The sequence below is a fragment of the Rhinopithecus bieti genome, unplaced genomic scaffold, assembly GCF_001698545.2.
Source record: "Rhinopithecus bieti isolate Rb0 unplaced genomic scaffold, ASM169854v2 scaffold_27010, whole genome shotgun sequence".
NCBI lineage: Eukaryota > Metazoa > Chordata > Mammalia > Primates > Cercopithecidae > Rhinopithecus > Rhinopithecus bieti.
The window spans coordinates 1,626,247-1,762,907 of NW_016812757.1; the positions used below are offsets into that span (position 1 = coordinate 1,626,247).

The 136,661-nt window shown below is 41.7% G+C and overlaps 1 protein-coding gene across 1 annotated transcript; it reads left to right on the top strand.

Annotated features, from left to right (window-relative positions):
* Positions 1-4,608: 4,608 nt before the first annotated feature.
* LOC108545142 (uncharacterized) lies at positions 4,609-81,005 on the top strand. Its single transcript, XM_017896622.1, has 11 exons — positions 4,609-4,676; positions 4,924-4,979; positions 6,414-6,557; positions 8,351-8,407; positions 13,473-13,594; positions 60,160-60,294; positions 63,151-63,231; positions 65,749-66,833; positions 76,130-76,267; positions 79,558-79,707; positions 80,915-81,005. The coding sequence occupies exons 1-11, from the start codon at positions 4,609-4,611 to the stop codon at positions 81,003-81,005; spliced, it is 2,127 nt and encodes a 708-aa protein (XP_017752111.1).
* The last annotated feature ends 55,656 nt before the right edge of the window (positions 81,006-136,661 follow it).

Below are 136,661 nucleotides of genomic sequence, written 5' to 3' on the forward strand. Positions count from 1 at the left end.
GTCTAGCTAGAGCATCATTAAGACGGGGCGGCTAATTCAAGACAGAACAAGTGAAAGCACAAACACTCTTAAGGAGTAGGCCTAGGCCAGGTGCAGCGGATCACACCTGTAATCCCAGCACTTTGGGAGGCCAAGGCAGGCAGATCACAAGGTCAGGAGATCAAGACTATCCTGGCCAACATGGTGAAACCCCATCTCTACCAAAAAAAAGACAAAAATTAGCTGGGCATGGTGGCACGTGCCTGTAATCCCAACTACTCGGGAGACTGAGGCAGGAGAATCGCTTGAACCAGGGAGTCAGAGGTGGCAGTGAGCCGAGATCGCACCACTGCACCGCACCACTTGACAGAACAAGGCTCCATATCAAAAAAAAAAAAAAAAAAAAGCGTTGGTCTGGAACTGGGCCACTGTCATTTTCAACATTCTGTTAGTCAAATCAGGTCACAAAGCCAGCTTGGATTCAAGAAAAGGGAAACTAAACTCCATCTCTTATTAATATGATTCATAAAGAATTTGTGGCCATCTTTAATTCACTACAATGGGGTTACCAAGAGAGACATGGCCCTAATAGGGTATTAATGCACACATACAGATAGAGAGTTGAAGCCAAAAACTTTAGTCATAGTGGAGAGCTAGTACTGTACTCTCTGCATAAAGCTTTCAGTAATATGCTACCATGATAAGTGAAATGGGATATGAAAATCTAGTTCCCTAGTTCAAATCTCTTCTCAGACCCTTAGCCTTTCAAGAAAAGAATGGAAAGGAGCAGTCACATGAAATATAAAGTCACATGAAATATATTAAAACATGAAACATATTCCTTACAGGTACATAGACCTTGAATTTTTGCCACTAACTAAGGTAAAAACCAGCTAGGAAACCAATATGCAAACAGGTCTGGAATCAGTAAATCCCATATAGGTCTGGCAGAATCAAAGACTAAATTGCTGCACGTGGATGTCTCTATAACATTGAGGATATGCAGACTCCAGTGGAAGATAATTCCCCTGGAAGCTGGACTCACAGACACAAAGCACAAAGAATCTCTTCAGAGTAATCAAAGATAGCATTTTTACCAGATAAACTACAAATAATCGTAATCAAAATTTTTTAATGATCTAAACTATTTTAAAAGTATATTTAAAAAAGAGAATAAAAGACACAAGATAATTCGTAAATAGGAGAATACTATAAATGTGCATATTTGAGAAATAAATAGAAATTTCAGCAATTTAAACAGTTATTGAAATAAACTTAAAATTGAAATATTCATAGAAAGGGATAAATTATAAATTAAACACAACTGAAGAAAGACTTAATGACTTGGAAGAAAAATCTAAGGAAATAACCAAAAGCAGGGTTATTATAACCAAAACCAGGAAGGTAAAGAAATGGAAAATAGAAAGGCACATTTAGATACACGCTGGATGGAATGAGGTCTTGCATATACCTAATCGAAGGAAAGAACAGGGATTGTTAAAAGAATAATGTTAGTAAAGATAAAGGCTAAGAACTTTCTCAATTGAAGGAGCATCCCTCGGACAAAAAAAAAAACTGTACCATTAATGCCAAGTGTAATAAATCAATCAATCTACCATGGTAAAATATTTACAAAATCATAATTAAGGGAAAGATTAATTAATTAAGGTTAATTAAGAAAAGAGAGATAAAATGGATTACCCTTAAAGATAATAGTAGAATTTTCATCAGCAACAAAAGATGAGAGAAAAACAATTACATAGTACTCTCAAGGTACTGATAAAAAAAATAAAAGCCAAGCTGGAATCCTGTAGTTAGCCAAACTCTCAGCTGAGAGTGGGCTGAATGCACTTTTGTTTAAAGCATGCGAAGTCTAACATGGCTTTCACAAAAGTTGGAGAAGTGACTATTAAAAGATATTCTTCAGCAAGAAGAAATATGAGTGCAGAAGGAAGGAGGGGGAATGTATTAGTCTGTTTTCACACTCTGATAAGGACGTACCCAAGACTGGGTAACTTATAAAGAAAAACAGGTTTAATGGATGCACAATTCCATATGGCTGGGGAGGTCTCACAAACATGATGGAAGGTGAAAGGTACGTCTTACATTGGCTGCAGGCAAGAGAGAGAATGAAAGCCAAGGGAAAGGGGTTTCCCTTTATAAAACCATCAGCTCTTGTGAGCCTTATTCACTACCATGAGAACAGTATGGGAGAAACCACCCCATGATTTAACTGTCTCCCACCAGGTCCCATCTACAACATGAGGGAATAATGGGAGCTACAATTCAAGATGAGATTTGGGTGGGGAAGCAGGCAAACCATATTGGGGAACACAAAGCAGTGGCAAAAAATGGAAGCAATAAATTACATTGGAAATATGTAAATGCGTTTCAGCTTTAAAACTCATTTTGTGAATACTAATAATGAGAAAAAATAAAATGTTGGACTCTATAACAACATGGAAGCTAGGAGATGGCAATAAAGCTTTCTACTTTTTTTTTTTTTTTAGTAGAATGAAGATTTTGATTAATTGGATACCTTTTGAGAAAAATAAAGATTAAGCACATATGTTATAAATCCGGGGGTAATTACTAGTAGAATAGATACATGATACAAGTGCATAGACAAATCTCACTTAATATTTAGTGGTTACCTGAAATATAGGCATATTATATACATAATCTTATAAAACAGTTGTTACTTGGCTTCTGCAATTGTTCTTTTCTTCATTTACACATGACTATTTCTGTGAGTTTCATCAGTGCTCAAAGTTGTACATTCTACAGTATAACACATTCATTATTTATTGTCTCCATTCTTTACAAGGCATAGACTTTTTAATACATTATCACAACTCTAAATAATTTACAATTATTATAATACAAAAACTAAGGCTTAGTGTAGCTGAAAATTGTGAATAATCATGAAGTTTTCAAAAGCAAGACTAGCATTCCAACCCAAGTCTGACTGTCTGCACCAAAACCCATCCTGTTTCCCACATGTGAGGTTGGCTTTAAGAGTTAAGGCAACACCTTTTTGATGACAGCGATGCTCCCCTCCTCATAGTACAGATGGTAAAGGAGACTGACCTGCGGTGAGTAGGTGGTTTTATGGAGAAACTGATCCTCTCAGACAACTCTGAAAATAGAAGCAACATGCTGAGCTTATTTTTCCTCATCTAAGATCTTCTAATTGGAGCTTCCCAGCCAGACAATCCTCATGAGTTCACCCCTTTGTTCATGTCTGCTTCTGATCCTCTGAACATTTCCATGATCATTTTCAGGGAGAGGTAAGAGGAAGCAGAGTGTTACCGGGTAGGGGTCGGCAGTTTTGAAGACTTGTAGCTGTGAATCTTTCAGGGAATAATCCAGAACGGTCTCCTCACTGGACAGGAAAGGAAACCTGTCCTGGAGCGGCGAATCCTCTGTCCCCCGACGTGTGCACAGCTAATGGTCAGGAGAGGGGGTTCTATGGGATGTATTCAACCTGCTGCTGCAGGGCTCCGGTTGCCAAGCATTTCCCCAATACTTAACCCCCTACTATTAAAGGTACATTCCTTTGTATTTAAAGCCCAGTGAATCTGGGAGTCCCCTTTTAAATGTCAGTACCTCTGTGAGTAACCCTATAAACCATTCTCAACCGTTATCATTCTAATGTCAATTGGTCTGTAAGGAATTAACACACTGGCCACCTAGTAAATCTGTGGTAATTACAGGGTCATGAGTTTCCAGCCAACAGCATGTATATAGGCTTTGGAATCAGACAAGGATAGTGCTCATTCGGGCACTAACTTGCTGCATTCTTGGCCAAATTGCTTAATCCCTCTAAGCTTCCCCATTTTTCCCCCATAAGATGAAAAAGAAAAACCATGTACTTCATGTGGCAACCGTAAATATTCCAATTAGATAAGATGTTTACACTCAGCATTGTCTTATAGTACACACTCAGGAGTGGTGTGTGTGTGTGTGTGTTTTCATTTTTTACAGTATTAAATGCCTATACATGGGAAAAGGTGTTTGACCAGGTAGTGAGTTCCTTGTTCATGGAGGTGTTCAAGCAGAGGATAAGTAATTCTTTGCTGGGACATATTTAGCACAGTGCTGGTCACACGGTGGGCACTCAGGAAATATTTGTGTGATCTAAACGTGAACTTTTGCCTCCCACCTGTTCGTTCAGTACATCCCGCCCCTCTACCTATCCCAAGATCTGTCGCCCCTAGCAAAGAATGTGAAGGCATGTGTCACATGCCTAGGGATCAATTCTGCATCAGGGACTTGTACAAAACCCAACAGTGCAGCCTCTGAGTCAGCAGACCCTGACTGTTGACTAACCAGGGTGACAAATACTGGCGTTTCCCAGGCCCACCTCAGCAAGACAAGTGGAAGTGCAGTGGAGGAGATCAGAGGTGGAGGACAGCCCGAGCGCGGGTGCCTCCTGCAGGAGCAGCAATGATGGCCATGGGGGGATGCGCGTCAGTATCGTCATATCTTTTTGTGTTTCAGGAGGATCCTGGTTTCAACTGTTGTTCACTAATTCAAATATAAAACAGCAAGAGCAACAACAGCAACTGCGTGAACCCAGTGGAACATATTTGCAGGTGACTTTGTGACCCCATCCTCAGGCCCCGGATGGCTCCCTGGCAGCAGTGCCTGGGGAGGTGGCCAGGCACCTCCATGGAGGAGATGAACGCCCTTTCGTAATGTGTTAAAATGTCATCTTGTCCACAGAGAGTAGCAACTTGCCAAATGCTATTTCATGGTCCTTAAGTGGAATGCTCAGTCTCATGGAATATATTGTGTATTATTCTGTCAAGAAGGGATTTGGAGGTTTTCAAGTCTTGTGTAACTTTTTAAAAAATTAACATTAATGGAGCTAGTAATTTTTGTAGTATACCTATGAAGTGAACTGGCGTAAGTAAAATGTTTTCTCTTTCCGTCGACTAGGGGTCATAATGACTATGAGTTTCCAGTTCATACTGGCTCTCTTTTTCAGAGTAAAAGTAAATTGCAAAGAAAGTAGACTCTGTGCAAAGAAAGACATATCAGCCAAGCATCTCACAACCACAGGGTATCTACCTAATCTTCAGACTGTAGATGCCCAAATGTGGTGAAATCTGATTTTCCCATTGAAATGTTCTCCTTTATCTCAAGGTCTGTTTCATTGACTTGAAATATTCAGTTTTCACTGACTTCAGGTACTTACTTTTACAGTGTCCAAAATCACCTCTGTGATTTGCCTTTTGGGTCCAGACTTATAAATAATTGTAGTACTGTCTAGTAAAACAGCTGAGAGCGAGCATTTTTAATATCCTATTTTCATCATTGTTTACTTAGAGTTTTAAAATTAATAATATAAAAGGACAAAAATCCAAAGACAAAATGAGGAACAATGCTTTTTAATATTCTTTAGGACTAGTGATATCCCAAAGACTGATATGCAAGCAGTTGTAAGGTGCATGGTCTTAGTGGAAAAAAAAATCATTAAAAAACATGAGATTTGGAATCATGCAATACTGTGTTTAAATTCTGATTATGCCACTAAATATGTGTGTGGCATTGCAACTTGTACTTAATGACTTTGAGTCTTAGTCTCCTCCTTTGGAAAATGGATTTGGGATACTGACCAGAGGACAGGCGAAGGTGCAACGTGGTAGAACTTGTGTGTGTTTGATCTTGGTGACTGTGGTGTCACAGGAGCTGAGTGACTCCAATTTCTCTGACCACCCCTCCCTGATGCAAACTCAGGTTGGCTATTTGCTCCTCTGTGTCCTTGCACAACTGGTTCCTCCACTGTGCACAGATCCCTTGGTTTTGTGGGTTGTGCAGCTTCAGGTAGCCGAGCCATGGACAGAGTGGCTCTGGGGCAGCCTCGTCCACAGGCAGTCCTGGAACATGGATAATGGATGCAGACTCTTCCAAGCTTTGGACAAGCCTAGTACTTTTATTTCAGTCATGTAGAAATAAAAACTTACCGCCTGGGGTGAGAGCCCTGGGAACTCGTGTCTGGGGGAGCAGGAGACACGCACTGCATTCCTATGACTCTTTTCCTAGAGTCAGTATCTGTGACGTTTTGTGTTTTTCAGAGCTTTGGAGGTTCCCCTTCCCTTTCCATGCAGCACTTGACTGCTAATGCCTTCATTATGACAGTAACAGCTGTCCCTTGGTCCTCTTCATAGTCTGCACTCTCTCTGTCCAGGCACAAAAGGGCGAGCGCTTAGCGACTCTTTCCATATGCCTAAGAAATGACCATCTTTATGTCCACGTATGTCCACTTCTCAGCTCCTACTTAACAGTGAGAACAAGCACACGTACATCCTGAACTTAAAATAAAATTTAAAAACAGAAGTGACCAGAGTTTTCTCAGGGCTTTCTCTGACCATCCCTCCCTGATGCAAACTCTGGTTGGCTGTTTGCTCCTCTGTGTCCTTGCACAGCTCCTTCCTCCACTATGCACAGGTCCCTTGGTTTTGTGGTTATTTGTGGTCCTGTGTCCTCTGCTGGACTGGCACTCCCAAGAAGCCAGCACTGCATCCTACTGGAGTCTGTGTCCCCTCCTTCCAGCAGTTACCTGCTTCAAGGTTGGCATCTGTAAGTATTTGTTGATTTAGGGGAGCTGACAAATCTAAGGTTTAGGTTAAATAGATGATCTCTCAGAATCAGATTTAGGCTCCTGTTCCCATCCCCTTAAAAGCCCTTTTCTCATTCAGCATCTTTCTCTTCTGATTTTTCCATAATGTATCTTCAATAATATGTCTATTTCAGACCCCACTAGAGCCAAGCCAATGCTCTGAATGGATCAACAGTTCATGCTGGGGAGGCAGTGGATTTCCCTGTGCTGGAATTCTGGGGGTCAGGGTCTTGCTGTTCAGCACAGCTGATCACTTACCACGGTCACTACATTGCCGTCAGCTCAATCTAGACATGAAGATGTGGCCAGCGGGGTCGCATTCCAGGGACAGGGCCCAGAGGAACTGCCAGAGCCACCTTCTCTCTGAAGGAAAACTGTCCACCACCCCAGCAGCTTAGATTTTGCGGTGAGATATCCAGGTGGAATCTGATCAGATCCACTAGAGCCTCCCAAGGCATCTTTTCACTCCTTTGCTGTTCTGTGGAAATTGGGATTTAGCAGAGACCCGGTTGACATAATCTTCTTATTGAGTGCTGGAGTTCGGTGGGTGGAAGGCAAGGGGGCTTCGGGATTATTAGGCAGCTGCTCCCTTGTGATGTGGAAAAGCAAAGTGTGCCTTTGAAACAGTCACGAGAATTAAATAAATGATTAGGCCAGCCTGTGTATCTGTGTATGGGGAGGTAAGAAAGCCAACCTTTTTTTAAAACAAACAAACAAACAAACAAACAAACAAAAAACACACCAGTCTCACTCTATCTCCCAGGCTAGAGTACAGTGGCATGATATTGATTTACTGCAACCTCGTCTCCCATGTTCAAGTGATTCTCGTGCCTCAGCCTCCTGAATAGCTGGGGCTACAGGCATGTGCCACCGCATCTGGATAATTTTTGCATTTTTAGTAGAGATGGGGTTTCACCATATTGGTCAGGCTGATCTCGAACTCCTGACCTTGAGTGATTCACCCAGTAAGGCAACCTTCTTAGAGATGCCATGTTATTGGTTTTACCACATTTTGAAATTCAACATCAGCCCAGAAGGACTTTAGCATTTTACACTCACATACAGCATCAGTCGACATGGACTAACCATGCATACAATGATATCTAGCATTCAGAGAACAAATGGTACTTTTAATTAATCGAAAATTAAGCTTTGAGGATTGCTAAGTTAGCCTCATTATTCACCACATTGTGATTGTCATCTAACAAAGTAACACACTGCAATTGAAATATTTAATTCATAATCCTAATAATTAGAGTCAAAATTTTTGGGCTTGAAAAGGTGCTTTTCCACAAGGAAGAATAAACACACACAGTTGCCCTTAATCATCTCTTCACTTAACACATATTCATTGAGCATCAACTGCATGCCAGGCACTGAGTAAGCCTTCAGGTTACACAAAATAGATAATTAAATAGGCACAATCCTTGCCTTGTACAGCTTTCTGGTTAGCATAAAAGGAAGACATTCAGTAAATAAACACAAATAAATATATAGATATACTTTGATAAGTGCCATGTGGTAAAATAAATGCACTTAGAATGATAGATACTAAAAATGAATGTAAAAGTCTCTAGTTAAACAGAGTTCAACTATAAAAGTAATAACTGGATAAAATGAGCACTCTTTCTTTTTTTACTCTATTTCTTCTTGCTGTCAATTTTTATATACACACAAGACTCTTTTTGTTAGAATATAACCCAGCATGCTGTGTTGAAATCACCTCTTTGTCCTTCATTCTAGAGCATGAGCTCCTGGAGGATAAAGACAAAGAAAGAGTTGAATTCATCTTTCGATTCAGTAAGTCTTATAGGTGCCTGGCTCAGAGAACTGCTCGATTGTTTAAAACATTTTAATTTAATTTTAAGTTCCAGGATACATGTGCAGAAGGTGACGGTTTGTTACATAGGTAAATGTGTGTCATGGTGGTTTGCTGCACCTGTCAACCCATCACCTAGGTATTAAGCCCTGCATGCATTAGCCATCTTCCTCTCCCCAGCCTCTTGACAGGTCCCAATGTGTGTTGCTCCCCTCCCTGTGTTCATGTGTTCTCATTGTTCGGTTACCACTTATAAGTGAGAACATGCAGTGTTTATTTTGCTGCTCCTGCGTTAGTTCGCGGAGAATAATGGCTTCCAGCTCTATTCATGTCCCTGCAAAGGATATGATCTCGTTCCTTTTTATGGCTGCATAGTATGCCATGGGGTATAGGTACCACATTTTTTAAATCTATTTACATAAAATAGATAATTAAATAGGCACAATTCTTGGCTTGTATAGTTTTCTAGTTAGCATAAAAGAAAGACATTCAGTAAATAAACACAAATAAATATATAGATGTACCTTGGTAAGTGATATGGTAAAATAAATGCACTTAGAATGATAGATACTAAAAGTGCTATCATTGATGGGCATTTTTGCTGATTCCATGTCTTTGCTATCGTGAATAGTGCAGCAGTGAACATACGCGTGTGTGTATCTTTATAATAGAATGATTTATAATCTTTTGGGTATATATCCAGTAATGGGATTGCTGGGTCAAATGGTATTTCTGGTTCTAGTTCTTTGCAGAATCACCACACTGTATTCAACAATGCTTTGAGCTAATTTACATTCCCACCAACAGTGTAAAAGCATTTTTATTGGAAAGCTGCCCAATTTAATGAATCTAAACATCAAGCTTTAAAAGAATATTAAAATGAGCAGGCCCAGCCATCCGTACTACCAACATGCATCTAATCACAACAGCAATTTACCAGGATGGGTCACATATATGCCTATTCAGCCATGCTAAATTCTTCTGGGAAAAATGGGGAAGCTAGAAAACCAATACTTTTGTCATGATCTTAACTTAGGGAAGGATTGCCAGAGGTGGCCCCAGTGCCCTGCCAAGGTACTTACAGTCAGTCTTGGGAGATCATTGAAGATACCAGTGAGCAGAGCTGATAGGGATCAAGGGAGCTGGTGGTGTGGGCATTCATCAGACAGACTTCGATTTCTGTGCTAATTGTGTGGTCAAGCTACATCCGTTCTGTTTTCAGATCTGTTGAATGAGGAAAGTGAGTGAGTCAGTTTCAAAGGCAGTATGATGTCATTTTAAAACTCCTGGGCTTGGCCTGAGAAAACACGAATTTGAAGCTTCAGATCCGTTGTATGTGAGCTCTATGAACTTCACAAAGCTACTTAATTTTCATGAGATTTAGCTCTCTTGTGTATCAAAGGAGCATAGCAGACATATATTAAACAGTCTTTTTGATGAAAATCAGATGAAATAGTAGATGAAAAATCATTTTGTTAATTGAATATACGATATAAATTTCAAGATCTTGCTGCCCTAGTCTCACAGAAAATCGTCACAAATAATGCCCTTTTCTTCGCATCCAAATCGTTTCTTCTTTTGAAATTCCCAATATGCAGTAAAGTGCCTTAAGAGTAGCAGGTGCTGAATAACTGCTTGTTTCATGAGAGAATTAATAAAGAACTCAAGAGACATTTGCAAGGCAGCTGCTGGGGATTAGTGGGAATTTCTGAGGCCCCATGAAGCCGAAGAGCTCAATCCATAGGTGAAAACCTCAACCTTGGGTCCTTGGTTTAACTGTTCCAAAGCCAACACTGAATGGACCAGTGCAAGTGGGGGTGCTGCCCTGGCTGTTCACTCCAAGCAAGCCTATGTTCTGCGAAATGGGGGTACCCACCTGTGCTGAGGAGGGTGGCAAGCGGGCTCTCCTGCCAGTTCCACCATTTACTTAGCTGTAAGACAGTGGACAAATGGAAACAAACGATCCAGCATCCACAACTTGATAAAGATTTCCAGACTGAATACTGATTCGTTCCACTATGTCATATGTACTTTAAAATTCTTGATCTTTGAAATTTGTTTTAGTTTTATGATTAAAAATAACATTTTATTGAACATTACTAAAAGTTCTATGATTAAATATTAGCACTTCCTTGTTTCACTCCCTCTCATTTCATCTTGTCTCCCTTATCAGAGGCAACCATTTTCACCTTTTTTGGCTTTTTCTTGGTCTTGAAATAAATATTTATATGCCTACTATCTTTTGATTCATTAATTTTAAATATTATCTAACTAATTCCTACCGTGAGAGATGAGAATTTAATTCTCTTATACTAGCTTTCCCTCAGCTTCTTTTACCATTCTTCCTAAATAGCAATTCTAAAAATGTTAGCTTAATGAAGGTCAGCATTATTATTATGCTCTGCAAATATTATACATAGCTGTGCATTGTAGGGTATTGTGATTACATTTTTTAAAAGGTTTCTCCTGAAGTTAGCAATTGTCTTGTTTTATCATTTCTTTAGAATTTTGTGCCCCTTGTTCAAACTTTCCAGATCTTCCTTGTTCTGGTTTTCTATAAGGTTCATTGCATCAGTAAAGGATCAGTTCATACTTTCCTTCCTGGGGCACTCGGGGGATCACCAGCGCCTGTCTTCCAGGATTGGTTTCTCTCTGGGTCATCCATGCAGCCTTCTCATGGGACTTCCCACCAGTCATCCGAGGAAGTCCCCTTCTCCTGAGTCACATCCCTGCTTTCAGAGTCTTACGTCTTCTTTCTTTTGCTGGCTGGTTTGTATTGCTGGGGCATTTTTTCAGTTGCATCGTCAGGTTAATGGGATGGCACCAGGTAGAAGGCAGGGGCACAGCCTGCTCAGCCTGTCGGTGTCCTGTTTGCCACAGCTCCTGCCTGGGCAGTTTGCTCCCAGGCCTGAGAACAGTTAGTAACTTGGGATCTCCCTCTACTATTATCCTAGAGATTCATTTATCTTCTCTCATACTGGATTCCTCTTTTCTCTATTTCTTGTGATCCTTTTTGTTTTATTTTATTTTTGCTTTCCTCAGCAACTTCCCAAGAAAGTGAGTATGAGAGGTAAACGTTTTGGGACCTAGCGTGTCAGAAACGTCCTTTGTATAAAATTTAGGTTGGAAATATTTTTTTCTTCAGAAATTTGAAGGCATTTGACCGGGCATGGTGACTCATGCCTGTAATTTCCCAGCACTCTGGGAGGCTGAGGCAGGTGGATCACTTGATGTCAGGAGTTTGAGGCCAGCCTGGCCAACATGGTGAAACCCTGTCTCCACTAAAAATACAAAACTTAGCCAGGCGTGGTGCCGCAGGCCTGTAATCCCAGTTACTCTAGAGGGTGAGGCAGGAGGATTGCTTGAACCTGGGAGGCAGAGGTTGCAGTGAGCCAAGATGGCACCGCTGCGCTCCAGCCTGGGTGACAGAGTGAGACTCCATATCAAAATAAATAAACAAATAAATAAATAAATAAATATAAATAAAAAGAAAAGAAATTTGAAGGCATTCATTGTCCTTTGGTTAGTATCTGGGTTCCTTTAAATAAATCTGAAGTTATTCTGACTTTTTAATTGTTTGTGTATGAACTGCTTTTTTTCTATGAACATTTTTATGATCTTCTCTTTGTCCCTAGTTTGCTGAAATTTATATTGGTGCTTCTTGGTGGATTTATAGACCATAATTGTTGCAATAATGCTGCATAACAAACGACCCTGGACGTCAGTGGCTTTTCTCACTCCTGGCTCTGCGGGTCAGCTCCTTTGGCTCTCTGTGTATTTATGGGTCAAGTTCAGGCATTGCATTTCTCAGCGTGGAGCCCAGGCTGAAGGAACATTTGCTACCTGCAGGGTAAACTTCTCAGGGCACAAGGCAAGAGTGTTTAAGGTTCATCCAAACACCATGGGCACACTTATAGCCTCCCGCCAGATGTGGGGTATATCAAACCCAGTTATGTCCCATCGCCCAGTGCGAGTCATATGGCCAAGTCCAAGTCAAAAGATCAATGAGGTTTCCCTGCCCACAGTGAACTAACACAAGAGTGAGGAGGGGGAAAGAACCATAAACCACACTTTGGGAGGCCGAGGTGGGTGGATCACGGGGTCAGAAGATCGAGACCATCCTGGCTAACACGGTGAAACCCCATCTCCACTAAAAAATACAAAAAAAAAAAAAAAAAAATTAGCCAGGTGTGGTGGTGGGTGCCTATAGTCCCAGCTACTCGGGAGGCTGAGGCAGGAAAGTGATGTGAACCCAGGAGGTGGAGCTTGCAGTGAGCCGAGATCGTGCCATTGCACTCCAGTCTGGACAACAGAGCAAAACTCCGTCTCAAAAAAAAAACAAAAAAAAACCCGTAAACCAGTCACACAATTTCCTGTTGTGCAGATCTGATTTCATCCCTTGAATTGGGTATTGATGGGCCATTTCAGGCTGCAAACTCATGTCTTGCAGTTCTGAGGAATTACTGCGAATTATTGCATTCAGTTTTCTTCCACTCCATATTCTTTATTCTTGATTTCTGGAACTCTTGTTTTCCCAGCATTGTACCTCTTGGATTTGGTCCTGATTTTCTCTTCCTTCCTATTGCTCACCTCCTAAGTCTTTATTTTTCCTACTTTTCTGTTCAACTTTATCTTCCAACCCTTCTGTCAAATTTTTCATTTCTGTAGTCATCATTTTATTGTGTAAGGACTCTGTCTTTCTTCTCTGAATGTTCCTTTCTTAATACTGTGTTTTTAGTGCACAAATACAATAACTCCCCTTATTTTTTGGAAAACATAATATAGTTTATTTTTATTTTTTCTCTCAGCACAATCTCTATTTCCTCTAAGTTGTATTAGCGAGGTATTTTCATATCTTCCAGGTTAGAGAATTTCTTCACAAATTCTTGGTCATCTGCGTGTTTTTGAAGTCACGATATTAAAACCCTGAGTGTATATGTTGGGTTCTTGGGCAGGGTGTGTCAGCTGAGCTCTTCACTGTGTAGTATTACTAAGGCATTGTTTGAAGACCCCCTGAAATCGATATTTCTATGTTTTGTTTTTTAGGCTCCTCAGGTTTTTTGAAAAGACATAGAATTCTGTGTGGAGAAGTGCAGCTGAAGGAGCACAGAAGGGATGGAGCCTCCTGTGTTCAGGAGGTGCACATCCACATTGCGCTCTTGTTTTATGTGAGGGTGCATCCGTCAACCGAAGATTTTTCCTTTTGTCACCTTCAAAGAGTAAAACCCTCCAGACTTCCACGGCATGGGGGAGAGGGCAGAGCGGGGCATTTTCCTGGAGGCATGGAGAGGGCAAGCACTTGGCCCTGTAATTTACTGAGCCTTCTGAGGACTCTCAGTGTACAATTAAGTTAGTTTCTGGCTTTTTCCATTGCAGGTTTAGGATTTGGCTTTTTTGAATCTGCTAAGTCAGTTATTTCTCATCCATTTGCTTTCCAGCTACTAAAATGTAGAATTATCTCCTCTTCCATTTGCTTCATTTTTGTAGGCTTATGGCTTTAAAAATCCATTTTAAGTGTAATTTTAGTGGAGGGATGGGAGGGAACAAAAATAGATATGTGTGTGTTCAATCCACTGTTTACTTACAAGTAATTCTCAGTTTTTTGTGTTTGTTTTTATCCAGATTCTTATTACAAAAGCAATTAATAACATCTGCCTGAAACATCTTTAGCTGTGAAGGTTTTGGGGGAGAAAAATAATATACTCCACCATAGCAATTTTCAAAAAGCCTAATCCTTGAAAAGCATTGTAAAACAGCTATGAGTTAGTGAATTACCCCTATAGGTCAAATGCTGTCTTGGCTGATTTACATATATTGTATCCAGTCCTCTGCAGGCTCAGTTATTGTTTATTTTTCCACAACAGATGGAGGAACAAAGGAGAAAAAATTTAATAAAATTTATTGAGGACACTCAGTTGGTAAGAAGTGAGTTTTCTTGAAATCCAGAACCAGATTTAAAGGCTGTTTCTCATATTCCGTCTGATTTTTTAATTTGTCAGGGAATGTACCCTACAGATAACTAAATAAAAGACAGTATTGGTAGAAGTAATGAAAGAGAGACAAAATCAAATGAGATGTGAAACAAAACCATGATCAGAACAAGGAAAACGGTGATGGTGTTTTCCATCTGCGTTTTCTTTGTCTATTTCTTTTGCATTAAGCTTGCTTTAAAGCCAATACTGGATTAAAGTTTTTCAGTGGCAGGTGAACTTTAAAGGAAAAGTCCATAAAACTTGCTGTTTTTAAACATCCATAAAATAGTTGATTTTAACTGAAACTCTTAAGCATGAAATCAGTACTTGCTGATGACTTCATTGAGAACAAATGGACTTTATATTTAATAGACTGTAACCAATATGACCATCTCTGGCCCGATTAAGTTATGAACAAGGCTCAGACTTTCTTTGCTGGGTGTTAACAAAGGTACCTCAGTCCATGGAAGACTTGTCCCTGGATTTTTCTTTGCTTTGCTGACTCCTTTTCATTAGAACAGAGACAGATGCGTGTAGAAGTTAGCACGGAGTCTGCCATTAGATGTACCTTATTTTGAATTACAGTTTGGCTATTCTGTAAATATTAACTTTGGGCAAGTTATTTACCTTTTTTAGTTTATTTCCTCATCAGAAAAAAAAAATGATGAAGTTACGTTATTTTACATGTGGGGTTGCTTTGAGGACCAAGGCATTTGGGAAGTACTTGATGTAGGACCTGGTTATGAATTGTTATTTATATAATTTATTATTTATTATTCCATGTATGAATACATTGTACTAGAAGCTGAATATTCAAAGATGAATAAGATTTGATTTCTGATTTCAGTCATTTCAGAGGTTAGTAGAGGATGTAGGGTAGAGGTAGATCATTCTAACAGTCTCCACACTGTGAAACTGACCCACTACTGACACTTAAAATCCTATATAGAAACCACTGACTCTTGCATGTGTATATTCAGCCAAGATCTTTTCTCTAGTCTCCAGATCTATAAACTCATCTTCCTACTCAAATTTGAGTATCTCAAGTATATCTCAAATTCAACACATCCAGCATGGCACTTTAAATTCTTTTAAACCTGGTTCTAGTACACGTTTCCTGTCTTTATGGCAGAAGCACTATCTCCCAATTGTATAAACCAGGAACTTTGGAATAATCCTCATGACATGCCTACTTATGCTTCTCCCACATGTAATCCAAAACCAAGTGCTCTAAATTTTAATCCAAATTTTGCTCAATTCTGCTTGTTAATATTTCTTCTCTATTGCCATATCCCAAATAAGCTCTAGTCACTTCTCGCCTATATTTCTACTATGACTAGGTTGCCAGCTGATATGGTTTGGCTGTGTCTCCACCCAAATCTCATCTTGAATTGTAGTTCCCATAATCCCCATGTGTCATGAGACGAACCTGGTAGTAGGTAATTTAGTCATGAGGGCAGTTACCCTTATACTGTTCTTGTAACAGTGAGTGAGTTCTCACAATATTTGATGATTTCATAGGGGGATTTTCCCCCTTTTGCTTGGCACTTCTCCTTGTTGCCACCATGTGAAGAAGGATGTGTTTGCTTCCCCTTCCGCTACGATTGTAAGTTTCCTGAGGTCTCCCCAGCCATGCAGAACTGTGAGTCAATTAAACCTCTTTCCTTTATAAATTACCCAGTTTTGGGTATGTCTTTATTAGCAGTATGAGAACAGATGAATACAGCAGCTTCTTCTCATGATTCTTGGAGTTCATTTTCTTTATTACAACAAGACAGCTCTTTAATATCTTTTCAGTGATCTTAAAATGAAAATAAATTTCCTTACCAGCCAGTGTGTGCCTGCTGAGTCTGCTTTTCCCAGCCTCCCACGCTGCTTTCTCTTGTTTCTCTGCCTTGGCCAGGCCACTCCAAACCCCTTTCAGTTATGCAGATATGTACTGGTTCCTTCTCACCACAGGGTCCTTGAACATGGTATTCCTCCCTTGCCCAAGTACTTTTTCGAATTAACTCTAGTCTCCTCTGACAGCAGCTCAACCATCGTCTTCTCCGATAAAATTTCCCCGACTTCTTAATTTGCTTGGAATGTGATCTCATAGAAGTTTTACTTTTCATCAAAGCATTTTTGAGATATCATCACATATCCCTCATTATGCTTATTTGATTAACCTCTTTTACCTGTCAATGAAGACAGAATGGTTGTATTCACTGCTGCATTCTAGAGGCTAGGACAGTGCCTAACATAAAGTGAGTGCTCAGCAAATATTTACAGAATGAACAAATGAGCTGTGAAATTTATGGGAGGTAGAGCTGAGCTTCCTTTATTATATCTACAGTCTGGCATGGGTAAGTACTCCATAAATATGTGATTAAATAGATAAATGAGTGAAAGATTAATGAATAAATGCTTTGCTAAAGGTGAGGTGGGGACATCTAGGGATGCGTTAAACCCCACTGAGAGGTAAGGGGAGGGACAACAGGATGCCTTCTCAGAGGTGACAATAACTCAGCTAAAAAGGATCACCAGTTACAAGCCTGGTGAATGGAGCAGCATGAATGATGAGAAGAGGAGGCCTGGCCCGTGGGGGAATCCCAAGTATTTCAGGCTGCTTGGGGAGTAGGATATGAGAAAGGGACTGGCATCTACTAGTCCATTCCAAAGAGGACCCAAAATAAACGCAAAAATAATCCCCCATGAGAAGATCTGACAACAGCAGGGATGAGTCAGAAAGAAAGCAGGCAACAGCAATTTCCTCTTTGCAGAAGTCATGGATTACACACTCCTGTATGACTCCACGAGCTCCCGGGTGTTTGATCAAAAGACAGCTTAACGGGGGCTGAGGAAGGAGCCAAAACCGGCCCTGAGCTGACCAGGGGAATTGTAACTGAGCTAACGTGATTAGTCTGAATGGATAAAATGTGAATGGGCAGCATGAAGGACAAGCCTCAAGCACATAAAATCAAGACAGGGAAACCTGGTGCCAAATGAGCATAAAGCTTGAATACCCCTTTCAGCCTGGAGAGCAAAAACAAGAGCTGGAAAACAGATTTCTCTTACACCCTCTGAGAATTGTTGAAACTCCAGTTCACAGTCAGAATTGTCCTCAACAAATCCTGAGAGTCTCCATGTGGATCCCCCGCATGCACTGACCCAGACAGCTGGGTCTTTACAGGCCACCCCTCCCATTCCTCCTCTGCGGGATGCAGAGCCACTGTCCCAGCTGAATGAAGGTATCCCTATGTTATTGCGGAAGCTGCTGAGGCTGCCTCCATGCTTATGCCCTCTGACCTCTACGCTCTTCTTCCTCTCCCTCCCAAGTTTTGGCTGGCCCACCACTCAAGCAGCTGCAAGCTCCGCTTGTGACCCAATCCTGGGCACCACCTTTCCTTGCCCCACTACATAGTCCACCAAGCAGGCCTGCCTTGTGCCCTCAGTGTCTTAATCCCATATCACAGAGATTTTACTCAAGCAGTTCTTTTTGTTTTTAACATACAGTTGCTTTTCCAAGGACTCAGGTATGAATTTATGAAATACGGCCCTGAGGACAATAAGAGAGTTTTACTCAGAATCACTCCTGTCTTCCTCGTTGGGGTGTTTTCCTCATACCCAGCTTAGGCAACTCAACCCACTCTTTCCTTGGAAGAGCTCTTTCCTGGGCCTTAGTCCTTCACATAAGCACAGCCTTCCCTCTAGAGCCAGGAGTGGGATTGCACTGAGTTTCCACCGCAAATGGAAGGTGTCCATAACACCTTTGGTGATAGTATAATTTAATAAATTGGGAAGAAACCAAGTAGTTTATAGGAAATTCAAGCATAATACTTTATAGCCACATGATGTGTTATAGCATGTAAAGTCTATTTATATATATTAGATCATTTTATCCTCAGAGCAATCTTAAAGGGAGGGCAGGATATGCAGATGTTTTATTTATTGAGTCGGTCAGATTCAGTTAGTATAATTCTTTCCAATTTTATGCTCTTCTGTCTTTATTGTTCATTATTCACGGAGACCAGTACTTCTCTAATTCCTGCAAGAACCCATCTTTGCCCACCAGCAGCTAACATTCTTCCCATTTTCTGTCACTGCTCAGCTGCTATTCCAGTTACAGTCCTTTCCAATCAACGCCTTCTCATGTAAACTCGTTCTGCCACCCTGAAGCTTGTCCCCTCACCGATCTCATCTCTTGCTTCTGCATCCCAGCTCCATCCGCATCTCTGCTGTAGCTCCTCTCAAAGGACCCTGCTCTGTCTTCCTCAATCCGCTTGCCCTCTACCGAATAATTATTTGATGGTAGGCTTTCCCTGCCAGCATCTGTAGTCAAGTGAAATGTTACTACAAGCGGTCAAGAAAAGCCAAATGTCTAGTATCTGGAATGGTTGATGTCTTATGTGGAATCTTCTGAACATAGAGGTGCTACAAATGTCTTATATACCCAGGCCAGTGACAGGGACAATGCGAAGATGTTGTTAGTTCAAGTTGAGTTCCAGAAGATTCCTCTCCAAAGGACTCATCTGCTGGAGTCACCTAACCATTCTGACTTTCTCAACTAAAACAAGACTAATCATTGCCTGCATTTCTTGTCAAATTTTGGGGTATGTATGTGTGTGCATATGCACGAGTGAGGTTCATTCTTCTGAGGATGAGTTTGAAGACCTTTTCTGCCAGTGGAATCATTAAAGTCATAGGATCTCTGCAAAGGGCCCCGGGTTCAGAACCAATGCCTTTCTCTACCACTTCTCATCTCCCCAGCCTTGAGCAAGGCAAATAACCTCATTTCCTGCTGACCATCAACCGGCTTCTCTACAAAGGAGGAGTAGTAGCATCTGCTCCATTATCACAGGAGGCTGATACAGGAGTGACAGGGGACCGTGTGCATAAAAATTCTGTGAAATTCTGTTGCAAAGTCAGTGTCCTCTACCCTTGTGCTTGGATGCTGACTGCTGAGGTCTGGGACTAAAGAAATTGTGGGTGTCCAGTTATGAATAATAGTACCAAACACAGAGAAATATTTTGATCATAGCCTATATTATTAGTACAATTCTGAACTTGAAATATTCTCTTATACTGTCTAATATAATAATATACTTTTTGCATTTTGCTCAGATTTTACAATTTAAAAAAACTCATAAGTGCTCTTGTGATCTTAGAATAGTACTGAATAATTTTGAATGGAAAACAAAAGCACCTCCCTCAATGCTATATTACATTGAAACAAATACAATCAATGTTTCTAAACCTATATTTAAATTTTATTTGGAAGAAACCTGAAAAAAATGCAATCAAATGCCAACATTTCAAACAAGAAGAACCAGGGCCACAGCATAAATCCGTACTTCAAGTTATGTAGAAAACGAGTAGCAGTCAGCACTGAAAGCCTGTGCTCGTCCATGCCAGGCTAATGCCCTCTCCTCCATTATCCTGGTTTCCTCAATTTTTTCTCATATATACACACATAAGAAGATTTGATTATAACTCACAAACATGAGTCATTTAAGTCTCCTCATCTTAAAAGTTTATAATACAGTTATACCTGATATAAATGACGAATTGATGCGTGCTGACGAGTTGATGGGTGCAGCACACCAACATGGCACAACTATACATATGTAACAAACCTGCACTTTATGCACATGTACCCTAGAACTTAAAGTATAATAAAAAATAAAAAATAAAAAGTTTATAATACTGGCCGGGCGCAGTGGCTTATGCCTGTAATCCCAGCGCTTTGGGAGGCCAAGGCAGGTGGATCACCTGAGGTCAGGAATTCCAGACCAGCCAGACCAATATGGTGAAACCCCGTTTCGACTAAAAGTACAAAAATTAGCCGGGCTTGGTGGCAGGTGCCTGTAGCCCCAGCTACTCGGGAGGCTGAGATAGAACCCGAGAAGTGGAGGTTGCAGTAGGCTGAGATCACACCACCGCAATCCAGCCTGGGTGACAGAGTGAGACTCCATCTCAAGAAAAAAAGAGAAAAGTTTATAATACGAGAATAATCTAATGCTTAAGTAGCAGCAGAATATGGTCCTTATTCATACCTTTTCTGGACTATGTGACATTTTAACATGGAGCTTTTACCATACGTTTACATCGTTGCTCAAGCTACCTTCAGGTACCCCTTGTACTGCTGCAGAAGCCTTTCACAGGGTCTCCTTGCACTCATCCCTGCCTCTCACCAATCTACTCTTCGCACTTGGGTTCTGGGATTCTCCTAAGCACATAAGCCATGTCATGAGCCTTTTCTATTCAAAAGCTCCTTGGTTTTCCGCCTCTCTTGGAAAAAAGTCCAAGCTGTTTTTTTAATTGTTGTTGTAGGTTTTTTGTTTTTTTGTGCGTTTTCTTGAGACAGTATTTTCCGTCACCCAGGCTGGACTGCGGTGGCATGATCTCAGCTCACTGCAACCTCTACCTCCCAGGTTCAAGCAATCCTCCTGCCTCAGCCTCCCGAGTAGCTGGGACTACAGGTGTGCACAGCCACGCCTGACTAATTTTTGAATTTTTAGTAGAGATGGAGTTTTGCCATGTTGGCCAAGCTGATCTCAAACTCTTGACCTCAGGTGAGCTGCCCACCTTGGCCTCCCAAAATGCTGGGATTACAGGCATGAGCCACTGCACCCGGCCAAGTCCAAGCTGTTTTGAGTGGCCTGCAAGGCTCCCTGTGATCCGGCCTCTGCAACCTCCCAGGCTCTGGGAATGTTGAGCTCCCTTTGCTGTTTTCTCTCTAACTGACACTTGACTGTTTTCATTCCCTTGACTGGTGTCCACTGGCTGCTTCCTTCTGTGTCCCATGACATGTGACTTCTTCCTGCCCGTTCTTAGAAAGTACTTCTCCAGATCATGTATCTCTTCTCTCTCCTTATGGAATCCTCCACATTTATTTTATCACACCATGTGGTTGTAAATGTGGGCTATATTGTTTGCCATTGTTTGCTTTGCATTTAATTAAACTGTTAAATTCTAAGTCCCAGGAGGTGGGGACCAAGATAGTTTTTATCTTCCCAGGGCTTAGGAAGGTAATCGACACATAGCTGGGATGCAGACATCATTTCCCCACCAACTTTTAGCCTTACCTTGGTCAGTCTCTGCTGACTTTGGCAATTTCCAGTGGAGTCAGATTCTTAAACTGGACTCTGGAGGAATTTGATGTCTCCTGCTGCCCTGCTGTGTGGACTCAGTATCTGCCCCTCCATCCAACTCTGTCTGCCCCTGAGTTTAATGCACCAGGTCCTAACCACCTGAGAAAAGCTTCCATGCTGCTTGGCCATGGCCCAGCCTTTCTCCATCTTCCCTGGCTTACTGCACAAAGTAACCTTGCCCGTAAGCAGGTCAGTGAAAGCATGGTGCACCACCTCCTCCTCCTGAGTGAAGGGCATTTCCCACCCTGACCTTTATTTTGGATCTGTGCCCTGAGAATTAGGTGAGAAATGGATAGCAACTTAATCCTTCCTCTGCCAAGGAGGGTCCTTTCTTAAAAGTTCCCAGTTTGCAGCTGAGCTGACGAAGCTATAACTGGTGAAAGTTCCTTCATCAGTGGGTATATGTTCAACGTTGAAACATATATCCTGGGTATCTACTGGATATCTAACTGCAGTCCATCAGGCAGGCTGGTCCTGAGTTAGGAGAATGGGGTAAAAGGTGAGAGATGTGACAGAATATTACAGCAACCAGAAGCAGTGACGGCTACCTTTCAAGCACCTACTGTACTCTATGCGCTTTACATGTGATCTTGCATTTGCTTTTCACAATAACCTCATAACGTGGGGGATCATTCTCATTCACATCTTCCCACCAATAAAAGTGAGTGTGAGAAGACACAGGGGACCCTAGCCCACGGCCACTAACATGACAGGGTCTCATTCCTGTTCCATCCACATAGCAGGGAGCTCACCCTCACCTATCAATGATGATGTGCAAATTAAAACCACACTGAAACCACCAGAGTGCAAAAATAAATTCAGATACCAAATGTCTGGGAGGTTATGTAACAATGGGAGTTCTCTTACCTGCTATGGGTATAGCATGATCACACTGCAAGGCTGTAGTGAACTGCCTGGTAAAGTTGAGCTTCATAATTCCTCCCCTCACACCCTATCCTGGGAACTTTTACACACGTGCCAAGGAAACATGAACAAGGATGTTCATGGAAGCATTAATGGAAATATTTGATGGACTATTGCACGAATGCATTGTGACGCCATGGCCAAACAGGAAAACTACATGTCAGGAAAACTAAAGAAACCCCAGCCGGGCATATCAGTGTGGATGAAGCTCAAACACACCATGTTGTTTAAAAGAGGTAAGTTGCAGAGTAATACAAGTAGTACAGTCAATTGAGGAAAATGCAAAATTTAACAATAGATCAATTGGAGAGATAGAAGGATGGCAGATAGTAAAATTTTGAAGGAAAGCAAGAAATTTAAATTTGCAATTGATGATGTGTCAATCTTTCTCTGAGGGGAAGCTGGAGTTTGCAACTGGGGAGTAGCACTAGGATGCTTCCAAATTATTGGTCTTATTTCATTTCTCAAGCCCCGTGCTGGGTATTTCTCAAACTTTGGAGCTTTAGTGTTCTTCTTCTTCTTCCCTTTCTTTTTTTGAGACAGAGTTTTACTCGTATTGCTCAGGCTGGAGTGCAATGATGCGATCTTGACTCACTGCAACCTCCGCCTCCCGGGTTCAAGCGATTCTTCTTCTTCCGCCTCCCAAGTAACTGGGATTATAGACGTGCGCCACCACACCTGGCTAATTTTGTATTTTTAGTAGAGATGGGGTTTCACCATGTTGGTCAGGCTCATCTCCAACTCCTGACCTCAAGTGATCCATGTACCTTGGCCTCCCAAAGTGCTGAGATTACAGGCATGAGCCACCATGCCAGGCAGTGGTTTTCTTAAATAATGCATGTTATATGAACCATTTATCTCATGTGATGTTTTCTTATAAAAGTAAAAATTACAAAACTCCCAAAATGTAACTTCAGAAGTGTATACTGTAGATGCTAGCATTTTTTATACAACAGAAAATAAATTATCTTGCCCTGTTTTCCATAATTTATAATATTCTGGCCAACTCCATCAAATAACAAGGCAGAATCTTCAGTTCCATTGAAAATGATGAGAAATTCAATTCCACCACATAATAACACAGAAGAAAAACCTTCCTGTTTTTGTCCATTTGTGCTTATATAACAAAATACCTGAAACTGGCAATTTATAAATAACAGAAATTTATTTCTCACAGTTCTGGAGGCTGGCAATTCCAAGTTCAGGGTGCTTGCAGGTCCCGTACCTAGAAAGTGCCTGTTCTCTGCCTACAGGATGGCACCTGGTTTCTGCCTCCTCGGCCGGGAGGAGTGCCATGTCCTTGTGTGGCCCTGGTGGAAGAGCAGAACAAGATAGGTGAACTGTCTCTGAAGCCTCTTTTATGGCATTATCTTATTTATGAGGGTGGAGTTCTCGTGATTTAGTCCTTCCCAGACGGTCTTACCTCTTATTATTACAGTGGGGATGAAGTTTCAACATGAATTTTGGAGGGAATATGCTTTCAAACCATAGCATTGCCCCCTGATGAAAATCACAGAACCATAGACTTTCTGATTCAGAACAAATCTCAGTGTTCTTCTAGTCCAAGCTGATATGAAATATCGAACCAATAAACTCTATTTCTCTTCCTTTTGCATTTTTAATGTACCTCTAATAATTTGATCTTAGTTGACTTCTATATTAAATATGTTCACAGACTGATGAATATAAATTACTTTCATTCATTTAGTCAGCAATCATTTTCTCAATACTTATTATGTGCTAGGCATGGTTGTTAGCCAATAGGACACCAAGATAAATAAGATTTGGGGCCAGTCTTCAATTAAGTGACTGTGTAATGGAGAAAGCAGGTGGCAAAATGGAAATATGACAACATAATTTCTTAAAAGATGGGAGAGAAATGTTAGGTTCTCTGTGAGCACCAAGAAAGAGCACCTGGACAATTGGAAGGATCAAGAAAGGCTTCCTGGAGAAGGAGGCTTCCGATCTGGGTCTTGAAAGAGAAAAGGAGGAGGAGCAACTCACATGGAGAAGATGAATATGAAAACATTTCCTAAAAAGGGACTGAATCAGGAAAGAAAAAATGAGACAACAACATAGCATAATGTTTCCAGGAAATATCAAGTATTATCATTTTGCTGGGGAACATATTATTTTGTCAAGTTGTAGGAACAAAAAGGAGAAATCCAGAAGAATGTCTGGCCTTTATTTTGTGTCTGGGTATGTAAGAATGACACCCGAGGGCTCTGAGCCTGAAATCAGGGCACGGATTCACATCCTGATCTTTCAGTTACACGCTGTGTGTCCCTGGGCAAGTCCCTTGACATTCACTGAATTCTATTTTCTCCGGCTGTAAATGAGGCAAAAAACACGCAACTCCAGTGATCCCCTGGATAGCTAACGCAGAATCTGGCCCACAGCAAGATGAATTGTGAAGTTTAAATGGGGTAACAGACACAGAAGTATTTTGGTCAGTACACAGTGCAGGGATGAGTATTTGAATCGTGTGTTAGGATGACAGGGACTGTCCTCGCTGAGATGTGCATATGCCAACTTCTAGTGACAATGGCCGCAGCAGGGGAAATGCAGCTCCCTGAATGTGACCTAAATACACCATGCTGCTTAAACCCTGGCAACAAGAAAGACAATTCCCTCAGCATACAATATTCACAGTGAGATCGGGTAGGTTTTACTCACCTCACAGCCTTTGGTCTCCTCTTAACATCACAGCTGTTCAAAAACTATGTGGAAGAAAAATTAACTCGGCCAGCGTGGTAAGCTGTCCTGGGCTGATTTGCCTGGTGGACTTGAATTGTTCAAATCAATTCACTCCAGCTGAGAAGTTCTCGTTACAATGTCACCTTAAAGTTAAATAATATGGAGAGTCTTTGTCCTGAACGGTTGGTGTTTCTTGTTCCTTTTTAACCTTGATTCTGAGTTCTTGTAAGATTCTAACAACTATTTTGGTAAGATAATATGCCCTAATAACTCAGTCAGGCAATCAGGACTTGAATTATTACACCTACTGATTGACAGACACTGGACCAGGAGCTTTATAGACACTATTTTAAAAAGAATCTTCCTATAAAGCTCTTAGGAAGTAGTTATTACTGCCCACACTACAAGATAAAACCAATGTGGCCAGAGAGTTTGAGTAGTTTGCCCAGACACACCAGATCTCTAAAGGGGGGAGTAAGGTTCAAAACCAGGTTAAGTAACTCATGTCCAGAGTTTTCTCCACTGTACACAGAGTCTCCAAACTTCCAGGAGTGCCAATAGATTTAATGAATTAATTGATGCAATCCCCTTGGATGTTGTAATAGATAACTTTTTACTTTTAAAGCTGTTCCTAGCTGGGTTATCTAAACTTCCCACTGATAAATAAGTGTCCCAAATGCATTGTCCCCAGTGCAAAAGGCTCTTCCCCTGGGGTGTGACACACTCTCCTCTCAGCACTGCCAGGCTCCTGGGGTGGAGCTCAGGCTGTGTGCCCAGTCCGCTTCACTCCTGGAAGGGCCCCTGGAGAAGCTGATAGGGAGGAGAGGGACGGGGAGGAGGCATCCTTCCCAGGTTACCCCAGCTTGATCTTTTTGTTTTGGTTTTGCTGCTAGTTCTGAATCTTCAGCAACAGGCAATGTTGAAGAGTGCATCTCTCTCCAGGGCTCTGACGGCCTTGCTGTCATTGTTTAGGTTTGGAGTTAGCCTCCGTGTGTTCTAGAACATTGGATTATAAACTCATTTTGCCAGATCCAGACTAGGACATATTTTACATTTACATTTTAACCTACTGTCCACAAATGCAAACCAATATTTCTCTCTCTCTCTCTCTCTCACACACACACACACACAATCTTGCACTGCACTCTAGTATTTTCTTTCACTCTCCTTTCTTCTATTGTACTTTATTTTATTTCATTGCTAAGGAAGTCTGGTCACAATTCAGAAAATTGATTTCATCACCCCCTGGATTAGGATCTGAAGTCTGGAAAACACTGCTCCAGAATAACTCAGAAACTCGTGAGTCTCTATGCATAGTTTACATGAATCTCTGCCGTCCTTGAGGACACAGAGCCTGTGGAGGTTACTAGGGGCCTGCTTCTTGGTTCCCTTACACCCTGGCCAACTCTTAGTGTGATTTGCACACTAGGACCTGCTCGACTGTACATGTCATTACACCCATTTGACTAAGAATCTTTGAGAACCTAGCCTGGACATCATTGTGTTTATTGTATTCCAGATGTATAATATATAAATAATACATATTGTATATTCTATATATATAACTCACATATACCTCATATGTATGTCATCTTCATGTATATTATATATAATCTCATCATATATAGTATATGTATCATATAGTACATATATCATATGTAGTATAGTATCATATATAGTATATATTATCATATATATAACAATATATACATGTATATATTTGTAAATATATAAAATGTGAATATAAAATATATACAAGTATATATTGTCATATATACATATACTGTATATGTATATATACTATATATGTACTATATATACATGTATATATGTACATATGCAATATATAGTATATATTATATATGACAATATACAGTATATTATGTATATATTTTTCATTATAACATGAAAGTATGCATACATATTTATATACTATATATAATATACCCTACATATCACATATATTACACTTAATCATATAGCATATATAGTCATCATATGTATATATTTGTATAATATGTACAGTGTATCATCTACATGAGTACAACAGGAATACAGTACCCCTTCTCACTACTTTGTTTGTTGGTTTATACTTCTCCTTATCACAAACTCACGCACTCCTTGACTTTCTTTCTTGCTTTATTTTTGTTTGTGAAATAATCAGCATCTAATATTATGTATATTTGATTTACATTTTGCTTATTGGTTATCTTTTTCCGTAGAATGCAAGCTGTGAGAAACTTGAGGAAGTCAGAGGTTTTGGATCTTCTATTCAGTACTCTACAGTGCCTGGCATATACTAGTCACTTAGTTACTGGCTGGGTGAACGAATGAAGCAGAAAGTCAGCGTTTTTCCAGAATGGTGACTATTGACTCTTAGCATTCACCACACACTGGAAACTTGAGATTCAACCCAGGAATCTCCAGATGATTCCACGGGGCTTGAGATTTCAGAGCAGTCCTGCTAGAAGGATCACACCTGAGAACACGGTGAAGGTGCCCCTGTGGGTCTCAGCCAGCTCTGCCTTCTGGGGACAATGAAATTCATTAGGCACTAGTAGTGGCCATCTATGGCACATTCTTGACCCATGCTCTTTAGAGAAATCAAGGCTAGAATGACATCATTGCTAATAATATGAATACCCTTCAACCAATATTCTGGTAATATTTGCCCAATTGTTTTTAGATAAGCACTGTTTGAAAGAAGGACACAAAAGTATTCATGAAAGTATTAGAAGAAAATAGTGTAAGCGTTCTTACCTGCTTTTAAATGTAACTGATCTAGAACAGAGGCCATCACTTTCTTATGATAAATTCTTCCTTCCTCTTTCCATTGCTCCCTCTTTTTATTTATCCTCTCTTTTTTATGCATTATTGATCCATCACATATGTTGCGCATCTGAAGGAGAGCATAGTATAATGAGAAGGAAAAGCGAGCGCCTAGTGCAGTGTGCTGAGTGTTACAATGGAGGTAAATGAAAGGTTAAAAACTGAGCCTGCTGCTTAGAAAATGAAAGGCTCTGTGTAAATAGCAAATCATTTTAATTTAATGTCCAGTTTGGCTGTGCTTTGGAACCCTAGAGACAGCCTGGAAAACAGAGGGAGGGATGATTTCATAAGGTTTATCACATAAGGTAATGCACATATCCAATGCAGCATTTAAGGTTGTAATCATTTCGAGAATAAAAACAAACATCTGCCTTCTTCTTTAAGCAAAAGTGCCCAGGTGTGGGATATGGCAGGTGATACTGTAACTTTATTCTATTGACCAAATGCTTTGATCAATAGGTGGAAGATTGAAAAAAAAATCAATAGACACAAAGAGAATTTAAAACTCTGTTTATATAATCAATGGATTAGGGAAATTGATTTGAAAGATACAAGCAAAAGAAAAGGACTTAGACGTAAAGCAGGAAAAACTATTTCATATCTTTAAGGAAGAAAGATAAATGTGAATTGGGATATTTGGTTTACAATAAATATAAATAAAACCATAAATATAAATAAATAAATATGGAAAAGGCAAAATTACAAGTAGAACTCAGGTTTTTAAAAAGACATGCTCTCAATAGACATGTAGGATATATGGTAAAAGCATGAAGACTTTAACTGCCATTTCTTATTTGCTGGTGGCTGACAGTCAACATCTGGCAGTGAAAAAGTCTCTGAGTTTCACTTTAGAAGATTATTTCAGTCATGGTTCTTCAAAGCAACAGGAAACAACTCCCACTGATCCAAGCAGAAAGGGAATCGATTGACAGGGCTTTGGATTGATAGCTTGCATCCATTACTCAGCCAAGACAGCAACCTCATTTTTGCCTGGTTCCTCCAGCGTTTGGCCTCACCACAAGTTCGTTAGTCATATTATTGCTGTTTCTTGTGGAAACATTGCACTCCCGGGAACCAAAATCTTGACACCAACAGAACCTAGAGCAACAGGGTGTGGCATCCATTTTTTTTTGAATGTATCATTGAGTGTAATAATAAAGGTCCCCTTTCCATTTCCTAGAACCATGTGTGGGAGAAAGAGAATATTGTTTGTTTAGGAGAGACCCTCTCCAACCTCACAAGGTTTTCAACTTCAGTCATTTATTCAAATCCATGGAGTATGTCGTACTATAGTGAATAATACCATGAGCATTAACCCAGTGCTTTATATCTTTCACCATAGAGTAAATTATTTGGTTGAAGAAATGCTGTGTGATCTACTGGAACGGTGTTAAATCCTCCAGAAACCAGGAGAAGCAGCCATTACTACTTGCCATTTGAGCCAATGGAACTTTTAAAACATATATGTGTATATTGAAATCAGAGGGGAGAATTTATAGAAGAAGAGTAGGATGGTTAAAAAAATAGTAGAAAATGTTATAAGAAACTAAACATAGCCTACCTTTTTGTTTCAAGTGAATGTCAGCACACAAACACTGTAATAAAGAAAGGATAATTGTCACATGTCCTTTAGTCAAAGTGGGATGGTTCAGGTTCTTGCCACAAAATCAAGATTGAGGACATCTTTGCTGCTAATGAGCAACTCAGTGATGATAGTTTATTTCCATTTGAAAGCCTGTAGCATTAGATTTCATTTATAAAATCAATGTCCTGATTATACAGCATTAGAGTCTAAAGCTGTGCTGCTAGCTATATGTAGCTATTTACATTGAGATGACTTAAAACTCAATACAATTCAAAATTCAGTTGCTCAGTCACACTGGCCACATTTGATGTCCTCAACAGCCCTATGCGGATACTTTATGGACAGTGCAGACAGAGAACATTCATCTCAGGGCAGAAGCACGGTGAAATTTCCCTCTTTTTAAGGCTAAATAATGTTCCATTGCACATATATACCACATTTTTCAAATCTGTCTTTCAATGGACATTTAGGCTGTTTTCTTATCTTGGCCATTGTGAATAAATATATGATACCTAAATTATCCCTGGGGACATTATGTGAGGGACATGGTTTGTCTCTGGGTACTCACCCAAATCTTAAGTTGAATTGTAATCCTCATTGTCGGAGGAAGGACCTGGTGGGAGGTGATTGATCATGGGGGTGGACTTCCCTGTTGCTGTTCTCCTGATAATGAGTGAGTTCTCAGGAAGATCTAGTTGTTTGAAACTATGTAGCACTTCCCCCTTCACACTCTCTCTCTCCTGCCAGCCATGTTAAGTGTCCCTGCTTCCCCTTCACCTTCCACTATGATTGTGAGTTTCCTGAGGCCTCTCCAGAAGCAAAAGCCTGTACCGCCTGCAGAACCATGAGCCAGTTAAACCTCTTTTCTTTATAAATAACCCAGTCTCAAGTATGTTTTGTTGCTTTTGTTGTTTTGTGTTGTTGTTTTTTGAAGCAAGGTCTCACTTTGTTGAAGTGGCACGATCTTGGCTCACTGCTGCCTCAACCTCCTGGGGTCAGGTGATTCTCCTGCCTCAGCCTCCCAAGTAGCTGGGATTACAGGCACATACCACCATGCTAGGCTAATTTTTTTTCTTTGTATTTTTAATAAAGAAGGGATTTTTCTATGTTTCCCAGGCTGGACTTGAACTCTTGAGCTTGAGCAATCCATCTGCCTCGGCCTCCCAGAGTGCCGGGATTATAGGTGTGAGCCACTGCACCCACCCTAAGGTTATGTCTTTATAGCCCCTGGCAACCACATTTCACTATTTAATTCTATGAGTTTGACTCTTTTAGAGGCCTCATATAGGTGAGACCATGCAGTATTTGTCTTTATGTGCCAGCTCGTCTTTACTGTCCAGTATAAGAAAGGTAATGTTTCTCTCTGGGACCAAGGATGGGTGTGCTTGTAACCCATTATAAAATACACGGTTTCCCGAAGCTTGAGGCTCGGAAGCTAAGGCACAGATGCACTGCTAGGACAGTGCGCCCCTGGAATCCCCTGCAGCAAGGGGAACCAACACAGGCAGGAAGCCTACACTGCTTTCTATGTTCTGAGGAACGGTTTTTAAATCTCAGACATAGGAGTGTTATGTCTTCCACCAACAACCGTGAAACTGTGCTGAGCCAGCTCAGTAGCTTGCAAGTGTGGTAAAATCTTAGACTCTGTAATTTTGGACAACCACTTGTGGCAAAAAGGAACAATGCTGAATTACTGGCTGAGTTCAATGGAAGTTATTAGGAGACTACAAAAATGGAATCTCCAGTGTTATTTTCTTTCTTCTTGAAAGGTGGTGTAGTTGTTTGGGAAATGGAGTAACAACAACACCTGAAAGATGACAATTTTTTTCATTGTATAATTCTTCTAGGTGATCACGTTATTCTTCTGATTTCTTATCACTTGAGTTTTTTATTTGTGGGGGACATAGTTGGAAATAATTGATGAGTGATGAAATAACCATAGGATGGTAAAACACCAAAATGTTTCATAATGTAAAAAAAAAAAAAAACCCTAAGATGTAATACTGTATTTTAGGTTTATAAAAGGATCCAATGGACCCATATGGTAATTGCAAAGTAGAATGTGTGTGTGTGTGTGTGTGTGTGTGTGTGTGTGTGTGTTTCCTATCTGAAAATGAGTAAAGTTTCTCTTTGTTCTTTTAGGATCTTAGGCAAAAGTAAGACGTGAAGTAACAATTCTTACAAATGGCTATAACTGACTGAGAAAATTTCAGTGAACTTTGACAATGTACCGAATATTCAAGTATTTATGGATAGTGATTTTAAAAAGGCGAGTACGTGCTTATCCAGATGAAGCATCTATTTAAGTTAAGACAAATATCTGCCCTTTCAGTAAGAAGGAGTTCAATGTTTGCTCATGGCTCACCTTTGCTCATGGCAAATTAGGCACCCCAAAGAGCAGTATCAAGTCAGCTTTAGGGAAGGGGTGTTCATGTTGCTCCACTCGTGACTAGCTTCCATCAATGTATAGTCACCTTTTCCTTCAGCTTATTGGGCCATCACTGGGCAGCCAGAGAACTAGTTGCTTGATATTTACAAGGGAGATCATATTGTTCCCAAGTATACCGAAAGCCTCATCTACAATGGGAGATTTTGGTGATCATCTAAATAATACACACTCTGTTCCCCCAGGCAAGGGTAGGGCAGACCTACAAAGAACACCACTAGGGTAATTTTCAAGGATGTTGGTGCTACCATAACCAATGACATTCTCAAAGCCTTGGCAGAGGAAATAGTGGGGGGCAGTCAGGTGATAGGTGGGTAGGTTGCCTTTGATACATCTTTGCCAACAATCCTGCAACCCTATGTTTTTGGCTTGTCCTTCGTCATTTTCCGAAGAAATTTCTGGCTTCTCAGCTCTATTTTAATAGGGTGCAGTTATGTTGAAGTTTTGCAAAGCAACTAATCAAACAATTCAGACTACCAGTATTTGTCCTAGATAGTGCATTGAAACTGGAATTCTGATTATCGAAGCCATGTGATAAACACAGTCTGGTATAAGATTATTTTCTTCTCCTTGGTCTAAGCTAGGGGAGAGCAAACTTTCTGTAAAGAGCTGGACACTAAACATTTTAGCTTTTCCAGGCCATGTGATCTCTGCTACAGTCACTCAGCTCTGCCATTGTAGTGTGAGAGTAGCCATAGACAATATATAAACAAATGGGCATGACTGTGTTCCAGTAAAACTTTGCTTACATAAATAGGCAGCCGGTCAGTTTTGGTCCGTGGACAATATTTAATGGCCTATAGCCTAAGCTGCTAAGATAATATTCTGGCAAGTTTTCTTAGATTATTGCCAAAAGAAATTAGCAAGGAATTGCAATTATGTTAACTCTGAAGATTCTCTGCTACAGTTTGTACTTGTAGCCATCCTGTCCTGCAACATGTTCCAGTCTCACTGTTGCTAGAGATTTGTAGACCGTAAGTACTGGTGATGTTGGGATGTGAGACAAAGAGGTTTCCCCTTGTAAATGACCTTCCTTGGGTGAGGTTTCCCCAGAATCTTTAATCTATGCAGGGATAGTCCCATTACATGAGTAGAAGAATATACTTGGCTGGCCAAGAAAGTATTAGGAAAGGGGAAAGCTTGAAGCCATGCTGAATTTTTTATATTCTTTTGTATGGCCGCATTCCAATCCTTGGCATCCATATTTTCCTAGTAGATGCCCCAACTTTCATGTAAGAGACCTGGCATTAATATAAATTTAATGTATGGTAAACTAACCCTGTGCAGCATTAGAGCTATTTAGTTCTTGGTACATGTATTCCTGCAGCTACATGGGACCAGTGATTCCTTCAGCATGGTTACTGAAAGTCCCTGGTGCTCAGTCTATGTCTTGACCTAAGGATTTACAAGTTTGAACATTTCATTTTCTTTTCATAAGTGAGACTAACCAGCACCATTAAAAGAAGCCAGGCAGCCTTAGAGGACTTGAACTCCTCCTGTTCCCTAATATGTCTGTAGCAGTGACTGCTATTTCTCCTGAATCCTTGGCTGTAATGTCCCTTTCATTCTAGATGACTGCAATCAATAATTCCATTAGGTCCTTTTTAATGTGCTGCCAAAGTTCTCTCTTAATAACATTTGAACATTTATTACCTAACCAAAACAGCCCAAAATATCAATTCCTGATTTCTATTATTTCTCTGCATCTGTTATCAGTAAACATGCCTGGTATTAATTTCTGTATCTGGCAAAGTACTTGGTGACATCCAAGAGAAAATTGACAATGCGTGGTTTAACCAGACAGGAAATGTATTCAATGTGTCCTCGGTGGTGCATAGAAAGGCCAAGGAAGTCAGGAGAACAAGGTTCAGGAAACGGACAGGAACGGAGGGCTCAAGGAAGGAGCTGAGACCATGGCCAAAAACTGCTGCTCCCATTCAGTGAGGACGCTATGGCACTGCAGTCAACCACAGACACAGGCCTGCTCTGTTGCCACCAACTTCTTCCAAACTGATTTTTTTTTTTTAAATAACAGGTCTATTGAGATATAATTTACCTAGCATAAACTTCACCCCTTTCAATTGTACAGTTCAGTCTGTAGCATATCCACAGAGCTGTGCAGCCACTATGGCAATTAATTTTAGAGTGTCTGCAACTCCCTAAGAATAAATCCAGTACCCAATAGCAGTCACTCCTCCTTCCTCCTGAATTCCCTCAGCCCGGGGCTAATACTAACCTACTTCCTGTCTCTATGGATTTGCCTATTTTGGACATTTTATATAAATGGAATCACACCATAGGTGGGGCTTTTTGTGACTGACTTCATTCACTTAGCGCAATGATTTCAAGATTCCTCCACATTGTACTATGTATTGGTATTTTATCCTTTTTATATTGGGAAATAATATTCTATTGTACAAATATATTTAATTTTACCATTTATCAGTTGATGGACATTTAGGTTATTTTCACTCCTGGACTATTATGAGTAATGTTGCCATAAGCATTTGTGTATATGTTTTTGTGTAGCTATATTTTTTTAAATTTCTAGGATGGATTTTGAAATGACTATAATTCACTGCTGCATTATCACAATTAAAATTGTGTTTCTGTGTACTTGAATAGTTTATGCCAATGACTTTCCCACTGTAGTTGCACAGAAGGCTGAGAAAGCAACAATTTGGTATATCAATATCAGCATATCCAATAGTGGAAAGGCCTGGCCTCCTACCAAAATTCAGAGTGGGGAGTTGTACAAATACATAAAACAGATTCAGATGCTGAGCAGAAAGAAATGACCAGGCCTATTATAACCATCTAGGTTTGAATTTTATCTCTGCACTTAGCCATGTAACCTTTTAGAAATGCAGTTTCCTTACCTCTACAACAGGGAGAATGACCGTTGCCCTTCTCACAGAGTTCTTAGAAATCTCAAGTGGTTTTTAAAGCTTCAATTTTTATTTGTAAACTGAGGCCACGACGCAACTCGTGTATGCTCAGTGGATTCATTGCTGGCATTTTGAGCCGGCCATTCTTTGTGCATGTTGGGGTTTAGCATAGCTGGCCCTACCTCCTCCCCCAGTTGACCCACTACTGTCATTATCACGGAAAAAAAAAAAGCCCTTAGGGATGATAGTACCCCTGCCCTCATTGCAAGCCTTGAAACATCCCCTTACTGTTTCCTAGATTTAATGTTTTTGTTCATTTGTTTGCTCTTCGTTTGTGATTGCTTGATTGACTTATCAAGTGATCTAGAACAGTTCCTCAACAGTAGTGCTGCTGCGATTTTGTACTGGGTAGTTCTTAGTTATAGGGGGCCATCCTGTGTATTGAAGATGTTTAGAAGCATCCCTGACCTTACCCCAGTAGATTGCTAGTAGGACTTCTTCCCAGTCCTGACAATCAAAAATGTTTCCAGATATTGCTGAATGTCCCCAGGAGGGGCAAAAATTATACCCCAGTTGAGAGCCTGTAATCTAGTAGACAAAATATGAATTTTAATTAATCATTATATATCTTCAAATAATATTAGAGCCATAAAATAGTGTATTTCCATTTTCCCTTTTTGTGCTACTATTGTCATAGATTTTACTTCTACATATATTGTGAATGCTTAATACAATTGCTTTTGATTGTTTTCAATTTTAACAGTGAATTATCTTCCAAATGAATGAAAAATCAAAGGAGAAGCATCTTTTATATTTATCTGCCTAGTTACCATTTCCAGTAGTCTTCATTCCTCAGTTTAAACTCAAATTTTCACCTGCTATTTTATTTTCAGCCTCACGAAAGGTTTTTGTTTTTTTTGTGTGTGTGTTTTTTTTATAGTGCAGATATTCTGGTGATAAAGTATCTCAGATTTGTTTTGCCTGGAAAGGTTTTCAAAGGCTATGTTCACTAGATATAAAGTTCTAGGTTTACAGGATTATTTTTTTCTTCCAGTATCTTAAAGATGTTAACCCATCATCTTCTGGCTTGTATTATTTCTAGTAAGAAGTCTGTGCTGATTCTTACCTTTGCACTCCTGTATTTAATAGGTCTCCTTTTTCCCCCTCTTACTGCTTTTAAGACTTCTTCTTCTTCTTATTTTTTATCAGCTTGGTTACGATGTGCATTCATGTGGTTTTTCTTCATTTATAATACTTGGGTTCCTTGAGCATCTTGGCTCTATGAGTTTATAGTTTTCATCAAATGTGAAAAATTTACAGCTCTTACATTAAAAAAAAAATTCTGTCCTCTTTCCCACCCTTCCCATTCTGGGATTCAAAATACACATATGTTACTGCTTGAGGTTACTATACAGAACATTAGTGTTTTGTTAGTTTGCTTTTTAGCTTTGTTTCTCCTCCTATATATTTAAATTCACTGATCTTTTATTTTGCGTTCCCAATGTGCTGTTAATTCTATTAGATAAGGTGTTTATTTCGAATATGTTTTAGCTCCAGAAATGGCACTGTTTTTAAATTTGTTCCTCATGTTCATACTTCTCTCTAAATTCTCATGTATATTTTTAACCCTTTCCCCATTTAGGAAAAAAAAAGTGTAGCTCACTGCCAGCACTCATTTATTTTTACATAAACACACTCTTTGAGGCTAAAGCAAATCTGACTGATTTTCAATGTGAAAATAAAATATAAAAACTGTTCTTGGAGTTATTTCTAAACAGTACTAACATCAGAATTGTCTGAATCATCAGAATTGTCTATTTCAGAAAAATCAGATTCATCAAATGAATTTTTGGCCCACAAATGGCCCATGTTCGAGAATGATGTTAGCATCAAGCATAGGAATGCTGCATTTTCTGGGATTTGACATTTTCAGCGATCAAGTATTACTATAGTTTGCAAATGGAAATACTACTACTAAAAACAGAATTCCATAAATAGAATGATGTCTTTTGTTTTCAAAGTTGATATACTAAAGTGATACAGGAATAAGAATCAAAGTGAGATATTTTGTGGCAAATTTATCTTGGGGCAAACTTGCCACATGCGCCACCGGCAGGTATTCTTGGGGCAAATGGGAAAAGGTTTAATAGCTACTTTAAAGTCCTGTCTGATAATTGCATCATCTCTGCCATTTTTAAATGTTCCTATTTACTGAATATTTTCCTGGGAAATGATCATAATTACCATCTTCTCTTCATGCTCAATATTTTTGTATGGATTCTGGACATTGTCAATATTATGTTATGAATGTCTGGATTTTGTTCTCTTCCTTTGAAGATCATTGAATTCTGCTTTGATTGGCAGTTAAGTCTATGAAAATCAACTTGATCATTTCAAGTTTTGTATTTGTGCTTTGTAAGATCGCATCTAGACTAGCCTGGACTCTAGGTCAAACTTAGTCCTAATGTTAAGCAATGATTCTGGCCGGATGTGGTGGCTCAGAGGTCACCTGGGCAGCCAAACCTCAAAAAGTCTCAGATGATTCTGATGTGGACCCCCAAATGATAACCTTTATAATAGGCAAAGATTTTAAAAGGAAAAATAAAAAGTTAAATAATTAGAAGTTTATACTTTGGGCTGGGTGCAGTGGTTCACACCTGTAATCCCAACATTTTGGGAGATCAACGCAGGTGGATCACTTGAGGCCAAGAGTTCAAGACAGCTTGGCCAACATAGTGAAACCCCATCTCTACGAAAAATACAAAAATATTAGCTGGGCTTGGTGGTGTACTGCTGCAGTACCAGCTCCTCTGGAGGCTGAGGCAGGAGAACCACTTGAGCCCGGGAGGTGGAGGTTGCAGTGAGCCAAGATTGTGCCACTGCCCTGCAGCCTGGGCGACAGTGAGATTCTGTCTGAAAACAAACAAACAAACAAACAAACAAACAAACAAACAAACAGTGATTTTGATGGGCTCATGGGTGGATGCCTTTCCATTCCATAAGTTGCACTTCTGGGGTTGTATGGAGCTTGGCTGTATCTCAGCCTTGTGTAAACTCTGGAAATTGTTTACCTTATAAATCCCTAGTAGTTCTTTCCATGGCCTCATGGTTGACTCTGTTGCACATATAGCTAAGGCAGCTACAGACCCAAGGGGATCCATCTGAAGATTTTCTGAGCTCTGCTTTTGCATAGGCTCCCTATCTCTCTACTCTTCTCCAAAATTTCTAGCTGTTGCAGCCACTCCAAATGCTGAGCTCTGATTTGTCAGTTCAGTTAGTATTATTATGGCACTCAAATGACAAACACAGCCTTGTATAAAATTATATTCTTTGGTTCTCAATCTAATCCAAGGGTTGACAAACTTGTCCTGTGAAAAGCAAGATGATAAATACCTAGCTCTTCCTTGGTTCTTCTTTCCTGAGCCATTGACCAGGAAGTGGCTCTAAACAAAAAGCTGGTATGAGGCTGCCTTACTTGATTCCCCTCTGTCAGGCACCATAGTACTGAGCTGGTTGTTGTCCAATATTTAAAAACAATTTTATATATTTTGTCTGGTTGTCTAGTTGTTCATACTGAGGTAATTAGACTGGATTCAGTTACTCCATCATGGAATCACAGGACTTTTATAAATAAAAAATAGGATTACAGATGTGAATGTAGTCTGCAAACTAAGATGGAAAGAACACATGAAGAAGATAATGACCTACTTCCTCAGCATCCTGCCCAAGCTCCCATATTTGCATTTAAGCACATATTAAAACAAACAAACAAACAACAACAACAACAACAAAAAAAACAGAGGCTTCCATTTCCGTCATTGTATCTGATAAATGACAAAGGACTACCTTAACCACATGTGTTCCTCCCTCTTCCTGACTTACTGCTATGACAAAGACATTCATCTGAGTAACGCCTGAATGTTAAGATCATTTGTTTTCAGAATGCCTAAGGTAAAGACCGATTATGCCATATGGAAAGAACTTACTTGGTTAAGCCCATGGTGTCCATTACTTGGATAATCATTACCAACATCACCTATTTGTTGCTTAGATAACAAATAGCAAAAATCTGTAAGGTAATGAGTGGGCATAGGAAGCTGGGAAAAGGGAAGACCTCAGCATTTAGCGTTTCCAATGGCAGCAGTCCTTTATGATGGGTGACCAAGCAGACTTTCATGACAAGTGACCCTCCAAGCTCATCTACATAATCATGGCAGATTGAACTTTTGAGGCTAAAGCTGTCACCTTGTTACCACACTTGATCTTCTCCTCATCCAATCCTTAAAATGATACTTTGGCCTATCTCTGTGTTTATCTTGTAACCCTTTTCTCTATTTCAACCACTGTCCCTCCAGTCTCCATCAAAGAACCAGTAAGACTCACGGGCTAAATGTTATCCATCTTCAGTGGTCCATATTAAGGGCTCCCTAGACCCTCTAGGACAGTGGTCCCCAACCTTTTGGGCACCAGGGAATGATTTCCTAGAAGAGAGCTTTTTCACGAATGCAGGGGTTGGGAGTTGGTTCCAAGATGAAACTGTTCCATCTCAGATCATCAGGCATTAGATTCTCATAAGGAGCACACAACCTAGATCCCTTTTGCATGTGCAGTTCACAGTAGTGTTTCCAGTCCTACGAGAACCTAATGCCAATGCTGATCTGTCAGGAGGTGGAGCTCAGGTGGTTATGCTCGACCAACCATCACTCACCTCCTGCTGTGCAGCCCAGACCCTAACAGGTCACAGGCCAGTATGGGTCCACAGCCTGGGGTTGAGACACCTGCTTTAAGGAACCCTTTTTGATTCTCCTATGTTAATTCATTTTCATTCTTTTGTGAATTTAACTTGACTGGGCACCTCCCCTGTACTAGGCACAGTGGTGTTCACTGGGGATTGGAAAATGAATGAAGGACTATCACCACCCCCTGAAGCCCTCCAGCACTTTTCTTGTCCTGCCTATAATTTTCTACACGGCGCTTTCTGGCGAAAGTTTTAGATATTTTAAAGCCCTGACTGGGTGAGACCAGCCTTCATGCTAAAGGGTCCTATCTTCCTTCCTTTTAGATTCCACAATATTTCTGGCCCTTCAGAAAAAGAAGCTCCTTGAACATCATTGTACAGAGTAGATCTACCCTATCAAGGGAGTCCATCTATGAACCCATGGGCGCTTACTCTTTGTCTCTTCAGCCCTGGATTAGCACCTCCTGCTAACATTTTCTGCCCTGTCTAAACACAGGGGCCCTTTCACTTTCTCTGCTCATCCCCTGGTTCTTCTTTCAGTTTCCTCAGCATGGGGCCTCCTCCTTTTCCGGGTGCTTTTGTGTACGATCCAGCTTGGAAGAGTCCAAGTTGGTTATTTTTTTTTTTTTCACCACTTTATCCCAGATCTTAAAAAGTTGGTTGGCAGATCACAAGTACTCGAAAATTATTTGTGGAATGTATGAACAAATTGCAAACAAGATGCAGGAGTATATGTTCAGATATGCCATTAAGTCTGTGAGTTAGTCTCCTTGGCAATCCGGGACAGCAGGTTGAAGAAGTAAGTGGTGGCCTTGGTTAGAGAGGATCCCTAACTCCGGGTTCCATGGAGAAAATCTGGTAAACTTTACTGTTGAAGTTTTTTTTTTTTTAAAAAAAAATCTGAATGGTCTGTATCACTGTTATTAAAAACATTTAAATCCTATTTTAAAATATGTTGCATCATTTCATTACAAGGAGAATATAGCCTAACTCCCCAAAAATATTCTCTAAAATGTCAAGCTGTATTCATATATTATTCATTCAATATAGAACCATCTTGATCTGCTTCTTCTCACACAGAGGCTCTATGTAAGGGGTAATCCCATGGCCCCAGGGATGGGTGGGGCCCTGAGGTTTCCAGGGCACAGTCACCAGTAATCTTGGATGGTAAGTCTTTGGTCAGAATGCCTTTAAGTAATCCTACTGTGATGCCACTGGTTCCTCTGCCTTACATCTGACCTTTTTGCTAATTTTCCTTGCATTATAAATACTGAATTTCTTTCTTTCTTTCTTTCTTTTTTTTTTTTTAGCCCTTTCACCTATTTACTTAACAGTTTCTGCTAAAGAGAAGATCAAAACTCTTTATAGTAGCCAGACCAGGACCCAGAAGGTCTGAGTTCTCTTTCCTGGCCATTATCCCAGCTAGTGTTGTGTTCTTAGTAAAAATTCAGCCAGCTGGGACTTTTTTCCTTACTCCTGGGAAAAGGGAGCCCCCTTCAGAATTAAGATTCTATAAATAGTCTTTTATGAGGGCTCTTACCAAGCCTGGTAGGTTATCGCCATCATTTAATTACCTAGCATTTGCTTCTTTAAACAAAATACCGACGAGTGTTCTTTTGAGTTATTCCTTTTTCTAGCCTCTGAGACCCTCCTGTTCAACTTTATATTGAAGAGTCAGCTTCTTGTACTTCTGTGGGGGTTGTGAGAAACTCTCTCTGAGGGTAGATTATGGAGCAGTAAAACCAGATCGCAATTACAGCATCTAATAATGCAAAGCTCATTTCAGGAAAAACATCAAACAGGAAACTTGAAGCAAAGGGATGTGTAAATTAATATTTCTATCTGGCTATCTGCCTAGGCTTTCTGAGCTAATCTGCTTTATTACATATTTACGATCAGAATTAAAACAGAGACATTTTTCTGTATTCTCTTCTATTCTCTTTCTTAGTCTAAGCTTCTCATTTTATTTATCTGTTTTTTAGGCTAGTGGTTAATTTCATTTTCTCCAAATTGCGACATATACTTAAAATCGATCAAATATCTTTGTCTGGTTCACCCAACTTCTGATTTCAGTTTTCCAAAGACTTTCATGTTATACGATTTTTATCTTAGTATTTACATTTGATAGTTCTAAAATAACATGTTTATATAGATTTTCTCCCATATTTAAATATTACCCAGTGATCTGTCACTATGGAACTTGAAAAAGCATTAGCAACTTCCTCCTCCACATTTCCACTCATGGAGTTCCCATCTCCTAACCCCCAGTGTAATTAAAATGTCTATGTTTACCTAAGTCAATATTCAGCGATTGCATTAACATGTCTACGTTGTTTATAGCTGAGTTACAACACAGGGACCACATTTTTATGATGTTTCCCAAATAAATAATTTTTCTTTCTTTTGCTTAGTTGTCTATGTAACAGTTGCTAATTCAGCTCCAAACTTATTTCTAGAACGTAAATCTCTCAACCCCTTCAACCACATTAGGTATTCCATTATCTTTATCTTTTTGGTATCTCCTCCTCCTGACCCTCCTGGATCTGACAGCCCCCGGGTTGGCTGCTTGCTGATCTCCAAAAAGCCTCACACTTCACCTGTGACCTTTGCCTCCCTCCTCTTCTGGATCACCTATTTTCATCCCGTGCTGCCCGCTTCGTTGGTTCACTTTCTTATTCTGCTAAAGTATGTCCTCTAATAGCTCCTTAAGAAAGGATCCATGAGGGTGCATTTTTCAAGACCCTGCATTTGATGTGACAGTTTGGTTAGAGGTTAGTGTAGGATTCTATGTTGGAAATTCTTTCCCTCAAATTTTTAAGGTTTCCATCCATAGTCTTCTGACTTTCTGTGCTGTTTTAAAGAAAGTCTTGGGTTCTTCCAATTTATGGTGCTTTGCCTGCTTTAGAGAGGATGCCAAGTAGGTGGGCCTGGAGCTGACATTGATATTTCAACCAGGAAATCTGGGAGTCACTGGGTACTATTCAGGGTCTCAGAGCTACTCTTTCACCTTGGCAATGACCATCCAGGACTGAGTCTCAGGTGTAGATTGTAGATATCAGATCCCAGAATATAATGAGCCTGGGTAGCTTCCAGAATTTGATTTTTGTTGCTGTGGTTTTTGCCCAAATCTTTGAGACTGTTGTGTGTGTGATTTTTCCATTTATCTTCCTTTTTCTTCAAACAGCTCACCCAACTGGGTCTCCATATCATCTCCTTGGACAGATAAGGAAAGTGTCCGGAGTTGGGTATTCCAGGACTCTGACACTGGAGAGAGGATTTGGACCATTAGGGACAGCGGACATCTCTTCTCCTTCACAGCTAGGGCACTTCCATGTGCCTTTCTTAGACGTGATGTGTTATAATACCTTAAGAATTATCTGTAGATGGGGTGTAGTTTGAAAGAAAGGAGATGGACTCAGAGAGATGGGACTGTGTCGCAGGCAAAATCTCTGACTTCTTCTAAGCCTAAACTTGAGATCTACAAGAGCCTGTCCCATGACCTGGGAAATCCACAGGCTGGTATCTTTGAGCTGTACTTAATTAATAAGAGATACTGTCCCAAAGGAGTTAAGTGACTGTGAGATGAGAAAGACAAGAAATGGCATCTCAACTTCTTGCCTGTTGATGCTTCATGACATTAAGAAGCAGTAAATCCTGAACTGTTAAAGTACGACAACTCCACACATAATGCAAAGCAATTTGTGGAATTTCAAGCCACAGGGATTTAACAACTCAAATAACAGAGGCAGAGTTTTTAAAGGTCTTTAAGTGATAAGAATTTCAAATAGATTTTGGTTATGCTTTTAAAGATTAATAACAAAAGTTCATGCTGCAAAGAAGAGTCTCTGCTGAAATGGCCAGGCAAAAATAGCTCCACACCATGCTTTTTTCTTCCACCTGAACTTCAAAAGGATGTATGTTCAGATTAAGATGATTTAAGGTAACATGGGACTTGGTGATTGCCTATAGAGAATAAGGTAGTTTATAGAATTTTTGATCAAGAGTTCAGTGTGTTTCTTCTTTGTGTGATCTGATAATTGTAGAAAATAGGCTTATGGAATTGTTTGTTTAGAAAAGAGCCATGGTAAAATTAGACATTGTTATGGACTGAATGTTTGTGTGCCTCCGCAATTCACAGGTTGAAGCTCTGATCTTTCATATGATGGTATTTGGAGGTGGGGCCTTTGGAAGGTAGGTTTGGATGAGGTCATGAGGGTGAGGCTTCATGTTAGGATTTGCATCCTTACAGGAGGAAGAAGAGAGGGGAGCTTGCCTGTCTCTCCAATGTATGAAGACACAGAGAAAAGATCTGGATCCACAAGCCAGGAAGAGAGAGCCCGAGAGGAACTGAGTGAGCCAGCATCTTGATCTTCAACTTTCGAACCTCAAGAACTGTGAGAAATGAATGTCTGCTGTTCAAACCACATAGTCCATGGTATATTGCAATGGCAGCATGAGTAGACTGGGTTACACATACAATATCTGAGCTGTGAGTGGAGATAACCCCAATTTCTACTCTACGTTGTAATTTTTGAAAGAAATCTTTGACCCCCAACTCTTGTGTAGAATGATATAGACAAATGATGACAGAAACAAGGCCAGCCGCCTTACTGGGCAAGTACACGGGACATGCGTCGAAAAATGATCCAGCTGCTAAAAAAATACCTATTATGATTTCAAGTTCATTATTTTTCTCTTTTCTTTACAAAATAAATCCTCTCTTGCCTTTTGACTCCATTTCCCAGTAAATTTTGGTTAGGGTCAGGCCTTGTTTGAGAATGTTATAGATTCCCTTAATTAAGTATGGCATTGCAGCCGGTTGCGTAGAGGCAATTGTTTACATACCTCCTATCCTTTGAAATCTTTGAAAGTTTCTAGGAACTCTAACTCATCTTTTCAGTGTTTAATATTTTACACCTTAGGAAATTGGCTCAGAGCCAAAGAGCAACTTAAAAATAGTTAGGATGCATATAACAAGTAGTATTTATTCCAAGTACTTCAAACAGTGTGAACGCTTTTGTTCAATCATATGACGAAGTGATGGGCTGGGCCATAAGTAATCTTAAGTCATTGCCACATTTGCAGAGGAAACCAGGATTTGCATGAAGGTTTGAAGTGCATTGTCAATAAAATATTAATCCACAGAGATGGACTCCTCTTCTGGAACAATAGAAAAAAGGTAGCACTAGCTTTGCAGTGAGGTGCAAATTTAATCCAGGGCCTACCACTCTGATCTGTGAATCTAATACAATGTAAATAATAAAAGTAGTAAAATTCCCTGAGTCCTAAGCACCATGTCTAAAAGTGGCAGTAGTGATATTGACCCCATCGAGTTCCTGTGAGTCACATCTGTGTGGCTGGAGTCATGCCAGGCTAAGCTGATCTCCTTGTTGGATCAGGTCAGGCCTGAAGTGATTTGCATGGGTCTGGGGGGCACAGCAAGAGCCCCATCTGTGATTGACTGCAATAGGTACGAGCATGTCTGGAGAGTTAAGGAGCTAACACAAGCGAGCTAAAAGAGGGAGTAGGTGGCTCATGCTATCTGGGCTAGGTGATGCTGTGGAATCCGCAAACACTGCATCTTAATGCCAACAAGGTTCGTGTTTGCTCACAGAACAGTCTGATGTAGGGCTGGTGGAGATTCTGTGTGGCTCTCCTCAAAGCAGTTGACTCGGGGACCCAGGGTCCTTCTTTCTTGTGACAGAATTTCCTTCAATATGTGCCTTCCATGGTCACCAGAATGAATGACAAAGAAAGCATGGACAGTTCTGCCAGGCCTAGAAATGGTATAGGTTATTTTTGTCCACATTCTACTGGCTAGAACCCATCATACAGCTCCAACCTCAATGTAAAGGAGACTTAGAAATGTCATCACCATTTGTGCCTAGGGAGGCCTTGAGAAGGGAAGCACCAATTCAGTCCCTATCCCAATCTTTCCGTCTGGCCACAATTTCACTCTTGCTGCCACTCACAGAACACACACATCCCCTCCGCAAGGCAGCAACCCAACTTTCCATCCAGTCACCAGCATGCTCTGTCCTTTCCATCAGGCCCAGATGGACTCTTCTTGTTTTGGCAAAAGATAAACTGAAAACACAAATTGTTTGCTCCCTGTCCTGACATACCCCATACACAATGGTGGAAGAAAGACAGGATAACCACAGTACACAGGACCATCGAAAGGGGAGGGGTGGGAGACACAGGGTTGCCATAGCTTTGGAGGACTCTGAGAGCCCACTGAGAAGATGTGAAGACCACCCACCTTGAGGAGGAAAATTACCTTTGATTAGGGCATCTTTTTATTTCCTGGGGGGAATTCCATTCTCTATTATTCTCAAGGTCCTGGGTTCTGCCTTCTGAACAACTCTTTCTCCTCCTGGCTCCTCTGGGCCACACCTGAAATGATGTTGGGAGAATGCCTTCTTGGGGTTTCTAGAATTTCCAAATTCTACCTGTGACTGGTGAAAGACTGGGGGCCCAAGAATTTTTTTTAAAGTCTTAATAATCAACATCTTTCTAAAATAGATGTATGGTTTCCTTGGTGATTAATGGTCTCAAAATTTAGCTGACTTCTTCCTCACTTATTTGTTAATCAGTTCATTTGTCAGTAACTATGCCTATTATTCTTCCAAGATACGGATTCCAATTCTGCTTATTTTATTTTATTTTACTTTTTGCTGCTACCCTCACGCCTTTCTCTTTAACCTAATAAATCTACTCTGAGAATAATTGCTATGATAGATTAAGATAGATTTATAATCTGGTCTTTCCCCTGAGTCACAGTATTCAATTTAGAAGTTTTTCTGTGATTTTATTGCTTTTAACATTCCGTCTCTCATGTTTTAGGACATGGAAGCTGTGAGCTTTTCCAACCTGCCGCCCTGGAATTTCTGGATTCTCTTGAGTCCCTTTCATGTATGTCTTGCAAATTGGTTAATTTCTTCTCTCTTTTTACTAATATTTTGGTTATGGATTTTTTTTTCAACATGCAACAAAGTTGAAAGACTTCTGTGGTAGAAACCCATATATTGAGCACCTAGACTCTACCATTAATAGTTACTATGTTTGATATACATGCACATGTCCATCTCACTCCTATACATGTCCCATTCATCACTTGATTCATTCTTTCCTGAGCTCGCCTTCATCTTGTAATACCTTATGCACACAGCCAGTAATAGCCAGCATGCACAAATGCTCTGATATTTCAACTGTGTAGCTTGGAGCTATTAGCCGAATCTGTGCATGACTTTGCCTTCCAAGTTACCACAGATGGTTACTTACGAACCAATTTGCCATTGCTTGGTTCAAGTCTCCATCTTTCTAGTCTCTGATATCAACTTTCTATTCCTCTGCTGCAAGAATGGTTATCCAAAGTTGTCCTCACGTTTGTGCTCCCTCCAGAGGCATTAGAAGACAATTTGTTTCATGCATTTTTCTTAGCCTCTCAGGATGGGGTAACCTTGGCATGACTTGCGGATGCATCACTTCCATCTCTGTCTCCATTATCACATGGTCATCATCACATGTGTCTGCCTCTCTGTGTCTCTTTTCTTTTTCTTGTGAGGACACCAATAGTATTGAATTAGGGTCCATGCTAATGGCCTCCTCTTAACTGGATTACATCTTTCAAGGCCCTATCTCCAAATGAAGTCATATTCACAGGTAAGGTGGTCAAGATTTCAATATATCTTTTGGGTGCGGGGAGCACAATTCAACCCACGAGAGTGAGCATCTGCCTACCTTTATCACAGACTTCAATAAAGAAGCTCTCTGGTCAGGTGCAGCAGATCAGGCCTGTAATCCCAACACTTTGGGAGGCCAAGGCAGGTGGATCATCTGAGGTCAGGAGTTCGAGACCAGCCTGGTCAACATGTTGAAACTCTGTCTCTACTAAAAATATAAAAAAATTAGTCTGATGTGGTGGTGAGCGCCTGTAATCCCAGCTACTCGGGAGGCTGAGGCAGGAGAATCACTTGAACCCAGGAGGCAGAGGTTGAAGTGAGCTGAGATTGTGCCAATGAACTCCATCCTGGGCAACAAGAGCAAAACTCCATCTCAAAATAAATAAATTAATTAATTAAATTAAAAATAAAAATAAAAAAGAATCCCTCTTGCGCCTAAAATGATCTGGCCCTTGAAGCCAGCTTGGGAGCAGGTCATGGGCGTTCAATGGGAACGGCGTTTCCATGTCCCACCCTGGTGTGGCAAGCTTATGTCTCAGGAGGGAAAATGAAATAGCTAAAATGTATGGAAGACTGAGTAGACTGTCCTCTCTACTAAATTGTCACCCAGATCTGTGATCTCAGAACAGAATGAGAATCTCCGTTCAAAAAATATTGCTTATTTTATCTATAACTCAGAAGAATGATCACTACAGGGATGCTTGAGTATTCCTAACAGAATGGTGGAAAAGCTATAGGGGGTGAGAAAGGCAGATCCTGCTCAGATTTCTAAAAGCAGGATCTCCATTTCAGGAAGTGCAAATCTGGGCAAGGAAGTGCATCATTACCCTTTTATACTTTATCTGAAATACACAGTGACACTTTCATAGCTTCCCTTTTAAGCTTCCTATAATCCTGCATCCAGAGTGGAGCTGTCCATCTCTGCTGACAGGACCCCTCTTTGTGGAAGCCATCACTGTCGTACTGTGAATATCTATATTTGGTAATTACCTCATTTCACAAACATCTATGGCGGGACTGTACTGGAGCTTGCGAGGGCCTTAATGTCTGTTTCAGACTCCCCCAGTGGACGGAAGGAAGGGCACAGGGCGCACGTCTCCTAGCACCCAGCATGGTGTCTGCACATCATTATGCCATGACTGTTTGCCAATCAAGTGAACAGAGGAATCCATGAACAAATAGATGGATGATTTTCAGGAAGTGGAATATTTGTAATAGGATTCACCAGAAATAATTAGGTTGGGTGCCCTGTTGTGCCTTCAGCAAAACCAATAAAACCTATCTACATATTTTCCTAATTAAAGCATTTCTACCTTAATTGTGTTTATTTTCTTTTGAACTGCCATAACGGAGACTCAATCCATGGAATGCTTATAGTGGCAATATTTTCTAAAATAATAATAGGGATACATATTTGGCACAAACGTAAAATTCCAAATTATGCATTTTTAAATGTAGAAATTCTACAGATATATTCAAATATCATCAGGCAATCTTTGTGAAAAGCATTCTGGCAGCGTGTACTAAGATCTATTGAAAATTTTAAATACTTTGATCTAGCAATTTTACTGCTGGGAATCTATCCTAAAAATCCAAAGTACTGAGCCTGCTTTATGAATAAGTGTATTGCAGAATTATGTGTCACAGTGAAACTTTTGAAATAGTCTAAATGTCCTACAATAGGGTAATAGCTAAGTAAATTATAGGACATAATTATGCAGTCATTAAAATAATGTTTATAATGAGTTTGTAATAATAATATGGAAGAATTTATATTATAATAAGGAATAAAAGAACAGGAGGCAAAATTATAGTCTGATGACATCCACATTAAGTAACAATAAATCTATGCATAAAACTCTGAAAGGTAGTACACAAAAATGTCAATAGTTATTGTTTCTAATGTGTGGAACTTGCAGTGATTTAAACATTTCTTCTTCCTGCTTTCCTTTATTTTCCAAATTTATCACACTGAGTATTTTGTAATGGGAAATGTAATAAGCATTTGGAAATAAAGGCACAAATGAGGTGAAAAATTAAATTGCATTAAATGTTACATTTATTAAAAAGAGGATCATAAAATTAGCAATGCCTTGGAAAACTCGAAGTCTAAGTTCACTATGCATAGAGGGGATAAATGGGAAGAATAAAAATGTTGAATGCCATGATTTCAGAATTTTCGCAGGCACTGATTCATTTATGGAGACCTGTGGATGATGCAGCATTTGAGGGGTGGGCATTCAATCAGTCTCGCTGCTGGAATTCACAGGCGACTGATGGGGCCAGATTCGACGTGGGTAGGTGCACAGTTCCTCCCAAAAGCGCTGTTCCTCGGTTCTTCATTCCCTTTCCCTCACTGCATCAAACCTGCCAGCTTCTATGAGCTCTGACAAGATAGATGTTGGCAGGGACAGACGAAACAGACTGATAGCCATTGCATTCGAACCAGTCACTTATAAAGGAAGCGAGTGTAACAACATTAAGGTTGTAGCAGCCGTTCTAAATGTCAGTCTCCCTCCTCGTGTGGCTGGGAGAGCATAGTCTTGTTTTTATTCATGGCTGATTCTTTATGTGGCTAAAGGAGGCAGTACACCCTCATTGAGACCAAGTGCCTAACACCGCTTGTGTTTAAAAAGAAGTGCATGTAATCCCAGCATTTTGGGAGGCTGAGATGGGTGGATCACTTGAGGTCAGGAGTTCGAGACCAGCCTGGCCAACATGCTGAAACCCTGTCTTTACTAAAAATACAAAAATTAGCCGGGCATGGTGGTGGGCACCTGTAATCCCAGCTACTCAGGAGGCTGAGGCAGGAGAATCACTTGAATCTGGGAGGTGGAGGTTGCAGTGAGCTGAGAAAGCGCCACTATACTCCAGCCTGGGCAACAGAGTGAGACCCTGTCTCGGGTGAAAGCAACAACAACCACCAAAAAAAAAAAAAAAAAAAAAAAAAAAAAAAAAAAAAAAAAAAGTGCATTTTCTACCAGGTGTTTTGATAAAAGGTAAAACTTTTGTCTCTTTCTTTTATTAAAATATATTATTTTACACTGTAAATCATATGTATTGAATGTCAAGTATCAAAAAAAAGTAACCGAAAACAACTGTAAGAAAAGAGGGGTGAAAACCCCCACAGCCGGATCTTTTGTCATGCTTGCCTCCAAAAGAAGCTGATAAAATTTATCTTAATTTTTTCGTACAAGGTAATGTGCTTTTTCTAAAACCACAGAGTGAGAGAACATTGAGTAGTACATGATTCTGAGACTTAAGACAGCAATAGCACACACAGTTTCACACAGTACTTGGGGCCTGGTATACTTAAACACACATCAGCACGTTTTAAGGAGAAAAAGAGAAGTATTGGGAGAAAAAGAAACCAACATTTGTGTTAGTTTAAGAAAGAAAGTGACCGGGCACGGTGGCTCACGCCTGTAATCCCAGCACTTTGGGAGGCCAAGGCAGGTGGATCACGAGGTCAAGAGATCGAGACCATCCTGACCAGCATGGTGAAACCCAGTCTCTACTAAAAATACAAAAATTAACTGAGTGTGGTGGTGCACACCTGTAGTCCCAGCTACTCAGGAGGCTGAGGCAGGAGAATCGCTTGAACCCGGGAGGCAGAGATTGCAGTGAGCTGAGATCCTGCCACTGTACTCCAACCTGGTGACAGAGTGAGACACTCCGTCTCAAAAAAAAAAAAAAAAAAAAAAAGCATGTGAAGATGTTAGCCTGAAAGAGTGACAGTACAGTTTAGGGAAAGAGAACATTCTGAAAATATTTGGGTGTCATCTGAAGCAGAGGACCCAGTTTTCTACATTTTTTTTTTTTTAACTGTGGTTTCTAAAATAATTATTTAACTTTTCACAGGGTACAGGTTTAAGTCTTACTAGAACTGGAAACTGACAGATTATGATGTTTAGTATCTTGCAATGCTGGACCACAATCAGGGAACTCTAGCTAATCCCTTCCATCCTTCTGCTAAGCTTGGGTTTTCTCCGTCAAGTAAATTGTTCAGAAATGATGAGCAACTCACTTAGTTCATTGAAATTTCCTCAGTAGTTACAGCAAACTCAAGAGACAGAAGGGAACAGAAAATACATAAATTCAACCCATGCTTTCCTTGTATCTGTAATTCCTCCTTCTAAGAACTTTGAACATTCTTTGACTGTCAAACCTTTATCTTTCTTTATAATTAGGATGGTTTTCTGCTTTTACAGATTGTATCTATGTTTGCATTTGGACAGGTTGTAACTGCTGGGGAAAACAATTTCTGCACTGAGAGTTGTTCAATAAGAAAGACAGACAATATTTGGGTGACAATTTTGCACAACGGAACCAGTTGAGGAAGACTTTACTGTGAGTCAGTTGAGCTTCCTACAAACATGGGATCAAGGTCCAAACATGGAATCTTTTCTGTGTCTCCTGGTTTCTTTGAGATGCTTCTGCAAAAGGCTTTTGGGAAGCGGGGGCCTGGAACCAAGAGTCAGAGCCTCACACATTTGAAAACTAAAGACTTTTCTCCCAAAGCTGGCTTCCTGCTGATTGATATCAAGGTCATTCATTATGCAAGATCATTAGTCACATCACATTATCTCCGCAATCAGGATTTCGATGATCAGTTTTAAACTTAAAAAAAAAAAAAGCACATTTCTCGACAGGCACAAAAGAGATGGTAAATCTGCCTGGTCCGTTATACTTCTGTAGTGTTTCTCATTTTTGTGCACTCTTTTCCATTCCTAGGGACACTGCTCTGTTTTACGCCCTTGACATTTCTTTTCCTGACAATTGTCACTGTCTTTTAATAGCTCATTCTGCCTCTAGGCCCTCTGCCTTCTAGAGGAATCTCAAGTCCTGGTTGCCAGAGTCATCCACCTGGATCCTCCAAGTACTCCATGGAACCTACTGCTTAAACTCCTAACTTTTTTTTTTCATCTGGCTTTAGATTCTTTGTCTCTTTCTCAGTATTTCTTCTATAAATTTCAGTCTCAAAGGGGCATGGAACCAAAGTCTCGATGTCTGCATTCTCAAACCAGCTCGGCCACCAACACAGTGTGACCTGAGGTAAGACCCTTTCCTGCTCTCTGCTTTGACGCACAGAGAAAGGATGGAAACAACGACGTAAAGATTCCTTGCAAAAACAAAACCAAAAAATCTGTCATTCCATGATTTATTTTTATTTATTTACTCCTTTTTGAGACTGAGTCTCACTCTGTCACCCAGGCTGGAGTGCAGTGGCGTGATCTCGGCTCACTGCAAGCTCCGCCTCCCGGGTTCATGCCATTCTCCTGCCTCAGCCTCCCCAGTAGCTGGGACCACAGGCACCCGCCACCACGCTCAGCTAATTTTTTGTATTTTTAGTAGAGACCGGGTTTTACCGTGTTGGCCAGGATGGTCTCGATCTCCTGACCTCGTGATCTGCCCGCCTTGGCCTCCCAAAGTGCTGGGATTGCAGGCGTGAGCCACCCCGCCCGGCCCATTCCATGAGTTTTAAGTGATGAAAGGAAATGTCCCTGCCTTTCTGAAAAGCCTAAGCATTTCTCCTGTCAGAGCTTTTGGAAATGTACAGCTCTGCATGAGATTATTACTACTTTTTTCCCTCCTCAGTCAGACGTGTCTTGAGTGCAGGTGGAATGCATTGCCGGGGGAGGTCCATGGAGGCATTTCACAGACCATGCCCGCTCACAGCTTTGACCTGTGCGGGCAACGCTGGGAGAAAGAGTTTCTGACCATCCTTGCTCTCCTCCTCTCGGCTGTAGAGGCAATCTCCATAATGGGAAACAGAAGAGATGGTGCTTGTCCAGCCTGTGGGTTGCCTTGGAAACGGCTGGTGGGGAGCCGGCTTTCCCTTCATTAATGGGGCCGTCCATTTGCTGCTGATTTTCTCCTAGATCCCTCCTGCTATTTATGCCACTTAAAGAGACCCTAAAAAACCTTACCCTATTTGTAAAGAATAAAAGTGACATTTTTGTCAGGGCTTCAGTGTTTAAAATCCTAACAGATAATGTGTGGTTTTGGTAGTAATGCCGATTCGGGGAAACCTCTCAGGGGCACATTTTTCTGGTCTCCATGGATTCACAGGTTTTGTAATTATCTATTTTCTCCCTCTTTCATTCTTGTATCTTTTCCTTTTCTTCTTCATGTTCCACTGTCAAAGATGTCCTGCCACTTAGTCTGTCTGATCTCAGTACGATGATCAGGTTACTAGGATCCCTTTTGTGAGTTTAGGAAGTCACAAATGTCCGGATTTGCAAATTTAAAGAGCCATTTTGCCCAACATAATAAATAAAAGAGAAAATGAAATATATAAGAAGATGTTTTATAGATGGTGAAGCGTGATTGAGGTCTGGAAAATTGTTATAATAAAAACCACTCAGAGTTTCTGCAATCTGACACCCTTTATTTTTCCACAATAGAATACTGAACATTTAAAAAGTGGTTTCTTGCTGGGCACAGTGGCTCACAGCTATAATCCTAGCACTTTGGGAGGCCGAGGTGGGTGGATCACCTGAGGTCAGGGGTTCAAGACCAGCCTGGCCAACATAGCAAAACCCCGTCTCTACTAAAAATACAAAAATTAGCTGGATATGGTGGCACATGCCTGTAGTCCCAGCTACTCAGGATGCTGAGGCAGGAGAATCACCTGAACCCAGGAGGTGGAGATTGCAGTGAGCCAAGATTGCGCCATTGCATTCCAGCCTGGGCAACAGAGTGGGTGGGGGGCGGTGGGAAGGTGGTTTCCACTTTAAAGAGCATATTCCTGAGCATTGTTTCACTTGATTCTATTTGATCATTTACATTGGGTGTGGGGAGTGCCGATGACTTTTTCCCTTTTTTTTTTAATATGGGAGTGACTGGCCTACAAAGCCTATCTGTGCCTGCTGGAGAGAGCTGAGCATTGCCCAGAGCAGCTTCCCTTAGAGCTGGTGCAGGGACAGGATGCAACTCTTAGGTGCCTCCCCTGGGGGACGGTGAGCACTTTATACGTTTCAAGAAGGAAGCCTACAGATATCCCATGGCCTGAGAGGTGACTGTGGCAAAGACAGCGTACTGAGCCTGAATCCTTGCTAAGCTGGACTTATCCTTGAGAGGTGGTTTCTGAGCAGGGTCTATATTTCCCAGCAGCCCTTGCAGTTGTGTGTTACCAGGGTGATTGTTCAGGCTTCACAATAGATTCTAGGTGGAGCTGATGTGTATCTCTTTCTGAACCAGGTTGTAAGAAGCAGGAATCCACCACATACTCTCTTTCTTCTTCTGTTGTCTTTGCGCAGGAAACAGCAAGGCTCTAGACATGATGTGGCCACAGGATGGAAGGGTGCTGCAATCCCCTCCACCCCAGCTCTCACACACAGCTGAGGAGGGCTGTTTCTGAAATAAGGGTAACAGGGGCCTGGGGGAAGGGCTCTGGCTGCTCCTGAAAAAGTGCTCTTTTTCTATGGGGTCGGCTGCCTCGTTGTCACTGTCTCTGGTCACGGCTGCAAGCCGGAGTTTCTCCAGCAAGTGAGTCAGAGGTGGATTGAAGGACGAGACTGCTGCCACACCATTCCTCTTGCAGATCTGTTTGTTTATTTACTTGTTTGTTTTTAATCAGCATTCCCCCAATTCATCTTTATGGTTTTTGTTTTGTTTTGTTTTTTATTTTTTTTCCTCCTAAACCAGCCAGCTCCTAGTGTTGAGGACAGTCTTTCTGAAATGGCAAATCCTTCACGTGCTGCTCTGTTTCTACAGACCTTCCTTTGACAGGGAGGGGACACAGATGGCCCAATTTGCCAGTGAGGCTCTGAAGAAAGCCCAAGCTTGAGATGGGCTTTGGATGGTGGGTGCTGGTAAGAGGGGCAGTGTTCTGAACCAAGGATACGCCTTGTGGAACAGAGAGAGAAAGTCACAGAAGAGCAACAAAGGGCAGAGGCAGACGGGTACAAACAGGGAAGGAGGGGAGGAAGGAAGGAGGAGGGAGGGGAGGATGGAGAGAGGAGGGAAGGGAGAAATAAAGGAGGAGAGAGGGAAGGATGGAGGGACAATGGGGGGGAGAACAGAGAGAGGAGGGAAGGGGAAAAGGAAAGAGGAGGGAGAGGAGGGGAGGAAGGAAGGAGGATGGAGAGGAGGGAGCTGAGGCAGGGGAATAGTGCTTAGCTGGGAGGAAAGGAGCCTGGGAGGAAGAGACTGGGGGAAGAAGAAGTGGTGAGGGAGGGATTTCTATCTCCCACCTCCATCTGCACACACACAGAGAGGGAGTAATAAGAGAGTGTCGCAGAGACAGCGTTTCGCTGTGCCGAGCACATCCTGAGTCTGCCGTGGCTTCATTCAGTGAGTGCAGAGGCTCGGTGGCTGGGGGACTCCAGGTCACTGGCCGTGGTGGGCCTGCTAGGGCTGGATTTTTCCATTCTTCTACAACTGTCATTTGTGTGACCTTCCAGGAGAAACAGTTAAGTAGGGCTGAATTAGGGCCAAGAAACGATGATATTATGTGAAGCAGATGAGAGACTCATCGGGTCTGGTGCCTCCTGAGGGAGGGGGTTGCTGCCCCGGCCCCAGGCTGAGCTGAGGACAGGCCCCGTCAGTGGACAGTGAGACACCATGGGGCACACCTCTCCGGCGAGCATGAGGAGGAAGCTAAGGATGGCCAGGCAGATGTTACCTCGGGGTTTTTGAGCTAGAATAGTCCCTAGAGATCATCGAACCTGACACCAACTGCTGCTTTCTCCAGGAGATGCACCTGCCAAGGCTCTGGGAGCTGGAGTCATGTCAGAGTGTGTGCAAAGTCCGTAGTCATGGCAGGATCTGGGCTCTACCAGGCTCCTTGGTCAATGCTATTTCTACCACCCGTAAGTTCTTCAGAGCACACAGCCTGCTACACGTGATTGAATTGCACAGAGGTAGTTGCAGGTCGAGGGTGGTCTCTTGTAAAGGGAAACGGTGGCAAATGATAGGAACAAGGATCGGCTCCCTGCAGGTGAGGAGGGCTGCTTGAGGCATCAGAGGAAGAACAGAAGAAAGATCCCATGTGACAGGAGGAGAATGAGGACGAAGAGCTCTCTTGTAGAAGTACTGGGCTGCGCTGACATCGTGAGAGAGAGGAGAACTAGGCCAACGGTCCTCATGAATTCCTTAATATCCCTCAGTCCTGGAGGATTTCCTGAGGAAAAAATTAGAAAAGTATGTGTAAATAATCCTAACTAATTGCTTTACAGTTTAGAAGTTGAATAACAATAAAACATAGTTTCCATTTTATTTTAGAATTGTAATTTGCTTTGTAGTCAGACCTCTGTTCATATCCAGCAGGGAGTATGAAGGATCACAGGCTTCATCACCAGACGGATCCAGCCTTGAATCCAAGCCCCACCACGTCTTAGCTTTGGAGAGAGCATTTTTCTTCTATGTGCTTTACTTTCATCATTAATAAATGGGGAACTATTAATGCATATCACAAACATGCTTAATGATTTGAACAAAAAAACACATGGGCAATTGTACCTTGTTAATTCTGACACATATGATAAATTCCCTAACGTAACATCAGTTTTAGTTCAGGGAGTAATGGGTGCTTGCCTAACTTATGTCCAGCACTTTGCTAAGCGATGGGAATATGAAGTCACACCAAAGAGATCCTTCACCTCAAGAAAATGATGGTTGAGTGAAGCAGTACAATCTGTCTCTTTGACTTTCAATGCTCTGTTTGAGAACAGGAATCCTACCTTTTAATCTATTTATTTGCAGAGCCTAGCAGTGTGAGGTACAAAGTAAGTGCCTGGACATGTAGTTTATGATGTGCCTTGAGATGGTCACAAAGGGGCCGCGAGGAAATGTTTTCCAACACAGTTAATGTAGATAAAAGTGCAGAGGAGAAGCCACCTGAAGCTCCTTTTTAGACATCGAGGAGTTCTGCAGGAAGAAAGTAGGCATCGCTGTGATGGGAGCGGGTTGCGGGGAGAGAATGCGTTCTGACACCCTCGTCCAGCCAGCTCTGCTTAGCATGGGTTTTCTCCAATATATTTCCCATGGAATTTAGAGGTCAGTGAAGGTGAAATATGCTTTAGAAAAGTAACATAGATCTGTGGAATAAACAGATAATTCCAAAGCAAGATGAATCAATAATACTGCTGGGTCCCAGACCTCATTAATAAGGGAATGACTTTTCTCCCAAAATACTAAGGGCTTGCAAAGAAGTTTTAAAATGTGGTGATACGGGCACCATTTTCTCTAGAAAAAAATCATCAGTGAGGAGGAAAAACAGCAATTCTTTGTTTCAGATGAAACAGAAACAATTTCTGATGTTTTGTCAAACATTGTTATCAGCAATTGCTAAAAGATATGATTTAGGTACTATTTCAAAGGAATTATTTCTACAAAAATAATTTTAAAAACAAATATACTAATTCAACTAACAATTACTGATCACCTACAATATTTTCATGTCTGTGATAGGTGTAGCATAAAAGAAAAGATTTTAAAAGAAAACCTATTTTAGCCGGGCGCGGTGGCTCAAGCCTGTAATCCCAGCACTTTGGGAGGCCGAGACGGGCGGATCATGAGGTCAGGAGATCGAGACCATCCTGGCTAACACGGTGAAACCCCGTCTCTACTAAAAAATACAAAAAACTAGCCGGGCGAGGTGGCGGCGCCTGTAGTCCCAGCTACTCGGGAGGCTGAGGCAGGAGAATGGCGTGAACCCGGGAGGCGGAGCTTGCAGTGAGCTGAGATCCGGCCACTGCACTCCAGCCTGGGCGACAGAGCGAGACTCCGTCTCAAAAAAAAAAAAAAAAGAAAACCTGTTTTAGTCTCACAGTTTAGAGAAAGAAACAGACTTACAGTAACAATAAGCCACTTCTTAAAAAGTGGTTTAAAAAAGATGCAGACTTCACGTGGCCCAGATGCCTTTCTGGGGGATCAGGAAGCTGACAGCAGAGCTTACACTCAACTCCAGACTTCTATCCAAATCCCATGATCTGTCCACTTAACTGTAGTTTCCAAACATCAGCTGTTCATATGCCAGTTTCACCATTCTGCCAGGTGTTGCACCTCCAGTGTGGTGGTTCATTTAGTATCTATTATGCTGGATTTGTTCCCACATAAATATGTTTCAAGAATTTACCGTCACAGCTATGATAGAGCATGTTTGTGTGCTCCCTGAACTATCTCAGCTAACACTGGGGGTTGCGTGCCATCCGTTTCAGAGATACGCAGTCTACCATGCTATTATCATGTTTGTAGAGAGAGCCACAAATCTCTGGCTAGAGATGCCAAGACATCACCAAGAGGAGTTCCGTCCTTACTGCTTAGGAGTTGAGAGCACGTTGATTAGTTCAGCCACAGGGAGAAAAAAATGATCTGATAGAGAAGCAGATATTGAGTTCTGTCTCGAAGAAGAAGTAATTTATTGGATAGTAAGAATGAGGCAGTGGAGTGTGCTGAGGCACAGTGGGGAGCAGGGGAAACATTGGTAGTTGTTACTTTCAGGTGGCCCAAGTGAGAGGTCAAACAAGGAAGGCTGAAGTTGCAGAAAAGAACCGATTGGAGGCAAGTCTAAAAGGGGCTTTGGATGCTGAGCTAAGAAGTTTCAGTTTCCAGCAAATATTCAGGTCCGGGCCTTTTCAAAAAAAATTCATAGAACCATCCCTTTTAAAACAAGAAGTTAGATCATTTGTAAAGAAAGTGAGGGTCAGAGAAAGGAATTGATTTGCCCTTGGTAACCCAGGCTATTGGTAATAGATGATCTGGAAAGTAGGGCTCTGCTTCTTAACTTGGTATTCTTCATGCTCACTTTAGCTGTTCCTGACATTTATTCTTTAGCAAACCATTGCTGATTGAAAGATTGGGTTGAATTGGAGATGGGTTCATTAGAAAACATCAGGTGCAGGTCCTGTGGACACATGGGAGGAACAACCACCTTTCTATTGGGAGCTGAGATACATCCCAGAGAAGATGACACAGATACTGGGTTTAGCTGCAGAAGGTGCTGAACAGGAAGACATAAGTGAGTAGAGACGTGAGGCAGAGCCTCAGGTGGTGCTGGTGTACTGACAGCCGGTGATTGCTGGAGGCCAGGGAGCATGTTTGAAGGTTGGATCTAGACCCTGGCTGTCCATAGCCATAGCTCATTAGGGCAAACAAATCTGCTTTTCAGATGTTGCTGTTAAAGCCAATGATGACAAAAATGTAGGCTAGTATGTAAAGTGAGAAGAATTTATGAGGCTTCCTTAACCTCATTGTGGTCAGGTCAGCAGTGACTTCCATAGGGCAGTGGCCATTTTTTACCGCACTCCTCTTTTCCTCCGCATGGATACTAATGCAAGTCTGTGGTTTCCCACACACACTTGCCAGCAGAGCTTCCTAACCTTTGGAGATGTTGCTTCCCTGCCTGAAATATTTCAACAGCTTTCTGTTTCTTCCAGAACAAAATGTACAGACTGAGTAACGTGGTTTAAAAGCCCCCTTGTTACCCCTTCTCTGTCTCCTTTCCCAGCTCATCCTGCCAGGGGACTTTCTCCCTCCCTCCAACAGGGATTCCCATTCTTTATGTCTACATTCCTCACTTTTCACTTGAGCATCCACCTGCCTTGACTCCACAGGTAGGAGATTCCATTAGACATGGATTGAAGACTAGACCTTGCCCCATGGCTGGTTATCAGAGCCAATATCCATGCTCATTCTGCTCCAGCCTTTACTGGAGAAGAGAATCAGCTCTCAACAGCATTATGGATCTTGTGTGGATACTTCCCATCTCTAGCAATGAGAAGGAAGCTCGCATCTTCATAATACACCACATTTCACCATTGGAAGACTGGAACAATCAAAACGTTCTGCTATGAATTCAGCTTCCTGAAATTTCTACCCATTGCTTCTAGTATCTTATGTCCAGGTATTCTTTGTTCGTCCAAGAGACACTTTCTGTCTATGCTGTCTGCATAGACATTTTGTTAGGTTTCGAGGGAGCAGAGCGAGCTCCAGTGTCCTCTCCTAAGGAGCTGAAGAACTCAAGGGTGAGATAGATATATAAACCCAAACCCAAAGTCTCTGCATGTGATGACTAAGCACAAGACACAGCTGACTCATGCACCATCACAGAAATGAGGCCTGGTGTTCAGCAACCTGTGGGAGTTTTCTGGAAATAATATGAAAACAGAAGCCGTTTTAGAGGGAATCATGCACATGAAATCTTGAAACAATTAACTCCCTGAATGTTCAGAGACCACTGAGAAGTTCTAAGTAACTGAAGCAGAGGAGCCTAAAGGCTGAAAGCTGGTAGAGGGGCAATCATGAGGACGGATGGACGGCAAAAGGTGGTACTGGACATGCCGCTTGGGCACAGAAGGCTGAGCGTAGTCGCCGTGCCATAGAGCAGTACTTTTAAAACTGTAGATGCCTGGACCCCATGCCAGAGCTTCCTTACGCTGGAGGGCTCAGAGGTCACCTGGGCAGCCAAAACCTTAAAAAGTCTCAGATGATTCTAGTGTGTACCCCCGAATGATAACCTTTATAATAGGGGAAGATTTTAAGAGGAAAACTAAAAAGTGACATAATCAGAATTTTATACTTTGGCCTGGGCGCAGTGGCTCACACCTGTAATCCCAGTACTTTGGGAGGCCGAGGCAGGCAGATCCCTTGAGGTCAGGAGTTCAAGACCAGCCTGGCCAATATGGTGGAACCCCATCTCTACTAAAAATACAAAAATTAGTCCAGTGTGGTGGAAGGACCCTGTGATGCCAGCTATTCCAGAGGCTGAGGCTCGAGAATCACTTAAACCGGAGCCAGAGGTTGCAGTGAGCCGAGATCGCACCACTGCACTCCAGCCTGGGCAGCAGAGTGAGACTCAGTTTCAAAATAATAATAATAATAATAATTTTATGCTTCTCAGCCCCTCAACACCTAGTACCAGCTCCCCAACCCCACCCCTGCAACACGCACACACGAGATCCTTTAATGATAGCTGAATTTTTTTTGTGTGAGATTTTATTGTACTTTTTAGTTAAGGGATACTGTGTCAAGTATTTTAGTAGTTAAAAACATCAAAGCTTGTGAATGAGTCCAGGTAAGGAAGCCCACCTTGCTATCTTATCCTGGTGCAGTGAACCTGCTTCATGCCACAGATTCTTGAACCGCCTTGTGTTGTTTAACAAATTTTAGCTTTATTTTATAGTAGATAATACAGGTTGCAGAAAAATTCTGAGGATAGGTGTGTGAACAGTGCTACAAGGACTGATTACTATAGTCAGATGCTCCATAAACCTGTCATTTGAAGACAATAAGAACATCCTGTAAATAGATTGAGAATCTGATGGAACAGGCATTTGCAAAGGAGGTGGATGTGGATAGGTGTGGGTTACAAGATGGCGTCTTTCATAATGACCTACCTTGCAGCATAAGATTCACAAAACACTGGTGAACACTTGGAGGGCCCTCTGAGAGGCTGCTCAGTTTAAACTGCTACATGATCATTTAATAACAACACTATAGAACTGCTTTGGGTTCTCAGAATGCCAATAAATTCTTTTGTCACTTCTTAAGATGCTTGGTGTATAGCTCTTCCCTAGAAAGGGACTTGTGTGTTGGTAAAGGCTGCCCATGGAAAGTTCTCAGAAAAGCAGTTTTCTCTGAATTCATTGGGACATTCATATCTCTTCTTAGAAATTTCTAGGGATTTGGATTATATTTCTTGAAATCTTTTGGTGAATATCTTTTTCAGTCTGACTTTTGCAATACTCAGAATATACTAAATTTTTTTCCCTCTTTATTCAGTGGGCCAGAAATAAGTGGGTCAGATGTGAAACAGAAAAGAAAAAGTGTATGTCTTTCTGGGTGTGCATGAGCGTGCACACGCATGGTGGGGGTGGTACTTAGCATGGAACCGGCAATACTCTGGTCTTGCCATATGGCTTATTTGCAAATATAGATTGCAGAAACTTAACCACACTAAATTAGGCATCTGTGCTTGACAATATTGCCTGAAGTTAGGCTTTCAAAATGCAGATAATCATATTAATGCTTTTACAATGAGGCTTTTCCTTTGGGTCTGGGGCTTAGTAAGTGGTATGCTGAGCTCTGTTCTTTGGTTCCGGTCTGTGACCATGCCTCCCACTTGTTCAGAATTCTGGAGAACCTGGGGTCATGTTTTGTCATCTCTTCCACAAAGGTCAAATGGGAGCCCTTACTTTTCTGGACACCACTAGAGTGCCGACGGGACTTTATTTTATATGTAATTGTAACTGAAAACTTCTCTACTGGGAAAGGGAAAGGATGACGCCTATTCCAAACACATGCACCGTCCCAGGGATGTTGTTCAAATGACATGTTACTGGGAATCCGTCTTCACTCTAATTCAGGAGTGAGAATTACAGCACTGTCACAGTTTTACTCGAGACTGCAGATTCTTAATAAAGTGTGCTTTGGGGCAGAGGCTTTTATTTTCCTTTTATGTGTAACTAGTGCTGATGCAATGCCTCCAGGATGAAATTTAAACTGGTATTATAATCACAAATCACAACATAGGACGTCTGTTTGTTTGGTCAAAGTCAACACAGTGTCCTGTTCAGATCATCTGAAAGCATTAGTGCTGCTTTTCTGAGCTGAGGGTAGAACCATTTGCTGCCCTTTAATCAAGTCCCCTGCCATGTGTGTATACTTGTGTTTGGATGATTGGGCTTATCTGTGTTTTCAGTAGTGTTTTCTTGGAGATAAGTAGGGCACACACCTTAATAACAGGGTACTGCATATTCCAGGCATCTGAAGCCACATGCCACACATACCAGGAAATAAATCACATGTCACTCTTCATTCTCAAAAAATCCACAGTTCCATCATCACCAAGGGCATAGCAGATACCTGACGGGACTTATTAGACATCCACAGGCAGAAAGCCTCCAGCAGGTGGGTCCAGAGTGGCAGCTGGCCCTCTGCATATGCTAATCGAAGACGGAAATGTAAGTGTCCAGCAACTGGCTTTGCTTTAAAAAGCCTTGGATTTTATGTGGGTGGTTGGTTAACTAGTGTAGCACATTTAAGACTTCATAATAATATGAGAGTGGCCAACACTCCCGAGTGTATATGGGGTTTAGTATGTACCGTGGTGATTGACAGGTATAACGTGTTTACTCCAAATATTCTCTAGTGCTTCCTGAGCTTCCTGAGCTCATAACAAACCTTTAAAGGTATTTTCTACACTTGTTCTTGGTGAAAAGCGAGGAAGGGATCAAGATATTTTTCTAAATCCTCATTTTACAGAAGAAACTGAGGCTCAGATAGGAAAAGTAACTGGCTCATGTCAGAAAGCCAGAAAGTAGTAGAGAGAACGTTTAAATCCAGGTGTTTGTGACATTTAGCCCAGAACTATTTGTGCTGTGCCATGCTACACAAGCCTTTTCTCCAAGCAGAAGGCTCAACTCAGCACCCGTTCCCAAAATTCATGGGCAAGAACACAGCCCACATTTCCTCAGGACAATCAGCCTCATGGGGGCGCCCAGAAAGCACCTCTCCACTCTGCCTAACACAGTGTGTAGTTCTGGTCCATGAACCTCACTGGTTTGGCCTGGCCATGGAAGTCCTGAGAAGCCAAGATCAAGGACCAGATGGCTCTCACTTTATGCTCGAAACTTGCACAACTGCACAATGAGGACACTGGCGTGGCCAGCTTTTAATGAACAACCTGCTCTTCAAAGGACGTAACAGTGGTAAACGCTTTTTAGCTCTCAGCGACCATGTGCCTGGGGCTGTAGAAAATCTATACTGAATGAAATTAATTGAAAGAAAACAAAGTAACCTTTTATTAATTGCCTCTGGCACAGATAGTAGAGTGATGGGGGAAGATACATTTGTCTTTGTCCATAAACTTCTCCCGTTTGTAATATCCTCCATCCATCTCACTCACCTCTCTTCACCCTTCAAGCTCAGCAACATTAACTCCTTTCTCCATGAACTCAGTCCACACTGATATCTCCTGCCTGTAAGAATCTGTTCTTATGTTAACATTTAATTTAGAATTTATTTCGTCTTTAGTAATTTATGTCCTATGTTCTTTTTTAGCTTTAGAAGTTTCACAAGGTTAAAATTTATGTATTTGTTTGTATGTATGTATGTATTTCACTTCTTTTGGTTTTGGCTTCTTACCACAGTATAAGCAATAGGATTGAGCTCCTAATGAAAATGCAGTATATATATGCTAATAGGTTAATGCCTCTATAGCTTTAATACCGAGTCATCCTCTGTCCCCACCACCACCATTTGTTGCAGGATTTTCTGATGATGATATCAGAGTAACAGATTTCTATGGAAAACAAATATTTATTTCACACTTAATTAATACTTGAATTTAGACAGCAATTCCATTCCTGATGATAAAAACTAAAATGTATGCTTCTAGTATCCAACCAATCACAACTAAAAAGTTGTAATTATTTGCATAGGAAACTTCAGCTAAGTAGACCTGCTTTGAAATGACACCTGGCTGACTTGTCCCAAGGTAGCTTTTCCCAAGTTTATCCACCTAACCTTCCATCCCTGCATCCATCCTTCCATCCATCTATCCATCCATTTAATCCACCACCCCAAATCCATCCTACATTTAGTCATTCAGCAAATGTCTATGGAACAATTATTTTATGCCTGACTGTGTCCTAGATGCTGGGGATGGAGTGATGAAAATACTAGATAAAAAGTGTGTTCTAATAAACAAAAAATATAGTGGGGCTAAGAGAAAAAGTGAAAAAAAACAAATCATATAAATAAACCAGAAAAATGTCCAGTAGCAATAACTGCTCTGCAGATAATACAAATAGAGTATGCATTCCTATTAACGGGTAGCTCCTTTAGATTGGCAGGTCAGGAAGGCCTCTCTGAGGAGGTAACATTTAAGCTGAGATAAGAAGGTTAAGAATCAAGTGTGCACTGATTAGGGACTGATCCTCCCAGGTAAAAGCAAAAAGCCAATGCAAATGTCTTGTAGAAGGAAGGAGCTTGGTGTTTTCCGGTAACAAAAAGAAAGCCAGTGAGCCTGGAATGGGAGGTGCTGGGAGGGAGGCTGCCGCTGACGAGCTCAGAGAGCTTGTGCAGGCCCCGGCAGGAAGGCTTTCGTGCACCAGGCTAAGGAATTTGGATTTTATTCTTTGTAGGATGAGAAGAACTGCAAGGTTTGATGCTTTAAGCAAAGCTGTGTGTATGATGGCTATTTGTATACGTCATGCCTAGGCTTAGGGATGCCCACACAGATAGCCAGTAAAATATTATTTGTGAGTGTGTCCGTGAGACTGTTTTTAGAAGATGGTAGCATTTGAATTGGTAGCCTGAGTGAAAAAGACCACACCGCAAAATACAGGTGAGTGTCCTCCAACCCATCAACTGCCACCCCGCGCAACACAGGTGGGTGTCTTCCAACCATCAGTGGCCTCTCCACACAACACAGGTGGGTGTCCTCCAACCATCAGCGGCCTCGCCACACTACACAGGTGGGTGTCCTCCAACCATCAATGGCCTCTCCACACTACACAGGTGGGTGTCCTCCAACCATCAACGGCCTCCCCACACTACACAGGTGGGTGTCCTCCAACCATCAACGGCCTCTCCACACTACACAGGTGGGTGTCCTCCAACCATCAACGGCCTCTCCACACTACACAGGTGGGTGTCCTCCAACCATCAACGGCCTCTCCACACTACACAGGTGGGTGTCCTCCAACCATCAACGGCCTCTCCACACTACACAGGTGGGTGTCCTCCAACCATCAACGGCCTCTCCACACTACACAGGTGGGTGTCCTCCAACCATCAACGGCCTCTCCACACTACACAGGTGGGTGTCCTCCAACCATCAACGGCCTCTCCACACTACACAGGTGGGTGTCCTCCAACCATCAACGGCCTCTCCACACTACACAGGTGGGTGTCCTCCAACCATCAACGGCCTCTCCACACTACACAGGTGGGTGTCCTCCAACCATCAACGGCCTCTCCACACTACACAGGTGGGTGTCCTCCAACCATCAACGGCCTCTCCACACTACACAGGTGGGTGTCCTCCAACCATCAACGGCCTCTCCACACTACACAGGTGGGTGTCCTCCAACCATCAACGGCCTCTCCACACTACACAGGTGGGTGTCCTCCAACCATCAACGGCCTCTCCACACTACACAGGTGGGTGTCCTCCAACCATCAACAGCCTCTCCACACTACACAGGTGGGTGTCCTCCAACCATCAACGGCCTCTCCACACTACACAGGTGGGTGTCCTCCAACCATCAGCGGCCTCGCCACACTACACAGGTGGGTGTCCTCCAACCATCAACGGCCTCTCCCCACACAGCACAGGTGGGTGTCCTCCAACCATCAACGGCCTCTCCCCACACAGCACAGGTGGGTGTCCTCCAGCCATCAATGGCCTCTCCCCACACAGCACAGGTGGGTGTCCTCCAACCTATCAGCGGCCTCTCCACACTACACAGGTGGGTGTCCTCCAACCATCAACGGCCTCTCCCCACACAGCACAGGTGGGTGTCCTCCAACCATCAACGGCCTCTCCCGCACAGCACAGGTGGGTGTCCTCCAACCATCAACGGCCTCTCCCCACACAGCACAGGTGGGTGTCATCCAACCATCAATGGCCTCTCCCCACACAGCACAGGTGGGTGTCCTCCAACCTATCAGCGGCCTCGCCACACTACACAGGTGAGTGTCCTCCAACCATCAACTGCCTGAACAGAACGAAATAGCAGAGGAAATGAGAATTCCCTCTCCCATACATCTTCTCCAGCCCTCAAACCAGGTGCTCCTGGTTCTTGGACCTTTGGGCCTGATCTTGGGCTTACACCATTGGCTTTCCTGGTCCCCAGGCCTCTGGACTTGGCCTCACACCACCAGCTCTCTTGTGTCTTCAGCTTGCAGATGGCAGATCACAGGACTTCTCAGCCTCTATAATCACATGAGCCCATTTCCATAACACATCTCCTCTTGTATCTTTATATATCCTGTTGGTTCTGTTTTTCTGGAGAACCTTGACAAATACAATACGGCTTATATATTCTGTGTTTTTTAAAAATCACTCTGACAGTTGCCTGCAAACAGGTAGATGGATGAAAAAGAGGAAGCGAGGAAAGAAGTTAGGAAGGTGTGATGCTAGCTCAGGCTAGAAACGGTAGTGGCACAGTGACTGGAATAACAGGAGTTAATACATTAAAAAACTGGATACGTTTGTTGATTAAATAAACAGGAGTTGTTGGTGGATTACATGTGAGGGAGTAGTGAAGAGGGGAAAAAAAAAATCCCTATTAAAATGCAGACCGTGATGAACACTCCGAAGTACATTGACAACCAAGACTGATATCTGCCAAATTGTGGTGGAATTTTCAAATACTAACAGGCTGGTAGAAGTGAATGAAGAAATGTGTCTGTTGGTCTATGCCTACTCAGGAAATGTGCCACACTTAACTGTAGGAAAGGTCTTCAACCTGTTCATCTCCTAATCCTGTCAGCAAAACCAGCTCTGTGCTGCCTGAATACCCACCGGGGGGAACCACTTTGGAAGCAGGATCTCTCTCTTCCCACATCATGTCTTAGCTCCCTTACATCGCCATATGGTAACTGAGGCTCTGAGGACACACACGGATAGAATGCAGCAGGTGACTACCTGCAGGGAGATGTACGCCCTGGATGGCGGCTTCAGCAAGAAGAGCTAGGGGCAGGGCATGTTGTGACTAGAACTTCTTCACGGTCTCCGTTGGGTCCCAGCATGGTCAGTAGAGGCCCCTGTGTCCTTCATCCCGGCAGGTTGTGGAGCTGGCCCTCACCCTTTCCTGCTCTGTCTGACCTTTGCACACTGTCTCACATTTCTTCTCAACGAGTGTTCCAGGCATTGATGACCAAACCTGCAGAATCATCCAAAGATGAGATTTTATTGCCATTCAGGTTGTGGGTTAAATCAGTGAGAGAGAAGATATAGCCTTATAGAATAGAAGTTTACTAGGAAAAGCTTTGTTCTCTTTTTTTTTTTTTTTTTTTTTTTTGAGAAAATGGGGTCTTGCTCAGTCACCCAGGCTGGAGGGCAATGATGCAATCATGGTTCACTGCAGCCTCAACCTCCCTGGGCTCATGTGATCTCCCAACCTCAGCCTCCAAAGTAGCTGGGACTGCAGGCGCACACCTCCACACCCGGTTAATTCTTGTATTCTTTGCAGAGATGGGAATTTCGCCATGTTGTCCAAGCTAATCTTGAACAGGGATTTCACCATGTTCCCCGGGATGACGCAGGTGGATCACCTGGGTTTAAGTGATCCACCTGCCTTGGCCTCCCAGAGTTCTGAAATTACAAGCATGAGCCACTGTACCGGGATACTAGGGAAAATTTTACTAAACCCTCAGAACTGGGCCAGAGGTTGTTTCTTAACTCACTCTGCAGCTAGTATAGCTCCAAGAGAAGGACTGGAATATCATTCATAGAGACTTTAGCTAGAGTCTAAATAATAGCTAATCGTTCAAAGTCAATAAAGAGAAGGAACCACTTTTGGGTTTTGATGAAAAAATAAAAATCCAGGAAAAGGCGACATTGCCTTAAATATCTAAAGAAAGAAAAATTGGGAAAAATTTGAGAAACCTGTTTAGCATTCCCAGTAGGACACAATAAAATATATTTCCTATAAAGAACAAAAAGACACATGGATAAAATAGACTGAGACAAAGAGACAATATGGTCTATTTCACTCTCACCCATTTAGCCTGGCGGCAGCATTTAACACAGGGGTTCATGCTTTTGACTGCCACACATCACAGGCTCTTGGCACTCCTGTCTCGTTGCCCACTCCTGCTGTCTTCTTTAGTGATATCACCTCATTCCCCTGATCTTGAAAAGTTGGAACACACAAGGACTCAATCTCTGGACCTCTTCTCTCTTCCATTATTCTCTTGGTGATTTCATTCATTCAATAAATTGTAAATATCACCTAACTACTAATCACTCTCAAATTAATTTCTCCAGTACTGATCCCATCATTGACCTTCATGTCTGTCTGCCTGTATCTCCCTCTCCATACTAACAATATCCTCTTGAATGTTAATAGACACTGAAACTCTCACTATGCCCCAAATCAAGATCCTGAAAACTCCCTTCTTACCACTGGCTGCTGTCTTCCCCATCGAGGCTGACAAGCAGCTCCACTCTTTCAGTGACTCAAGCCAAAAATCTTGGAATCACTTTCAACTCCTTTTCCCTCTTTCATTTATATCTGGTCCTTCACCAAATGCTGCTGAAAATACCTTCAAGATTATGTCAAAAATTTCTTCTCACCTCGACTATCCCTCCGTGGTCTAAGGTGCCATCATCTTTTACAAGGATTGTTGTAATAGATTTCTAATCCCTCTGAGATCTGCTCTTCTCACTTTACACTCTGTTCTTAACACAGAAGCCGACGTAATGTTTTAAAATAAAATAAAATTATATTCTTGCTTTAAATACCTTTTTCCAAAGATTTCCTGACTTACAGAGTGGAAAGCGGTGTAATTACAATTACCTACCAAGCTCACACAAACTGCTGTGTCCCTCACCACCTCCGATGTTTTCTCCCTGACTCTCCTTCTCTAGCCACGTTGCTTCCTGCTGTTCCTCAGACACGATCAGGGTCCAATCTCAAGGCCCTTTTATGTGAACCCTTTGCCTCGAATTCTTGGTGTGCTCATCACTTCTTTCTCAGTGACTACTTTCTCCCAGGCAATTGTCTCTTTCTGATGAGAACTGTTACATCTGATAATCTCACACACTACACACACACACCTAGTTTGTTTTATAATGTGTGTCTTTTTGCTCCATATAGAGAGGAATTTTTGTCTGTTCTATCGATTGCTCAAAGCCCAGTGCCTGGAAAAATATCTGGCATATATGAATTAATAAATTTGTGAATATAAAGGTCATATGCAACATAAAAAACAAACTAAATGAGCAAGGCAAAAGGAAAATACAAACAGTAAAACCAAAGTGTGAACAAGATGTGCTGAGCAAATACTGACACTATAAAAATAAAATTTAGAATTGTATCTAGAAATAAAACTTAGAATTTATGATTTAATTCTCTCTCTCTTTTTTTTAATGCAGTCTCGCTTTAATCCCCAGACTGGAGTTCACTGGCAGGATCTCGGCTCATTGCAACCTCTGCCTCCCGGGTTCAAGAGATTTGCATGCCTCGGCCTCCCCAGTAGCTGGGATTACAGGCATGCACCACCACACCTGGCTAATTTTTGTATTTTTAGTAGAGATGGGGTTTCGCCATGTTGACCAGGCTGGTCTCAAACTCCTGACCTTAGGTGATGCACCAGCCTCAGTTTACCAAAGTGCTGGAATTACAGGCTTGAGCCACCAGGCCTGGTCAGATTTAGTTCTAAATTTTAAAGCTCTTCCAGAACGACTAGAAAATTCAAAGGGAAACAAATTTTTTTAAATGCTATAAAAGGAAAGAAAACACACTAAGCTGTTAAATTTTAAAATTATTATGTAATTCAAATTAAACTGTAAATATCAGTGCAGAGAAAATAATCAGACACTATTGGAGAAACGTTTCCATATAAGAATAAAATAAAGACATCTTAAGTTTATTTTATATATATATATTTTTATTGTGCTTTAAGTTTTGGGATACACGTGCAGAACGTGCAGGTTTGTGACATAGGTATACATGTGCCATGGTGGTTTGCTGCACCCATCAAACTGTCATCTACATTAGCTATTTCTCCTAATGCTATCCCTCCCCTTGTCCCCCACCCTCCGACAGGCCCTAGTGTGTGATGTTCGCCTCCCCATGCCCATATGTTCTAATTGATCAACTCCCACTTATGAATGAGAACATGCAGTGTTTGGTTTTCTGTTCCTGTGTTAGTTTGCTGAGAATAATGGCTTCCAGCTTCATTCATGTCCCTGCAAAGGACATGAGCTCATTCTTTTTTATGGCTGCATAGTATTCCATGGTGTATATGTGCCATATTTTTTTTATCCAGTCTAACATTGATGGGCATTTGTGTTGGTTCCAAGTCTTTGCTATTGTGAATAGTGCTTCAATAAATATATGTGTGCATGTGTCTTCCTATACACCAATAACAGAGAGCCAAATCATGAATGACCTCCCATTCACAATTGCTTCAAAGAGAATAAAATACCTAGGAATTCAACTTACAAGGAATGTGAAGGACCTCTTCAAGGAGAACAACAGACCGCTGCTCAATGAAATAAAAGAGGACACAAATGGAAGAACATTCCATGCTCATGGATAGGAAGGATCAGTATCGTGAAAATGGCCATACTGCCCAAGCTGATCTTAGTTATTTCTTGTCTTCTGCTAGCTTTTGAATTTGTTGACTCTTGTTTCTTTAGTTCTTTTAATTGTGATGTTAGGGTGTCGATTTCAGATCTTTCCTTCTTTCTCCTGTGGGTATTTAGTGCTATAAATTTCCTTCTAAACACTGCTTTAGCTGTGTCCCAGAGATTCTAGTCGGTTGTGTCTTTGTTCTCATTGGTTTCAAAGAACATCTGTATTTCTGCCTTCATTTTGTTATGTACCCAGTAGTCATTCAGGAGCAGGTTGTTCAGTTTCCATGTGGTTGTGCTCTTCTGAGTGAGTTTCTTAATCCTGAGTTCTAATTTGATTGCACTGTGGTCTGAGAGACTGTTATTTCCATTCTTTTGCATTTGCTGAGGAGTGTTTTACTTCCAATTATGTGGTTGATTTTAGAATAAGTGCTATGTGGTGCTGAGAAGAATTTATATTCTGTTGATTTGGGGTGGAGAGTTCTGTAGATGTCTATTAGGTCCGCTTGGTCCAGAACTGAGTTCAAGTCCTGAATATCCTTGTTAATTTTCTATTTTGTTGATCTCTCTAATATTGACAGTGGGGTGTTAAAGTCTCCCACTGTTATTGTGTGGGAGTCTAAGTCTCTTTCTAGATCTCTAAGAACTTGCTTTATGAATCTGGGTGCTCCTGTATTGGGTGCATATATATTTAGGATAGTTAGCTCTTCTTATTGCATTGATCCCTTTACCATTATGCAATGCCCTTGCCTTTTTTGGTCTTTGTTGATTTAAAGTCTGTTTTATCAAATGAGGATTACAACCCCTGCTTTTGCTTTTCTTTTATTTGCTTGGTAAATCTTCCTCCATCTTTTATTTTGAGTCTATGTGTGTTTTTGCATGTGAAATGGTTCTCCTGAATATAGTGTGAATATAGCACTGTCCCTCATGGCTTCCCTTGGCTAGGGGAGTTCCCTCACTCCTTGCACTTCCCAGGTGAGGTAACACCCCACCCTGCTTCTGCTTGCCCTCCTCAGGCTACATCCACTGTCTAACCAGTCCCAATGAGACGAACTGTGTACCTCAGTTGGAAATGCAGAAGTCACCTGCCTTCTGCGTTGATCTCGCTGGGAGCTACACACAGGAGATGTTCTTATTCAGCTATTTTGCCCAGGATTCAGTTGTTTATTATATTTTTGAAAATATCTATAAAATTAGCCACACCTACATGAATCTGGTGTGTTTTAATTGCAGTGGTCATGTCCTCTTAGTTTCTCAAAAAGGTCAACTAATGTAAGTCCTTACCACTCTAACAATAAATGTCCAAGATAATACAGCACATCAGATAAATGACCAAAGTAATTACAGCAAAAATTCTGAGCAAGATAATGGGGATTAGGAGATACCCTCTGCAGACATTGATTTCTAGAGACAGTGCTGTAGAATGGTTGAGAATGTGGTTTCTGAGATTTTGAACACCCGTTATCAGCTAGGCAATGTTGGATTATATTTTTTGCTACTTTAATGTTTGTGTTCTTTGGTTCCGTCACCCTGGCTGTTTCTGGATCTTTTTTTCTTGATTGTTTTTTGTCCTGGATATGCCACATTTCTTGCTTCTTCACATTCCCGATAATTTTTTAGTGGGTGTTTGACATAGTGAATTTTACACTGTTGATTGCTGCATTTTGTTGTTTTCTTTAAGTAGTGTTGGGTTTTGTCCTTGTACACAGATGAATGACTTTCCCAGCCCCACAGATTTTTCTCCTACGCACGCACAGATTATCACTCAGCCAGAGGCTTGGGGAACCTTGCTACAGATCTCCACTCTCCTCTTTCCAGATAGTTATCTCCTCTCCAGTGTCTCTGCTCCACACACATTTTAGCTGCATTGGTCTGGCCAATATCTGAGGCTAAGGGAGGATTCTGAGCTTTGTTTTGGTTTCCCACTTCGCATCATGGCCTGAAGTCTGACTCGCGGCAGTGAGCTGCTGCCATTGTAGGATCTGCCTTGTCCGTGCTCCTCTTCTCAGAGACCAGAGTCCTGCACTGTCTGTTATCCCATGTCTGTCAATCGCTGTTTTAGATATTGGTAGGGATAGGAGACAGAAAATTTCCTGGGCAGACAGGAACAGGTCCCCATGAAACCCAACCTTGAAGCCAAAGACAGTTTAAAGCCTGAAAACTGAGCTGGTGGTTCCAGATAGAGGCCATGACCAGAGCGAGAGCTTCTATCCCTGTCTTACCCTCTCTCTCTCTCAAATGATTCCTTCTGGATTATGCCTTTTAACCAACTGAATGGTACTTTTTCAGGAGCCCATGCATGGACAAATCAGTGTGCCCTCTCCCATTCTGAGCCCATTAAAAACCCCTGGACCAGCATCACAGATGGCTACCGACTTTGGGGCCCCCACTCGCAGCTGAGGGCAAATTGCCTTCAGGGTCCCTTCTTGCAGTTGAGAGCTTTCCTTCTGTCACTCAATACAATTCTTCTCTGCCTTACTCACACTCCGACATCTGTGTACCTTAATCCTCTTGGTTGCGGGATGAGAACCCAGAACTTGCTGAGTTGCAGGCAGCAGGAACGAATAAGCTGTAACTTACCCTCTTTTTGCCAAGCTGTGAATGGCAGAAATAAAAGAGCTTGTAACATAGTCCCACTTGTGGAGCTACGGGAGTGAAGAGCTGCATCATTCCTCAGGAACTCAGACCTTGGACTCCCTGAGCAAAGGCTGCAGCATACCTTGGGGCTCTGCAGTTGCATCTTCGAGTTTTCGGGTGCCACCGTGTTTCCCCTGTCTAAACACTGGCTCCCAACGTGGAAGCTGCTTGCAGCACACCTAGTCCATTCACAGGCTGAGCACGGAATCCCTGTTCAGGTGAGGGATCCTGACTGTAGGGCAAGCCGAGGGCAGCCTGCTGGACCAAGTGGGTGGAGTGAGCCCAGTGGGCCTGAGCTAAGCCCTGGAAAAAGGTCATGGCAGCAGCAGAGATTTCCAGCTGGTGAAATGGCAATGAAGGAAGCCTGCAACAGTATTTTGTCCAGTGTTCCAGTTGTCTAAGGAAAATGGGTAAAGCTGGCCCCGTTACCCTATCGTGTTAGAACCAAATTTCAAAAGAAGGCATTCTTACACCAACCCAAGGTGGTGTAAGAGTGACTTAGAGAATGTATTACAGAGAGGTTCTTCTCCCACATGTTTCAGTTTAGGAAAACAAGAAAGCCAGGAATCTGCATTTAGAACAACATCCCAGGTGCTTCTGACATAGGAGATCCATGGACCCCCTTGTGAGAAACGAAATAGAAGATGATTAATTTCTCCCAGACTATTGTTTTTGTCCTGACTCGTGAATATTTTCACATTAAGAAAAAATGACAAGCCCAAAACAAAACAAACAGGAAAACCCACTTGTCCAGTGAGGACCATGATATCAAACTCACAGGGTTGTAGTAAAATTTAAAGGGAGCCATTTATGTAAAGTGTGTGACTTATAGTGTTACAGATTGAATTATGTTCCCCTTCAAAGAGATACGTTAAAGTATTAGCCCCTACTACATCAGACTATGACCCTATTTGGAAACAGTGTCTTTACAGAGGTAATTAAGTTAAAATGAAGTCACTAGAATGGACCCTAATGCAATATAACTGGTATCCTTATTAAAAAAGGAAACTTGGACACAAAGACAGACATGCACAGAGAGAAAGTCATATGAAGACACACACGGAAGAGAAGGCCATGTAACTACAGTGATGCAAGTCAAAAAAACCCAGATTACGGGGAGCCACTGGGAGCAGAAAGGGGCAAGGAAGGGTTGCTCCCTAGAGCTGTCAGAGAGAGCATGGGTTTGATAACATCTTGATTCTATGCTTCTAACTTTGAGAACTGTGAGAAAGTAATTTTCTGTTGTTCCGCGTCATCCAATTTGTGGTTATTCTTTTTATGGTAACCCTCGGAAGCAAATACAGATAATGAATATGGAGCAGGTAGTCAAAAAGTTGTGAGTAGGTGAGGTGGGAAGGCATGCCAACTTCTCATCCATGACGGAGCTTGCATGGGATCAGGAAAGTTATCAGGGAAAGAAAGAGATGGTCTTCCTGGGAATTAAAGATGATCAGAAAACTCTGTGATTGGTGCAGAAGACACAAGAGCCCACATTGCGGGAAGACAGAGGGAGCCAGGGTCACTGTCATGAAGATTCCTGTTCTCCATGCTCAGGAATTTGCACAGGTCACATTGCTTTGGTTGACTCAAGAAAATTAGCAGCAGTAGGCATTTATCAGACAAGCATTTGACTTCAGACATTTTCTGCTGTTACCCTCCCTTATCTCTAATATGTTCTAAAGTGACCCAACTTGGCAATTTCAACACCGTATACGAATCCACTTACTAAAGGGGTTAAGTTGTGCTGATTGGCAACCATGTCCAGGCAAATGTTGCCAGGCTCCTGGGAAGGCCAGCTGGCCTCTCTGTGCTCCTCCCAGGGGTAAAGTCTTCCTGTAAGGGCTCATCCTATGCCCAAGTCACCAACAGCCTTACACTGTAACACACCTTTTATCTTCTCCCCTGCAAAGCTCAGGGTTAGCAAAGGGGACTCCCATTGGAAGATATGGTGTCCGACTCAACTCTTGTTCTTCTGTGAGAATTCTGCGGAATAAAAAGTCAGTGTTCCCCAAGCCAGCATGGATACCTGGTATCCACTACATCCCAATGTGAGAAAGTCTGCTCTCTAAACATTGAGTGTTTCTGGTTCTGTGTGCTAATTTCCCCCAGAGGCAGGGAGTGTTAGCTCCCTCCACACCAAAGCTTCTGCGCCATATTTGGAGCCACAAGACTGGCCAAATCAAAGCCAGTAAATGGCATCCCTTTCTGCACTTTCTCCAACCAGCCTCTTGGCCTCCTTACTTTGCTTATTCATGTGTGTGTCTCTCCACTACTTTATTGTAAATTCCCTGGGAAGAAAGTGTCGTGTTTTATTAATCTTTGTCAAGTGCTTTGTGTTAACAAGGAGAAGATTAAGGAAAAAACAGCTATGGCACTTTCTAGATTGAGAACATTTGCATGTCCAGTCATGTGTACATATTTATGCGATACTCCTCATGTAATTGCTTTTCTGACTCAACAATTACCTTCAATAATTTTTCCCTTTATTCTACCTCAGGAGACATCAACTCAACTATAACAAAGTCCTACTGATGGGTTCCTGCCTCTATTATCTCCCTGGGAGACTGGACACTCAAGAAAAAAAAATCAACTTTTCTTTTAGTTTGTTGACTTATTGCACCAATGTTTCTTGAGTACCTGCTATGTGCCAGGCATTGGGTTATGTCCTTAGGATATTAGAAGAGGCACCCAAGGAGCTCAGAGTCTGATGATAAGACAAATAACTGTAAAAGAAAGTGCTGAGTTGCTTCATGGGAGATGGCAGGGGAGGGAGCCCTGGGAGCACAGTTGGGAGGACCTGCCTCTACCCTGCTGGGCACAGCAAGGAGTCTGTGAGCTCTGTTCCTCCTTCAGCCACTCTTCCCCTGGAAGGTTATGCAGGTGCAGGTCCTGACTCTTAGGGTCAATATAGGTCTCCTGACAACCTTCACATCCAGGACACTGGAGGAAATCTCACTCTCTGGTGGAGAAATCTAACCGGGAGAGCCTGTCATTCTGTTGGACTTGACCTCCTCCTTTTCTGCTAGCTTTGCTCCAGTGTCTATGACTGCAGATTTCCAGCTAGCTGTGGATCAGTGCAGTATAGCCTGGACTCAGAAGGACCTCGAGTCAGAGTCCTGGCTTTGTCTCCTAACACTACCTCTTACCACCTCTCTGACCTTGGGCAAATCACATGTCTCAGTTTCATCATAAGTAAAACGGAAGTGATAATAGGACTTCCTAGGGTTGTCATGAACCATAAGTGCATGAGTGTAAGCAATGTTCTACAAGCAGTATCTGCTTTATAGAACACTCTATAGGCGCTCCATATCAGTATTAGAGAAAGTAGCATGGCAGTATGGAACAAGATTTACTTGTCATAAAGTGGGGCTGTCGATGCTGGCTCATCTCCCACCTGCCATATACTCTGAGTACAAACTGTCGTCCTTGCTGGATGGCGGAGAAGGATGAAGAAGTCTTAGTTCCCGTCTTCATTTCCCTGCCTTCCAATTCGAAGCATCACCAATATCCAATTTCAGAAAGCCCAAAATCCTCACACTGAGAGGTGATTGCCTTCGTTAAATGTTTACTGGTCACTCCCAGGGGTGATCTCTGCGTTGTGATGGGCCGGGCTGCAGAGTCATCTGTGTTGTGAGACTCTTTGCCTCTGTTCTAGAGAACAGTGTGGGCTGCCTGGGTGTCCCTCTCTGGAGTCCAGCAGGGTGGGGCTGCTGACCAGGCTCCACAAGTGCTCTGGGTGGCAGCTGCAGACTTGGCACTTCTGCCAAGGCAGCCTGTGTGGGCAGAACCAGAGCATGGAAATAGCTGGAATCCAGTGGGCATGTGTGCTTCCGGCTGCTGCCCTGCTCATGCTCTCATCTAGCAGCCGGTCTGCTGCATGGGAGGGAGCGAGGAGGGAGTGGTGACTGGTGGCCATGAGAACCCTGCTTGCCCCGAGGAGTCTGTGCCACAGAAGCACAGGATGGCAAAGCTGAAGCGACTGCCAGGCCATGTTAGCCCCATTCCCCATCGTACAGACCAAGCTGCAGAAGTCCAGACAGTGGGACTAGCATCCCCAATGTCAGACAGCTGGTGGAGGTGATAGAGCTAGAATCAAATTTCACTGTGCACAGAGGAAACCATCTGGTTTCTAGGTCTTTCTAGACCAATTGCAACCTTTTTACTGATACTGGCATAATACCAGTTTTCCCAAATAGTCTGCTTATCATCTCACTCCTCCACATTAGGCTTCCTGAAGACTTCCTTCTCCATTCCCCATCTTTGACACCTCTAGACCAGTTGTGATGACTCTAGAGCAGCTGACCACAGAAAAAGACTGGGGTAATCCTACAAGGTGAAGCTCACGAGGCCAGTGCCTGCTTCCATGGTGCCTACCGCCAGGCCTGCTATTGCCTTTGAGATCTGACCCAGAACATAATGCCAAGAGCTTTCCATTAGATACAAACACCGGAATTTGGACACTCAGTTTTTTTTAGTGCCTCACATAGAAGAGCACCAGAATTGTCACCAGACAGAGCAACCCCAGATTCAAGGACAAATTGTTTGCATCTGTTAAAAGTCTTACAACCTAAGTTACCATTGGCTCCAAATAAAGTCAGTTTGGATTCTAGAAAACAGAAATCAACACTACCTTCTCTCTTTTATGAAAACTACCTTCTTGCCTGTATCTTTGATGAGAACTGTGTGTTACACTTACTACATTCTCAGCACAGTAGAGCTTATTGATTCCTGGGATTTCTGTCCTCAAAGAGTCCTTAGGATCATCTAGTTAGAATTCCTTTCAATTTACAGATGCAGAAACTCAGCCCAAAATTCTTGTGTTTTTCCCTAGTTCTCGAGGCTGGTTATCTGATTTCACCCTCAGAACTATAATCTAGGTCTTTCTGCAACCCTGTGGAGGCGTCTGGTGAGCTGCAGAGGTGCCATGCTCTGCAGAAAATGGGAGGGATGGAGCCCTGTAGGACTGTCTTTGAAACCCCATTCCAGCTCCTTCTGAAATGCAAGGCTGAGCTGTAATCTAAGTCTTTCCAGATATTCACTGAAGTCAGACCTGGTGCCAACCACCTCTAAACAATGACGAGTCAAGTTTGCCCATTTGTGAGAGATGCGATGTGGCCTGGCCCTGTCTGTGCTTTCTTCCTGTGTGTGGGCTGCTCTGAGCAGGATGCGTGAAGCAGCAGAGACGAGGAAGCACCAAGTTTCGTGAAGGCCCCAGGACTACTGAAAGGACCCCTGACTTTACTGTGTCATGGCCTGTGTGGACACAGGTGGACATGGGGCAGGGGCTGGCCCTTCAAGGAGTCCCAGAGACCTCGCGTTGACTTATCTTCTGCCTAAGTGGTGAGAAAGGAGGTGGAGACATCTGTGACTGCAGCATCTGCAAGACAAAGTGGCAAAGGGAGCTTTCCACCCTGTCTGCTCTTCAAGCTCGTGGAATAGTAGGCTACCCGGAAGTATCTTACGATCGAAGCTTTTTGTGTGGCCCACGGTAAAATAAAGTAACTGAGGAGCAGCTATAAATAGGGTAGGACGCTCTTCCGGAGAGACTTCTCGTCGGGCGGTGGTCAGAGGCATCTGTGCCCACACCCAGGAATGCCCGGCAGGTCCCAAGGCCATGAGACTATGCAGAGGAATAAAAGAGGGTGGGCCGGGCCACAGCTGTGGCCACAGGCCCTGACGCTTCCTTCGAGGAAGGGTGCAACTGCATTCTTGTATCGGTGTCCTCCCGGGCCTTCCGGGGATTGCCCTGGAAGCAGCCTGCTGGAAGTGGAAAGCTATGTGTCCTTTAATTGCTGCTGATCCCTGGAAAATCCCCAGGCGTGGTTGCCTCTGGGGATGTCTTACCCCAGAATAGGCAGGTGTTTGAAGGTCTCTTGGCTTTCAGAGAAAAGGGAAATGCGACACTGGTGGCTGTTGAAGCCGGAATCTCTCTCTTTCTTCTTCGCACATTCTCTCTTCTCCTGTCCCTTTCTCTGTCCATATTTCCTCTCATCTTTTTAGAGAGGCAGAGAAGTTTTTAAAATAGGATACTAGGAATCTTAGAGCTGTAAATTTCTTTGCTTTCTTGCATTTTAAAGATTTAAGAACTGAGGCCCAGAGAGGGAGAGTGGCTTGTCCAGATTAGGAAAAATGAAGCCCAGAGCTTTTAAACTTCTCAATTTGGGATAGAGCCTCCTTCTTCCTCACTGACGCTCACTTGTCCTGAGGCACCTGCACCTTATCTGCAGAACAGCTGGACGGTCTATTTGCTTACCCATCTATCCACTCAGTTATACAGAGGGTTTCCGATTTTCCATGGCATTGTGAAACAAACCAAAACCACACAGCTGCCTGGATTTGGGGACCTGAGCTGAAAGATCCTCTTTGCTTCTCTGCCTGTTATTCTCTGTCCCTCAAGGCTATTTCCTAAGCTTTGCCATAGGGAGGGTGGACTGCACGCTCTGGAGTTCACTTGGGCACTAATGCTTTATTATCTCTCAAATCACTCTCATTCCATCTGAGTGTTGCAGAAATATATGCTTTGCGGGGAGCACAATGTTTAAGACACCCCAGTCCACCTGGCCTGCGAAGTTGGAAGCTCTCACCAACTTCACCAGACTTCAGAGTTGTTGTGAGATTGGCTAGAATGTGAGCCACTTGATATATGCCACCACTGTCTCCACACTCTCACATTCCTGTGCACGGCCCCTCAACAGCTGCTCCAGTGAGAATCCAAGTATAGGTCCCCCTGTGGCCACATTCTATGCTGCTTTTCGAATCAGCTTTTGGGCAAGGCCATTTCTGTGAAGGCCAACCAGCTAACCCTCATCTTACAGGCAAGAATTCCCTCACACATCTCACACATTCAATTTCAATGACTCGGTTCAGAGTTTATGTTCTTTTTCTTTTTTCAGTCTTGCATTTACAAACTCACAGAAATGCAATCTGCAATAGTGTTACCATGGTTGTGCTGAAATCGGCAAGGGCCTGGCTGGGGAGGGCTTAATACTTCCTACAACTGGGAAGTTGTGGAAGATCCCGCTGCAGCACGCTGGATGATTTAGGAAAGGCAAGTGATCTGGAAAGCTAGAGTTTGTTGTTTCTGTTCTAGACATTCAGTGTCAGGTCAAGTCTCAGGAAAGGTCTGCAGCTCTAGGACTCAAGGCTAGAATGTGAGCCAGTGCTCTCCAAAAGTCCCATAGTGTAACTGAAGTTAGTCCAAAGCCAGTCACGTTTTTTCCAGGAAAGCTCTGACCCTTCACTCCAACTCTGCCTTAACCAGTCACATGTCAACTTCAGTCTGTTTCTGTCATAAAGAAAAGCATGATCTTTGCTTTTAGACATATCTGAGAAGTCTTTCTCAGCCATTTGAAATAATGTTGTTACCATGGCAAGAAAATTAAGTAGCCTTGCTCACCCTCAAGTTCCAAAACCTTAAAATACAGCCGCTGCCTGACCATGTGCATATCGTGAGAATCAAATAGAGTAACACAGGTAAAGTACCTGGCATGCACGTGAAGTTCCTTTTCTACTCTCAGTTCTGTCCCTACCATTCCCTGTTTTCCCTTCCCCAACCGGCTGTAGTAGAAAAAAACCTGAGGACACAAAAAGCTAGCTTCAGCCACCTAACCATCCCTGTGATTCTGAATGAGTCGCCTAACTTCCTCATTGGAAAAGTTGAAATAGTAACAATACAGCAATCATAACTTTGTTAGGATTACATGATTAAGATGACAGTGTAAATAATAATGATAGCTGATATCTATGTTAAATATTTTATTTACCTTTATTATTTGTGAGTACTATATGCCAAGTAGTTAATGCATCTCACTCACACAAACATATCAGGTGGATAACTATAATAATCTCTATTTTTCTCATGAGCGACTTGAGGCACAGAGAAGTTAAATAACCTTCCAAGGTAAGAGAGATGCTTCCAAGAGTCCACATTGGGAGTCCGTTTGTCCTGACTCACCTGCGGTGCCAGACATATCATCCTGCCCCAGTAAATGCCCTACCTGGGTGGAATGAACAAAGGTGAAGAAGGCATCATCTGCATTCCTACTGTAGATAGGGCTTTTGTATTTTTGCCCCAGGCTCTGGCTCTTGAAGTGGAGACCCATCATGCTGTTTGGTTTTTTGCCTTCAAGTGTTCAGGCAACCAGTGATGGAGGCTTCCTAGGACCACTTGCTTTTAATTCTGCTTGTTAGGATTTCTCAGGATCAAAGGGAAAATACATGCAGCTCTAAGTCTGTGACAGTGAGCAAATAGCGATCAATGCCTGGATGAAAAAATTTCGGGTTCAAGACCAATTCCGACCTCTCTCCTCCAGCTGTGTCCTCCTTAAGCACTGTGCCCCCTCCTGCTTCTGCCAAGACACGGTTGCTCTGGTGAGAACTCATGCGCTCTTGAGCTTAGAAGAGGCTAAGACAATTATTTTCAGAAATGAACCAAGTTAATGAGTGTAGATTCAACTTGCTATGATAGGAATTGGTTGACCCAGTAAATGCTATAAATCTTTTATAGGTGAATTACTTCCTTCTAAGCATATTTTTATAAATTCCTCCAAGTAATGAGTTGAATGGTATAGTGTTGCCTGGTTTGCATCTTCATTACCTGCAGTACTTGAAATTTATATTAAAACAGCACTCTATGCATAAAGTTATATAGAGATATTTAATTAATGGAATTACTGTGTGAAAAAAATATAAAGTGTGAATTGCTACAGTGCCCACAAAAATGAGAACTCCCAGGTGACCTGAGGCTGCAAAACATACATTTTGCACAGGCAATCATTGATGTCTTTTTTTTCTTTTCTTCACAAATGCACCTGTTTCTAGTCCAGCCCTCTGGCTTTGCCTAGAATTCCCTCTCCATGTGGAATCGTGGAAGTGGCTAAAAATGCCTTCTCAGATACATCTCTGCAGAACCTTAATTTCTACTTCTGGCTGCTACAAGTCTTGCTTCTTTGTTATCATGACCTACGATCATGTAATGGACAGAATGTTGGAAATAATTCTCCTGCTAATTTAATGTTCATCCAAAGCTGACACATCGTCATTGCACCTTCCTTAGTTGATAAAACAGTCAAAAAGATTGATTAAGTCTGTTTTACTGCAGTGAGCACATTTTCCTCTTCTTCCTAGTGTCTTTGATCCTTAAATCTCAGTTCTTCAGTTTCTGTAGCAGGGATTCCCAAATTCTATTCTCTCAACTGGCACTGTTCCGTAAATGTAAATAAATTTAGATACATATGTGTGTTCCTTAGTTGGAAGGACTACTATTTATTTTTAGAGTGATCTTTCCTATGTTTTAATGCTTATATATTCCAAATGTGAGGTAATGATCAATTTTTGTTTTGTCTTGAATTTATGGATCTGTTAATATCCCAAATCTGAAAGGCACTTGCATAAGAATGCTGTTTTACGTTGATTCCAAATACACTCTCCCTATCCCATCTTCTTATTTCTGAAACTGAAACATAACTTACAGTCAGTGACAACTTAGTTTCAAGAAAATAGAGGTATATCTGTTATTACAATCTTATCACACGTGGATAAGATGAATTTTTACACAATACTTTTGCTTTGGTTTTCTCATCAGAGTCATACAATTGAGTGTGTGGATGAACATACTTTCTGAGCTGCATCAAGATATTTTGGGAGTGGTTGTTATAGACTGGATTTTGTTCCCTCAAAATCCATATGTGGTGTCCTTATAAGAAGAGAAAGACATCAGTCGTGCACAGAGGAAAGGTCATATGAGGACACCACAGGAAGGCAGCCATTGGCAAGACAAAGAGAGAGACCTCATCAGAATCCCACCCTGCTGTCACACTCTTCTTATAGCCCCTAGAACTGTGAGAAGCAATATTTTTCCTTAAGGCACCTAGTCTGTGATATTTTATTAAAGCAGCCGTAGATGACTAATTTTATTAAAGGAAGAGATCAATGTTGCCATGATGATATTGGGAATTATTTTGTGAATGAACTGCAGCTTGGCCAAACACACTGGAATGGACAAATTACAGATTATTATTTCTAATCTTTAATTGCAAAAGTCCTCCATGTGCATTGTATTAGTCCATTCTCATCCTGCTAATAAAGACATACCCAGGACTAGGTAATTTATAAAGGAAAGAGGTTTAACTGACTCACAGTTCCACATGGCTTTGGAGGCCTCACAATCATGGTGGAAGGTGAAGGAGAAGCAAAGTCATGTCTTACGTGCAAGTCATGTCTTACATGCAAAGACAACGTGTGCAGAACCGCTCTTTATAAAACCATCAGATCTCATGAGACTTGATCACAATCATGAGAACAGCATGAGAAAGACCCAACCTCATGATTCAATTACCTCTCACTGGGTCCTTCCACAACATGTGGGGATTATGGGAGCTACAATTCAAGGTGAGATGTTGGTGGGGATACAGCCAAACCATATTATCTATTAAAATTCAGCAATAAAATCTGAGTCTATTTATTAATTTAAAAAATAAACTCTCAGCAAAGAAAGAATAAAACTTCATCAAACTACAGAAAAGTATTTATAAAACCTATAGCTAATGTTACCCTTAATGGTAAAAGACTGGATGCTTTCTTCCTGAGACTGGGAGCAAAACATGGGTATCAGCTCTCACCACTTCTATTCAATGTTGTGAGAGGTCATAGCTAGAGTGATAATGCAAGAAAAATAAATAAAGGGATAATAATTGGGAAGAAAGAAGTAAAACTGTTGCTTTTCACAGAAGGCAGGATTGTCTATGAAGAACACTCTAAGGAATATTGAAAAAAACTAGTAGGATGAATAAATGAATTTGGCAAGGCTGTAAGATAAATGATTAATATATAAAACATAAGCAGTGAAAAAATATTTTTATAAAATACCATCTGTAAGAGCCTCACTTATATTTAGAAATAAATTTTATGACTGATGTGCAAGACCTCTGTAAAAACGTCTAGAAAACGTTACTGAGAAAAGACAGAAAAGGTCTAAATACGTAAAAAGATAGACAATGTTCATAAAATGAAATACGTAATGCTAAGATACCCATTTCTCCAAAATGATTCATAGATTCATTATGTTTCTAATAAAAATTTCAGCAGGCCTTTCAGAGTAATTGGTAAGCTGTTTTTAGAATTTATATGGAAATGCAAAGTATGTAGAATATCCAAAATATCTTGAAGAGTTGGGAAAGTTGGAAGACTTACACTAACTGATTTAAAGACTTACTTGGATCCTAGGCCTAAATGGAGAAACTAAAAGTCTAAAAATTCTAGCAGAAAACATTCTGCAATTTTAAAGTAGGCAAAGACTTCTTAGAACAAAAAAAAAAAAAACCATACAAATTAAAATATATAAATTTATCTTATTCAAAGAAAAGTCTTCTGATTTTCAAAAGACACAGTGGAAAATGTAAAAAGACAAGTCGTTGAGTGGGAGAAGGTACTCTTAATCTGAATAATTGGAAAAGGATTAATATCAAGATTACGTAAAGCATTTGTAGAAACCAATTTTGAGAAAAAAGTTCAACAAAAATGGGCATAAGACTTAAACAGACACTTCATAAAAGAAGATATACCAACGTCCAAGAAGCCTAAGAAATCCTATTTTATGTCATTTGTTTCTAGGAAAATGCAACTTAAAACCACAATGAGATGCTAGAATATATTCGCTTGCATGGAGAAATTGAAAGGACATACCCATCAAGTGTTGTCAGGCACATGGAGCAACTGGAACTCTGATATATTGAACTTGGGAATGTAAAATGGTAAGCCATATTTGAAAATAAGAATTGGCAGTGTTTTGTAAAGTTACACATACACTTATTATATTAGTTTTTACAAATTACTATGTAACAAATTACTGCAAATCTAGCAGCTTGAAACCACTCACATTTATTACCTCACAGTTTTTCTGGATTAGGAGTCCAGGCAATGCTTAGCTGGGTACTTTGCTCACAGGCTTCAATCAAGGTGTGGACAAGGGTTGAGGACTCATCTAAGGCTCACGGTGCTCTTGTAAGGTCATGTGGTTGTTGTGAGAAACTCATTTCCTTGCAGCTTGCTTCTTCAAGGCCAACAGGGGAATCTCTCACCGTTAGAGCCTCTTTTAAAAAGCTCAGTTGATTAGGTTAGGTTCACCCAGAAAAATCTCCCTATTAATTAACTTGAAGTCAACAGATTGGGAATGCTAATTACAGCTGCAAATCTCCACATCTTTGTTAACTAATCATAGAAATAACATTCATCATTGAGAAGTCCTACCCATAATCAAAAGAAAATGGTTATACAGGGTGTGTAAACCAGGAGTTGGGGGATCTTGGGAACAGTCTTAAGGAGTCTAACTGCTACACTTACAATATGACCCAATAATTCCACTACTAAATATTTATCCCAGGTAAATAAAAGTACACGTTCACAAAAAGACTAGTACATAAATGCTCATATTAATTTTATGCATCATCATAAAAAAACTAAAATAACTTCATATACCAACAGGTGAATAGATAAACAGACTGTGACATAGTCACACAACTTGGCAATATAAAGAGGAACAAACGGTTTGTGTTACACACCAATGAATCTCTAAAGCATGATATTGATCCAAAGAATTCAGACCCCAAGGAGTGTATACGTTATGATTCCATTAATGTGAAGTTCTGCAGTAGGCAAAATCCATCAATCCTTAATAGTAATATTAAGATAGAAATGGAATCATTCGTTCTAAAGGGCAGAGGAGGGTTGACTGCAAAGGGTCAAAAGGAAATTTTCTGGAGTGATGAAAATGTTTTATATCATGTTCAACGTGACCATTATTGTAAATGTATGCATTTGTCAAAATTTACCAAACTGTATACTCAAATTGTGTATGCATTTTATTGTATGTGAATTATTTCTCAATAAAGTTGACTTTAAAAAATATAGCTCTTCCACCAAAGAACAAACAAACAAAAACCAAATTTCAGAGGCCAGATTATCTTAGAATGGATTTAGAACCATTCCTCCACTCCCACATAGCAGTCATATTTGGAAGGAAATCATGTTTACCTATAGATGTGGAAATACACAGCCAGTGAGTCACCAGCATCTGGCACTTGTGATTGGCTTCATTTGTCTTGTAGTTTCTGGATCTTCAAACATCTTCACAATTGGCTCACTTTCTGTCTAATGCTATTGAGCGGCAAAGTGGTCCTTTTCTTCTAAGAACAGGGAATCACCTAAAAAGAAAAAAAAAAAGATAATTTAAACATTTATAGCAAAATTTGCCATGATAGCATGGCAAAAGATCCAGTTTCTCTTACAGAAGTTACTGTAAGGCTTTATAGACAGACTTACACACATGTGTACAAACATACATGCATATCAACTTATTTCTTTACGCATATCTTCTTTACCAAGAACAGCTCATTCAGCAGAAAGACTAGACACTAATTCCAATAGTATATTATGTGAATAGTTAAAATTGTATGCTGCCAAATTGTCACCAAATCTCGCTCACCAAACTGCTTTGATTCAACTGAACAGCAAATGAGCATGGAGAAGGGGTGCTGTACCGTACATGAACAGTTGCAGGACCTAGGGAAGATAAAAAGCAAGAGTTTGATGAGGAAGGGCCTGCACTGGGCTCTCCAATTTTCTTTCCTATAAGAATCTGTGTAAGCCCAATAGAACATGTCACTCATTTCTTGGGAACTAGTAGAGATTCTGTAAGTAAATGAGTGAAAATGTCTATATCTTTCTGTATCTGTGAAACTTTTCAGAGGAAAAAGTATCCCATATGTAAGTCGAGATTAAATATTCTTTTAATAATTCTATATTTATCTCAGTGTTTTAAAAATGTGTTTTATGAACAGTATGACAGAAGAAATGTTTTCAATTCACATCAAAGAGTTTGAGAAGACATTGAGACTGTTATGAAAGGGAACTCAATAAGAGAACCAAACAAATGCCACCTGACTCATCCTTACAACACCCCAGTAGGATATTCCTCAAACTGAAAATTTTGTAGATGAGGAATAATGGCCAGAGAGTTTCTAATTCTCCTCATTTTAAGGCAAAGCCCAAAGCAGTATAGCTAGCGGACACTGGAGCTAGAAATTAGACTTGCACCTCTTCTCCAGGCAGGAAAGGAAGGCCGGTTGGTGATTTCAGTGTGTCGTACAATTAGGTAGCTGGATACACAGATGAGGTCAGAGGAGGTGCTGAACACAGCCAGTTGGGAGATGAGGTCATTCTGGGCTTCCTTGGGTACATTGACTCTGGGACTGAGATGTGTGAGAGGAGATATGTGAAGAGGGGACTGAAGGATCGGTGGATGCAAGAAAAAAAGGCAACAGCGAGAATGACCAGGGATGGTGAGTATAGCTGGAGGACCAGAGGCAAGAGTACAAGATGAGTTGGCCCCACTCAAGTCATTAACAGCCATAGTTAGTAATGTAACAGCATTAAAATCTGAATTGCATGTTTCAAGTCTGTGAAATTGCAATAGCTGCCTTTATAACTGTGAGTTTCCAACCTTATCCACATGCTCAGAGATCTTTAAAAGTATGTGAGCAATATACTAAGCTATGTACTTAGAATGCAAGTAATAAAGGCTCTCATTACCACCAGAATATTGTGAACGACAGTCAAAGAGAGTCAGATGTGTGAAATGGGCAAAGTGCACAATTAAAAAATTCTCTAAAAAGTAACACATTCTCCTAAAAGGTATCTAAAATAAATCCCAAGATATCTTTATACAATGTTAAAAGAACTGTACCTTCTAAAGCAAACAAACAAAAATCTTTGCCTTTTTTTCATAATTCTATAATGCAAGGTGAACATTACGTTTTACCCATAATTTATTTTTGAATACTCGATTCTCAAAAATGATCAAAATGGGTCAGATCCAAGTGTCTGTATGTGTCTAAATTGCACAGCATTAAATTTAGTGTTTGGTGGGAGACAGGAGGTAAATTTGAGGGAATGACATATACAAGCATGTGAAAGGTATTCTACTGTGTGGACTTAAATATAGTCACTTATTTTGTCCTAGTGGAAAAGGAGAACCTTGCTATGAATACCAAATAGCTTTGTATTACTTGAAAAGCCTTTTGATACAACTCAAGGTATTGACTTCACAAACATTAGAAAGGGAACTTTTTAGGTGCACACTCTTATTAAAGCTATTTAATACTAATGAATGTGAAATGCAGTAGTAATCACATTTATTTCTAGCCATTTGTTCTTTTTTAATTAACAAGAATGCAAACTTTAACAACCCTTTCTAAACAAACATGTGCTTTTGGGTAAGCTACAAATATTCATTCAAAACCTACAAACATTAATACAGAAGGTCTCTACAATGAAGCACTACATTCAATTTTAATTATTAGTGTCAAATTTTATTCACAATATTATTGGAGATTTAAAGCTGGATCTGTATACCTCTCTTTTCTGTTACAACTAGAAGGAGTATAGCAAAATATCCGGGAATGAAGCATCATTAACTAATGCCTTACTCAATAACAGTTTGTGATAACCCTAACACAAATTGTTCTACTTTAAAACTCAATTTCAGATAACTCTAACTTCTGTTTTCATTCAGAATCCAATTATGACAAGGATGGCATTCTCTACAAGCAGATTTCGAAGTTTAGGGCTTGAGTTGTTGAGAATTCCTATAAAACTCCTTCTACATTATTTTTTAGTATTTCCCATGCTCAGAGTCTCTAACAGCCACCTGCTCCAAGAGACTTTCTCAAACCTCTCATTCCCTTTCAAATACCTGTGAACACTTTCATTGATATGCTTGTTTAAGATTCATAGAATTGCCTTTTGCTGTTAGCTCTAATGGAAAGTGTGTATGAAGATCCTTGGAGTTACAATCTAACAGAGATCTGTTATGTTCATATATTTCCAACCCTCAGTCCAATACCTTTGCCACCTTTTACTACGAAGACTCTGAGAATTCAGTATGTTGAATTGAAGTCAGTACATTGAACACTCATGGTTGGAAACTCTAAGCCATCACAATTTTTCCTTAAAAACATGAATGTATCAATATTGTTGATGAAATAAATCAAAATTATTGATACTAGTTGTAACAGTTTGTTCTTTAGACTCTTCTGTATGGATTAAATTTATTCCAATAGGTGCTTATTATTTTCATAGTTCAATTAACTGGAATAGTAACATCTTACACGACAGGCCCTAAATCAACTCCTTGAGACATAAAGACTGAGTTTCATGTGTTGATCACTTGCTCCTTTTGCAACTTTTGTAGGAACCAGTCAGTCCGATGTCCCTACACATCTCTGATGGCTTCTCCAAACTAAATATTTTAGGTTCTTCAATGTTATTTCCCAGATGCTTAAATTAAGGATTACATCTACTCGGTTTTTGTATCCTAGCAACTTGTGCAGTGTTGGGAGTGTATTCAGTCTGGGGCCCAGGTAATGTTAGCAGAATAATTGATTTTATATCACTTCACCAGAATGGTTATTTTTCTGTGGAAAGCATGAGTTTGACTGTTTTTCTTGAAGTGAAGCCCCTCAATTGTCTCCTGATCTGCGCCCACAGTGATGTGCTTCTTTAAATGGAATCGAAGGTTATTTTGGTGTCTGTGCAGCCACACTGCACCATTGACTCCCATAAAGTTATTTGTCAATAAAATATCGAGTTGTTTTCATAGGTTGTGCTCTGTCATTCTGTGCAACTTGTACAGTGTGATTTTATTAACTTGAGCCTACTGTTTCTTACTCTTTGCACTATCAATAATCAACGCTGACATGTATTTACTGCTTACTATGTGCTAGGCATAGTTCTAGGACTTCTCTATGCTTTATCTGCATTACTTCAATTACGTCTCTTAGTGACTCTGTCAGGTAGACCAGGGGTAGTTTGAAGCAAATAGTTTGAGCCTAGGGAATTCAAGGGTTGCATTTGATTGACTATATTTTATTACCACTCACTTGTTAGAACTTAGAAAACTGACTTTCACGGAAGAAGTCCTAGTTGCCTAATCAATAAAATGGGTACCTCTTTGCTTCCTGAAACTATAGAGAATATTCTAGAGAATCAGAAAGTACTATTGCAAAAATAAGAGATGGCTAGATTTCTGAAAAGTTTTATTATAGCAATGTGCATAGTACCTTGCTACTTAAAGACCAGCAGCTGCCTGACAACTCCGAGGACACGCGAAATCTCAGTTCTCTGTTCAGGTCTAGTGAATCAAAATCTGCATCTTCACGAGATCCTCCCTATGTGTATGCAGATCTGAGAGTCAGAAATATAGTGAAAGGGGGCTGCACTTACAGAGAGGGGCCGGTTTAAGCCCCAGCTCCAGCACATAGTGCCTGTTTGAAGAAGTTACTTAACATTTCCAGCCACAGCCTCTTCATTTAAAAAAGCAGGCAAATGTCATCTACCTCAGAGTGGCAGCTTAAAATAAACTAGATTTAATATACATGCATGATCAGCCCAGCACCCAGCATGTCACTGATAATGTTCCCATATTGATTGAATCCAGATATGATATTTTGAAACAATGCTTTCCTTTCTCTAATTTTTTAAAAAAGATACACCTTCATTGTAGAAAATCTGCAAAATACATTTTAATGTGCAGTTTTATTTCAGTTTTAGCTGTATAAAACCTGACATGTCTGTGAGTATTGTGTCCAGTTAAGTGGCTGTTATGAAAAAGTACTTGCACTTTGGAAAAGCAGGTTCTATTTTCTTAAAATACATCTATGATAACAAGAACACAAGTCCTCATAATATGTTATATATAAAAATCTTCATAAGGGGTAGATCTAGGTTGAAAGAACCCAGCCTTTTGAATTGGGCTGGCTCAAGTTTAGACCAAGAAGGCAACTTCAGTGGATAAATGCCTTAAGGCAAGATATTTAAGTCACATAAACTTCAGTTTCTTCATCTGTAGGGATGCTGTTAGGAAGGCTTAATTGAGATGGGGTGGGTAGCTAAGAGGCTGTCATAGAGGATACTTGATCTGTGGTGGCTATCATGTGATACGTTATAAAGAAACTCTGCTTTGGACAGCCTCTTCTAAAAGAAAAAAGAAATCGAGCTTAGTAGCTACAGGAATTCCAAGTAGCTTTCAGATACACAATTTAACCGTGTCTGAAAGGACCTGAGAGTATGGTGATAAAAGCTCCTTGGGATGAAATTTAAAGGCTAATGTTGCAAAGGTGGGTGTTTTCCGTTAAAGTAGTTTAAGCCACACTCTAAAATAAGTGATTATATAAGTTTTCTTTATTACCTGTAAAACGCTGATTTCTTTTTTTTTTAAGACTTGGAAAAGCAAGGCTGAAAAAGGTAGCCCAGGAGAGCTGAGGTTTGTCTTCCAACAGAACTCCACAAGGACCATGGGTTGCAACACATTTCCAATTTGTCTTCCACTTTTTTTGTCAAGTTTTCTCATCTTTCAGTCAAGGTAAAGTCATTGGAAGGGTAGTCAGTTCATTATCAAAAGACAAAGATGACGATGGCAGAGAGTAAGGGACTCAGCATAGCTTGCAGAATCGGTTTTCAAACTGCTTGTTGAAAATCCTGCTGATCACAGGTCGTATAAACCTGACATGCAAATTTCACAGAGTGGGAGTTTGAACTGGGTTCCAGGGCATTGTTCTAAGGTAGGTAGCTTCATAGAATAGCTATGTATGGATCCTGCCTGCAACTTCCTCTGAAAAAGGCAACTGGTTGTGGTGGAGGGAGCATTGACTGGGGCTGGGAGAGATGGCTCTGCTGAGTGGAACACGTTTTGGAGGACTGCACTTCAATGCCTTCATGCCACACACTTGTCGCGAGGGAGGCCCCAGGCACTTTGACCTCCCTGACAGTACAAGTGGATTATGGTGCCTGGCCCCTCAGACACGCCCTGCACTCCTCTTCGAAGAGGCTCTCCCTGCCATGTGTGTTCTTCGGCTTTTAATGGAGAGTGGAAAGGAAACTAGGAAGAAACAGTGAGACAGGGCAAAGGCTAGCACACTTTTTCTGAGAGTTTTGAAGAGAAATATGGGTAAGCGGCTCCCTTTCCAAATGTACCTGTTTATATGAGACATAATATTTAACGACGCCACGTGGTTGACCAACACAGTCTCATCTTTGCAATTGATATGCAGTCAAGTGCTCTGTAATGATGTTTTGCTCAATGATGGACCCCATATATGACAGTGATCCCATACGATTATAAGGAAGCTGAAACCTTCCCATCACCTAGTGACCCCGAAGCACCCAGCATTCCCCACGTGTGTGTGGTGTGCTGGTGTAAGCAAACCTACTCTGCTGCCAGGCGTGTAAAAGCCCAAAGCTTACAACTATGCATAGTACATCAGACCTGAGAAGGATACTAAATGACCGTGACACTGGCTTATTATTTACTATGCTATACTTCTGTTATTATTTTAAAGTGTGCTCTTACTTATTAAAAATAATGTAATGTAAAATAGTCTCAGGTAGGTCCTTCAGGAAGTATCCAGAAGTAGGCATCGTTGTCAGAGGAGAAAACAGCTCCATGCCTGCTACTGCCCATGAAAACCTTCCAGTGGGACAAAATGTGGAGGTGGGAGATAGTGGCATTGATGATCCTGACCCTGTGTAGGCCTAGGCTACTGTGTGTGTTGTGTCTTAATTTTTAATAAAAAAAATTGAAAAGTAAAAAAAATAAAATTAAAATGTTCTATCATAAGGTTAAAAGAAAGAAAATATTTTAATACAAGTGTACAATGTATTGTGTCTTAAGCTGTTATTACAAGGAAGTCAAAACGTTTTTTAAAACTTAGAAGTTTATACAGCAAAAAAGCTACAGCAAGCTAAAGTTGATTTACTATTTTAAAAAGTATATTTTAAAATACATTTGGCCGAGCACAGTGGCTCACACTTGTAGTCCCAGCACTTTGGGAGACCAAGGTAGGGTGATGGCTTTAGCCTGGGAGTACGAGACCAGCCCAGACAACATGGAGAAGTCCTGTATCTACAAAAAATACAAACATTAGCTGGGCGTGGTGGCGTATACCTGTGGTTCCAGCTACTCGGAGATTGAGACGAGAGGATTGCTTGAGGTAGAGGTTGCAGTGAGCTGAGATTGCGCCACTGGACTCAGCCTGGGTGACAGAGTGAAACCCTGTCTCAAAAAAATATAAAATTAACAAAATAAAATATCAAATGGAAATAAATGTAATGCAGCCTAAGTGTAGAGGGTTTCTAAAGTCTTCAGTAGTGCACAGTAATGTCCCAGGCCTTCCCGTTCACTCACCACTCACGCTCTGACTCACCCAGAACCACTTCCAGTCCTGCAAGCTCCATTCAAGGTGAGTGCCCTACATGGGTGTACGATTTCCTATCTTTTATACTGTATTTTTACTGTGCCTTTATTATGCTTAGACACACATTCTAACCATTGTGTTACAACTGCCTATAGTATTTCATACAGTAGCATCCTCTTCAGGTCTGCAGCCTAGGAGAATACCATCCAGCCTAGGTGTGCAGTAGGCTATACCATCTGGATGTGTGTAAGTACTTAACTCTATGATGTTTACACAATGATGGAATCGCTTAATACCACATTTCTCAGGACATATCCCTGACTTTAGGAGAGGCACCCATGTGTATTCATTGAGATGCTGTTTGGTACAGGTCACAATGTTGGGTAATGTCATGGGAAGGAATGCAAGCAGTAAAATGCATGATCCCTGCACCAGGCAAACTTAATGCCTACCAGAGAACACAAGGCAAAGGTGCACACAGTTGCATGAAAATAAGGCAGCAAGTGATAGCCTGAGGCAGCATGTGACAGGAATGCATGAACAGTGCAAGGCTACCACTCCTCACACTGGAGGAGTACGGATGTCTTGCAGAAAAGTGGTGAGTCATTTCCCAGCAGGTGGAAGGATTCCAGATAGCAGAGATGAGAGAAGAGGGAAGCAAAGTAGCATGAATAAAATCACAGCTGTAGAAAGGACTCAGGTGTGCCCTAGAAATACAGATGTTATGTTCTCTGTTTTTTAAGTCTCTCTCTCTCTCTCTCTCCATATATATATATATATATGTAGCATTTCCTTCACCATTTATACACACACACACACATACACACACACTTTGGGAGACTGAGGCAGGTGGATCATGAGGTCAAAAGATTGAGACCATCCTGGCCAACATGGTAAACCCTGTCTCTACTAAAAATACAAAAATTAGCTGGGCGTGGTGGTACATGCCTGTAGTCCTAGCTACTGGTGAGTCTGAGGCAGGATAATCCCTTGAACCCAGATGGCGGAGGTTGCAGTGAGCCGAGATCGCGCCACTGCACTCCAGCCCGGTGACAGAGTGAGACTCCATCTAAAAAAAAAATATATATATACATACACACACACACACACATACATATATTTAATTTATGTGTTATATTGTATACACACATATAAATAAATGCAAAATATTAAAATATGTGTTAAAACCCTTTAGAACCTATTTATAAAATACTTTTCTAAAACTAATTTTAAATGTGTTACAAAAAAGAAAAGCTCAAGAGATTTTTTTCTCTGTCTTTTTTTTTTTAGTGGCCAGAATAAATATTAGCTGACCTGAGGAGACATTTGAAAATCCTTGGACCATCTTAACTCTCTAAAATCAAATATTTACCTCCCTGAAGTTCTCAAAACAAAAGCTTCTGCTGAAAGGGTCTTGCCAGCAAAACAAATGTTGGCTGCAGAATGTTACAGTTGGCCTGTTAAGACATTACCAAATAAATTGCTTGATTGCCAAATCATACTCTTTGTTTGGAAAATTACTAAGATTGGTCGTATGGCCTGGGAGTTAAAGTTAGCTTTTTATAGATGAGTATAATTTCATTCTGCAATAGGATTGTCAGTAGAACAGAGCAGTGTTTACTTTATGGATAATATACATTTCAAAACATTGGGAAGCTCATATGCAAAGGCAATTACTTGCCCCTAAAATAAATACTCGCTGGAAGATGCACATTTCACATCATTATGTTCAGTGGAATGCCAGCCCCTCCACGAGCTCAGGACCTCTGTAAATGTAAATGTTTATAAAAAGATTTTGCTGTAGAAATAAACCTCAGTGATTTGGACTTCACTAACTTGGAATGTATAATGTCACTTGTAGAGACTAACTTGAAATTCTTCTTTTAAGATAGAGTGAGCATAATTTCAGGGGAACTTTTTAAACTGTTTAACACATTTTAAGCACTGTGGGTAGCATTTATTTGCATGCTAGCAATGTAAATGACTGTTACAAATCACTCTGATCTATGCATTTAAGCAAGTTCCCTCTGGACCCTTAGACATGTGGACTGTTAGCCACTGAGGATTTTGTCATTGATGTTTTGTTTTGTTTCACTTGTTCTTAAAAATTAATAAAGCTGCATGCATTTTATGCTGTCCTCAACTTTATCCTCTGTACCTAATTTCTATGAGTCGGTAAGGCATGTTTTGAATAATTTATCTGCCATGTGGCTGGGAAATCAGGTAGCATTTCTTCTTACACACATGCTCAATAGTAAAAGACAGCTACCTTATGAACAGTTAAGCCTGATATCTTTCAAAATTCTTCGAGTTGATATAAAATCCAGAATTCTCCAGCAACAAGCTATTGCATATGGCACTCGTACTTCACATTAATAATGAATATGTGTTGAGCCCTTGCTGAGTTTTGACTGTGTTCCATACATAAAGACAGCATCCTCTGCCCTAGAGGCTTGGCATAAATTACCCAGATTAATCAATAGAGAACAGGCCAGCAGAACAGAGAGTAGGAGAGAAAAACACTATTCTAACTGTGGCGGTGCAATAATATTGCTTCTTATTGAGCACGATACCCAAACTAAATGGAGCTACTGTCATGAAAAGATCATCAGCTTTGCAATGTAAAAATTGTGGAATATCAGCTCTGCTATACATAAGAATTTTTGAAAAGCAGACATGCCCAACTCTCGTCATGAACGGAGGGGATCGGGAGTGGGGTCTGACTAGGAAGTTTCTGAAAAGCCTAAGAGGCAATTCTGATGCATGCTGGCTGTTGCTATCAACTGGAAAATGGAAGCAATGTTCTCAAGAGTTGGAGAAGCAGAGTGTTACCTTTTTATTCACCAGGCCCATGATTGGCAGAGTTAGTACTCCCACCTGAGCTTTGCTATAATATTGATACAATGGCACACTCTTAAGGGTTGCACTAGGGAATATACAAGGAAGGGCATAAGAAATTGTAGTATTTTGTAAAGATGTGTGAGCTTATTTTCAGACTAGAGGTTTGGGTGAATGAAATTTTGTATGTTGAGAGTATTTTGCCAAATTTTACCAAGCTAGCTTACTAATAAATACTGCCCTCCAAAGCCTTTATCAGAGCTCCCATACTAGGCTGAACATTCAATTCATGAAATGACCAAGTAATCCCTTCTGGCTTGATAGAAATGGACCATCCAGGAAGTGGATTTTCTTACAAATACTGTACCTATGACTTGTGTGGCTGTGTCAGTAACATGAAACTAGCATGGATCTGAGACTAGTACTTAGCTGTGTGATACCTCATAAACACAGAGGAAATATTTAGCATATTAAGAGATATGGAAGACATAAACATGGTTCATACCGAACTTTTTGACATGGAAACTCTATTTCCCAAAACCATAAAAAATGCATTAGGTGGAATTAATAGCAGATTAGATACTGCAGAAGAAAAAATTAGTTACTTGAAGGCATAGTAATAGAAGCTAGTCAAAATAAAGCACAAATAAATGACTGGAAAAATGTGAACAATGCTAAGAGAGTTTTGGGACAACATAAAATGCCATAACATACATGTAATTGAAGGTCTGAAAGATAAGGTGGGGAAGCAGAGATGAGCATTGGAATAAATACATAATGGATGAATTTTCTCCAAATTTGTTGAGAACTCCAAACTCACAAATCCAAGAAGCTCAGCAAACCTCAAGCACACACTCACAAATGTAGAAAACCACATCACAAACAAGCTGCTTTAAATCAGTGAGAGGCAGAGATTTTAAAAGTATCCAGATTACAGGACTGTATACAGAGAAGTAAAGATAAACAGGGTAGCTAACTTCTTCTTAGAAAAAAACAGTAACCTGAAACCAGTATATTATATAAAACATAGAGTAAAACCGCAAAAACTTTAGAGGAAAACATAGGAAATATTTGTGACCTTGGGTTGGGCAAATATCTATTTGGGATTATATGAAGAGAGTGGATAATTAAAGAAAAGCTGATCAACTTGAATTCATCAACATTAAAAACGTTTTCTTTGTTCAAAAAAGATTGATAATTAAGTGAAAAGACAAGCAAGCTGCAGCCTGAGAGTAAACATCTGCAAAGCACACACTTGGTAAAGAACTTGTTTCCAGAATTTATCTTACAACTCAGAAAGAAGATAAACCACCACATAGTAAAGTGGAGAAAATATGTCAACACATGCTCCACCCAAGAAGTTATAAAGATGGTAAATAAGCACAGGGGAAGATGCTCAAAATCCATGCTAATTGGAGAAATAAAAAAAGCACCAGGAGTTCCCATGATATGCCTGTTAGAAGGCATAAAGTTAAAAGGAGTGACAATACCACGTGCTGACAAGGAGGAAGGACATCTGACATCTGCACACATTGCTGGTGGCAATGCAATGAAACTGTTTGGCAGTTTCTTATAAAGTTAAAATATATAATATATACCATATGTATGGGGTTCCTAGGGCTGCCAGAACAAAGTACCACAAAGCATCACACACAGGCTGGCTTAAACAACGTGCATTTATCATCCCACAGTTCTAGGACAGAGAGCTGAGATCAAGGTGTCGACAGCATTGGTTCCTTCAAAGAGCTGTGAAGAAGGATCTGCCTAGGCGCTTTTCTATTTTCTGGTGATTCATTGGGTCTTTGTCATTCCTTGGCTTCAAGACACACCTCCCCAATCTCTGCTTTTATCTTCACATGCCTCTATGTCCAAATATCTTATTTTTATAATGACAACGGTCATACTGGGTTAGGGCTCACCCGATTTATCTCATTTTAACTTGATTATTAGACAAAACCCTATTTCCAAATAAAGTCACATTGGCAGGTACTGAGGGAGAGGACTTGAACATCTTCAGGTGTCACGATTTAACCCATCCTGCCATAGGACCAAGCAATTTCACACCCAGGTATTTTTCCTCAAGGGGTTTTATGAAGTTTATATGATATTAAAATCTCAAGGGATCCAATTGCTATTTGTAGAATTTTTACTATACCAAGCCCTGCCCTTCAACTTGTACATGCAGGTTGGATGGAAATAAAAAATTGCTTTATTCTGGCCTTCAACACATTTATTCAAAATACACTGTATTATTTGCATTGTGTATGATCCTGCACATGAGAAGTTTCCAGTCTAGAGGCAGATGTGAAATGTGGTTCTCAAAATTTACAATGCCAAACAGTATTTCCTTGTGTAATAAAAGTTGCAGAAAAAGTTTCTAGTATATTCAGAAGAGCTGTAAACTGTTTTTACTTGAGGAGGATCAGGGGTGGCATTATGAAAACTGTGGCATTTCAGCCCAAACTTAAAAATTCTGAACAAAGTAGTGAGAGGGAAAGGGAATCCAGACAGAGAGAACAGGAAAAGTGAAGTGAAGGAGATGGGAATGTAAACAAATATATGTAATCAACAGTCAACCACGGATAGGCTGAAGCAAGCTGGGAGAGCACGCTGCAGAGAGGGACGAGGCAAGCTTGAAAAGGCCAGGATGCCAGCCTGTGTTCCGGGAACAACAGGGACAAAGGGAGACATACTAAATGGGAAAGTGACAGAATTAGTGCCACTGCAGCAAGATGAATCTTGCACTAGGTGCAGAGTGAATAGCTACTCGGGAGTCTGAGGCAGTAGAATAGCTTGAACTCAGGAGGCAGAAGTTGCAGTGAGCCGAGATCGCACCATTGCACTCCAGCCTGAGCAACAAGAGCGAAACTCTGTCTCAAAAATAAATAAATAAATAAACAAACAAACAAACAAACAAAAAAACAAACAAATAAAAAGAAAGGGGAGAGTCACACAAGTGGCCACGCAGTGGGCTACTGAGTAAGCACAGATCCCTGGCTAGACAGGGGCTCAGTTCATCCATTTGGTAAGGTTTCCTGTTCATACAGCTAGCCTGCTGGAAGTCAATTTTCTTTTTTTTCTTTTCAGTTGTGTGTGTGTGTGTTATACTTTAAGTACTAGGGTACATATGCACAATGTGCAGGTTTGTTACACATGTATACATGTGCCATGTTGGTGTGCTGCATCCATTAACTCGTCATTTACATTAGGTGTATCTCCTAATGCTATTTCTTCCCCCTGCTCCCACCCCATGACAGGCCCCGGTGTGCGATGTTCCCCACCCTGTGTCCAAGTGTTCTCATTGTTCAATTCCCACCTTTTGAGTGAGAACATGTGGTGTTTGCTTTTCTGTCCTTGCAATAGTTTGCTCAGAATGATAGTTTCCAGCTTCATCCATGTCCCTACATATGAACTCATTCTTTTTTATCACTGCATAGTATTCCATGGTGTATATGTGCCACGTTTTCTTAATCCATTCTATCATTGATGGACATTTGGGTTGGTTCCAAGTCTTTGCTATTGTGAATAGTGCCACAATAAACATACTTGTGCATGTGTCTTTATAGTAGCATGATTTATAATCCTCTGGGTATACACCCAGTAATGGCATTGCTGGGTGAAATGGTATTTCTAGTTCTAGATCCTTGAGGAATTGCCATACTTCTTCAAGAATGGTTGAACTAGTTTACACTCCCACCAACAGTGTAAAAGTGTTCCTGTTTCTCCACATCCTCTCCAGCACCTGTTGTTTCCTGACTTTTTAATGATTGCCATTCTCACTGGTGTGAGATGGTGTCTCATTGTGGTTTTCATTTACACTTCTCTGATGGTCAGTGATGATGAGCAGTTTTTCATGTGCCTGTTGACTGCATAAATGTCTTATTTTGAGAAGTGTCTGTTCATGTNTGCGATGTTCCCCACCCTGTGTCCAAGTGTTCTCATTGTTCAATTCCCACCTTTTGAGTGAGAACATGTGGTGTTTGCTTTTCTGTCCTTGCAATAGTTTGCTCAGAATGATAGTTTCCAGCTTCATCCATGTCCCTACATATGAACTCATTCTTTTTTATCACTGCATAGTATTCCATGGTGTATATGTGCCACGTTTTCTTAATCCATTCTATCATTGATGGACATTTGGGTTGGTTCCAAGTCTTTGCTATTGTGAATAGTGCCACAATAAACATACTTGTGCATGTGTCTTTATAGTAGCATGATTTATAATCCTCTGGGTATACACCCAGTAATGGCATTGCTGGGTGAAATGGTATTTCTAGTTCTAGATCCTTGAGGAATTGCCATACTTCTTCAAGAATGGTTGAACTAGTTTACACTCCCACCAACAGTGTAAAAGTGTTCCTGTTTCTCCACATCCTCTCCAGCACCTGTTGTTTCCTGACTTTTAATGATTGCCATTCTCACTGGTGTGAGATGGTGTCTCATTGTGGTTTTCATTTACACTTCTCTGATGGTCAGTGATGATGAGCAGTTTTTCATGTGCCTGTTGACTGCATAAATGTCTTATTTTGAGAAGTGTCTGTTCATGTCCTTTGCCCACTTTTTGATGGGGTTGTTTGATTTTCCTTGTAAACTTGTTTGAGTTCTTTGTAGGTTCTGGATATTAGCCCTTTGTGAGATGGGTAGATTGCAAAATTTTCTCCCATTCTGTAGGTTGCCTGTTCACTCTGATGGTAGTTTCTTTTGCTGTGCAGAAGCTCTTTAGTTTAATTAGATCCCATTGGTCTATTTTGGCCTTTGTTGCCATTGCTTTTGGTGTCTTAGTCATGAAGTCCTTGCCCATGACTGTGTCCCGAATGGTACTGCCTAGGTTTTCTTCTAGGGTTTTTATGGTTTTAGGTCTAACATTTAAGTCTCTAATCCACCTTGAATTAATTTTTGTATAAGGTGTAAGGAAGGGATCCAGTTTCAGCTTTCTATGTATGGCTAATCAGTTTTCCCAGAACCATTTATTACATAGGGAATCCTTTCCCTATTTCTTGTTTTTGTCAGGTTGTTAAAGATCAGATGGTTGTAGATGTGTGGTATAATTCTGAGGGTTCTGTTCTGTTTCACTGGTACATACCTCTGTACCATGCTGTTTGGTTACTGTAGCCTTACAGTATAGTTTGAAGTCAGGTAGCATAATGCCTCCAGCTTTGTTCTTTTTGCTTAGGATTGTCTTCACAATGCGGGATCTTTTTTTGGTAACATATGAAATTTAGAGTAGTTTTTTCCAATTCTGTGAAGAAAGTCATTGGTAGTTTGATGGGGACGACATTGAATCTAAATTACTTTGGGCAGTATGGTCATTTTCACAATATTAATTCTTCCTATCCATGAACATGGAATATTTTTCCATTTGTTTGTGTCTTCTTTTATTTCGTTGAGCAGTGGTTTGTAGTTCTCCTTAAAGAAGTCCTTCACATCCCTTGTAAGTTGGATTCCTAGGTATTTTATTCTCTTTGAAGCAACTGTGAATGGGAGTTCACTCATGATTTGGCTCTCTGTTTGTCTGTTATTGGTGTGTAGGAATGCTTGTGATTTTTGCACATTGATTTTGCATCCTGAGACTTTGCTGAAGTTGCTTATCGGCTTAAGGAGATTTTGGGCTGAGACGATGGGGTTTTCTATATATACAATCATGTCATCTGCCAACAGGGACAATTTGACTTCCTCTTTTCCTAATTGAATACACTTTATTTATTTCTCCTGCCTGATTGCCCTGGTCAGAACTTCCACTACTATGTTGAATAGGAGTGGTAAGAGAGGGCATCCCTGTCTTGTGCCAGTTTTCAAAGGGAATGCTTCCAGTTTTTGCCCATTCAGTATATTGGCTGTGGGTTTGTCATAAATAGCTCTTATTATTTTGAGATATGTTCCATCAATATCTAGTTTATTGAGAGTTTTTAGCATGAAGGGCTGTTGAATTTTGTCGAAGGCCTTTTCCGCACCTATGGAGATAATCATGTGGTTTTTGTCTTTGGTTCTGTTTATGTGATGCATTATGTTTATTGATTTGCGTGTGTTGAACCAGCCTTGCATCCCAGAGATGAAGCCAACTTGATCGTGGTGGATAAGCTTTTTGATGTGCTCCTGGATTTGATTTGCAAGTATTTTATTGAGGATATCTGCACTGATTTTCATCAGGAATATTGGTGTAAAATTCTCTTTTTTTTGTTGTGTCTCTGCCAGGCTTTGGTATTAGGGTGATGCTGGCCTCATAAAAATGAGTTAGGGAGGATTCCCTCTTCTTCTATTGATTGGAATAGTTTCAGAAGGAATGGTACCAGCTCCTCTTTGTATGTCTGGTAGAATTCGGCTGTGAATCTGTCTGGTTCTGTACTTTCTTTGGTTGGTAGGCTATTAATTATTGCCTCAATTTCAGAGCCTGTTATTGGTCTGCTCAGGGATTCAACTTTTTCCTGGTTTAGTCTTGGGAGGGTGTATGTGTCCAGGGATGTATCCATTTCTTCTAGATGTTCTAGTTTATTTGCGTAGAGGTGTTTATAGTATTCTCTCATGGTAGTTTGTATTTCTGTGGGATCGATGGTGATATCCTTTTTATCATTTTTTATTGCGTCTATTTAATTCCCTCTTTTCTTCTTTGTTAGTCTTGCTAGCGGTCTATGTATTTTGTTGATCTTTTTAAAAAACCAGCTATTGGATTCATTGATTTTTTGAAGGGCTTTTTGTGTCTCTATCTTCTTCAGTTCTGCTCTGGCCTTAATTATTCCTTGCCTTCTGCTGACTTTTAAATGTGTTTGCTCTTGCTTCTCTAGGTCTCTTAATTGTGATGTTAGGGTGTCGATTTTAGATGTTTCTTGGTTTCTCTTGTGGGCATTTAGTGCTATAAATTTCCCTCTACAGGATGCTTTAAATATGTTCCAGATATTCTGGTATGTTGTGTCATTGTTCTCACTGGTTTCAAAGAACATCTTTATTTCTACCTTCATTTCGTTATTTACCCAGTAGTCATTCAGGAGCAGGTTGTTCAGTTTCCATGTAGTTGTGTGGTTTTGAGTGAGTTCCTTAATCCTGAGTTCTAATTTGATTGCACTGTGGTCTGAGAGACAGTTTGTTGTGATTTCTGTTCTTGTACATTTGCTGAGGAGTGCTTTACTTCCAATTATGTGGTCAATTTTGGAATAAGTGTGATGTGGTGCTGAGAAGAATGTATATTCTGTTAATTTGGGGTGGAGAGTTCTGTAGATGTCTATTAGGTCCACTTGGTGCAGAGTTGAGTTGAAGTCCTGGCTATCCTTGTTAACTTTCTGTCTCGTTGATCTGTCTAATGTTGATAGTGGGGTGTTAAAGTCTCCCATTAGTATTGTGTAGGAGTCTCAGTCTCTTTGTAGGTCCCTAAGGACTTGCTTTATGAATCTGGATGCTCCTGTATTGAGTGCATATATATTTAGGATAGTTAGCTCTTCTTGTTGAATTGATCCCTTTACCATTATGTAATGGCCCAGAAGGCAATTTTCAATGAACACCAGTGCATTAGAGGACATGATGGAATAGTTGGAGAGCTTGGTGATCCTTCTGGTGAAGCAAAAAGAGCAGGTGCAGTTACCTGATGGTGTAGTTCATTCCACTTCTATGATGAGAAAAGCTCTTGATGACACAGGTGTGCTGAAATAATATGAACTTGGATTTTTTTTTTATTTTGCAGAATTAATGGGGTAATTTTCTTCAGAATCAGATCTCTAAATCATCAGTGTTAAAGATAATGCCAGTAACACAATTTTTAACATCTTAACACTGGTGTATGTGTCTTGTGGAGGCATCTAGGTATATAGTTCAAAATTGTGCAGATTTGCACATGTCCCCCATGGCATGCTCTTTCAACATCAATATCCAGAGAAACTACCTGGGATAAAAATCTGAACATGACTCAACTTTATCGTAAAATCATAAAATTGGTTATCCAGGGCAGCAAAGGCAAAGAAATTCTAATCCTTTCCCTCTCTACCTGTCCTTGGATGCCATCAGGAAGGTGGACATTGGCACCTTCCTCTTCCTGAACATATCAGAGGATTCATCCCTCACCCTAAACATCTCATCACCCAATCCATGGAAGTCACCAGTGCAGCTGTCCTGCTGCATCAGCAGAACCCGGTCCCCGAGGACAAACTGGATGACTGCTGAGATGGGACCAGACCTTGGGGAAAGGTCTTCAGGTTTCCCCAGATGACTCAGAGACCGTGGGTGTACTCAGCCAGACTTTGCACATATGTAACTCTGCAGGAAAGTGGAGGCTCCCACAGGAAGGTGACGCTGGATGCCAATCTGTCACTAGAGCACAACAGAATGAGTTTAAGAACAATTGAGTTGAACACACACGTACCATCTCCACAAGTTCCCCAGAGGGCATTTGAAGCAGGAAGCAAGATGTTTATTGCTATGTAAAGCTCTGGGTTTCCTGGATAAGAAATCTGTTCCTGCGTTTCTTTATTTATGTCTGTACTTCATATATATCCATGGAGAAGAGGAAAATATTTTAGGCAAGAGCATTGCTGAGCTGCAGGTTTGTATTTGAAAAGAAAATGTGTGGCAGTTATTTATTTGGGTGATGTAAGGGCCAACGGAGTGTGTGGCTCATTGCAAAACTGAGCTGCAAGTTGAGGCCACTATATAATTTTCCAAGATCCCACAAGAAATCACTGGTGATTTCGAAATGAGAGTTCTTATTTCTTGACTCCTCGTTCCCTGTATCTATCATAACAAGTCACCACAAAATTCGGTGGCCTAAAACAACAGTAACCATGTACGTTTTGTTGTTGTTTTCGTTGTTGTTTTGAGACAGAGTCTCGCCCTGTCGCCCAGGCACGATCTCGGCTCACTGTAAGCTCCGCCTCCCAGGTTCACGCCATTCTCCTGCCTCAGCCTCCCAAGTAGCTGGGACTACAGACGCCCGCCACCACACCCGGCTAATTTTTTCTATTGTTTAGTAAATATGGGCCATGTATGTTTTTATGAACTAGAGCTTAGGCTGGCCTCAACAGCTCATGCCTGTTTCTTGCTGGGTCAGCTGTGTTGGCTCTGGGCCTGGGGATCTACCTCCAAGATGCTCCCAAGATGCTCACCCATGAAGCCAGCCGCTGCTGGGAGCTCAGCTGGGGCTTTCATGGCTGACCTCATTGCTTCTTTACATGGGTCTCTCTTCCGCCTTGCTGACAGCATGGCAGCTGTGTTTTCAGACAGGAAGCGGAAGCTGGTTCCCCAAACCCGCAAGTGTCACTTCTGCCGTATTCTACTGGCTTAGAAATCACAATGCCTGCCAAGATTCAAGAGGACTCACAGACTTCCCAGAACCCGAGGGAAGATAGTCAACTGGTTTGTGTCTATCGTGGTCGGCCATTCCCCTCAGTACGTTTCCCAAATGCTACATGGTGTCTTCATTTCACATCATGACTTTTATCACATTTTTATGTTTCTCCTGAATAAATATCTGTAAGTTGTATTCAACCATTGCTTTTTAGAGTTAAACTAAAAGGTTTTGTAGCTGTTTACTTATAAGTGACAATACTGAAGCCTAATAGAGTGAAATGATGTCCAAAGTCAAAGAGTGAGGTAGTAATGAAAGCATCTAGAATCCAGACATTCTGACGTCTTGTTCAGTCCTCTGTTCATAACAGGGAACTGATCACACTGAGCTGGGCCTTTTACTACATGAGTGGTTAGGGTCAATATCGTAGTATGAGGCAGTCATAGAAACATGTATTTCATCTGTAACATAAAATGCTTAAGAAGTTGTACTCCATAATTTTAAAAATTTGTAACACTTTTGAAAAACAATATCCATTGAAGAAAGAGAATGAACAAAGTAATCTCAGACACTATGTTAGAATATTCTTAGTAGAATTTTAAAATAGGAAAATAAAACCTCTCTTCTAGGTGAAACTTCATAAGATCCACCACCTCATGAATACCTCTATGATGTCTTTGGTAATTTTAAAATTATGTCTCACATCATCAAAATAAATATTACTACAATTGATTTTCACAAAATGGCATTGAACAATAAAACATATGTGTGATGATGATGATAACAGCTTTTATTTGCTATCAGACTCACAAATTTGAATGAGTGAACACATTTACTTCTCAAAGTAACCTTGTGAAGTGGGCTTTGGAGGCTGAGTTTCACTGTCTTGTCCAAGGTCTGTAAATTACAGAACTGGAATTCTGTTCATTCTGTCAAATATTTACTACACAGCTCCTACTCCTACAGGCCTCTGCTGCATGCTCTGGGTACAGCATGGGTCAGCATGTGCTGGCTGTCTGAATTCATATTGCTCAGGGCCCTGTGGGCTTTGAGGTTGATTTTCCCTGTATTTCTTTTGGCTTATGCCATGATAGTTAATTTCATGGGTCAACTTGACTGGGCCACTGAGTGCCCAGAAATCTGATTAAACCTAATCCTGGATGTATCCGTAAGGGTGTTTTCAGATGAGATGAGCATTTGGTTAAGTGCACCTAAGAAAGCAGATTGTCCTCCCCAATGCGAGCAAGCCTCATCCAACGCTTCAGCAGGATAAATGGCTGAGCAAGAGAAATCTTGCTCTCCCTGCGTTGTTGCCTTAGAGAGGGAATATCAGGCTTCTTCTGCCTCTGGACTCGAACTCAGGCTGGAACATACACCATTGGCTCTTCTGGGTCTGGGTTCCTCAGCCTCCGTAGTTGCATGTGTCAGTTCCTTATAAAAATTCTCTTTTCTCCCCTCCTCTTTCTCTCTCACACACACACACATACACACACACTGTCTCTCTCTTTCACACACACACACACACTCTCTCTTTCACACACAAACACACACACCCTATGAATTCTGCTTCTCTGAATAACTCTTACACATACACCAAACGTTTTGTGATCTATATAGGGCATCACGAATTAAAATGCATTGAGGGGCAAGTAACATGTACATGTGTGAGGCAGCCAAGTGCTGTAAGGGAGAGTGGTCCATTTGTGAAGTGGGAACACATCTCCACTCGAAGACCCCACATCATTGTTGTTGTTCTGAATGCAGCGTGGTCCTAATGACACAGGACTGTGAGCCCTGTTTCCTGACTTACAACAACACTGGGATGCTCTGTCTGAGCCTTGTGCTGTGTTTAGACTTGGCCTTGGTGTGTTCCTTGCAGCATGTGTCAGTTCATGTAGAAATGCACAATCTCGGGGGGGTGGGGGCTAACATTTTACTGCCCACTGGTGCTCTTGACCACTTGGCTAAATATAATGAGACCTGTTTTCATTTTGAAAAATGCTTATCAGAATCTAGTTGAAAGAAGAAAGCAATACTTGCTTTCTCTCTGTGTCTTGACATCAGTAACAGACGAGCTCCATCCTGAAGTATTTGCAGCTGATGGCAGGAAATCTTTATATCTGGATTTGGACCGTGCAGTGAGCTGGTGTATTTCTCAGTGTGTGAGAAACACACACACACACACACACACACACACACACACACACACACACATATAAAATTTATATGTATAATGTATATATAAAGGTATTTTTTGATCATTGTTATTTATTGAATTTAACATTTTCATAATCTTTTTATGTCCAAATTTAAAACATCCTAACACATCTTTTTAAAATCTAATTGATATCAGGAGCTGTAGCTTTGTGTTAGGCCCTAAGGTATAAATAAAGTTTATTTTACTTTTCCCTTCCAATTTGCCATTGTTACTGTAGCGAAGAGAGAACAGCAACACTGTTTTCTCTTAGGAAATCAAGATACTATAAAGGTGTTTTTTTTCCCAGAAAGAAGTCAAACTTGCTAAGTTTCAATACATAATTTTGACAATATAGTAAAAAATAAATTATATTTTGTTTCTACTAAAAACATATTTAGAAGCAAAGTGGAATTTTGTTTTGTTTTAACTGTAAAACAATGCACAAAGAAACAGCAATGCACATCTTAAGATAAAATGAAGATGTGGATTGTGCTGTTTAGATGATGGTACATAGAGTGGGTCCCAGGGCCTAGGCCTACTGGGCCCTTTTAGAAGGAAAAACCTTCGTCTCCATCAGCGTTTACAGATGACCTGTTACGTGCTGGCCACGGTGGTAAAGTGGGGGGATGTCATGGTAAGAAGTGCACAGTCTTGCTCCCTATGAAACACGTTTGGAGGAAGAAACTCACATATGTGTGAAACTACTTCCCCTCCGGCTTTGTCGAATGTCCTTTCTGGGAGAAGCAGTCTTCTCCAGAGAAACAGAGCGCGTGGTCTCTGCCTTCACGATTAACCTCCAGAATGTCCAAAGCATGAATCCAAGCAAGAAGCAAAGAAAACAAAGAAAAACAACGACAAAACACTTACCCAATATCGACTACTGTTTCCAAGAACGATTCACACATATTTACTTACGTAATCTTCACAGAGCCCAATGAGTTAGGTACCATATTGTCCCACCGTATGGATGAGGAAACTGAGGCATAGAGGGGACTTCAGTAACTTGCTTTAAGTTGCACAGGTAGGCGGCCCAGCCAGCGTCTAACCCCAGACAGCCTCTCCACATAGCCCCTGAGCTTGACCTTAACCTTGACCGCTGTGCAATTCTTGAGACTCTGTTTCCTGTGGTTTTGCAGAAGTTGTGAAAATGGCTCTGCCAGTGTCTCTCCTTCTCAGTTGTGTTCTCTTCTGCTCCTACTTTACTTCCATGTTCATTCCTCTCCCCCAACTTTTCTTAACCCAACTGTCACTCAGCCTCCTTAGATCACTGTGCACCCTACCTTCTCCTATCTGCTACCCTGGAATCTTTCTCTTTTTGGTAAAAAAGTTTCAGATGATAAAATAGGCTTAGACCATATAATCTGTGGGTCCTAGCCCTGCAGTGGGAAGAAGAGTAAAGGGAATTAGACTTACTGAGCTACTTCAGATACAGCAGTGAATGTTTTCACCATTCATTGCTCTCGCACTCAACAGAAGGGGAGTGGGGAGACGTAACTCACCAGGGATGTGCTTGGACCCATGGTTTTAAAGTCTATATTCAGGACAGAATGCTATTTGGCTTGGGTTTCGTGACAACTCTATGGTGAATTAGAAATGCTTGATGTCATTTTGTTGTTGTAGTAGGATTTAATTATGAATAATCCTTTTTAAAAATGTCTTTTATAGGCCGGGCACGGTGGCTCAAGCCTGTAATCCCAGCACTTTGGGAGGCCGAGGCGGGCAGATCACAAGGTCAGGAGATCGAGACCATCCTGGCTAACACGGTGAAACCCCTCTCTACTAAAAAATACAAAAAACTAGCCGGGCGAGGTGGCGCCTGTAGTCCCAGCTACTCGGGAGGCTGAGGCAGGAGAATGGCGTGAACCTGGGAGGCAGAGCTTGCAGTGAGCTGAGATCTGGCCAGTGCACTCCAGCTTGGGTGACAGAGCGAGACTCCGTCTCAAAAAAAAAAAAAAAAAAGTCTTTTGTTTATGGGGCAATGTCACACTGAACGAAGTGAAGAAAACTGCAAAGCAAAACCGTCACCTGTGATACCAGCAGGATAACAAAGCTATTCTCATTTTCTATATTCCTAGTTTGTATTTTGAATTTATTGAAATAGAACCCCCAATAATACTCTCTTACTAGAGCAGTATCAAGGTGAGAGCACAAACAGTCCTCCCACATTAATATGACTTCTGGGGACTGTCAAGCCTTCTATGGTCTGTCATCTGCTAAGATTTCAAGCACCGTCTCTTTTTATTTATTATTTTTATTTTATGCTCTGGGGTACAGGTACAGGGTGTGCATATTTGTTACATAAGTAAGCTTGTGCCATGGTGGTTTGCTGCACAGATCAACTCATCCCCTAGGTATTCAGGCTATTAAGCCGCAGCATACGCATTTAGGCTATTTTTGCCATCGACTGTATGCTCCCTCCCGCAAACGCCCCTTGCTCACCACCCGACAGGTGCCAGAGTGTGTTTGTTTTGCCCATTCCTGTGATCCGAAGGCCGGCCGGTGTTCTATGTGTTCACATTGTTTAGCTCTCACTTATAAGTGAGAACACGCAGTATTCAGTGTTCTATTCCTTTGTTAGTTTGCTGAGGATGATGGCTTCTAGCTCCATCCAGGTCCCTGCAAAGGATATGATCTTGTTCCTTTTTATGGCTGCATAGTATTCCATGGTGTATATATACCACATTTTCTTATCCAATCTATCAATAATGGTCAATCACCATCTCTTACCTCTACCCCATACACTGTCTTAGCTGCATCTATATTGAACTCCATACAGTTACTGGCAGGTGACATCTTTTTTCCCTCACATCTACCTACCTTTGATTAAGCTGTTTTTCTTTTAATACATCCTTCCCTGTTTGTTGTCTACTTACCTTTCCATGTTTAGCTGACACATCACCTCGGAGACAAGCTTTCCCTAAGTTAGTTACCAAAGTTTTCTCTTCCATTTTTTCATCTGCAAAGTTAGAATGATAATAGTATCATGACACTAAGGTATTGTTAGAATTAAATAAATTAAATGAGACAACACAGGGTAAGCACTTCAGTGCCTGGAATATGGCACTTAATAAATGTTGGCTGCTTTATTAATAATTATGTAAGAAATGGGAGTCTTTATTACAATTTTTATGAAAGTCATTTGAGCTCAATAATACCACTATTCAAAAGCAAAATCATGATTAATATCTGAATGTAATGATACGCAGTTAACAATTTGATCACTTGGTAATCTATTGCATTATTTTCTGTAGATTGTTGTAAATGTCATGTTTCCAAAAGAAGAGGGAATTGGGACAAATGTCATTTCAAAATCTTCCCCCTATTTGCTATTTTGTAATTTCCATGAAACCATTTACATATATTTTCTTTATGGGCAGTTGAGGCAAATCACTACTTCACATCTGGAATTTTAGAGTAAGAAATAACTCTAGCTTCCGATGGTCTCGCCTGAAGGGAGAGAAAAGTTAACTGAGCTGCCCGGTGACGCACCATGGGAATGAGAGGCAGTACTTTCTGCTCTGGCTGCCCTTACCACCATGGTGTTCACAGCTTCCTCTGTGCATGGAAGCTCATGGAATCTCTCCTGTTCCCCTAGTCTATGAGTTCTGGTAGTCTTTTAGACTTTTTTTTTTTTTTTTTTTTTGTCACAGAGTCTTGCTCTGTCATCCAGGCTTGAGTGCAGTGACACCATATGGGCTCACTGCAAACTCCGCCTCCCAGGTTTAAGCGATTCCCTGCCTCGGCCTCCTGAGTAGCTGGGATTACAGGCACCCGCCACCATGCCCAGCTAATTTTGTGTTTTTAGTAGAGATGGAGTTTTGCCGTGCTGGTCAGGCTGGTCTCGAACTCCTGAAGTCAGGTGATCCACCCACCTTGGCCTGCCACAGTGCTGGAATTATAGGCGCGAGCCACAGTGCCTGGCCAGTCTTTTAGATTCTAAAGAGTGAAAGCTGCATGCATCAGGTTGCTATCCCAGCTGTGCTGTTGTTTTGATATTTGGCACCACAGTGAGCTCTGCTTTATGGCTGCCAGTACGCACCTCTGATTGTGCCATGGTTTATATTTGCTGTGGGTGCTTTGTTTACGTGTTAAGGCCCATGGTACTTTAGGCTTGCCATATGATATTCTTCTAGCATCTTAGGCATGTAAAAATGCTGTTCTCATTAGTGGGGTTTCGAAAACAATCTTAGAACACTTTAAAATAAAACCTATTCTTGACGAACTTTAAGTAAGAGTAAAGCATCTATGTTATGGTAAATTTTGTAATGCGATTCTTTAGGTTAAATATACTGTCCATGCACTATTTAGTTTTAGGATGAACATAGCATTTAACTTTGATTAAATGCGAAGTAGATGAGAATTTAAACCAGTGGAACTCAATTATTGGACTGATTAAGCAAGAAATATATATTATCTATTTTAATCTGCTTAATTACTGAAACGAGTTTTTCTTTTAAAATTACTCCATTAGTCCAAAGAACAAAATCAATGCATATTCAATTAATATTAATTATACAACAAACGCAAAGTCAAGTCAGGTTTAGCACAGTCCAATACTGTGATTTTCTTATCGGTAAATTGAAAATTCATTTACTAAAAGCAAAAAGAGTGCTTTTGACTACATTTAAAATCAGCATGAATGCTAAAATTTAAATGTCAAACCAATCTCAAATCTGTAGGGGTTTAAGTGGGGACAGGGCCAAGGTAGGGAGGAAGACTGTGATTCTATTTCTTCTGCTTCTAAAGCAAAAGCTTAAAAGGACCTGTACAATGGAACTGTTAGGTTTCTGGACAACAGATTACTTTACCAAAATAGTATTTTAGTGGTTGAAGAGTGGCAAATCAGAAGATGCTGAATGAATTTTCTTTAAGCCATACACAGGTTTACAAATGAAGGAACAATGACGTGAGAAGACGGGTCTGTGTTTCTACTACAAAATCAATTATTTTGGGACCACTGCCCAAGACAAGTCGCTTTGTCCACCTGATGGAAAGAAAACCATGCACAGCTAATTCGTTTTGCCGACCAAACTCTACTGGTCATTGAGGAATGAACAGGAGGGAAAAAGAGAGAGTCCAGAGGGTGGCTCTCATGAAGGCTGACCTGAACTCTCCAGTTAGGTCTGGGCTGTGCCCACAGGTTGTATCAGACAGTGCACATTCGGTTTTATAGTAACACTTCATGTTTGAGCAACACTTCCCATTTTACAAAGCTTTTTATTTATTTTCTTTTTTACTTCCACAACCACTCTATTGGGCCTATCTATATGTAGCTATAGATTATTAACTATTTATTAGGTTATGCAATTAACATGTAGTTGTTAAATAAGTTAAATGAACATTTTATGCATATATGAGTAATTTTTATTATTTTCCACCTGTAAATCAGTAAAAAGGCTCCAAGAGGCAGAATCATGATATCAAATAGTGTATGAATGGCAGAGCTGGAATTTAAGCCCGTGTTTTCTAAGTCTAGGGCTCTTTTCTTGAAACCCAAACTGCTGTTGAAGTCACAGAGCTGCTGACTGACCAAAATGGAAAGGTGTGATAACCCCTAGATTACCTTAAGGAACGTGGACCATTTAAACTCTTTTGCCTGTATGGGTCAAGTTAATGTCAAACTAACCGCAGATCTGCTTCTCTCTACCCTGTTAAGCTAGAGTCTAAACCAATGAGAGCATCATTCAGATGCCCCATGCATTCATTCACTCATTTATTCATTTATTCAGCAAGTGAGTACCCATGATCTCTGTGGCTCCACGGTGCTCCCCGGGAATAGAACAGTGCAAATGTTAGTATGAGTCCCACCCTCACAGAGTCTGGAGGGAAAAGGACTAGCAGTGGTTTAGGAATTGGATGCCAATGTAGAAAATGCTAGAAGGAGGGTCAGAGAGCTGTGGGTGCTCCGAGGAGAGACATGGAACAAAACCTGGAGGAGTCAGAGAAATCCTGGGTGGCATTTCTAAGTGTAGTCCTCATGGGTAAGCAAGAATTAGCAAGGTAAAGTAGAAGCATAAAGGTTTGGAGAGAGAAAAACAATGTTGCTGGCAGAATGACTGGTACATGCGAAGGACCAGTTGCCTCATCCAGTCTGAGTTTTCAACGCTCCTATGAGGATGCTTCCTGACAAAGAAAGCCTCACCCTCAGCAGCCATCCCTGCTTTATCTGTGTGGACGGCGAGGCTCAGGGAACCAAAGTAATTATTCCCTTCTGGAAAACAGCAATCACGCTTAACGCTTAGTGCTAGCCTCTCTATGCATTTCCTTTTTCTTTTCACAATACTTTGCTACAGTGAACCGTGGTTTATATCAGAATTTCCCAAACCACAGTTTGTCTTCAAATAAGAATAAAATAATAGCTATTGCTATTGCCAATTAGACTAGATGTTAAAATTATGAAATGAGTCAGGATAATTTGTTCAATGAATTCTAACCGTGATGATTGGCTACACAATCATACCTTTTCAGTGATTTTTGGTTCATGAAGTCCGGAAATGAAACCCAGTTTGTGTGAGCGAGACACAATTCTGCATTTCCAGTCCAGTAATTCTAAACATATACAAACTTCACCATTTCAAATTCATCAGCGCCCTCATCTCCAGATGAATGGACAGAGGAAAAAAAGATGGACAGGACGTGGCTTTTAGGCTGCTTTGGGAACTATGTATTTATGTGTTTGGGGAGGCAGAGGGATTCAGGACTATTTTATTTCCTCTTTATTTCTCTGCCTTCACTAGGAGGTGCTTCATGTTCACTAGGAGGTGATCCAAAGATCCAAATCACTTAATCATGCGCACCTTTCCCTTAAGAGACGACATATGTTCTAATGAGCAAGACTTACAAATAAGTAATTTAGCAAGATAGAGAGTAATGTCATCGTTAATCCCGTGGCCTGGCATATTGGTCATTTTTAATGCCTCACTGAATCCTCACCCCTATAGAATGTTTACTGCTTTGTGAAAACCCTTGTCTTTACATATTTGTGTCTGCATCCATAAACTGTCATCATTATTCTGCCTCTTTGAGCCATTTACTAACTCGCAGATGGAGAATGAGAAGCATCACACGTATTGGTATACTGATATTGGGCACTTTTGTGCCTGCTCCATGTGCATGCACTCTGCCTGGCACACTGATGCACACACCTGGTCTCACTTTCTGCCTTCATGATTTTCTAGATTTAGGACAGATATTATTTATTTTTGCTGCCCCACCCACATTCATTCAAAATTCTTTTACTAAAACAATACTGTGACGCCTGTAATCTCAGCACTTTGGGAGGCCGAAGGGGGCAGATCACAAGGTCAAGAGATTGAGATCATCCTGGCTAACGTGGTGAAAGCCTATCTCTACTAAAAATACAAACATTATCTGGGTGTGGTGGCGTGCACCTGTAGTCCCAGCTACTTGGGAGGCTGAGGCAGGAGAATTGCTTGAACCTGGGAGGTGGAAGGTGCAGTGAGCCGAGATCATGTCACTGCACTCCAGCCTGGTGACAGAACTAGACTCTGTCTCAAGAAAAATTCAAAAAACAAAAACAAACAAACAAACAAAATACTGTGATTGATTGATTGATTTTTGTGTGTGGGGCGTGGAAAGAATTTACTTTTTCAAGGCTCTTCACCCATGAGGTTTGGATGGAAGTGACTTCACCTCCAGCCGCTGTGGTGGACTCTAATTGACCCAATTAGAATAATGCATTCCCCTTAATTGGCTCAGAGCCAGCAAGATATAAAAAGGCTATTGTTAGGTCTTGGTGAAACATTGCAGGTATAATTGCTGCTGTACTTGTAGCTGGAAGAAGTGTCATGTTGGAACTGATGCTGCCATCTTGCTGCAACACATGATTCGAGGATGAAGCCTACCCGACACTTAGAGAACAGACCCAAGAAAGAGAGTGAGAAAAGCAGAGTCCAGTAAAATCAACTGAGTTTTTGAACCCGATCCTACTCCTGGTATTAGTTTTCCTATTTCAGAAATATTTCCTTATTCACTAAACCAATTCGGGTTGTGTTTTTGGCCATTTTCCATTGGAAAGACATTAACTGTTACACTTTGCCAACCCTGCCAGGCAGAATGGATTCCTCCCCTCTCTGCCTTCTCAAATGCTTTGTTTATAGCACTATTAGATCACTTATCAAATGGTTTATAGTTGGTTATATGAGTTTGTAAGTCTCCGGAGAGTACTAACCATGGCTAATTCCTCTTTACATCTCCCCAGCTTCAAGCACAGTGCCTGGCACATGGTAGGGGCTCAATGAGGGTTTGTTCAATTAACTAACAACTTTACTGCTCTTCCTCTGTTAGCTTCAAATTGGTTTCCCTCTCTGAGTTTATAAGCTTCAACTGCCACAGAATGAGAACAGCACGTATCTGTGCAAAGTTTTAATGATTAAAATAATTAAAAGGCAATAGAGCTACATTATCTTGACAACTTCCTCAAAGGTGAACCAAGTTGAATGCTGTTAACTAATTATCATCACAGACAAACCGAATGTAGGAAATTGTCAATTGTTTGCCGAGAAATGTCACCATTGTTTTCAAAGCATATTTTTTCCAGACTGACATTATTTCAATCTTTCTACAGGCACTGGAGACCTTTGAAAAATGAAGTATGAGTATTTTATTGATAAAAAATAACCTTTAAGGGATTTTGGAAAAGAAAAAAAAAGTGATCCCCGAAAGTGCTTTCCAGAGCTTTGTAAAATGCTATCAGCTGAATTATTATGAGGTTTCTACTTTATTTCAGAAAACTCACCCCTGCCAGGATTGAAAAATACCAGCCAATTAGCCATCCCGACAGCATGAGTGCTTTCATTTGCCTTCAAATGTTTGCTGAATCCCTCGCTTGCACCCATACTAAGCAAGAAGCTCTCCCATGGATCCCATGTGAATGTCATCAATAGACCAAATTCACTGCATTTGTACTCTTGTTGTTTGGCAAACCTATTCATAATGAGTTCACCATTACTGCCCATAGAGTTTTGTTATATCACAATTTTCACAATAATCCCTTTCTACCTTAAATGGAAGGAAAGGCCGTGATAGACCAGTAGCCTTCATCGATCGTTGCTTGCCTTGAACAGAGCTCCTGGTAAGCCGACACATGCTGCTTCTGGCTTTCCCTAAGCTACGGGCACATCTGTCATTCCTTGGCTTTACTAGTGCTCTCCACCACTATGTGACAACGCTCTTGAATCTCACTTTGAAAGTATCATGCCAGGAAAAGGGACACAGCACAACTTTGATGGCAGGACAATAGATTAGTTTTTACTCTGGGCTCTGTGATTTGTGAAAAAATCATTTCTTGGCCAGGTACAGTAGCTCATGACTATAATCCCAACACTTTGGGAGGCCAAGACAGGAGGATATCTTGAGGCCAGGAGTTTGAGACCAGCCTGGGCAATCAAAGTAAGACCCTGTCTTTACAAAGAAAAATTTAAAAAAATATATTGGCCTAGTGGTGGCATGCACCTGTGGTCCCAGCTACTTGGGAGGCTGAGGCAGGAGGAATGCTTGAGACTAGGAAGTTGAGGCTGCATGAGCTGTTTGTGCCCCTGCACTCAGCCTAGGTAAGACAGTGAGTGCCTGTGTAGGAAAAGAAAATGAAAAATCATTTATATTCACTTAGCCTCACAGGCTTGTACAAGAAAAGAAATTGGTATAGACAGTCCATAAAAATCACAATATTGTTAATATATTCTGATTCTGTGTTGCTTTTCTTTACGAGGGTAGCATGCTAGTTCACATCCATGAGATGCAGTGAAATGCATCTGGAGAACACACTTCAAATTTTCTGTTTTTATTTGGTAATAGATTTTTTTTTTTTGCGAATTACTTTGCTCAGTGGATAATGGGGAGCACAAGCTCGTCTAGGGGTCTCTTTCTGGATGTGAAAAGAAAGAGATGTAATCACACACAAGAAGAAACAGTGCGCTCATTACCCTTAAGTCACACACACCCAAAAATGCAAGCATTAGAATAACCTCTTGGAATATTCATGAATTTTGAAACGTGTTACGGTATCAGGGGTTCATCTCCCTATTTTCTGACACTTTAACTCACACTTTCTGAACTGTAGAATTTCTAGTGACTTGTGAAATCTCCACTCAAATTGGTCCTACCTGCTGGAGGAAGGCTTCACTGATACCCTTAGCCCTGACCAGCTGCCCCTTCTCTGTGTCTGTAGGCACATGTCAGTAACCGCACGCCATGCTGGCTTCATGGTTCTTTGGATGTCAATCTTCTACACTTTGTATTCCTTGAAGGTAAAGAGTGTGTCCTATTCGCCTTGTATTCCCAAGGCCCAGTCTAATGGGCAACGAATTACGGCAATCTCAGCTAATGTTTGAAAAGTGAGTTTAGGGAAAATTTCTGAGCAAAATACTTAAATAATAATGAGACACTTTTACAATCCACGAGGATTCACAGAAATGTGTACGGCAAATAGGAAATGAGTTGACCAGACATGAGAGGTTATAGAGAGAAAATGCAATGTCTTCATTAGCAAAGAATCGTTTGGATAAAAATAAAATGTGGTAACATGCTTTCTGTGGGTAAGAACTATGGTTAGTCCAATGGGGCTGAGGAATGTTAGAAAGTCAGGTTGAGAGGAAATGATAAAAAGCTTTGAAGGCCAGGCTAAGACTTGATAGATCTCTTGTGCATACCAAGCTAAGATTTTGATGAACAGAATCTGTGGGCAATTCTGTGTTGCATATATGTTATAAAGATAGACACCATCCCCCTAAGCCTCAGCTCCCTTACATATAAAGTCAGAAAGTTAGATCCCTGGCAATCTCTGAGGTTTCTTGATGACCTTCAATCTATGATTTAGGGCAAAACTGGCTCACCTCATGCAGACATCACTTTGGAAAAGATGATCCTCATCATGCTGCCTCATCTGAGCCCGAGATAATAAATAACTGCAATTATCAATTAGGCTTACCTGTTTCAGCTTGCTTTGTCAACAATCTTGAAGAAAATCCTTTAAGATTGTGACTTTATAAACACATAAGATAATTAATTTGAGAACAGTCAAACACATTTTCACTTAAGAAGCCTTCTCCACAAGGAAGGGCAGAACTGAGTGAGAAACGAGGACCCGCAGCCAGAACTGAGTGGACCTCAGGGAGAAGAGGGTGGAGGGGATGTTGACAAGGATGCTCAAGGGGAAGACTCTAGAGGAACCATTCAGGTGCCAGCTGGCCCGAGCAGGGAAGATCTGGGAGGCGAAAATCCACAGGGGCTGGGAAGGGAAGTTCCAATGTGCCCCAAGAGGACCCAAGGGAACTGGCAGGACTGCCTTGTGGCTCATGGGTTTGTATTCTTAATCACTTTCCATTTTTCCTCTCTGTCCCACCTTTCAGTTTAAGGAAAACTTGAAGGTTTCTCCCAAGTTACATGTAACAGTTTGGAGACAAACCGACTCAGTAGAAGTTCAGACTGGCTGATATCAAGCCCCTTTGTGGAATAATTCCAAGAAATGCATTAACTATCATGTATTACGAGATATTTTCAGAGTTCTGTGGCAACATAAAAATGCCGTATGACTCTGTGAATGTAAAAGTGTGTTGCCTGCTGTAATTCAGACACAAAGAGAGGTTTCTATGTGGTGAGTTCCTCTGACTAGTTCTTCTCTCACAAGACAGCTCACAGATTCAGGCTTTCATTCACACGTGTGAGATAAAATGCTACCCAAAGGGATAAGTTCAGGTTTTTGAGCTTAGGGCATTTTCAGGAAAAATTAGGATAATGGAACACACACATACCTATACAGAGCCAGCTTCATAGGCATGCAACTGTGCAGCCCCACACAGCCTCACACAACCCCATGCAGCCACACACAGCCACACACAGCCCCACACAGCCCCATATAGCCCCACACAGCCCCACACAGCCACATACAATCCCACACAACCCCACACAGCCACACACAGCCCCACACAGCCCCACACACAGCCACACACAGTCACACACAACCCCACACAGCCCCACACAGCCACACACAGCCCCACACAGCCCCGCACAGCCACACACAGCCCCGCACAGCCCCGCACAGCCACACACAGCCACACATAGTCACACACAACCCCACACAGCCACACACAGCCACACACAGCCCCACACAGCCCCGCACAGCCACACACAGCCCCGCACAGCCACACACAGCCCCACACAGCCCCACACAGCCCCACACAGCCCCACACAGCCACACACAGCCCCACACAGCCCCACACAGCCCCACACAGCCCCACACAGCCACACACAGCCCCACACAGCCCCACACAGCCCCACACAGCCCCACACAGCCACACACAGCCCCACACAGCCCCACACAGCCCCACACAGCCCCACACAGCCACACACAGCCCCACACAGCCCCACACAGCCCCACACAGCCCCACACAGCCACACACAGCCCCACACAGCCCCACACAGCCCCACACAGCCCCACACAGCCACACACAGCCCCACACAGCCCCACACAGCCCCACACAGCCCCACACAGCCACACACAGCCCCACACAGCCCCACACAGCCCCACACAGCCCCACACAGCCCCACACAGCCACATACAATCCCACACAACCCCACACAGCCACACACAGCCCCACACAGCCCCACACAGCCCCACACAGCCCCACACAGCCACACACAGCCACACACAGCCCCACACAGCCCCACACAGCCCCACACAGCCCCACACAGCCACACACAGCCACACACAGCCCCACACAGCCCCACACAGCCCCACACAGCCCCACACAGCCACACACAGCCACACACAGCCCCACACAGCCCCACACAGCCCCACACAGCCCCACACAGCCACACACAGCCCCACACAGCCCCACACAGCCACACACAGCCCCGCACAGCCCCGCACAGCCACACACAGCCACACATAGTCACACACAACCCCACACAGCCACACACAGCCACACACAGCCCCACACAGCCCCACACAGCCCCACACAGCCCCACACAGCCCCACACAGCCCCACACAGCCCCACACAGCCCCACACAGCCCCACACAGCCCCACACAGCCCCACACAGCCCCACACAGCCCCACACAGCCCCACACAGCCCCACACAGCCCCACACAGCCCCACACAGCCCCACACAGCCCCACACAGCCCCACACAGCCCCACACAGCCCCACACAGCCCCACACAGCCCCACACAGCCCCACACAGCCCCACACAGCCCCACACAGCCCCACACAGCCCCACACAGCCCCACACAGCCCCACACAGCCCCACACAGCCCCACACAGCCCCACACAGCCCCACACAGCCCCACACAGCCCCACACAGCCCCACACAGCCCCACACAGCCCCACACAGCCCCACACAGCCCCACACAGCCCCACACAGCCCCACACAGCCCCACACAGCCCCACACAGCCCCACACAGCCCCACACAGCCCCACACAGCCCCACACAGCCCCACACAGCCCCACACAGCCCCACACAGCCCCACACAGCCACACACAGCCACACACAGCCCCACACAGCCCCATACAGCCCCACACAGCCCCACACAGCCACATACAATCCCACACAACCCCACACAGCCACACACAGCCCCACACAGCCACACACAGCCCCACACAGCCCCGCACAGCCACACACAGCCCCGCACAGCCCCGCACAGCCACACACAGCCACACATAGTCACACACAACCCCACACAGCCACACACAGCCACACACAGCCCCACACAGCCCCACACAGCCCCACACAGCCCCACACAGCCCCACACAGCCCCACACAGCCCCACACAGCCCCACACAGCCCCACACAGCCCCACACAGCCCCACACAGCCCCACACAGCCCCACACAGCCCCACACAGCCCCACACAGCCCCACACAGCCCCACACAGCCCCACACAGCCCCACACAGCCCCACACAGCCCCACACAGCCCCACACAGCCCCACACAGCCCCACACAGCCCCACACAGCCCCACACAGCCCCACACAGCCCCACACAGCCCCACACAGCCCCACACAGCCCCACACAGCCCCACACAGCCCCACACAGCCCCACACAGCCCCACACAGCCCCACACAGCCCCACACAGCCCCACACAGCCCCACACAGCCCCACACAGCCCCACACAGCCCCACACAGCCCCACACAGCCCCACACAGCCCCACACAGCCCCACACAGCCCCACACAGCCCCACACAGCCCCACACAGCCCCACACAGCCCCACACAGCCCCACACAGCCCCACACAGCCCCACACAGCCCCACACAGCCCCACACAGCCCCACACAGCCCCACACAGCCCCACACAGCCCCACACAGCCCCACACAGCCCCACACAGCCCCACACAGCCCCACACAGCCCCACACAGCCCCACACAGCCCCACACAGCCCCACACAGCCACACACAGCCACACACAGCCCCACACAGCCCCGCACAGCCACACACAGCCCCGCACAGCCACACACAGCCACACATAGTCACACACAACCCCACACAGCCACACACAGCCACACACAGCCCCACACAGCCCCGCACAGCCACACACAGCCCCGCACAGCCCCGCACAGCCACACACAGCCACGCACGACCCCACACAGCCCCACACAACCCCATGCAGCCACACACAACCCCACACAGCCACACACAACCCCATGTAGCCACACACAGCCCCACACAGCCTCACACGATCCCACACAGCCCCACACAGCCCCACACAGCCACACACAGCCACACACAGCCCCACACAGCCCCATACAGCCCCACACAGCCCCACACAGCCCCACACAGCCCCACACAACCCCACACAGCCACACACAGCCACACACAGCCCCACACAGCCACACACAACCCCACACAGCCCCACACAGCCACACACAGCCCCACACAGCCCCACACAGCCACACACAGCCCCACACAGCCCCACACAGCCACACACAGCCCCACACAGCCCCACACAGCCACACACAGCCCCACACAGCCCCACACAGCCACACACAGCCCCGCACAGCCCCACACAGCCACACACAGCCACACACAGCCCCACACAGCCCCACACAGCCCCACACAGCCCCACACAGCCACACACAGCCCCACACAGCCCCACACAGCCCCACACAGCCCCACACAGCCACACACAGCCCCACACAGCCCCACACAGCCCCACACAGCCCCACACAGCCCCACACAGCCACACACAGCCCCACACAACCCCACACAGCCACACACAGCCACACACAGCCCCACACAGCCACACACAACCCCACACAGCCCCACACAGCCCCACACAGCCCCACACAACCCCACACAGCCACACACAGCCACACACAGCCCCACACAGCCACACACAGCCACACACAACCCCACACAGCCACATGCTCAGGAGAGGGTTTAAGGCACTATTGTCTCCATCCTGAAATTCTTAGTAATTTTTGAACAAAAGGCCTGATACTTTTATTTTATACGAGTTCCCACAAAGTATGTGGTTGGCCTTATGTGCATATATGGATAGATAACAAATAGATGATAGAGATAGATAAACAGATAAATACATATGATAGTGATGACTATGATGATAGATCAAGATTTGAATAAATAATGGGGATGAGAAAGAAACTTTCTATTATATGTTAAGTGGTGACATCACTATTTTTCTTCAAATCACTCGTCTTTTGCCTAATTCATATTTTATCTGGTGAGAAAATTCAATTAGATTATTAATGGAGAATCTAACTTCTCTGAAACACCACTCTTTATGCGTTGCACTGAGATCAGTAACATACTTCATGAAACAGAGTTAATAATGTTATTTACGTGGGTACTTCAATACGGAGTAGCAAGCCACTTTTTCCAGGAAAGGTAGTATATTTGTCTATAATCTTCTTTTCACTTTCTTTATCTTACTTAGTGCCCAAGAATCAGCTAATCTCAGTGAAAAAAAAAAAAAAATACACCTCATGCGCTGCCACCTCAAACATCACCTGGAGTCAAATTGTTTCAAAACATGTGTTCCACTGGCTTCCAGCCCAAGTCACAGTGACTGCACTTCGTGCTGCTGTAACTGCAAACAGTTAGATCTGAAGGCTTCCATCGCAGGAGAACTGGATGTGCAACTAGATGACACTATAGATAAGTGGATTAATCCAGAAACTTCTAATGCTCTCTAATTCCATCCAATGGGGAAAGATGGTCAGAGTGACAAGATGAGTCTATTCTTAAAAAAAAAAAAAGTTAGAAATCTTTTAACACAGTGTTAATCTCCTTTGTATTGCCACTTTGATGATTACATAGTAGTAGTTTTCTGTATTTCCATCTTTTCAAAACATTATTATTACTATTTTATTTTTATAGAGATAGGGTCTTGCTATGTTGTTCTGGCTGGTCTCAAACTACTAGGCTCAAGTGACCCTCCCATCTCAACCTCGCAAGTAGCTGATATTACAGGCTTGAGCCACTCTACCTGGGTCTTTTTTACCTCTTTAAGGTACATTTGAGCTTACTTTAAAATTATGTTTTCTTTCTAAATTAGAAAAATCACAGATACTCAAACTATTAAAATTAGAAGCACTCTTTGGAATTATTCAGCTCATTGTTTTATAATTTTAAAGTATTTTGATACGGTCTTAATATATTTTTCCGTACCTTGATTCCCTATATACAATATAATGATTTCTATTTTTTTAAATCAGTCCTTTTTTATGTTAAAGAAATTTACTCTTATCTTAAGCAATCATGTCCATTAAATCCTGGATTTTATAAGCTAGTTTTAAACTTTCAAAACACACACACAAACACACAATGTGTTCCCTTAAATTTGTCTATGACCATCTGAAAATAGTTTATGTATCTCTCTAATAAACATACTATAATTTGAGGCGTGGAAATACAATCTAAACTTTTTGTGGTACAGACTAGCCAATTAGGGCTTAGTGAGCATATTAAAGAAAAAAATATATCCCATGGCCCAGTGGAAAATCTTAGGCCTAAAAAAATTTTAATTATAATCCTTACCCTGCCATTTCCTACCTCCACCTCTTTGGTTAAGTTACTTAAAAATCTTTGAGCCTCAGTTTTCTTATATATAAGAATGACATTTAAGCAACAACCTAGCCCATACAATACTCCTGAGGAGTAAATAAACCCAAGAAGGAGGGGTTGTAATGGGTTTGGGATGGTGACAGATGACATAGATCATTGTAAAGACTGTGGATTTTATTCTGAGTGAGATAGAAAGTCATCCCTCAAGGTCACAAGGGCAGTTATTGACAAAAGACAAACAAAACCAAATTTCCTTAATTCTCAGTTGAATGACCTGGGTGCAAAATGCAGTCAGTTAGTTAGATGTTAAATAAGCTAGTATCATTTCTCTGTCTTCAATGAACTGAGTTTTTATGAGACTTTGGCCAATAATGTTCACAGAGCACAGATAACTCTCTTTCCTAATGAAAATACATAGTGTATTATTGCATGAGGATCACTGGTTCCCTATTTTTTTTTTTTTTTCTGACATGGTTGCTTCATTGCAATTTATCTCTGCAGCAAAAGGTAGAATGATTGGTTCCTTTCTGATTTTTCCTTTCAATCTAACATATGGTTCTGTTTAAATGTGTCCATGTTTGCAACTTACAGTTGACGTTTTTGGCACTCAGAATAGTATCTTGCAATTATACTTAGTTTAGAAAGAAGGGTTTGCTTTAACAGCAGAATGCATGAAATAAAAAAGTTCAAGTCAAATTTATTGGCTGCTGAGAGCCCTCCAGAATGTAGACGTCTGGTCTGGGGGAACTCAATGGATTTCTGTTCTTGGTACATGCACCCACTTATGTGTTCATGTCCCACCCCCCATCCTCACAGCCATTACATGAAAGCATCTGAGTGTTGGACAAGGTTAAAGCTTTTTGTGTTAATCTATCCCATATGGAGTAGGTATTAAACAGACAGCAAATTCAGTCAAAGCCTGGGGCAAGCATGTATTTGTAACTGGGGACACTGTCGAGGGACTTTTGTAGCAAAGAATACGGGGGCGGGGGGGGGGGCGGGAAACAGAGAAAAGAGCATATGGAAAGTAGAAAAGTACCTCCCAGGCTAGACTCAGCCTGCAAATAATTGTATTTGTGAAGACTCTAAACTTCTTACTATGGTCATAGTTGACATTTACAAACACTTGAGGAAGGGGTGCTCCTCCTGCATTGCCATGCCCATAAGACACAGAGTTACCCCACTTCTGAGCCCAACTGCAGAAATTAAACCCAGAAATAAAAGTTATTCAGCACAACTCACCAGTGTCCCAGCATCAGATCCTGGACACATGGAAATTAGTAAAACGAAGGAGCTCTGCAAAAGTAATGGAAATGCACATGTCGAGCTCTTTGCCATTTAAGCGAAAAGATTTTACGTTTTAACTACTGAATTTTGAGCAAATGAGAGAATGACTGAGAATCCTTGGTGGTTAGAATATCTATACCAAAATCGACATGTGACCAGGCCAGTTCATGACGTGTACCAGACAATGGAGATCTGGAATAAACTCAGGACAACAAAATTGTGAGAGGTCAACTAGAGGAGACACTGGCACCGCTGACCCTGGTTCAAGGGCAGGTTGAGCCCCCAGGAGGGAGGAACTGGAAGTCAGTACCAAAACACAAGGTAGACTTGTTTCTTTCTGTATCTTTTTACAAAATTTTTGCTTATTTATCAGCTTTAAAATGTTCTAAAATGTGGATGCAGTTCTTCTGGGTGTTTTTATCCTCTGCTTGTCTGTACCAGTTTCTTAAAGGACTCTTCTGGGTGACGTAATCCTATCATCTATCAGTGTAGATCTCTTGCACAGAATAAGCCCAAGCAAAGCCTGGAAAACCATTTATCAAGTGAAATGCATGGCCAGGGAGGTTTGAGAAGAGGGACAGTTTGGGGTTAGATGATATCTAAAATCTCTTTCAGTTCTGAGTCTATTATTCTATGAGAGGTCTCTGAGCTCAAAAAACCTCTCAAACATCAGTGACCTGGCTGGACCTCTACACCTGCTACCCAGGTGACCTAGTAGGAGACCACCTTCTGAGTCAGCCAGATCAACCTTCTTCTTGTTGATAAATACTGAGCAGCCACTATATGCCAGGCACTGAAGATACAAAAGTGAGCAAAACCAACAGAACTTTTGTGTTCTCATAGAGTTTCCATTGTAGAGGGGGATGCAGACATTGTTCAGTAATCACTGTAAGAGTATGTATTAAAGGTGATATAAGGCCGGGCGTGATGGCTCACGCCTGTAATCCCAGCACTTTGGGAGGTCGAGGTGGGCAGATCATGAGGTCAGGAGATCGAGACCATCCTGGCCAACATGGTGAAACCCCATCTCTACTAAAAATATAAAAATTAGCCAGGTGTGGTGGTGCATGCCTGTAATCTCAGTTACTCAGGAGGCTGAGGCACGAGAATCGCTTGAACCAGGGAGTCAGAGGCTGCAGTAAGCTGAGATAGTGCCACTACACTCTAGCCTGGTGACAGAGTAAGACTCCATCTCAAAAAAAAAAAAAAAAAAAAAGTGATATTAAAGATCCTAATGAATCCTATGTGTCATATAATAAAGAAACTTGGCCTAGACTAGGCAATCAGGGAACGATGTCTAGGGGAAGTGATATTTGAGCGAAAATCTGAGGAACACGAGTTAACTAAAGGAAGGAGGAACACGAGTTTCCGGAGAGATGAAACAAACATATGCAGGGGAAGAATGTGACATCATAAAACCTAAAGGAAGGCCAGTAGGATAGAGGAGAGATCCTGACGGGCAGAGGCAAGGAAGAGTCTAAGATGCAAAGTGGGAGCCGGGCTGGTCCGCTTAGAGACTCAGGCCAGGGAAGAGATTCTGCCCCTGAATCTAAGTGATAATGAAGAGGCTCTGTAGGTTTTAAGTTGAAGGTTAACTTATATTTGAATTTGAAAAGACCAATTTGGCATTCACGTTCCTAGATGCAACCCAACAGCTTTTGAATCAACTTTTAACTTACACTCCTTAGGTAGGCAGTTTTCAAACAATCTTTAAGGCTTGGTGCTTATTTTGCATATAAATGGCTGGGCTAATTTGCACTGCTTATAGCTTAGACCCAAAGGATGCTGACCAACTAAGGTTTTCTGGTCTTTCTGTGCACATGAGCCTCTTTCATTTCCTTGAAGAGTTGAGTTCATTGGGAAAAAGCCAGAAGCATCGACAACAGTCAAGGATGGTGTTTGGTGCAGGAGTTTAATTAACGAATAGGAAGATTGACAACAGATGTTGAGAACCTGCAACGGGGAAAGGACTTCAGATAAGGTACCAGAAATTCCACTTTCACCCTTGATAGAGCACTTAGCCACTTCGGGCTTCTGTTTCCTTGTTTATAAAATAGGATTCTTTCATTCATGCATTTGTTTTTTCTTGTTTTTAAATAATGCCCATTTGCCAAATCTTGTGCTAAGCTCTGGAGATATACAAAATAAATAAAGTGTGGGGCCAGCTTTAAGTCACACACTGTCACTGAGGAAGAGAAGATCCAATCTTTAGTGACTACTTACTGCATTCTGACGGTGTTTGGTACTTTCATATACGTTCCATTCTCTAACTCTTACAACAACCAGGGGAGATCATCAGCTTCTCAGTCGCACTCTTAGAAATGGGAAAACTAAGACTTAGAGAGAGGAAGTACCTAACCTAAGCTCAGGCAGATGGTAAATGGCAGAGCCAGCTTTCACACTCAAGGCTGTTTGATTCCAAAGCCCATGTTCTTTTCACTATAACACACTGTAAGCAAGTCATTACAGAACCAAGTGATAAGTGTTTTAGAGGAGGTATGTACAAAGAATTATGGGAGCTGAGTGGGGAGAGACTAATAATAGCTTCCCTGATGTTTCATAGGGCCGTCTGGAGGATCACATGCACTAATGGACTTGAAAGTGCTTTGTAAACTAAAAAGTGCTATATAAATATAAGGGATTATTGTAACCCACATATCCGGATCTGCTATGTGAGGGTGCTGAGTAACTCTCAGTGTGAGAAATACATGCCTGGACTATGGCTATTTAATTCCTTCATTTCCAGGACTTTCTTGGCATTCACTAAACCACAGGGGTGGGTCTGGCAGCCAGCAATCTCACACATTCTAAATGGAAGCTGATGCCTGTCAGCTGCGTGGGGACATTCCTGGGTGCTGAGCGCTCAAATGGCACTTCAGGTTTTTATCTCTGAGCTGAAAGGGAAAGGATTGATTTAGCCTGGAGAGCTTCCGAGCAACTCTCCTCCCTCTCCTGCTGCCCAGAATCCAGCAGCCCCTAAGAGGGCCCTCCCAATGCCTCAACTCCCACTGAGATCCCAGAGATTTCCTGCTGGAACTGCCCACAGAGATAAGCTCCAGCAGGGACCAGGCTGAGTCACGGTCTCCACCTTGCGGTGGGGCCCTGGGGAGAGGGATGGCTTGGAGACAGGGCCTGTTTATAATTACAGGGATTTTCCGGGCTACCCAGGGTGGGGACAGGATGGATTGTCAACAGTTGTGCTCAGTAGCCAGAGAGTGACAATGGGCTGTGTGACCCAACTTGGAGTCCACTAGGAGAAATGTGTGACTAGGTTAAGAACAAAGATCCTCCCACCAGCCAGTGCTGTGGTTAGCATGGCCATTGCCTATGTGTATATCTATCTATTCACATGGACCAGCATCCTTGTTTTTTCTATGTAGGAAGGCCTATCATCTTATTGTAGACTTAATTTTAAGGCCTCACTAACTTACTAGGGCTCATGAAAACAGCTCAGACTGCTGCCCCTGCTGGTCTGTCTTGTAAACATACAGGTTTGTATCACTAAGACTGGCAGCCCAAGGGTCAGGCCTGGCTCATGCAAACTTTTCCCTCTCCAATGCCTCACTCCTCCAAGGCAAGTCACAGTAGGACAAGTACTGGGGCAGACTTGAGGACTGGGAGAGAGGCCGACTCACCTCCTTGCTGTCTGTCCTCCTTCTCCTGTTCGGCCACACCCCTGTCTCATATGCGTGGCGTTTTCACCAGGCTCCCTTGCCCCACAAGTGTATTGATACAATCCTGCCTGTTCTTCACAGTGCACAGAACAACGATTAGCACCCTCGCCTCAAGGGGTCCCTCTGCTGGTGGAAATGACCCAGAACTAGAAGGCATCACAAACCCAAGGAGAACCCTACCTTTTGGAGGAGTCACGGCTGCAGTGAAGAGTTTGACAGTCCCACAAATATTAACCACGTCCCCACAGAAAGGAATCAGCCAAATCCGAGAAGTGGAAAGGCAGGAGAGATGAGAGCCAGGAGAGACTCGTTCCTCACATTTCAAGAAAAGAGATGGCTTTCAGAAGAAGAGGTAGGCAGTGGTTAAATTTTAGATAACATTAAATGGGATGAGGCTCCACCGAAGTTAAACCACTGATGAGTTTTACAAGAATGATATCCAGAACCTGGTGAAGATTTCAGCAAACTGAAGTGGGAAGGAAGTAGATGTAGATTGCTTTCCCTAGAACTTTGGAGGTGATAAGAATAAAAGAATAAAATCAGAGAGATCGGCCAGGCACAGTGGCTCGAGCCTGTAATCCCAGCACTTTGGGAGGCCGAGATGGGCGGATCACAAGGTCAGGAGATCAAGACCATCCTGGCTAATACGGTGAAACACCATCTCTACTAAAAAATACAAAAAAACTAGCCGGGCGAGGTGGCGGGCGCCTGTAGTCCCAGCTACTCGGGAGGCTGAGGCAGGAGAATGGCATAAACCCGGGAGGCGGAGCTTGCAGTGAGCTGAGATCCGGCCACTGCACTCCAGCCTGGGGGCAGAGCGATACTCTGTCTCAAAAAAATAAAAATAAAATAAAATAAAATAAAATAAAATAAAAAATCAGAGAGATCAAGAGTTCTTGGCCTTTTATTCATTTATTTTTAATAGGGAATCTTCTCATCATATTTATTGATTGGCAGGTGGTGTAAAGAAAGATATTTAAGCCATGTCAGAGATAGCATGTCTGGTTGGACTAGTGCAGTCTCAATTCAGTCCTGATGGCCCTCTATGCNATAAAATAAAATAAAATAAAATAAAATAAAATAAAAAATCAGAGAGATCAAGAGTTCTTGGCCTTTTATTCATTTATTTTAATAGGGAATCTTCTCATCATATTTATTGATTGGCAGGTGGTGTAAAGAAAGATATTTAAGCCATGTCAGAGATAGCATGTCTGGTTGGACTAGTGCAGTCTCAATTCAGTCCTGATGGCCCTCTATGCCCTTCCATCATAGCTTCCGTTTCCTCTGGTTTGGATGAATTATTACATGCTTAGAAGGTTAGAAAAGTAAGAGAGATTGGATTCAGGACCACGATGGAGCGGTGAGCCTTTGTCTAGTGGAAAGATTCTGTTTCCTCTGGAGAGGTAAACAAGGAGAAAAATACCGGTGAAGACATATAAATATTTTGAAATGGATGGGAGGGAAAGGAGGCCATTGATAGAGAATCATCAACTCATCGTGCTGAGATGATCTTTTGAGACTGAGAGGGCAGGTCATTTTGCAGGCTGAAAGATGGCAAGCAGGTGTGGGATAGATGAGATGAAATATGCATGTTGGTTAGCCCTCAGTTTCTTTACCTGTAAGGTACCTACATTAGCTGATATTGTCTGGCTCTGTGTCCCTACCCAAATCTCATCTTGAATTGTAATCCCGATGTGTCAAGGGAGGGACCTGGCTGGTGCTGATTGGATTATGGGGGTGGTTTCCCCCATGCTGTTCTTGTGATAGTGAGTGAGTCTCATGAGACCTGATGGTTTTAAAAATAGCAGTATTTCCTGTGTTCACACTTCACTTCTCTCACTGGCTGCCATGTAGGACATGCCTGCTTCTCCTTCTGACATGATTATAAGCCTCCTGAGGCCTCCCCAGCCATGTGGAACTATGAGTCAATTAAACCTCTTTTCTTTATAAATTACCCAGTCTCGGGTAATGTCTTTATAGCAGTGTGAGAATGAACTAATACATTAGCCAAACTATTTGTATTGCACAGCTTACCTATGCATTCTACACTGGGTTCTTATATCCAATCCTAGAATGAACTGGTGTTTGGAATTGCAAAGAGCCCTGTTTGGTAGGAATGTGCAGAGTCTGGATGCCATCCCTGCATGTTATTGTCCCTTGCCGTAAGCTGCCCTTTACAAAGACAGCTGCCTCCTGCCATCAATAGGGCACATATGCTGACCACAATTTCCAGAATTTCTCACCACTTATGTGTCATAGCTTCCTTGAGACATGCAGCATGAGTTCGAGGCAGCTGGCTAGAAGCCACCCTAATGGCCCTCCTAGTTTAATGTCACAGATTCTCATAGGATAGGGCCGGGCAAAGGGAGATGTGTTCTCACAGCAGGTTTCCAGAAGGGAAGCAGATATCAAGATGGATAATTCCCTAGGAGGATGGTTATCTAGGATCCAGGACTGATTTTGGTAAGAACACTGAGCTTATGTAGTTTTAAAGCCCTAATCTCACACTCTTTTCATCAGTTCTGAGGTAGTCTCGAAAACAAGCAATCTTGAAACCTGAATCATTTCAGCATGGTGAGAAAGTACAGTAGCCATGAAAAATAGCCACCCAACAACCAGCGAAGATGGGGATAGAATGAATCTGAAGCTTCTCAAACCCCATCTCCAAAGAACTGTAAAAATTTGGCCTATTTGACAGCAACCTAAAGAGCCCCACTCCCAAGGCTTGTCTTTATTTGACCTAACTCAGAGCTCACATTTTGCAAACAGCTTTAGCTCCAGGGCATTTGTTGAAAACAATCAGTAGCAATTGTTCACTGGCCTAGGCAATAGACTTGAGGCTAATAAGACAGTGATCAAAAAATTTAAAAGGAAACATGAGGAAAGCATAGGGCATATGCAAGACTTCTATATTCATGGCAATCTTGAAGGCTACCACACTAGCTGGACTGTGCACTTGCCCAGAAAAGATCCAAGAAGACCTGGATCTCATACCTCAAACTGACTGTGTCAGCAGGAAGTGAAGGCTAAAGCAGGGTTTTAAAGTACCTGCTGGGGCATTGAAAGCATACCTCAATATACATAGAGCCTTTTCACAAAAGGTGGGAGATGTGTTGGTTCAAGGCCTTTAAAGACATCTCTGTTAATTGAGAATTGACAGAATTAGTTTAAAACATTTACTAATTAAATAGCCACAATATCAACAAAAGGCAACAATAACAAACCATTTAGGAGTGTATTTATAGTTTTCAATGAAAATTGTGAAACATGCAAAAAAAAAACCATACACAAAAACGTATGGTACATAAATAAAGGAAAAACAGTTAATGAGAACTTTCCTTAAGGAAGTCTAGATGTTGGAATTAACAGACAAAAGTTTTAATTTAGCTATCATAAAAATGTTTCAGAAGCTAAAGGAAACTGTATCTAAAGAATTAAAAGAAAGTTAAAAAAAGGACGATGTCTCCTCAAATAAAGAATATCAATAAAGATATAGAAATCATAACAAAGAACCAAATAGAAAATATGGAAAGGAAATGAAATAACTAAAAAGAAAATTACTGGAGGGGCTGAATGGCACTTTGGAAGTGGTAGAAAAATAGAATCATCAAAGATGTATGAGTCAAGATTTTGTAATACGAGACCCAGAAAGAGAAAGGAAAAAAAATAAAAAAACTGACGTTCAGAGCTGTGAGATACAATCACATCAAAATATATATGATGAAAGTAGCAGAAAAAGAGAAGTTCAGAAATAATATTCAAAGACATAATGGCTGATTTATTTTTCTTTTATTTCATGACAAACAGTAATCTGTACATCTGAGAGGCACAACAAACTCAAAGTTGAAGAAGCTGACTATTAGGCACATTGCATCAAACTATCCAGCCAAAGACAAAGAGACAATCTTATAAACAGCAAGAGAGGCATGACTCATTGTGTACAAGAGATCCTCAATAAGACTAACAGATGACTTCTCATCAGAAACCACGGAGCCCAGCAGGCAGTAAGGTGGAATTTCTAGGACAATAATAATGCAAAGAAGTGGGGGAGAAATGGAGCTATATTGAAACAATAATTTTGTGTACCACTGAGTTGTTTGCATTAACATGAACTAGACGATTTTAACTCAAAATGTTAATTATAATCTCCAGGACAATTACTGGGAAAACACACACACACACACACACACACACACACACACACACACACAAATATAGTAAATGAAATGAAAAGGAAATTAAATGGTACACTAGAGAATATCTTTTAAACAAAAAAGCAGTCAGTAATGGAGGAATGCAGAAGCAAATAACAAAGGGGCAGACATAAATCTTACCTTATCAGTAATTACATTAAATGTAAAATTACTAAACCTGACAATCGAAAGGCAGCAACTGATGGAATGGGTAAAAAAGAAAATCACTTGCCTTTAGTGTATCTACAAAAGATGCATTTATACTGAAAGATACAAATAGTATCTTTGAATAGTTAGAAAGTAAATGGATGGAAAAAGTTATCTCATTCAAATAATAACCAAAGGGAATCTAGAGAGCCTACATTAATATTAGACAATATTACTCTAAACAAAAGTTTTTGGTGGAGACAAAGAACATTTTATAACAATAAGAGATTTAATTCATCAGAATAGCATTGCAAGTGTAAACATATGTGTCTAACATGTGAATCCCAAAGTGCATGAAGCAAAACTGACTAAACTGAAGGAAGAAAGAGAAACATCAACAATAATAGTTATAATCTTCAATACCCCATTTTCAATAATAAATAAGTAAAACTAAGCAGGAGATCAACAAGGAAGTAGAAGGCTCTCGAACAACACTATGCACACTAGACCTAACAGATACCTACCGAGCATTCCACAAAACACAACAGAATATCATCTTCTCAAATGCACATGGAACATTTTCCAGAACAGATCTCAGGCCCCAAAACAAGGTGCAATACATTTAAAATAACTGAAATTGTGCAAAGTACATTTCCTGACCACAATGGAATGAAAAGTTAAAAAAAAAAAAAAAAAAAAAGAATAATTCTACTAACTTTTTTTTTTAAGTAATGTCTTTTTTCATTCTTTGTTCTTCTTTTTCACTTAGCTCACCTTAAATGCTCCAATCCAGGGAGTTCTAGCTTTCACCTCATCTTATCATTTACTGAATGTTGATGTATTTCAGTCTTGGTCACCAAGGCTAAAAATGAACATGTCCTTTTCAAAGCAGAGCGTCCATAGTCTACATAAGGGGAGTGGATATTAACAAGTCCTTTGGACCTTCTATTAACATGAAGTGTCCAGGATAGGCAGATCTCTAGAGACAGAAAGAATTTTAACGGTTGCAACAATTTGTAAGGAGGGAAAACTGCCAATGAGTTTCTCTGTGGGACATTGATATTATTCTGGAATCAGTGTCACTCAATTTTGTGAATGTACCAAAAACTATTGAACTGTACACTTTAAAGGGAAGTAATTTTTATGATATTTGTATTCTATCCTCTATCAATATTATGAAAAATAAAAAAGATTAGAGAAATTATAAATATTCCTTGAGCTAAACCTGAAGGTCAAAAGTACATGATTGTTGTAAGGACAAGGTATACATCTGACTGTGAAATTCCTTCCTAAGCTGATCAGCCAGAAATCACTGATATTATCCCCAAGCCTCCAACCACAAAATCAAGCCAGTGAAATTTTACATTGTGCACTTATTCTTCAGAAGTAATTCTTTAACTTTCTTTGCCTGCTAGTCATGGCCCTGATGGATGCACTGGTTAATTTTCTCTCCTGAGTTGCACCTACCATGTTCCAGATATTTTGGTGGGGGGGCTCTTAGGAAGCATTTGACAGCCTGAAAAAGAGATCTGTTTATATTCTAATCTTTTTTCTTCTTTG

Excerpts from the sequence above, each read along its gene's own strand:
- LOC108545142 (XM_017896622.1), top strand. The coding sequence starts at position 4,609 with ATGGCTCCCTGGCAGCAGTGCCTGGGGAGGTGGCCAGGCACCTCCATG. Across the intron at positions 4,677-4,923 it reads GAGGAGATGAACGCCCTTTC|GGGTCATAATGACTATGAGT; the intron begins GTAATGTGTTAA and ends TCCGTCGACTAG. Across the intron at positions 8,408-13,472 it reads TGAATTCATCTTTCGATTCA|GCTCCTCAGGTTTTTTGAAA; the intron begins GTAAGTCTTATA and ends TTTGTTTTTTAG.